General features: G+C 40.6%; 2 protein-coding genes and 1 long non-coding RNA gene across 7 annotated transcripts; 2 read left to right on the plus strand and 1 right to left on the minus strand.

Annotated features, from left to right (window-relative positions):
- Window positions 1–2,143: 2,143 nt before the first annotated feature.
- On the minus strand, window positions 2,144–5,198 carry LOC128794611 (uncharacterized). Its single transcript, XR_008433204.1, has 3 exons — window positions 5,098–5,198; window positions 2,511–2,644; window positions 2,144–2,315 (listed from the first exon to the last, which is right to left on the minus strand). It is a non-coding gene; the product is annotated as an uncharacterized LOC128794611 (long non-coding RNA).
- Window positions 5,199–6,017: 819 nt separating this feature from the next.
- RFX7 (regulatory factor X7) lies at window positions 6,018–55,616 on the plus strand. The gene is made up of 9 exons (XM_053954675.1): window positions 6,018–6,253; window positions 27,757–27,790; window positions 34,915–34,997; window positions 35,781–35,903; window positions 41,973–42,089; window positions 43,842–43,926; window positions 44,598–44,805; window positions 47,101–47,396; window positions 48,295–55,616. The coding sequence occupies exons 1-9, from the start codon at window positions 6,105–6,107 to the stop codon at window positions 51,604–51,606; spliced, it is 4,407 nt and encodes a 1,468-aa protein (XP_053810650.1). The 5' UTR covers window positions 6,018–6,104; the 3' UTR covers window positions 51,607–55,616.
- A 9,426-nt stretch (window positions 55,617–65,042) lies between these two features.
- NEDD4 (NEDD4 E3 ubiquitin protein ligase) lies at window positions 65,043–116,081 on the plus strand. Of its 5 annotated transcripts, XM_053954901.1 has the most exons (29): window positions 65,043–65,087; window positions 74,833–74,906; window positions 76,383–76,461; window positions 77,565–77,603; window positions 78,055–78,108; window positions 96,235–96,285; window positions 97,087–97,148; window positions 97,454–97,556; window positions 98,228–98,397; window positions 98,948–99,065; window positions 99,207–99,374; window positions 101,120–101,185; window positions 101,774–101,893; window positions 102,299–102,505; window positions 103,632–103,709; window positions 103,969–104,023; window positions 104,113–104,171; window positions 105,018–105,083; window positions 106,326–106,555; window positions 107,109–107,230; window positions 107,329–107,399; window positions 109,008–109,103; window positions 110,130–110,203; window positions 110,359–110,419; window positions 110,997–111,056; window positions 111,154–111,261; window positions 111,857–111,953; window positions 114,140–114,212; window positions 114,290–116,081. In XM_053954901.1, the coding sequence occupies exons 1-29, from the start codon at window positions 65,043–65,045 to the stop codon at window positions 114,390–114,392; spliced, it is 2,709 nt and encodes a 902-aa protein (XP_053810876.1). In that variant the 3' UTR covers window positions 114,393–116,081. The 5 variants fall into 5 exon arrangements, with proteins under 5 accessions (XP_053810876.1, XP_053810872.1, XP_053810874.1 ...); XM_053954897.1 differs by lacking the exons at window positions 65,043–65,087; window positions 74,833–74,906; window positions 76,383–76,461; window positions 77,565–77,603; window positions 78,055–78,108 and adding an exon at window positions 82,884–84,389; XM_053954899.1 differs by lacking the exons at window positions 65,043–65,087; window positions 74,833–74,906; window positions 76,383–76,461; window positions 77,565–77,603; window positions 78,055–78,108 and adding an exon at window positions 82,884–84,389 and having other exon boundaries at window positions 98,279–98,397.
- The last annotated feature ends 13,174 nt before the right edge of the window (window positions 116,082–129,255 follow it).

A 129,255-nucleotide genomic window follows, 5' to 3' on the forward strand; every position in this document is an offset into this window, starting at 1 on the left:
GTCCAGAAGAGACTTGAAAGAAGAAGGTCCAAATGGAAGGCTTTACTGTGGTGTGGGTTTACCTGTCTGCTCTACCCGCTGCAGGGAGCATTTCCCTTTCCCCCATTTCTGGTGGGTGGGGGGGGAGGGAGAGGGCAACTTCTCTCAGAACAAATATCCTTAATATGTCCTCAGGCTGGGTTTGATCTTTCAAGATGCTGCCTGCTCTCAAGATGGGGAATCAAAGGGCAATGCCATAATCGCAAGCACTTGAGTATCGCTGGATTGCTGCCTTGACAATTTGCATACAGGAGAAAATGGAAACAAATTTCTCAGGAGGCTGTATGACTTGGAAATCTTCCAGAAATCCTTCAGGCAACAGTAAGATTAAGGACATCCATAGTTTATCTGGGGATTCAGATTTTGAACCAATGTAGCTAAAATTCACGGTTCCCATGCCATATGACTCTGTGCTTGGGGATTTGGTGCTCTCCCATTCCCTGCTATCACATACCTGGAAGCACTGCATTAGTGTGTCATTCTAATTTGGGTGATGATTTTGTGTGGGTGGCAAGGCTCCTGTGAACTGCAGCTGACCCCTTCCTTGCACTCCAGCCAATCTGCAGGTAGGCAGTGTTGGATTTTGAGTGCTTGTGCCTTTCCAGATTACTACTGGATCTCAAATAGAAAGAAATCCCAGGAAGACTGAAGTGTTGATTGCCTTGTTACATCACTTGCATATATTTCTCTCTCCTTGACCATTAGCATAAGAGACAACTGACAAGATCAGGCATCTGCATAGGGGTCAGACTAAAAGCATTTTCCCCCAAGCTTCTACTTGCAGAGCATCAACATTCAACAGCCCCAAAAATGGGGAAAAATGGTTTAAAACCTCATTCAGCCAAGTACCAAACTTTGGTATTTCTTTCAGTGAGAGCCCTTCCTTCCTACTTATCAGTGCTGTACAGGACAGCCTGAATCACCACTTTCATCATCCACTGTCCTCTTCTGTGTAGTTTTCTTAGGCTGTAGTAGTTGCTACCTTTTTCTACCTTATTGACTTCTTCCAACTTGAAGTCAAGAATGCAGTATCTGGAACACCACACCGGTGGCATTTTTTTACAGCTCAGCAGCTGAGCCCATTTGACATTACTGAGACAAAGATTTATTGTACTGTACAGAGGAGATAGTCTACAGAAATGAAGTTTCAAAGTATCTGTATCATCAAAGAACATGGATAGACCTTGGGAATTTAATCTGGTCATCATCACTTATGGAATGCAAGTGATCTATGTCTTACCCAAGATGCAGAAAGCCACATCCTCCTCTGACCAGCCCTGGTGAGCCATAGCCAGGCTGGGAGCCCAGGCCTTGCTGTCTTACACCTCAGGATCATCCACATTCACACAGAGGAAGGGCTCATATCCCATTCATTAGCACCCTAAAACTGCCATACAGAGTCTGAAGCCACTTCGATCACTAGGCAGAGGGGTGGTTAATGCTCTTCCTTTGCTAGAGAAGGAGTCATGATCATGGGGCCTACCTCAGACTTCCCCAGCACGTTTTTAACATTTCCTGTTATTTGCCAAGTGGCCATACTGTGCACCACACAATGCTCACTCCCACTCCAAACAGATGCTGCAAGACCCAGCAAAGCTTAGAAAATTTCTGGTGAAGCAGGCTTTCATTGTAATTAAAGTAGCCCCATTTTCACTGCCCAGTTTGAACACAGACCATTTTCTTCTGTCAGCTTGGATGATGTGAATCTGAAGCTGGGCTAACCAGCTTTTTTTTTTTTTTTTTTTTTTCCTTTAATAATTGAAACTATAAAAACTGAAGCTTTCATTAAAAATTGTTAGGTGAATTACTAGTTATTGCACTTTGATTGTACAGATACTACACATGAATGGAGCTAAGAAAATAAACAGAATCAGAGCGAAATGTCTTGGGCATAGCTTAGGACACACAGAGACAGGCATCCCTGGGGAAGGAGAGTTGCAAAAAGGCATCAAAATGGAGTTCACTGAACTGGCGTTTAAAGCTTTTGGGAAGTGTCTTTTTTTAGCAAACCTTTAAAGTCAATTATCCTCAGAGAATGTGCTTCATGTTTGTCTTGCGGATAAAGATAGTGAGATTTCATAATTTATCTGGCTCATACCTCTGTGTGTGCAGGCCCCTGGCCCTGTGCTAGACAAGAGGCAGCAGATCCCTCTCTGTGGACAGGAGAGCGGGAAAAGTGCCTTCCCCTCAGTGCTGGCTGCGAGCTGCAGAAAGGGCAGTGAGGCATTCCTTCTTGAAAGTGAGAGACACTGTATTCCCCAGCTGTCAGACACAATCTATTATGGAAAAATCAAAACAAAACAAAGCCACGCTGAACTACAGCAGAGAAAATCCTGGAAAATGGGTTGGACAGTACTTAAGCACAACTTTTCCCCACAGAGAGGGAATGTGTTACATCCGAAGCTCCAGAAATAGAGGGAAAATAAACAGAGCTTTTGGAATTAACCTGGCAAAATGGAGCTGGCTCCCACCTGTGTCAGGACAGCACAGTGGAGCTTGTCCTCATGCAGACAGCCAGCTCTTTCTCCAGAACAGCTCTTTCATTCTCTGTTGAAGATCATCCTTGGATGAATATATGTGTCCGGCACAGGAGACTTGCAGTGCTCTTGAGTTAGAAAAGACATGAATTTTAGCACTAGTACAGCAACATCAGTTTTCTAGACAAGTAAAATCTACCTGCAGAAGGAGAGAGGAAGCCCCCACCTACTCACAGTTCAGCTGCTGTGCTCTTCCACAAGGGCAGATGTTTGGAAAATAGGAAAGAACAGGAAAGATCCTGGTCCTGCCAACACTAGTCTGGTTTCTGACATGCTGTAACTTTCACACATGTCTTTATTTACAGTAAGGGAATTTAAAATTAACTCATATGTATTACTTCTGGTATGTTTCTTAAATAGTGCTGACCGGGAGCTAAATGTTTGCATCAAATTAAGGTTTTTAGAACCATTAGGTACAAGAACTCCAGCAGATGGTTGTAGTGGTCCTTGATGGAGAGATGTCCAGTCAGTCCATCTCATGGCTGTTCATCTCATAGCAGTTAAATAATTCCTTCAGTATCTTCAAGTTAATTCTGTCAGCACGAGCTTTGTTGACACAGTAATTCTGGATCTATTTGTTCTCTGCTGTAGTTACACATGGCCACATAAACTGTGAATGGGCTGCCACCATCTTTGCCCATTTTGCACAGGTGCACGAGGGTGTACGAAACACGAGGCAAATTCAGCTGGTTGTGTGGGAGGCAGCCGAAATGGCCCCCATTTATGAACCTGTGCGTGTGTAAAGGGCAGGACTCCCCCGCTGGGTGTGGAAACAGGCACGTGCCAGACCCGTGCCAAGGCCAGGAGAGCACCGAGGGGACTTACTCCTAACAGGAAAGGGCTTGTGGAGAGCAGAGAGAGAGCTTCCCTTCTGTACTGATACACAACACAGCCCCGTTTCTTCTAAGTATCACACTGTGAAAAATGTTAATTTTTTATTTACTGCTAGGCCTGAGAAGGAAATCTTTTCTTTACACAAAACAGGACCCTCATCTCATTTTGGGCTCTTGTGGAATCTTGTTTTGGGCCTGATGCTCAAACCCAGCAATAACAGGCTTATACTTGGAAGGCTTCACACCAAAGGCACAGAAAAAAAAAGTATTTTTTATAGAACAATTGATTGATAGTGAGATATGGGAGAATAAGCATAGCTTTGGAAGCCCATGGACCATTTTGACCACCAAAATGCAACCTGGGAGTCTGGCTCACTTGTTTAATCTCTGTGCCAGTTTAATCCCATTCTGCCCTAAAACACCTGGTGTGATTTCAGGGTGGTACTGGTGGCCTTTGGGTGCCAGCCTGACATGGTATTGCAGATTTTGCAGAAGAGAAGTGACTCCTTTTTTTTTTCTGGGTCACATGATGCCCATACAGCTCTAAATAAACATGTTTAAAAGGTCATGTCTGGGACCTAAATTAATGAGGAACTAAATAATGAACTTGTCTTCCAGCTGGTTTAGACTGAAAGCAACACTGAAATAATGTATATTTTTTACAATTTATTGTAATGGTCTATGCTCCTGCAAACATGATGCACATCTGTTGAACCCTATTCTGACGTGTAGTGCCATCAATTTCAATCTGGGACAATATATAGGTGTTGGCCAGAATGATTTTATGGCTTGGATCCCTGTGGGTTAAATTCTGATCGGGCAGATGTGACAGAGTCCAACAAAAGATCTCAACAGAAGCAACCCTGGCTGTGTTGATACAGTTGCTCTTAAGGGGAAATTGCCACAAAACTAAAAAATGTCACCAAGGACCAAGACCCTTGTCTTCCTCTGCCAGTTTACCTGCACACTGATGTAGTTTTCTTGCAAAAAGCATAACAGCTAGGATTTAAAATTGATTACTTCTCTGCTCACTTCTGATAAAAAATTTTACTTTTATTTTTTTCCTAATTTTTTTTAAATGACCGTCAGAAATTTTCAATTATCATTAAAAAACCATTTTAAATCAGAGGCAGGGACAAGAAGGCTTAGTTTTTTTTTGATTCTGATGAGAGGTTTCGTAAGGCGAAGATCACCATCATTGTCATAGCCATTAATGTTCTGATTTTGGAGCAGTGGAGACGTAAGCAAATATTTATTTTTGAAAGGCCTTTGCTTCGGCTGATGACAAAATGCTCATCTCCTAAATTTAGCAAAGCTGTGTCTCCATATGTATATTTATATTGTTAGTCACCTTTAAGCCCACATTTTTCTGTGATCAGCACAAGGCAGGGAGTCACTGCATCCTTGTGTCAGAGAGGGCACCTGCATGTCCATGCCCCTGCCAAGTGGGCTGAGTGTCCAGTTGTGAATTCCAGTGGGAACAGCCCAGAACTGGAGTGGCTGGGAAAGGAGGGGCAACAGGGGGGCAGCTTGAGCAGGCTGTGTTACCATAACCCTACAGGGAAGAGAAACAATAACCGTGGAATATCCAGAGCTGGAAGGGCCCCACATGGTCATCCAGTCCAACTCCTAATAATGACTTTAATAATGGTCACCTTCTATCACCGTCCCTGAATTTAGGTATTTACCTGTCCACTATCCCAGGCTGTGCAATTCCTCTGGCTTTTTTCTTTAAAAGCCACGATCCCAAGGAGTAGAAATATGGCTTGTGCCTGTAGTTCAGAGAAAGCAGTTGTGGTAGCCGCACAATTTAAATTTTGGGAAATTGTTTTCACAGAAAGGTTGTGGGTAAAGGCCGGTGGAACTAATGGCAGCCCGGCCCCACTCATGTCTAGGGAGCACGCAGGAAGCCTGAGGGCGAGCAATGGCCCGGCCTGCCGCCGCCCGTGCCGGTGTGTGGCTTCCTCAGCGCCGTGTGAGCACGGCGGCACTTGTTATTTTGTTACGAGCCGCGGCGGAGGGCGGGCCGGGCGCGGGGGCTGCGGGGCGCGCCCGGCCGCGGTGCCGCAGCTGATGTAATGCTGCTGCCGCCGCAGCGCCTTCACGTGTCTGCGGCGCGCCCGGACAGCGGGGCAGCAGCGTGTGCCGCACGGTGTGTGCGCCGTGACACACGGGGAGACACACACACACACACACGCACACACGTGTTATTTGGGCCGCCGGGCCGCTCCGGGCGCAGTCCAACCCCCTCCCCACCGCGGCGGGGGTCCCGGGGCTGACGGAGGGGCCGCCCCCCCGCTCCGGCTGCGCTCGCCGCCCCCGGCCCCAGTCGCGGCCCCGGCCCCCTCCCCGGCAGCGGCGGCGGCGGCGGCGGCGGCGCGGGGCGGCCCGTGTGTCGGGCACGCCGAGCCTGCGCACTCGGCGGCCGGGCGGGCACGGCGGCCGCGGGGCGAGGAGAGGCGCGGGGCGGGCCGGGCCGGGCCAGGTGCTGCTGCGGGGCGGGGGAGCGCGGAGCGACCCTGCGCGGGGGGCGGCGGGGGCCGGGCGCCATGCGCCGAGCCGCGGGCCGGGCTCGCCATCCTGCGGCGTAGCGGCGGGACGGGTTCCGCCCGTGATGTCCCCCGGGCAGCCGGGGAAGGCGACTCACTCGAGCGCTGCGGCAGAGGCCTAGTGCGGCCAGCGCCGCTCGCGTCCCATGGCCGAGGAGCAGCAGCCGGAGGGGGGGCAGCCGCCGCGGCGGCTCGCCGGCACCCCCGCGCCCGGCGGGGCCCTGCCGGCCCTGGTGCCGGGGCTGCAGGGCGGCGAGGCCAGCGCGCTGCAGCACAAGATCCGCAGCTCCATCTGGTAAGGGCCGGGCCGGGCGAGCGGGGGAAGGGCCGAGGGGCTGCGCGGGCGCGGCCCCTTTGTGCGGGCAGCGCGGAGCACACGCGTGTTCGCGGGCGGGGGTCGCGGCCGGGCCGTGCCCGCGGCCGGCGCCGCTCGGGCAGGACCGGCCCCGTGTGCGGGCGGGCGGCGGCGCTGCCCGGCTGCGGTGGGCGGCGGGCTCGGGTCACCTGCCGCAGGCGCCGCGGCCGGGCGCATCTTGCGCGGCCCGCGGCGCTCCCGGCCGTGTTTGTAGCGCGCACATGAGCGCCCAGCAGGGCGCTGGTGCAGCGGGGGATGCGGAGCTGGGCAGGAAGGGTGCGATTGTCCGGCCCCCTGTAAACCTCTGCTCTTCTGAGGTCTCAGGCAGTTCAAATGCAGTTTTGGCTGGAGCTCACGATGATTTTCAAGTTTCTGCATAGGAATCCAGGTTATTTTTTGTTGATTCTTTTCCCTAAAAATTCAATTTCTTAGTCAACTAGCATTTTATTTAAGAATTTTATGTGTATTAGGGAAACGAGGTGAATCGAGTTTAGGTTGGTGCAAATAGAGCACTTTGTTGTTCTTTGTTTTTTAGGGTTTTTTTTTTTTAGTATCTGCAAGAGGCTGTCACCTGCAGCATTTGTATTTTATGTACGTTTTTAAAAGCTGCTTTTGGCTGAGGGCACTGGTAAAGAGTACTGAAAGTTGGGAGTTGTAAATACAGGTTACTCATGTAATGTTTTCCTTTATATACACACACACACACCATGTGTATTTTATACATATACTCATCCCAATAAAAGCTTACTGATCTAGCTTGCATATTACGTCATATTACAGTTAGATTGTCTGGTTTGAATGGATGTCGCTAGAAAATAAACAGAATCTAAACATAATTTTACCTTCAGATTTATTTATTGTATGGCATACTGAAATTGCTTTTATTATTGGGATGGTGGTTGTTTTGTTTTTATTTATTTAAACAGTAAATAATAGTTCATTCTCCTTCATCCACACTTGCTACCTTTTGTTTTGGTCTTCTCTGCAATGTGACCTAGAGAAGGAATATGATCTGCAGAATTTTCTGTCTTTTTGGATCATAAAATCTTCACACCCTCCTAATTTATTATGGTATTTAGTGATGGTCTTTTCACGTTTCCTTCTCTTTGCATGAATGTGCTGTTTGGAAATGATCCTCGGAGAGCATGTTTACATTGCATTCAGATTAGGAGGTATCATGTCCAAGTTGAAGACAAAATGGCTACTAAGTAAAACCTCTGCTTTTATTGTGCCTTTTCTTTTCAAGGAAACAGAGCACATATGTTAGCTTCTGAAATGAACACTGCTTGTTTGATTCAGGTGAACTTGGTGAATAGCCCAAGCCCATGTTTGGTACAAAGGAATGAAGCGTTTTGCTCGGGGTGAGTGGCTTGCCTGGTGCCAAGTGCCTGTGACCAGCAGAGGTTTTCCAGCACCTTGCAGCCCTGTCTCCTGGTACTTCCACAGGCGTTCCTCACCTTCACAGAGTGTTCCTCCTGGCTACCTGCTTCCTGCACCGGGCTTCAACTTCCCTGCTGCTCTCAGGCAGCATCTGTTCCCTGCAGGTTGTGCTGTTGAAATGCAGTATTTGAAGATAAGGTTATTTTTTTATAAGAAAACCTTTTCTTTTGATGTTTTCAAATCTTATGTTTCTCTATTGTGATCAAGCAGTCTTCCTTTGAGGTTGGAGTTTAATGTGAATTTGCATCTTCCTGGAGATGAAGTGGTTGTTTTGGCACAGCAGGGATGAGGAGCACTGCTGAGGACATTGTGCACACTGCACCCCAATAAACAGTGCAAAGTCTCCTTCTGAACTGGCAGCAAACTGGGGTTTGCTCTCTGTACAGTGGGTGCTGGTGATGGATAAACACCAGGAGAGGTTGTGGAAGGCCAGTTGTGAAAATGGCAGCGCATTGCTGTTAACAGAGTGAGGTGTAATGAGCAGAGCAGAGCTTCTTCCTCTTTTCTCCTTCCCTCCTCTTCCTCCCCTCTTCCCCTGCCGTGCCAGTTGCATGTGCTGGCAGGTTGGTGCATTCAGTTCCCCCTTTGCTTCCCAGCAGGTTTAGCACATCCAGCTCAGTACTCTTCTCTGTTGTTTTCCCCGCATGTGTTTGTAAATAGTAGATGGAGGCTTTTAGTTGGTTGTGTTTGTTACAGGTTTTTTAAAGGTTTCAGTCTTCAGATTGTACTGTCAGTGAAAATAGTATAGCAAAATATAGCAGCTACATAAATACTGGACTTGAGGATCACAAACAAGTCTATGCTTGTCCCTCCACTTCACAGACAAATATAGAGACTGATGCAGACCTCGAGTGGGACAATGAGCTATTAATTGTCTCAATTCGTACTTATTTTATTCTGTTTATTAAATTAAAATGTAGATTGACAAAAACATATTAAGTAATTGTGTACATGTGGAGTCCCTTAAATTGAAACAATCGTTTAAGCCCTGCTGGTTGCATTTGCAGGCATGGTCATTATAGGTACTGAAGACTTAAAAATATGCTTTTTAAGTGTCCAGTCTGTGGGGGTTTGGTTTTTTTTTTTTTTGTTGGGGTGTTTTTTGGCATATAAGGTGACCACTAGTTTGAGCTAAGGAGGGGAAGATAAAAGAGTGACTTAGCTGTGCTTAGAAACAAATCAGGAAGTATTTATTTGCATTACAACATCATATACAGGTATTTAACTGCTATTTGGTTGCAGTAATTGAAGCTCATCACTGTCTATCTGTGTTTGTGTCCTGGCTGCCCCACTTGAACACATGCAGCAAAGCAGTGTCTGGTTTTGTTTCGTGCTGCGTGAGAGTTGCTGAGGCGGTTGGATGTGTTCTTACGGTGTGGGTGAAGCGGGCAGAAATAATACTGGATGTCTTTTCCCATTGACGGATTAGAAGTCTAGACAGAGAGAACACGTCTTTGGGAGCCCAGCCTGGCTGATTAGTGTCAGCATGGGCGGGTTTGTAAATTACCCTGGTCTTCGCTGGACACTGGGCCTTAATCTGCCTGTTTTTATTTCTCTGTAGATTCGTTAAAGCTTTCATATTTATTAATAGCTTTTTGTCCAGACGTTGGAGCCCGAGGCGGGAAAACCTCCCTAGTCAGCTGTCTGAGCATATAGACTAATGGGGTTTCACTTACTTCTTTGGGTGAGGGTACTGTATTATCAAGTGTGTGTTATTTGTATATGATGTTTCTGTACCCAAACATATGGTGGTGAAGACAGAGTCTACTCAGTATCACGTTAACTTGCCAAGGAATATCTTGCAGCTGAAGACACCCAGCGAAGTACGGATGTAAAAGCAGCGTGGCACAAGGATTGGGATGCAGAGATAGCCAAGGGAGGATGGTGTCAGCTGAGGGTCTCTCATTGCTGGCATAAAAGAAAAAGACCAACAGTTTTAGGCAATTTAATCCCTCCACTCACTGTATTAATCCAAAATCCAGTAACTGTGAACATTGAAGGAACGGACAGGTTTGTTTTCTTGTTCACTGTTGCAAATAACTGGTGATGGTTCTGCTATGAGCGCTTGTTTACCATTGTAAATGGTAATCTGGTGCTTGCATCTGTGCATGGGTTGGCCCCAGCTCCTTTCACCTTGCCTGCATCTCAGCTCTTTTTGTCCTAAAGGCATCTGTTAGGATTTGAATATTGCAATTCTGCTTGAGAGATTAATTTCTCTCCTTCCCCGCCCCAGTGTCTCATGTGTAAACCAAGCTGAGGACCAGGCAGTGTGGAATGGCAAACACAAAGCACTGCATTTGCAGCCATTTCAGGCTGGATGTGTGTGTGGGTTTCAGACCCATAATTTTTGTCCTCCAATCACTCTTCTAGCTAGAAGTTGTATTGGAAAACCACATGAGCAAGTCTGGGCAGTGCTGAAATTGTGTCCTAATGCCCGGTTTGTCTCATGTTGAAAAAGGAGCAGGAGATAAATTGTGCCCTTGTTACTTTTGGGCTCTTGTTATTGTGCTAGAAAACCAGATTAGCTGATTGTAACACCAATGTTTTCTAATCTTTAGAAGGCTCCATTCTTTTTTATGACTTAAAACATTCCTGCTCCCTCCTGCAGTTGCATCCATCACTCCTCATTAGGCATTGTCAGCAAGCGTGGATCGTCACTTAGCTGTTGGCAGAGCAAGTGTTCTTCAACTTGGGAAATGCCATTGAGGTTTTTCATAATAGGAATTGCTACTTATTTGTATAGTTAGGTCAGCAGAAAAAATGATTGACTTGATATTTTTAATAAAATTAATATTGATTGACTTGATATTTTTAATGCCTGGCAGTGAAGAGGGAAGCTCGAGGGGTATGTGTTTCAGGCTTTTAGCAAATGCAGATGGATATACCTTTTTGGTGTTTTCTTTTGCAGTTGAAATTTCTGTATGTATTTTTTTAAAACAAGAATTTATTGAGTCAGGTTGGATTAATGTGTAAACCAATCCATCTGCATTTTCTCTCTTTCTTGTAGCTTGGGAGAGGGAGACAGGAAGTAAGAGAAAAAAACCCCTGACATAACCTTCAGTATTTTGTTAAGTAGCCTGTCAAAACTGAGAGAACTCAAAATTTCCTCTGATTACAGAGTACTTGTGGTTATTCTGTGCCCCCAGCCTAAAATGCAGTGGCTGTCATTCCCTGCTTCATCCTGGTTAATTCATTGTTGGAGGTGGGAAACACAGGTTATATAATTCTTTAATTATGGATTACTGATTTCTGTAAGGAAAATCAAATAATTATCATTGACAGGTGTACAGGCTGCACTTACTTCACTTAATCTATGCAACATCAGAAGTGTGTTTACCTGCTTTGAAAAAGTACCTTGAGCCCCCTAGCTGAGAGATGATGAGAATGTAAAACTGCAAAGATTTCTTGTCACTGACTCAGTTTTCCCTGGCTTCGTGGTTCCAGTGATTCCAGGTGTTGGTAAGGTTTGCCTGTCCTGAATGTGTTTCCTGATATGGTGTATAAGCAGTCAAATACATAGGAAAAAATTGAGCCATGGACCATATTTTAGAGTAGTTCATGGTGATTTCAGGGAAGGTCACCCCTCCTTGGGCAAAGCATTTAGCAGTTTGTCATTCTCCTTCACACTCTGCTTCCCCAAATGGATAGGAACAGAAAGTGGAATTTGTTTCATTTCACTCCACCTGGTTCTGTACAATTCCCATGTAGTTATTGTGGAGGAAAAAAAGGCATTTCTGAGGAGAGGGCTAGCTCTTAGGAAAGATGTTTCCATAAAACAATCCATCCAATCACTTCATGTGCCTAATTCTCAGATTGCAAACAAATTTTAAAACAGGACATAACCATCTGTGGTGCAGAACTCATGAACTGGGCAAAACAAATCCTACACCATTTGTCCCTTTCTCAGCTTGACTTCTCCTGGACATGGCCTCCATGGGTTGTTCCACTTTCCACTCCTCTGAAATAGGGCCAGGTGTGCCCTTTATCTGTTACTACACATTCCTGTGTGCAGGACGCTCCTTTTGTGGGGAAGCCCCCAGAAGGATTCCTTGTCACCAGAGCAGGGTAGAAAAGCTTTCGCTGTTCCCTGCTGCAGTGCATCCCTGTGGCAGCGGGCAGGGCGTGGGAGGAGGAGCAACTTTCCAAAACAGGGCACGGCCACCACAGTGCTGGAGGTTCTAGGTCAGCTGGTGTGGAAGCCAACTTGGTCTGCAGGCGTTTTTACAAGGTTAGAAAATAAACCTGAGTAAAATGAATGGTGACCTTTATGTAACCTTTGGAGAACGGAGCTGAGGTTTTATTGACTATCCTGGCTCTGAGTTGATGGGAATAGCTTTGCAGAAAAAAGGTCTTTATAAAACCTGCTTTTAGGAAGAGTGGATTTTTCACTCTTGTTTGTGGGTTTTGTTTGTCTTTGTTTTTTGAAACAATAGAATCTGAAAAACTATATGGGGGGAAAACCACTATTCAAGTAATAAAAGATTTGGATAAGTTTTACTGTTGTTCATTTGGAATGCATTGGAATGCATGCTGTTGTTGACTTCACAGCATCAAACATATGCAATTCCTTGTTTCATAAACATTTTACTTCCCACTGCAGGAGTTTCCTCATTGAAGCAAGTCAGATGGTGTGACATTGTGGTTCAGTGCAGCAGTTCTAATGAGTCCTTAATAAGCACAGAATTGCAGGGTTGTCATCCCAGGCCTCTGTAGCTGGGTTTTTTGCCATTTAGGAGAGTTCTGCATTATTTGCATGTGTCTGTATGCCACTGGCAAGTAGGAATCCAAATCTCTACCTGAAAAGAACACTTGGAAACTCCCCCTAAAAGTTTCTGGACACTGTATAAATTAATCAGAAAAAATAATATAATTGGGTGAGATGACAGTACTGCTCAGGTTGCGGTGATCAGACTTACACTAAGCACTGATTAATCTTTTAATTAATTGGAGCTTGGGGTGGTTTTGTTAGTCTTTTTCTCTGTGTGTTTATAGTTTTGAAAGCAGGGGTTGAGCTTAATGTTTTTATACAGATCCCATAAGTTATGTATGTTGCCTTCTCTTGTTACTCTACTCAGCTGCTTGCCAAACAGAAGTATTTGGAGAAGGGCCAAAGCTGCAAAATTCAGATCAGGATCCAAATTTGGTTTTTTGGTTCAAGCCTTTCTAATTTCTAATATTACAAACCCTTATATATAAATAAAGTGCTCTTTATTTTTAAACTGTGGCCATGAGGACAGGGAGGTGGCTTCTTCACCTCCCTCTGGAGCAGTCCAGGTACAATGCTGGACTGTGTGTTACAAAGCCATCAGCAGGTGATTCAAGGTCAATTGAATGGGTGAAAAAGCAGCGTGTGCACTGTCACCCTGAAAGAGCCTGAGCAAAAGGCCAGCACAAATTGGTGCTTTCAAGCCAGTGAGAAGAATCCCCTAAATCAAAAAATTCTGGAAGTGGTGGGATATTTCTATGACATTAGATCTTTGGGAATTTCGAGGGTTTGTTTTGTTTTGTTCTAAATGGAGTTACCCAGTATCTCAATTTTAATGCTTTCTTGATTTAATGGAAAAAGGATTATCTCTCACCAAGTAGGATGCTTGTTATCAGCTGCTGTGCCATCAACAGGCTTTCAGTAAGCTGCCCAGTGTTTTGTGTTGTTGAATGTTTAATCATTAAGACAGTGGGAAAAAAACATTCAAAACTTCCCAAATATTTTCCTAGTGGCTTCTTTTGAATTGCTTGTGGTTGCTGTGGTGGCATTGTACCTGTCAAAGGGTGGGCAGGCAGGTGTTGCTGCAGGAGTGGGGATGGGGGCGGCTCTGGCTGGTGGGACCTGCTCCCGGTGAGTGGCGTTGTCCTCGTGGCTCGTGTGACCTGAGCTGTTGTCCCTCCCTGGTGTCAGCTGTAACCCACAGACACCCTGCAGGGGCAGGTCCTGCCTGTTCCAGGGCAGGACGTGTGTCCATGGCTGGGGGTGTACCTGTGTTCCTCCACAGTGATGAATCCCACTCAGCTTTTCCCTGGAGCTGGTTGGGAGCGCTGTCCCTTGCCCATTGTCAGGTACTTCAAGTTTGGGAAGAAAATCTTGTTCCTGGGGAGAACTTGTTTATTAAATGAGGCATATTTGTATCTCCCCCTGAGAGGAAGTTTGTGGTTAAATGTCAAGGTCTGTGATGGATGGCTGTCCTTTCTGATGGATGGCCTCACAGGTGTGCAGGCAATCTGTATTTCTCAGTTAGAAATTCCTAAGGTACCATTATAAGGTTTTGGGACACCTGTGGGTGACAAAGTTAGATTGCACTGGACAGTAGAAATTACAGTTCATGAGTTTGCATATAAAGCAAAGTGGATTATACTGTTTTTAAAGTGGTCAGCAATACAAACTGTTGGAACTTCTTCTCAGTATGAATGAGGTTGCCTTGTAAGTATCAACACAAGCATCCTTTAGACAAACAAAAATTAGTGTGTAAGAAAAGTGTGCTGAATAATAGGATGGGCAGTTTGTTCTGTGTTTGCCTTATCTCCTTCTTGCCCTTGTTTAGAAATCACTCGGAAATACCTGGAGTAGTCTTTGTGACTTCAATGGGAATATTCCTGTGTGCCTTCTCCCTTCCTCTTCAGAACCACTGCTACATTAAAACACAGACTGGAAAGGCAGTTACTTAGTACCACAAGTGGTAACTCTTTGAAGGCCTCTTTATTGAAAAGCTTTAACATTTATTTAATATTTTTTGTGGATGGAATTTTAATCTTGTTTTTTAATCTGCTCTGGAAAAATGTGACAGCTCCTTCTTTCAGAACTGTGTTAGTTTCATTGCTAGTTCAGTGGAGTAAAGTGCTTGAGAGGCTTGGGTGCTTGTTAAATTGGGAGGAGAATTCTGCAAGGGGATTCTGGATCCTGTGTGAATGCAGTGTCTGGAGGCAATCTGAAATTGAGACTCGAGGCATCTACTTCAGGGCTGGACATCCTCTGGCAGGACCAGTTTGTTGTGTGTGCTGAGGGTGTGTGGGCAGTAGTTTCTTGGAAAGAGCACACAGGGTGCCCTGCCCAGGAGAGCTGTGCTATTGGTGCTTGGCATCACCCGCTCCAAGCCGGCTTCGATGCTCTGTGCAAGGTCCCGATTGCTCTGTGGTCCTTGTGCTGCTTCTCTGGAAGTTGGAAGTTGTGGGTGAGGCATCTGTGAGGCTGGCCAGCCCTTGGTGAAAGCTGCAGCTCCTTCTGCTGTGATGGGACTGTCTGAAGAAAAGGCTAAAAATAATTTTGAACTATTTTTGCAGGAGTCAGATTATGCCACAGAAGCTTTTTATCCAAGCTCTGACAAAATGTGACAAAATTCCTTTCATTAAGGGTGTATAAAAGGTTGGTGAGTTTTCTTTATGGTTTGATTTTCTTTCTGTATTAAGCCTTTTGGCATGATAAATGATGAAGGCCTACAGTTGCTATTAGTGACCATATAAACTAAATGAATTAGTTGATATTTAAAAGACAATCAAGTTACTCACAGGCTCCAGGAGCCTGTTCTGCAGCATTAACTTCATTAAGCTTGATTCCAGTGGTATAGTTCAATCAGTGACTCCTAAAAAGTTGTGACATTAAATGGCAGCTGAGGGAAAAGTATTAGCTTCTTCCATTCAACGAGTGAAATGGGAATGGTATATATCATTTTAAAGTGCAAGAACTATCCCTGGAAAAGGATATTTTGAGCATAATCTGTTAGTTGTTGGGAGATAGCTTGCTGAATCAAATAAAATATTTGGAAATATTGGTGGTTTGTGTGTGTTTCATTACACTGGACAAAGGTTTGTCTAAATGAAGTTCACAGTGAATCTTTAGTTAAAAATTAATCTTGAGCATCATTTTATCATGCAAAAAAAAAAGATAAAATGCTGACCCTTAAGATTTGGTAACCTGTATAATTAAGTCTGTGATCCATGAAGATATCCAGACACATCTCTTTTATTGGTTACTTCTGAATAGAAGCCAGGTGTCTGATTACCCTGTAGATCCGTGCCTGAATATGCTCTGAGTAGTCAGTTTTCGGTTAATAGCAGCTAAAAAATGTTAATAGTCTTGAGCTCTAAGGCTAAGAATAAACACAAACCAAAATACTTTGTTTGGTACCAGTGAGTTTAGGCAGTCCCCACTTAGCTTTCATGGAACGTGTCTGCATGGACTGCATCTTTCCTGCGAGCAGCTTACTTCTCTTGGAGGGGGTAGGAATGTGGGTTCATATATCACTGTGGTTTGTACAATCAAGTTGGTGAAACTTGTAAGGTAATTGAAAAACACAGTTCAGCTCATGTGTACCATGGTTCCCTGTGTGGAAGCCCCTCTGTGAACACGTAGTGCACTGGGATGCTGTCAGTGAGTAGCTCCAGCTGTTCAGGGTGAAAATATTTGCAATAGATAAGTGTTTGCAGTGCATAGCTAATAATTGTTATTTGTCACTTTACAGTGATTCTTGTCACTTTAGTAAAGTTCTTAGTTACTGCTGAGTACTTTAAGTAGCAGTAGCTTTGTGGGAAGTGAGGCCCAGTGTAGGACCTGGAGATAGCTTGAGTGTATTCTTCTGGAATTTGTCAAACTCAGAAAGGTGAGTTGCAGTTTTGGCTTGATTAGTTCAGCTCCTGAGCAAAGGAGTGGCAAAGCAGCATATAGTTCACTGTGAAAACTGAAATCAAACTGTGTTAATAATCAGGAAGGGACGTTTTCATTCTCGTAATGCGGACATCTGCTCTCCCGCTGCAATGTTTACGCATGATGTGATTCATGGGAATGAAAATCCAGACTGATCAATTCTGTAGTGCTCTTAAACAATGTGTCCTTCTGGAAGGACCCCTCAGACAAGTAATTGTGGGTACCATTAGCATGAGACTCTTACAGAAACATAATCCAGTGGATTGTTAGATGCTGAAAACGTGTGGTAGCCTACAGGTGAATGTCGACAGTGCTGTTACCCTGGTGAGTATTTCTTTAGAACTGTCTACATACATCTGAAATATAATTCTGTACTGTTATGATTTTTGGAAAGTCAGAAGTTTAGTGCAACTTTTCTGAAATCTGATCTAGATTTAATGAAGCACAGCCTTTTCTGGTTTTGACTCTTTTACTAAGTAAGTTGTGGTGTAACTGTGCAGCTCCCTGGGATGTAATAGGGTGCTAAACTCAGTGGCCTGTGTGGCTGTGGCTTCAGTACTTTGTACTAGGACAGGTCACAAACCCTCTACTGCATTTTCAAAAGAAAACCATGACACTATGAAAACTTCTGAAATAGGTGTCAAAATGCTTATGGATGATGCTGTGCCTGCAAAGCAGGTGTGTTACTTGAGAAGAAAATGGCTAAGTTGTTAGGTTTTCAGGTCCCATTCTCCTCGTTACCTGTAGAAGTAGGATAGCAAGGCAACAAACTGGCTGCATACATTGTTCCCTGTTCTGAGGACAGAGAACTGAACCCTAAAGTTGTGGGGTATTCAATGTTGCTCAGATGCTTGCTGTTCATAATTTCCATTCATGAGCAGGTTTTAGATGAAGTATCCAGATCGACTCACTTGTTCAGCCATCACAGCTGCAGAGGCAGCCTGGCAGGGAAGGAGGCAGTGTGTGGGGTGGAGTGCATGGTGTTTGCCTGCCCCACACTGCAGCTTCTGCAGTGCTGCCCTGGAGCTCTGTGCTGCTGCTGCTGCTGTGGAGCTGGCCTGGCCTGATGGTGGCAGCCCCAGAGCTGCACACATGATCCAGGTGGGAGCAGGCAGTCCTGCCGTGCAGGGCCATGTAAGATACCTGTTGGACAGTGTTAATTTGCCACCTAGGAGTGAGTGCAGTTGTGTTTAAACTCCTTTTTTAAAAATCCTTAAGAATTGGAGTAGCATGCATTTGTAACTCTTCTGAAGATCCTAGTTTAGGGTTTAAAACCTTTTAAAAGGTACCACATAGATTATTTTTCTACCCCCAGAAGCAGAGGATGATGGAGAGCTGATGAGTTACACTGCTTTAGCATTCAGTGAACTGACCTTTGAGATAGGCAAGAGTCTTCTGGCTCCTTGCAGCTCTTTATTTGCAGAGGCCAGAGAGCTTCTGTGTCTAGAGTAGGTGAAGCTGATCAGCAGAGGCGAGTGAGTTCTCGGTGCAGGTGCAAGGCTGAAGGATGGATGCCTGAAAAAAACCTGTGGAAGCTGAACAAGGGGGAGTCCTCTGAAGTGGGAGGTTGTATGGTCACCATCAGGCAGCAGTGCCATGTTCATCCTGCATGTGTTCAGCTTTAAATTGTCACCTGATAGTAAAGTCAAGGACAGGAGAGGGTTCTGGGATGTGCCAGTGAGCAACATGGCACAAGTAGGAGAGAAATTGCCTTTCCTATGGCAATGAAGCCATGCCTATCTAGCAGGAAAGAAGTGAGTGACCCTTTTAGTAGGCAGATGCTTGGAGAGCGCATGTAGATACTCAGGGCATTACTCAGCACAGGGTAACCTAAGAGGTTGCAAGAATTGCATTCCATGGGAGTCAGCAATCGGGTACAGGTTCCTCAAGTGGAAAAAAGGGTGCAGAGGAATTGTGTGGTGGGCAGCCATGAGAGAAAAAGGAGCAAGGAGAAGGAGGAATGCATGTGTGCAGAAATCAGGGCAGAAGCAGGGGTAGTAGGATGTTGCAAGCAGCCTTGGGAGGAGAAGGCTTGATAAAAGCTGGATTTGTTTGCAAAAAGACAGGCTGATACCTATGGGGGAGCTGTTCAATGTGGAGGGGAGAGAAGGATATCTGTGGCATGGAGGAGGGACAAAGAGTGTGCCAGGGAAACCCTGCAGGTTAAGCTGGGCCTCCTCAGTGCAGTGTCTGTGAGAGGCCTGGGGCAGCCCCTGGATTGCTTCTCTGCTTCCCAGTGTGTGCCAGGCGCAGGGAGCATCGGGATGGCAGCGTGTTGGGAAGGCTGGGGCTCGTTTCCAGGCTGGCAGTGGGACACCTGCAGGTTTTGGGGAGGGGATGGCTTCTTATGACGTGAGCGGCGTGTGGGGCTCCGCAGGGCAGGGGGGTCTCATCTGCTCCCTCAGGATAAAGCCACAGAAGAGCTTGGGCAGGACTGGGTTGTGACACTGCAAACCAGATAACAGCCCCTGGGTATCAAATTAATAGGGAAATAAAGAGGTACAAGAGGTAACAGTAGCAGCAAATCTCTCTGTTAAGAGAACATAACTAGGATAGCTGTGGGTCTTGAAAATGTTGAAATAAAGAAGAAGAAACCCAGTTTTTATCAGCAGGCTTAAATCTACCATCCGGGCACCTGTGCCACCATTGGGAAACACGTGTGGTGGGAAAGCCTGGCTGCAGAGCTGCTGACACTGGGAGCTCTTCTGCTGGGTTCAGCTGAGCTCTGAGCTACGTACAGTAAACACAGCGTTGTGCAGATTTCAACATTGCTGGGTGTGTGTTACATGTAAGCAGAGTGTAGAACTCTTCCTGTTCTCTCACATCAATATTGTTTTGCTTTGCCATCAAGTGTCTGTAGCCACCATTTCCCAAGGGAAAGGCAGCAGAGGACCAGGGCTGTGACCTGTGGCAGGCTGTGATGTACAGCAAGGTGCTGCCTTCCTCCTCCTCCTCAGCTTGTTGACTCTGCAGGCATGGAAGAGAAACAATTTTGTACATGTGTTTTATAGATGCACTGAATTTCCTGTTTGGTTTTTAAGCTCTGAGAAGTGTCACCCCCTTAGTTTCACTAGGCATTCTTTCTTGGAGCCATGTGGGACAAAGGCTGGAGAAAAATCCCAGTGTCTCATTGGCTTTACAGTGCCTCCAGTTCAGACCCTTAAGTAATGTTGTGATGGGGCTTCTGATGACCTCAGCTGAAAATAGCACAGCAGGTCTCTTAGCTATCTATAGACTGGATTGTGAAGCAACCAAAAGTTGATTTGTTTTTTCATAATTAGTTTTAAACCCAGCAGTTTTCGTTGTGGAATATGAGAGTTGTTGCAATGGATGATTTGCTGCATGGCTACAAACCTGCATGTCTGGTGACTGTTTCCATCATTCTGCTTTCAGTGGGACATTCCTGAGATGAAATTTCTACTGAAATAATCTTTTTTCATGATGCTTTTTTGAGGTTGTAGATTGTTAGTAATAAATACAGGATGCAGCTCCTCTGAAGTCATATTATCTTCCCACATCCTGTACAGAGGGCACTGCATCCTTGGAACAGAATCTCCTGCCTGAATGTAACAATATGCACTGATTTTAATTCAGAGCAGTGCTGAAAGAGCCAGGGTGAGAGCTGTGTAAAAGCATTTTCTTTGTCTCTTCTGAGAGTTCATTACAGTAACTTATGGCAATATACTGAATTTAAATAAATGTTAAAAGAGCCCCAACCCTAGGAACTTAAATGACTGTCTTGTTGGAATAGAGCACCTGGCAGTGTGTGGTTGTTGCAAGTTCTTCCCAGTTATTTTAAGAATAGTGGAACAAGCCTTTAGCATTGAATACAACTAGATTTCTTCAGAGAGCTGAAAGAGATGTTTATAGAGCTACGTTTCAGATGTAGGTATTCTGATGTCTGCTGGCTAATTATTTCTTGGCAGTTCATTACAATGGGCTATATGTGAGATTTGGGCATTTCATTAGCAGCCTCATCTTCCTTCTTTGTTCAGCTGTTTGTATAGTTGGCATTATTTATACTCATAAAATTACCATAGTGTCAGAAATGGTGAAGGGATTCAATTTTTAATTCTCTATGAACTATCTTAATTGCATTTAAGTAACAAGTGTTGAAGTCAGGCGTTTGACACATTTTAACCTGCATTAACTTCAAGGCATGCTGAACCACTGTTTTTCATCACTGTGATGTAACATTGCTCCTCCTTATGTCTGATGGAGAACTGGTTTAGCTTATTCTCTCTAGTGAGTGGAAGGAGGTGGATTAGGTTACAGGGAGGATGATGAAGTAGTGGCAGCTCACCCTTCTTGTTGCACTCTTTTATTGGCTTGCTGAGCGTTTGCCTCCTGATTTTGCTGAGAAGGGTGATTTGCCTGGGATTGAGGAGGAATCTGCTTTCAGAAAGAGACGATATATGCCGGTTGGTGAATTCTCACTTTGTTTACTTTTTGAGGCCTGAGAGTTGGACACTTTTTTGTATTTCCAGTGGACATTGCTCTATTTTTATACTTCAGAGAAACAGCAATACCTCATGTGCTTTTAGGATGCAATTGTGGTCCCTGTGGCTTTTATATGGAATAAAAATATATCTGCATTTGAATTCTGAAAGACCTAATTTGTCTTGCATTAAATGTTTTGCCGCTGTTTGCCTGTGTTTGTGCTAGGCTCAAGTGCCTGGTGTCTGGGGCATGACACTGGACTCCCCCGGGGGAGGGAGCAGTGCAGGCAGGGACGGAGCCCCTAGGTGGCATCAGAAGCCACCCGATTTTTGGCTGCTGCACGCCCGAGGGTGAGAGGTGAGGATGGGAGGGGGTTCCTGGCCCTGGAGTGCGGGGCCATGCCTGGGGTGTGCTTTCCTTTCTTGGTGCCCTGTGCTAGAGCTCTTATGGCATTAGCCGAGCAGTATGGATAGTCGTCATTTTGCTAATTCAAACAAGTTTCAACCTTGTGCAGCTCTGCTTTCTAAATATTTAATTGAAATGCTTTTACAGCCATTTTACTTCTTTATCACTGTGAGCCAAGCCAGACAATGTAACATGGCATATGTTAAGATGTTAATTGAGTAGCAGCACACATATAGGCGGCTGTTTCATAATTTTCTCCTTAGATGATCCTTGGCTCCAGTTTAACATTTCTTTGTGCTTCTGAGTGGAAGGTTATATAAAGATATATTTAGAGCTGTTAGTCTAAGAAAGAGAAGCATTAATTCAGTAAGATTAAGAATTAAGGGCTGATTGCTGCAGGCACTGCTGGGACACAGTGCTTGTCGTGGTAAGGATGTGATAATAGTACCTTTCTGATAGTACCACTTACTGTAATGGGGTTGGTAATCCTTTTATTGAGTGGTTCCTCACAGCACACAGAGTAAATAGAGATTTTTTTTTTTTTTTTACCTGATGTCGTCAGAGTAGTGGAATTCAGACTGAATCTTTCCAAAAGGGTATGTGGTCAGTTTAATAATGACCTTCCCTATTTTAACAAGGTTTTCAGAAAGATGGCTTTGCCAAAACTGTTACTGTTGGTACTTTGTAGTGGATTCTGACTTGTTTTCCTTGGGAGCTGAAGTGGATTTTTGCAAGAGGGAAAGGGGCAGCAGGACATTGCACAGGAGGAGGAGTTCCTGGGTGCTGTCAACACCCAAATGCCTCCTGTGCCTGGGAGACATGAGCCTGGCAGTGCTGCTCATGTGCTACTGCTCCCAACAGGAGCAGCCCTTCCAGAGTACCCCTAGGCCCTGTTGCTAAGCAGTTTGACAAACAACCTGCAGGGATGGTATGGGGGAACAGTGGGAAATGGAGGCTTTTCAGATTGCAGTAATTTTTGAAATTTTTGACACTCCTTCTTTGGCAGACAGCTCTAAGTGTTGTCTTGGTTATTCTTCTCTTGTGGAAGGCTTGTTTTCAGGTGTGAGTAAAATACCAGGGCAGCAGTGTCACCATGCACTGTAAGGGTTGTGTGTGCTGCATGTGAGCCGCTCAGAACTTTCCTGTGGCCTGAACAGTCCCTGTTGGGGTTTTGGTTTTTACATTATTTTATAATTATTATAATAATTTATAATCATTATACATTATTTTATAACTTGGTAAACATTTTCTCTCTCAGATGGCTGAGAGGGTGGTTTGCAGTCTGAGGTGAATAACTAGGTAACTGTGCCCATGGTAAGTAACTGCATGCTGGGGTTTTCTATTTTAGTTGCAACTTTTTGCTGTAAGTCCTGCATGTTGGGTAATAATGTAACTTAATACTCTAGTACTGGAATCTGAGACCCTGCAGAGGGGAGCCCTTGCTGTCTGGTCAGGAGTTAAGCCCTGCCTTCCAGATGCAAGGCTCAGTTATGAGCAGTGATGGAAAGCAGTTTCTTTTCATCAGTTGCATTATGGTTTGGCAGAAATAATGTTTTCTCTAGGTTGTCCAATAAGTGGCAAGCACATGAAACACAGCTATACAGAGGCTATTTTCGGGAGGATGTTTCAGTTCATGCAAATATTTGCAATCTTGGGCTGAATGGGATACAGAGTATCTGTGGTAATTTCGCAGTATGCGCCAAACCTTTGATGAAAAAATCACTCTGGGCTTCCCACATGTGACCACCTACTCAAACCATTATTAAATTCTGCACAACAAATTGTAGCTCCACTTGTCTGCTGAGTTCGGTTGAACTGGCTCTGTTGTTGTTGACGTCCTCCTCCATTTGAGGGATGAGTCCACTGCCAGTGCCTGAATGGTGAGAGCCGTGTCCTGTGTGACTTTTGGGGCTGGGAGGTCTCCCCTGAGTGAGCAGAACAGTGATGTCCTGGAGGTGCTGCTGTCCCCCTGCTGCCAGGGACTCAGCCCGGGAGTGCCCGTGGCAGCACGGTGCTCTGGACCTGTGTCCCAGGAGAGGAGCTGTGCCGCAGGGCGGGTGTCGCTGCGCTCCCGCAGTGTTGGTCACCTGCTGCCTTTCACAGGGGCCGAATGCTCTCAGCTGCAAAGCTGCTGACGGTTCGTTTCAGTGCCGTGCAGGTTTTGGGGAGGCTCAGGGTTAACCAGGCAGAAGCTGATAAATTCAAGGGCTTTCTTTTATTTCTCCCAACCACCTCCCTTTTTCTGGTCTCACAGACATAAGGCTTCTCTTATCCCTTGTGGTTATATGGCTTCTCTTATTTGCAGCATTAAGGAGGTACTCGTGCTCAGAGCAACTGAATTGTGCCACTTCTGGTAATACAATAGTCCCATATTGCTCAGTACAATTCAGCTGCCTCTTCCTGAAAGTAAGTATTGCTTAATTAGAGGAAGATTGGCAGCATCTGGTTCTATGCCACTTAGAAAAAAGAATTGCATCTCCTTGCCTTATTCTTCTGCTTTTTTCCCCTCTCTGTCCCTCAGTGCAAAGTAAACTCAGCTGCTCACCTGGGAAGAGAGCACACTCCTCATTCTGCCCATGCCAAGTCAGGGCTATTCTGAGCAGAAATACATAAATAGGTCAGGGAAAACAGAAATGCATACTTTGGCAGAAGATAGAAGAGCAGTTTGAGGAAATACTTTCATCTGATTTCTCCTGATCATTCTCCCAAAGGTAATTTCAGGAGTTTGTCTTCAGCCTTTAGAAGCATCAATTGCTACAACCTTTGAAACTTATCTTCCAGAATCCTTCAGAGGTCTTGGCCCTTCCTGAAAGGCTTTTTGCTGCAGACTCAAAACAACCAACACATGGTTCTCTGGGAAGTTGTAGGGTCTGGGGTTCTCCATGAGACACAACAGCTTTTGTAGGGAGCTGCCCTATGCTGCTTCTCCAAGCACAGCCCAAGAAACCTCATTTTCTCTGCTGTTTTATTAATTAGTAGAAGCTGTGTGCATGTTTTTGAGTGGCTGGTAGGTAAGTGACCAGAAATGTCCAGATTGATGTGCTTTAATGGTGTTCAGAGCAGAGTTGACATTTTTGAGGAGCATTGCTGTAGACAGTACAACAGGGTCCCTCTTGAGTCACTCCGTGTGCCTTAACTTTGAAACAGTCAATAGGATGGCACCCACTGAATAAGTGCCTCCTTTTTGGTTGTGACAGTGTCTGTATTTTTTGATTGGAGAGGAGCACATACAAGGCTTTGATAGAAAATTTTATGCTCCACAGTTCTTGTGTTGGGTCATTGGGCACAAGGTGGCAAATCCAAGGTAGCTGTAAAAGCAGCCATATTCGTTGTCGCTCACAAGAGACAGCTACCCCCAGAGTCACAGATCTTGTCCTGGATCAAACTGCATGAAGTAGCCTGGATTAATTTTTGGATCAAGTAAGTGGACTAATTTAACTTGAGGGAGACTGTCACCATGTAGAGCTATGAAAGAGAGTAACACCAGCTGTGCTTCTAGGTGGGGGTGAATCACAATGAGCCTCCAGGAGGAACAGTGCTGGCTGTGGGCTTTAGGTGCAGTTTCTTAGTTTCCAATGGGCTTAGGTTCCAAATAGATTCAAATGGTTATTTTCATTAGAAAGAACATAATTCCTGCTGTTCTCTTGCAGCTACTCCTAGGCTTGCAGCAAAATGTGTGGGTAATGGCCTCCAGATGTTAGAAATGGCTCTGTGAAGGGCCTGATTCAGCCTGGTTGTTGGGATTGCTGGTTGCACGCATGGTAATTGCAGTAGTAATTAAGTATGGGATGCCTTTGGCAGGGACAGAAGCAGACTGACTTACTTGTAAATGAAACTTCAGCTTTCAAAGCATGTATGTCCTGCTAGAGAAGAAGTGGGGCAAAATAAACAAAGGTGGCAGGTGTAACTGGGATGTCTGTCCCTTTGCCACTTCTGTCACTTGCCTTTTTATCTCCTGATGTGCTGGGGATGTATCCTGCAGTGTCACCAAATTGATTGTTTCTGTGCAGTGCTCAGGTCCATGAGAAGGTCACTCCCAGTACTGTCCCAGTCAAAGGGCTCATTCCTCAGGGTTGCCAGTGCTTGACTTTGATTGCTTCTACTGGAAGGGAAATAAGCATTTTTGTCATTAGGCACAAGCTTTATAAAATGAAGCAACATTTACCTGTGCTCTGGTTAGAAAGAAAGACACCTCAGTTTACCACTAACAAATTTTAATTATGTCATCCCAGTATACTCAAGAGCATGGAGCAGAAGGTGGAAAAATTGTTTTTTAAATAGAGATCACACTTAGCCCTGCTGAAGCAGTGGGACCTTTGCCTTTTAAAATGTCACAACATCTGCTTGCAGATTGGAGGACATGAACTTGACTGTCCTTTTTATGCCACCAGTTTACAAAAAGGAAACATAGTGAGCTGTATTTACTGGCCCTATTATTGCTCCTCTGCTGCAGCTTCTCAACACTGTTGATCGGTGCTGTAGGAGCAGAGGTCACAACTGGAAGAGCCTGCACTAAATTTGAGAGTTTACATTTCCTGACTCAGACTGATATTTGGAGATAAAGGGACAGCTCTAGGGATCTCCTGTCCAGCTGCCTCCTGGCAACTTGCCTCTTTCTCTTTGCAAGAAGAAGACATTAATGCAGATGGGCATGCTGATGCTCAGGTTGGCAGAAGGGAAGCTGTGCTGGCTGGAGTGTGCTCTCCTGAAAAGCCCAGTGCATGGACTTGTCTGCAAGTCTGTAGAGGCTGTGTTTGGGCTAAGTTTCCTATGTCTGTACCCTGCATCCCCTTGCCCTTCATGCACCCTTTCTGTGTAAGCTGCCATGTGAAGCCATACAAGAGCTTTGGGTACAAGAGTAGGTACTTATGCCTGATTCCTGTTGCCTGCTGCTTTGTAGGAGAGGCTGTTGATCTGTGGCAGCACAGGGACTGTGAGACCTTGCTCGGGGTTGGAGGCAGTGGTGGAGTCCAGGGTGGAGAAGTGCTGCTGGAGCATCTGTGTCCCCATCAATTTGCTCAGCTTTGGGTCAGATGCACTGGCAACATGCAGCAGCAGCAGGTTTCCATGCTTGGTGTCCTTTGACTTTTCTGCTAAGATGGTGGTTTTTGATAAGTGAGATGACATTTAGGTTCCCTTCTTCAGTTGCTGCAGTATATGTAAGCGTCTCTCCCAAGGCAAGGCAAAGCAAAGCTTCCATATTTGCCATCCTTTGTACTCCCTGTTCTTCAAAATCCCCAGCAGCTCTGCTTTACTGTCTCCTTGGTGTTCCTGTCTACCCACCTGATGGCTTCTCCTACACAAAGTCAGCTGAAGTGGATGGCTGCTGATGGATCTGTTCCAGTGAACTTGTCAAATGTTCTTACCTGTTGAAATCTTTTCTTGTATTCTGTCACTATAACCTGAGCGGTTCTTGTATGGGAAGGGGCATCAGTGTTAGCAGCCTCTACAAAACAGATTTTTAGACAGTCTTGTTCGAAAGTGGAAGTGGTGTAAAAAGCAGGGCAACCATACTCCTGCCTCTGGGCATCTGATGGAACAGTAGATGCTGGTTCCTATCACCACCAGACACTAGAACCATTTGTTTTGCTTGTTTCTTACTCAGAGTTTTAGGAGATCCATCAGCTGCCTGACTTAGTCTAGCTTTTTTAGCACCTGTACAAAAGTAAAATAGCTTCCATGAGATGTTTTGTTGTTTAAGGAGATTGAATTATGTTTTATTTTACTAGAAAAATAATTGCTCTCTGAACTCAAAATAATTGTTTGATGCTTGTTCAGTATGTGTTCAGGCTAGGGTTTTCTGTATGGGAAACCTCCTGCTCCTCTTCAGAGCAGTGATAAAATGCCTTCAACTAATGCTGTCAGATGAAGCATGTGAAGTACAGCACCCTTAAGAAACACAAGAGCTGCTCATGGGTGTGTTTATAGGAAGTATAATAAGTTCCATACTGTTTGCCCGCCTTGGCACATGCACTGAGGTCATTCCTGGCATATTTCTATTGAATCCCCACCCAGTGTAGTCTTAATAAGCCAGCTGGGAGGTAGATAACTTGGAAAACTCCAGAGTTGCCAGTGGAATAACAGCTGTGTGCCTTGTAGCAGCTCTTTCGAAAGCTAGAAATACATGCCTTGAAGTGATGGGATTTACTGAAGCATGGGGAGAAGGGGATGTTAATTGTTTTTACAGATAAACAAGTCAAATGCATTTAAATTATAAGAGCTACAATAAAAGTTGTAATATCCATCCTGGCTGCATTGCAGCTTGGGATAATAATTGCAATGGTATTTCATTTAAAAAATGCCGTTCTTATGTAAAAGAACAAGCAGCAAAATTCTAGCAAGCAATTAAGTTTGGGTGACTTTCTACAGAAAAATAGCTGACTATTATTCCATAGACTAGCAGGATAATTCAGAGTAAGATATAAAGCCTACAGTGCAGTGATAGAAATTCTAAAATGTAATGTTTTTGTCAATGATTTTAGACTAATTCACTATTTCTCTTCTCTCTTTCTTCCCTCACATCTAGCAAAACTGTACAATCTAAAGTGGACTGCATTTTGGTAAGTACAACTCCAGAATGCTTTTCAATATTTAATGAGCTGCAAGACCAAAATAGATGGCTCTGGAGACTGACAGCTATTATGAAGCCTTTCCTTAGCAGTACTTGAAGGTACTACCACTAAATGTGATCAAAATTACTTACCATCTCAGGTACCTTCCCAGAAATGTGCAACACTGCAGGTCTTGTTAGCTCTGCTGTGCTGCTTAGGGCAGAGAGATCATTTTTTGAAGTGGGAAAGGCCCTTGAATTGCAAAAACATCATCTTCATTTGTGCATTAAAAATAACAGGATCTAGGCAGTGAGATTATTTTTAGGAAGCACTAGATCTGAAAGAGGTTTTATTTGTTTTTAGTAGTGAGCGGGTTGCAAGTTTTTTTAAATCAGAGTCTTGAGTTCATAAATCTTAGGACTGGAGGGAATTGCTTATCCTGACTTTCTACCTTCAGCACTTCATCCAGAAGTACCAGTGGATAAGACAAAAAAGTGTCATAGGCAACCATCTGGATACTTTCAAATAGTATGGCTGGGCTAACAAAGAATACTCTACGAAGCCATATTATCAAAGGCTAATTCAGGTGGTACTGAGTCTTGCCTTAAAATGTTTTAATTTATTATTGTATAAGATTTAAAGCTTTATTGTGTTTCAGACAAACTTTGGACCCCATTTAACCTCTGTTTAAAAGTTCTTGGATGCACCCAGTGGGAATAGGGGTGCAGAATGTAATTTTTGTCCCCTTTATTCCTTATTGACATTTGTGAACACCAAGCAGGTGCCTTAAGATCTTAATTTTGTATGTGAGTCTTCAGTGGTAAAAGGACAGATTGCAAAACTGCATTTGTAAAACTCTTTTAACACCAGCTATTTCTGTAGGAAAAAAAAGGGAGTTGGGGTGTTTCTAAGTAGCATTGGAGAGGGAGTAAATAAGTGGGAGGCTAATCAGTCATCTACTTTTGGCAGTCTGTTTTAAGAAAATGGAATTACGCTAGGACTATTTTGCATTAAATTCTGCAGATTTATGGACTTTGTGTACTGAGGCAGGGATTATCAGTTTGCATGGAGGGTATTGGGTAGGTCTCATCCTTTGGATTGACAGAGAAATCTTGGACACAAAGCAGTCTCCATGGCTTGACTTGGAACGGAGCAGCAGTGTCCTGATGGTCTAATTTTCTGTTCCAGATGCCTCCTTGTCTGTCCTGCTGATGAGTTCAGAGGAGTTGTGTCAACAGTGGAAAAGCCACTCTAGGTTAGCAAAGGTAGATCTAATGCTGTTCAGGTTTAAAAAAGAAAAATCCAAGATCAGAATAGTTTGAGGAAATCAGAATTTAGCTGAATTCTGGCAAAATGGTTTCTGTGGTTTTAAGTGCTTTGGAAAACTGTGATCTGCAAGACAGAATCTAAAAGCATGTTGAACTGAAAGGCTGTGGCTGTGTAGCTCTGAATCCCTCCTTTGGTAGCATCAGTCACAGCCCCCGTGTGCAGAGCTGCACACAAATGTTCACAGGGTGCCAAGTTCAACACAGTTCAGCAGGGAGAGAGCTAGGAGGAAGCAGAGGTGATGGCAGTAGTCTGGTGTGGAGGTCTCTCACAGCAGAGGGCTCTGGAAAGCAGCCAGTGTAAGGGCACTGAGGCTGCAACTGCTCATACAAGAGTCCAGAGTTACCTGCCTTCAACTTGTTTCACTGCACCACTCACATTCCAACATACTGTCAGTTTCTGGGAGATCATAAGAAAATCATTGTACACTGTGCAATCCAAAAAAGATAATTAGCAAGAATTGTGGTGTAAACAGTCATTAAAAATTCATTATAACATCTTTTTAACTGTAGTAAACATGTCTAGCAGTAGACTCTCTTATGATTTCGCTTGTTATATTTGTAGCCACATACCAAGTGAACTTTTGAACCCGATTTTTAAAACGCTTTGCTCCATATAATCACTCAGCAAGAAGGCCAAGGCTTCTTTCCTTAGTCCTCGGAAAAGAGGTCAGTGCTGGTGGGAGAGTGCTGGATCCATGGCCGTGGAAACCAGAGCTGCTGGTGCTGTGGGGTGTGCTGAGGCAGTGTCTGTCAGTCCTGTGGCAGCAAAGGTGCCACTTGTCTCTTGGGCCCTGCAGGAGACAGGCAGAAGCTCCACGAAGCCTTGGCAGCTGTGCTTGGGCACTGTCAGAGCAAAGCTGCCATGTCTTTTTAGGGCTTGTTTGGAATGTTTAACACGTGAAATATGTTCCTGCTGCTGCTCAGATAAAGTATATCAATTGTATTTATTAGCTGCTTTCTAGAATAAAAGGGTATTTTTAGTATTAGTTATTTTCTGTCTTAGTGATATTTCCAACAAACCATCTGATCTAGAGTAATTCACCTTTGCTTTTTGTTTCTCTATTCATAAAGTGGGGAGATGATTGCTATTTTTAGTTCTGGTTGTTAAATAATAGATATTTGTTCTGCTGAAGTATGACAAATTTTAGGGCCTTTCTGCCAGTAGGTGCAGGTTACATTGCCATTGGCACAGCCTTTTTCACTTTGATTAGTGTATAGTTGTCTATAAATACTCAACGTGTGGAAAGAAATATTAAGAGCAGTCCATGCTCTCTAAAACAGTAGTCTTGCATAAAGCTTGCAGAGTGCCCCTGGCCTTCAGCTCCCCTTATCCAAACTCGAGGACAAAAATAACCTGTAATTCTGCTTTCATTATGGAAATTTGAAATAGTTCAAATTTGAATGACATTTGCACTGTGCACATTACAGAAGTAGCAGCTCTTCTGATTGTTCCTTACTATATTCTTCTTCTGTCTTATTTAAAGTTTGGCCTGACTAGGTAAACAATCCAGAAAAAGCACATGGTTTTTTTGCTTGGAGTTTTCCTTTGGTAATCCCTTCAGTCAAGCTTCATTTCAAAGCTGTCAGATGTTTGTGACCTGACAGTAGATCAGCAGTCAGAGGAAACCAGAAGGAGGGAGCCAATCCACCAAGGTCAGAAACCCTGAAATATATTCTTTGATTTTGGAGATTCATGTTCAAATCTCTAGGTTCTCTGCTTCAAGCAGAAACATGAATCAACTCTGTTTCCTGTAGCACAGATTAAGTCCTTAACCTCATTCTATGCTGAATAAATCTTTGTCTCTTTATGCTGCTGAAACTTGCAGTGGCAAGTTAGTGTCTCCCAAAATGGAAACAGAGATCAAAACCTGCTATTTTCATTTTAAAAAACCCTACCCCTCATAATTTTGGTCATCCTGGTTTATTTCACAGGTGTTTATTTTGCTCAATCAAAATGCCTGTTAAAATTATAAAGAAAGTTGCATCTGTTTCATTGAAAATCTTGTTCTATGTCTATTTGAGGCAGCAAAAGGACAGATTCATTTGGAGCAGATCTGTGTGGTTTAATTTGTTTGCTACTTATTTTGTGCATTTCTGTAGTTATCTATCTGTATTTGGTAATTGTCAAAACAGAAATAGCAGAGATGTCTGTTCCTTTATGTGTTACTGAAAGTCTTTGCTTAGCTGTGGCTTAAGGTTTTTAATTCTTTGTCCTTAGTTTTTCTGTCTCAGTATATAAGATCATGGAGGTGTTATGAGTACTTGATAGATTTTTGGCTAAATTGAAGACAAGTTGTAAAAATTAGTATGAACACTGCCTGCTCCCCATCTTCTTTGAATCTTCCTTTGTTTTTATGGTTTCAGTTGGAGGGGATAAAGGTAATGTGTGAAGAGCAAGGGTACCAGAGGCAATGCTTTGTGCTGGCTTTATACCTCAGTCTCCTACAAGCAGTTTAGCATGCTTGTGCATTTTTCTAATGCAACTTCAAGAAATATGATTTATAAATAGCCTTTGGAGAATTAGACCATCTTCATCTGATGTGATAGAACCAGTCAATCAAGGTCAGGATACTTCAAGCAGGATTTTTACTTAGATCCTTTTAAATAGCAGAAAAGGATTCCCCAGACGTTGCACAGGCTCTGTGGTTTTTAGAACAACAGTAGCATAAGCTTTAACAGGCTGCACAAAGGGGAGTTTGTCCAAGATGGTGCCAACATCACATTCTTCCTTTTGATGCCACCCAAATGGCATCATTCCTTTTCTCTTCCACTCTAATGACCTATTTTTTCCACACTGTTGACGTATTTGGGGATTGGGATGGGAATTTGTAGAATATTTTGTGTTCTTGTTTCTTTTTATTTATTTCCACATGCATCCAGCCTAGCACAAAGAATAACACAGAATGAATGAACCTTTTTCTTTTTGGTCAGTTAGTAGAGCAGCTGAAGTGCTCCTCCAATTTCCTAAATTCTGTGATTCTGATCGCATTAAAAAATTGTAAAGTTTTGATGCTTTGAACAATTGTAGTAACAGCAACTGCAGTTATTACTGGATTCACCAGACTTTTAGCATTGAGAACTGGTGGATGTCAGCTGAGTTTGAAGAGACTGTACTTACTAAGACTGTAACCAAATTTTGAGGGTTTCAGAAATGTGTAGCGAAAACACTGTTTAACAAATTTTAACTGAATAAAATGCAGTCTTTCTCAAATCTACTTGCACTGACTGTCACACTCCATCTCCTTGCTGCCACTTCTTCAGTTTCAAGATGATTTTCTCTAAATAGATTCAGTCTCATCTAATAAGCTTAGGTTTATCTAATTATCAGCAAGGTAGGATTACTGCTGTGAACTGCCTGTGACTTCTTTTAATTCTCCCATTCTGAGGTCCTGCCTTCCAGGGCTTCCCTGCTACTGTTGCTGGAAGCTGAAGGAGTTGTGCAGAAAGTGCTGCCCAGGGCCAGACATGGAGAGGAGTGGGGTTTGAGTGCAGACAGTAAGATCACATCATTCTCCAGCTGCTTCTGCCATGGATGGATGAGAGGAAGCTGTAATCAGCCACCTCAGATGTAGGGATGCAGTTTTGCTCATGGGAGAGTGGCCGGCTCACTCACATCCTTTGGAAAAGGTTCTGCTAACATAATCCCAGTCACATTTTTTCCTTTGCTGTTGGGGCTTTTTGTTGTTTTGTTTTTCTTTAATTTGGGGGGTTGGCAGGTGAGACCTATCTAGCAGAGTGGCTCAGACAGGGCCCTTCCACACAGCCCCTTCCTCCTGCCATGACACAGAAATAGCTTCAGCTGCAGTGGGCACTGAGACTACTGCAGTGTATTTTGATGAAAGGTTTAATATTTCTTCTAAAACCTTGCCTCCTGTGTTGCACTTGGGCATAGATTTGGAAGGGAGAACTTGTCTTTCACTTCAGTGTCAGACTCATGGGGAGGGGAGCAGGGGATTTATTTTGCCTGGGATGCTTTTGTCTCATGGATTAGTGCTTCCCATGCAAGGTAATCCCACCCAGACAGTGCCCTTTGGTGTGCTGCTTGGGCTTTTTTTTGCCATTTCAAACAAAAAGAGCTAAGTTCCTTGGACAAGAGGATGTCTAATAATGAAGTACAAATTTTCTTGTTAAATTTCTGTCTTCTCAAAAATGATTAATTTTCTGTAAATTCTTTCTTTGGAGAAGGTTGACTTTGCAATAATGAGCTTGCTAAAGGAAAACCCACCAATTTAAATGCAGTGATTCATACAGGAAAGGCAGAACAGAGAATTTGACAAAATATACCCATTATTAAGAAATACCTCTCTGGATACTTGGTGGTTTGAGCACCACTGCTGTGTAAGCTGCTGTAGAGCCACACAGAAATTGGTGTCAGCAAATTTCAAGAGTTTGTCAGAGGAAAAAGCCCCAACCAAATGTTGTGATTTGCTGCAGCCTATAAAAGCAGCACATCCAGTGTCTGTTACCTGTGTGCTGCTGGGTGTTTCTCTTGGCAGCTCTGTCGCATTGCTGGTGGCCCCGTTCAGTGCAGCACTTCTGGGCTGGGGTTTGCTGGCTGGGATTGTTGCGACCCCGCGCTCTCCCAGCTCCATTCCCTGCATGCCGTGTCCCACCAGTCCTTGTGCAGGGTCTGGGGTCAGGGAGGAGGAAGTGGAACCTCCTCTTTCCTGTGCTGCTGTCAGTTTTGTGCCAGCGAGGTTGGTCTGGATGTGACTGGGTCTGGTAGGGAGCCCCAGTTTGAAGTGAAGTTTAGGTTTTTGGTTTCCCCACTCCCCATTCTGCTCACTGCTGAAGTGAGCCAGGTCTCACTGCATGTTGGTCCCTCCTCTTTTCTGTTCCTTCTGGAAAATGTTACATTGGCAGTAAGACACCAGTAAAGACAAAGAGAATTAGCAGTAATCCAGAAGCTGTATTCGGACTTCAAAAAGGATCATGTGAGTCTCCAGCTCTGTACTGATGGAGCACCAGCTCAGGCAGTGTTTCTGCAGCATCTTCCTGAAGGAAACCCCCTGTGCTTCCTGCTGCATGGCTTTCCTTGCATTGCTGCTGAGCAGGCCCTAAGCATGTTATCACAGTTCATTTTCCTTCTATTTTTAAGTCCATGTACTGGTTTCAAATGACCAAAAGCTGGTCTCTGTGTAGCACACACTGGCTGCATACACCAGGTAAAACTCCCCCTCGTGTCTGATACTCAGCTGGTATCCTCTGGAGAAAGAGTCTGGCATAACTGATACGGATGTTTACTGAAGGGCTTGTGTGCAGTAACAGTTTCAATAACTGATTTTCAAAGGAAACAAAAAAATACATATGTACATATATAGGTTTTTAAATGGCTTAATGAAAGTCTATGACATTTAACTATTAGTAAATACAGTGGATTGCAGGATCACATCTGGCATTCTATGCTGTTACAGCATAGCTGGTTGTGATTCTGGATTCTCAGAGGTGCTTCATGTGTGCTCTGACAAGACCAAGTTTTCATGTTACATGTCTGGTTACAGAAGCAATCTGTCGTTAACATTTTTCCAGATTCTGCTTTTATTGCATGTGAATTTTGTAATTGTAGTAAGTGCTTTCTGGTGGGTGATGATGTGCAAATAAAATAGGAAATCACATTTCTAGTCACATAGTGCTCACGGTCATGTTCTTTCACATAAATAAATACATTCTTGTTTGAAATTATATTATTTAGGAATACACTGTCAGATGACAGTTTTTAACTGCCAAGCTCAACTATTCTTACTTGCTTTTTCCTCTCCTACCTCTCCCACTTTTTTTTTTTCCAAACCAAAACACCTTATCTAGCAAGAAGTTGAGAAGTTTACAGACCTAGAGAAACTCTACCTCTACCTTCAGCTGCCTTCGGGTCCCAACAATGGAGACAAAAGGTATGTGAGTGTAAAGGTAAACAGCTAATACTGCAAACTTGCTTTACTTCCTGTGGCACTTAACTGCTCAGGAATCATTCAAATGATGTTGGTAGCAGAAGCAACCTTTATTAAACATTAAGTACTCTTATTTTCCTGAAGATTGGATGTTGAGGGTTTTTTTTAAACTTTAGAATCTTTTATTGCATGAAAAGCTTGTGATTATAAATATCCTGAAATTAAAGAGTCATCAGAGAAAGCGTTTCACAGTCTGTGTAATTGTTCCTACACTGTTTATGCATGAAGTCATAAAATAGCAACACCAATGTGATGGTGGAGGAAAGAAAAAACTGATGGTATTTCTGGTAACACTTGTTTGACTAAAGGAAGTTCTAGAAAACCAGCCTGCAGATCAGAGTGTCACAAAATAAACCTCTTCTCAGTAGGATGGTTATAGGCAGGCAGATGCCTATAGGAAACACACTGAGTATCTCCTGGGAAAACTGGGTGTTCCCAAAGGACAGCTGGCAAACTCAGTGAGCAGAAGCTTAGAGGTGGCCAGTAAGGAATAATAAATTTGAGAGTCAGCTGTGTATCAGTCAAGAACTGGAGTGTGGAGTCTCTTTGTTAAATTGTGGATTAAAGAGGGAGAGGGAGAAATTACTGCCCAAGGCTCAAGGAATAGATAAATCCATGAGGTGCAGGCCCTCTTTGTTTCTGGTGTCTCTCCACCTGTATAGGCAGACAATTATTAAGTCCTCTATGGAGCCACGTCCTCATCAGCACCGCTCGTTCTCTCCCCAGCGATCAGATCTCCATGTCATCCAGCCGTGCCCAGCAGATGCACGCCTTCTCGTGGATACGCAACACCCTGGAAGAGCACCCCGAGACATCCCTTCCCAAGCAGGAGGTCTATGATGAGTACAAGTGAGTGCCATGCGTACGGCTTTAGCCAGTGCAGTGTTCTGTGACACTGACTCTGCACGTACCCCTCTGGTGTGTGTGGACACCTGATGGACCATGCTGCTGTACCTGAGGATGCAGTAGCTGCTCTGTGGCAAACTATATTCATTACTACTGCCTCTGGAGATAAGACTGTGATGTTTAAATTGTGCATTACATGTACAGTTGCTGAAGGAAAGGTACAAGTATTTCTTAACAAGTGAATATCAGTATCAGGTGAATGAATGAATATTGGGTTTGTTTTGTGCAGTGGCACAGGTAAAAAGCATCAGTTACTATCTTACAATGTGTGTTAGTCTGCTTGTTTACATACCTGTATGACTGCCTTAACAAGGGTGAGGGGTTGAATTGTTCCCCATAGATGCAGCTGTTTTGCACATATGATCTTGCCCATCGCACCTTTCTTTCCAGAATAATGCATAAATATTGGACCTTCCTGCAGCAAACCTGATTTCAGCAGAGGCACAATATATCTGAATATGTATGAAACCAGTAACCAAGGCCACTGTGAGTCTGTGTTGTCAAGTCTCAAAGCTACCGTGTAATGAGGAAGCGATTAGAAGCAAGGGAGAGGGAGCTGTCTGATGAAAGTTGGATTTGAATTCATTTACAGAACATACCCCATGGGGGAGGGGGAAAGAAATAATCATCCTCAGTCCAGTTGCCTGAAGATGAGTAACAGATTTATGATCTAGTATGAATATTTCCATAATCTGAACGATTACTGTAATTTGCAAGGAGCTGAATCCCTTCACCTCCTAAGTGCCCACAGGATTCACCCCATAGTAATTGTTATTGCAGGGCTGCCTTCTGCAAATACCTCTTTTTAATTAACTCTCTCTGCTGAAGTGTTTTACTCAGATTGAGCTGAAGCATGATGGCATTGGCTTGCCTGGGGTAGATAAACATGTACACACCTATTTCTGAGCTCCTGCACGGCCAGGAGCGGTGACGCAGCCTGGCAGTGCAGCCAATGGCACAGACACGCTGCGGTGGCCAATCCCCGAGCAGCAGCCGCTCGCGCAGACACAGCAACAGCGGCAGCTGCTGTGCGGGAGAGAGATGGGAGCGTTATTCTTAAATATATTTCTTATTAAATAATTTATGGCCTGCTTCAGCAACAAATCTGCTTGGCTTCCATGCTGTGCCAATCTGCAGATGCCCGGAAATATCATCATCTACAGATTGTGGAGTGTGAAATTTGGATGGCTTTGTATGTAGCTGCATCAAGTATTTGTGTATTGTATTTTTTTTTTCCCTAACAAAATAAGGGTGGTAAGCAAATATTCAGGAAAAATATCAAATGTTTGGAATCTGTTCTCCTTTGAAAGCTTCTGTTCTGTTTTTAAAACATTCCGTTTCTTTGAATATTTTCATGAGCTATTCTTACACACAAAAGGAGAAGCAGTCTTGGAGTGGGATGTGGGGAACAGGCATATAAATATGTGAGTTAGTTTTGATATGTCCTTTTTCTTTACCTAAGGGTGCTAAGACCTCGCAAAACTCAGTTCCGTTATATTAACCAGTTACCATTTCTCTCTTCTGTGTGCAGAGATGGATCTTGCATGAGCTCACATAAGCAAGCTTATGCACTCTGCATGTGTAAACCAAAAATGCAAGACTTCAGAAGACTGCTGCATCATACCAGCATCTTCATTCCTGCCATAAATTTTGGTCAAATAAATCTTGCAAAACTACCAGCCTTCTGCATCACCTTCCGTATTTTTTTTTTCTATGAAGAGGGAAAGACAGAAGCTTGCACTCCACACAAGTTCACCATTGGCAAGTGCTGATAGTGTTTTTAGCTCCTCCACATTTCAGTAGCCCCTTCTCTCTGGGCTTATTCAATACAGTGACTCTTCTTTGTGTTTTGTTACTCTTCAATTTAAGAGTGAATTCATGTTTCTAACTGGATAAAAGTGAGTGGATTCATCTTTCTTTTGAAAGGGATAAATTAAAAATGCATCACAATATAAGGCAATAGCACTTGGGAAGGCTTGAGAGCTTGCAGCTGAGTTTTAGAAAGGAGGTAGATGGGAGCTGGTTCACCTCTTGTTGGTGCTGTGATGCTGCTTGTACTGACAGAATACTTTGAGCTTTAAGAGGCTGGGTTTCTGTTGGGTCCTCAAAGTTCTTCTGCCATCTTCCTCTGGGAGTTATGTGGGAATACAGGCTGGAAAGTATGGGAGCTCAAGGGGAGGTGCCCATCATGTTATCCAACATGCAGTGAATAGATGCTGTTTCCCATTAGATCCTTTCAATGTTTTCATGAAAGTCAATTTTACTTGGGTATCTTGTCCCTATTAGAAAACATCCTTCTGCGCACAGCCATGTGTAGATTTAGCTGAGTTCAGACAATTAGGATTTCAAATCTATATGCAGTCCTGCAGTACTTATGCAGGCAAAATCCTTACTTGCACACAAAATTATTTGTTGAGCCTTCAGTAAACACTTGAGTCCTCTTATTTTATTTTACTGCTGTGACGTGAGGGATAAAAGTCATGCATATTTAAGTTTGGTGTCCTGAAGATTCACTTGATATGCTTAATATGGATTAGGAGGTCTTTGAGTCATCCTGTATCTCTTTCCTTTAGTCTGTAAATCATTAATCCTTGCTTTAGTGACTGCTAGGCCACTTGATGCCACCTGATGCATAGATTATATGCACTAAGTGTTAAGAATATTAACAAGTTAGAAGAATATTCAGATGTTAACACAGAAGAGGTCAGTAGGTTTAGTATACAATGTCTGGTGAACACATAAAGGACACAAGGTACATACTAATCTTGTTGGGTAGTGCTTATCCAGGGTTTTTATATAATATTCTCTGATAGGAATAGGATGGGACCTGTTGTGTTGCAAAGTCTAGTCCCATGTCATAAGCAACTACCCATATAATTCCTTTGAAAGACAGTCAAACTCCACTTAAAGCACTTTTTTCTCACCTCTGCTGCTGCTCCTGGGAGTCTGACCTGCAATTTCATTTCTTTACTGGTTTTGAGACATCTGGTTTCCATCCTACCTGATTATAGGGATGCATTTATGTGCCAGCATTATTCATCAGCCTAATGAGAGCCTACGTCTTTCTGAGGCTCTTGACTCTAACCCATTTTTGGAGACAAGTTGTTTTGGGGATTGGATAAACCAAGAATTCTATTTTGTTTCATTTGATAGGTTCTTTATCATTTGCTATTCATGCTGATTTTTTCTGCTCAGGAAGCTGTGTAAGCTGGGCTGTATAGCCTCTCTTCATCAGCTTTTTGGTTAATTTTTTTGGTGTGTTTAAATTCAGGTGAGCTGCCAGTGTATTTTATGTTTGGAGTACATTCAATTCGAAGATCTTACCCAAAAAAAAAAAAAAGGCACCTTTTCTGCTTATCATGTAGGGGAGCTCTGTACAAAGGAACAAAGAACCGCGTGTCCGTTGTCATTCCTGTCTCTGCCTAGGCCTTCCCTCCCCCAGTCTGTTTCCCACCCACCCTTCAAAGAGCAAAACAGCTCCTGGGCTCAGCGATGTGCCAAGAGTGCAAGTAGCAGAGAGAAGAGCTTCAGGGAAGACACTCCTGGTATGTCCTGTCAAGTCAATGAGAGACTGCAGATGGACATGGAGGGTTCTGGGCCAAGCCAGGAGGGGGAGGGGCCGTGTAGGATGATCTGTCTGAAGACTGAAATTCCATGATAATACTGATAGCTCAGAATCTACAGGCTTGCAGGAGCTTCCACTGGGGATATGAGGAGACCATTTAGACTGTATGTTTTTGCTGCTAGCAAGTGATTGTCTTACAGCAAATGTGCTAGACTTGAGGAATGGTAACTTTATTCCCTTTTAATTTATTTATTTTCTCTTAAGGGGGAAATAATTTTAACTTTGAAGTTAATTGTAGGTCCCTAATCCTGGTGTTTTGCTAGCTTGTTTTTTTTTTAACTTTATTTTGCTGACATTGTTGAGTTTCAATCAAAGATACTACTGCCTATGGCAGAGAAATTCAGAGAGTTCTCCTTTGAATGGTATTTGAGATTTAAAGTTTTGTAATCAGCATTGGTAAGCAGCAAAGGCCCTCCATTCAGGAATTTTTCAGACTAGAGTTTGAATCCATGGAAGCCTGGCGAGATGCAAGGGACAAAAAACACACAGAGATCTATTTATTAAACACAGAGCAATGTCTGATTCCTATGAGGGTACAGTGAGGCAGCAGAGAATTCCTTTGTAATAACTTCAAAGGGACATAGCTAGAAACCAGCTTCCGTGATTGACATACGTTGAAATGAAATGTGTTGGTATATAAATTGGATATAAAGCTTCTTGATGTTCTACATAGAAAGTAGACTGATGCCTGACTGTGTACCAGTTGTAGGCAATGTGTCGTGGTTTGGACAGAGTGGCCCTGGAAGTGGTGGGGAGGCTTTGCAGGGGAGTGTCAGCACCTAAGAGCATAAATGTTGCTGTTTGTCATAATCAAAATCATTAAATCTGTGGTTGTACTTTCCAAGTGGAGGATACCAACATACAACCAGGGTAAAAGCAGCAGATACTTGCTCTGTAGTAACTAATATTTTTACTGAGAAGGTAAAGGCAGTGGTGAAAGAAAATAAATCTCATAAACACATAAATCTCAAGAAATACATACAGCTTTCTACAGACTACAACTTGAAGAGAAGACATTTTGACTGGATGCAGATTGTTACTAAGTGATGCTGGGGGTGAAGCATCTGTTTCAGACTGCTGCTTTTTCTTTGCATCTGCCTGAGTTTCTGGGGTTGGTTTGTGTGTATGTACCTGATTAGGGCAGAGGCAACTGAGGGGTGTGAAGTCATTGTTTCTCTGCACTCTTGCTGATAACCACACTGATCATGTACAGTCACCTTTTCAGAGGCAGGTTGTTTTTGTGTATTGCTGATAGGACTTCTCACAGGAAAGGAGGTCGTTGCTATCTCCCCTTTCTACTCTCCCCTTTCTACTTCTCACGGGAAAGGAGGTCGTTGATGCTGTGGCTGTTGGAAATCTCACTGAGAAGGTTTTATACTGGTACATTTTAGGCCACAGCACATCAATGGCTGTGCAACAGTGCAAGGAGTTGCTGTCTTTGTGCAGCCTTAAGCACTTCCAAAGCAGGTCCTGGTTTTCTCCGTTGCTTTGTGTTTCTGATTTTCCAGAACATTCACCTTTTGCAGCAAAATCAACAATTCTTGTTCTCTGCCTCAAGAATATAATTTTTAAAATGTCTCATATGCTGAATCAGAATTCTTTTTGCTGCTTTTGAGAACTGAAGGCAGATAACATTTTACTAGAACAAGTAAAGATGGCAAAATAATGATGTTTTGTTTCTTTATTCCCCTGTATCATCAGGCTGTATATTGAGTTGCATGATGATCTTCAATTGCAGCAGCAGTTGGAATCTCTGTTAATTTAGGACTGTTAAATAGGGTTGTCTATAATCAAGCATCTCTCATAGTTCAGTAGAGCCACAGTGGTAGGAGGACTGTGTCCTCAGTATGTGCTTTTGTTACACCTACAAAGCTGATTCCCTGGGAAGGCATCTTTTAAGTTTAGTTCTGTTGAGGTCTACTAAATAAAAATTGTATATGCAAAATCTTTCTCTGGACACTGGCACATCTCTTACCTACTGCTTTTCAAATAGTCCTGCAAGCCCTACCACACTCAAACTGTGCTTCTGGCTAGAGCAGGGTCTCTGATTTATTATGTCCTGGAATATGTGAATCGAAACATATGCTTCAAACTGAGATGTGGAGTAAATCTCAACTGTGCTCTAGATAGTGCCACTGCTTGTTATGTCTTCACATGATTGTCTTTGAACTCGGTAGAGAACAAGGCAAAAACTATGATATTAATAGCTCTGTTTATACATTTTTAATGCATTCAATTCGTGGTGGATAGCTTCATTAATGTTAAATGTGGTTCTAAATATGGATGGGGATAAGTGTTTTCTTTTGAAAACCTTTGGAGTCTAGCATGTAGGCTGGCCTCTTGTATTAACGATGATGCCATTCACGCTTTCTTTCTCTTTGTTGCAGGAGCTATTGTGACAATCTTGGCTACCACCCATTAAGTGCTGCTGACTTTGGAAAGATCATGAAAAATGTCTTTCCAAATATGAAGGCCCGTCGTCTAGGCACAAGAGGCAAATCAAAATATCCTTTGTTAGAACGCTTCTCAGTAACTTGTTCTGCTCTTGCCTGGAGATCATCTGTCATTGTGGCTTAACTACTGGCTAAATGTAGAAGTAATGTTGACTAAAAAATGCCTACACTTTTCCAACGTTCTTTAAAAATTATTAGTTGCAGTAGTGTTAGGTTGCAAGATATAACTTTGGAAACAAGTACTTAAATTTAGGTTCTGACAGTTGTCACAGCAGCAAGGCATCAAAAAAGTATTATAATTTAGTGCAAAAGAGATATTGGAATAAAGGAACCAAAACTATTAGTGATTTTCAAACCAGTTTTTTCATCAGTCAGAATTTTTCTTTTCTGAGCTGAGAATTACACCTTCCCATGAGAGCCCTTAGAGGCCATGGTGACGTAATGTCCTACCTGCTGCATCCTGACGTGCTGGATAGGCAAAGCCCCTGCAGTAAGTGGGGGAGGGAGAGCATGGAAAGGCTAAAAGGCATCCAGGTGCTTGTATGCCCTAATAAAAAACCACCCAAAAGAAGTAACAGTAACGATATGAATGTGCTGTGGTACTGGCCTTTGCCAGGTCTCACTTGAAGCATGCACTTAGAAAATTAAATGCTAGCAGGCAGCCCAGAATTGCCTGTCTTCCACTGAGGGAAAAAGCCTTCCATGCTGTAGTAAATGGAGAAGTTATGTGTCAGTTAAACTGTTTCATAAAATACAGTGTTGGATTGTCTAGCAGTGAAATCTGAAACTTAGTACTCATGTTTGGATGGAGCTAGAGAAGTGTTAAGGAAGAACTTGTACAATGTAATTGTAGCTTGACCCAGGGGATCTCTTTAAGTTCTATTTCCAATGTTTCTAATTCAGAATGATCAAAATGTGACCTTGTGTCATACCTGCTGTAATTCCCAGGCTCCTTAGATTTCTTTTAGTGTAATTATGCTCCATCCAGGTTAATGCAAGCAGTTGCAAACTCCATGGCCTAGGAAAGAATACAGACATATTTACAGAATGTGAAAAATTAGTGATCCTGGAAAGGATTTGTGTGTCATGGAGAAAAGACAGCGTGTATCAAGTCCCAGATGATGCTGTAGAAAGGAAAAAAAAAAGGCTGATTTGATTTTTAGACCTATAAACAAGTGAGTACAAATAATAAAGGGAGCATATTTTGTGTACCAAAATGATGAGAAAAAGTCTGTCTTTATATTTTTACAGAAAAATTATCATGGATGAGGAAAGAGTGCCTCAAAATAGTGTGAAATTTTAGGAAGAAATGCACTCATCAGGCTTTTTATCTTGTCCTGGGAAACTTCAGTTTGAGGAAGTCCTTCAGGAGAAGGAAACAAAGTAGAACCTAAGTTTGAGAATGCATTTTTTAATAGTGATTGACTTTTTTCTTTTTTTTTTATTGATTGTCCCAACTTGTTTTAGAAAGCGAGTTTAGTCAAAATTTATGTTACTGATTTGAATATTGAGTAGCTAATTGAAGCTGCCTGGAATGGTTTGGTGCTTGTTCTAAGTCTTCAAATGAAATTAATCATACCCAGCATCTCTGCATGGATTGAGAAACCCAATGACCTGGCCAAGAATGCAGCCATTGATAGACTTTTGATTCTGACTGACTGTGAGATCATGCTAATGACAGGAATTCTTAGTTCTGCGTTGAGTTTACTTTTGAAGCTTATGAGGGTTATCAGAGGAATTACTGCCCTTCTCTCCTATCCCCCAGCTAACAAGTAGACAATGTAGACCTTAATTGTTGTTCACATATTGCTACAGTGGACTGAGGAAGAAGGCTTTTGTGCACATGCCAACACTGCCCAACCTTGACTTTCATAAAACTGGAGATGGGGTATGATATATATTTGCTTATTTATATATTTTTCTGCAAGCTAGCATTTATTATGCTGTTTTTATGTTAGAATTTTTCAAAACGAAGTGAAGATCTTTGCAGCTCTTAAGATATTTCTTTATGACTCATATTCTGAATCAGCATTTAATGGTTTTTTTATGTAAAGTTCATGATGTATTGCAATACTCTTAAACTAATTTAGGAGCTGAGGTAGACGTCCAGAGTGTTCCTATCCACTGTATACATGTTTTAAACTCTGATTCTGTTTTACTTTTACTGTATTTTTTTTAAGTCAGTGCTAAGGAAGAGATACTCCAGTGAAAGAAGCAGTTCCTGGGTAGTAGTGACTACTGAGTTGACAAGACTCTGGATACAGGGGAAATCAATTGTTGGTGCTCCAAATATTAGGATTCTGTCTGTGATTTTCTTCCAGGAATGTCAATTCCATATAATGCCTTTGGGACTCAATCCGTAGATTATTGTTAAGACATTTAATTTTGAAAGATACTGGGTGTTGTGATCTCATTATCATAATTTCATGTAAAACTGTGATCATACTACTCCAACTTCTGATGTGATTCTGATAATAATTTGCTTTCTATTTTTGTTTTCATGCCTTAATGACCCTTATTAATTAAAGGAACCTTTCCTCCTTTGTTTGTTTGGTTTAGTTGGATGGAGCAGAGCCATCGGGGCAGCTGCAAAGTGCGGATGAGGAAGTCGTCTCTGCAGCCTGCCGCCTTGTTTGTGAATGGGCCCAGAAAGTGCTGAGCCAGCCTTTCGATACAGTCTTGGAATTGGCTCGTTTCCTTGTCAAAAGTCACTATATTGGTACCAAGTCAATGGCAGCTTTAACAGTAATGGCAGGGGCACCAGCAGGTAATGAGATAATGCTGAATGTTGAAATGGGGGATCTTCCCACGGAGAGTAGTAACAGCTTAGTTTGAGAAAGCACTTTTCTCTTCAGGGCAAACTTTAACACTGACTCTGAGCATTCAGCATTCATTTATGTGATTTTAGTCACATTGCTGAAAATTACTGTTCTTGATGGTCATCTGGGTAAAGATTTGAAAATCAGCACTGATCTCAGGTTTAGATGGTGATCCTCCCATTCCTCTGGTGAGGATCCTGGTCTTTTAAAGCACTTCAGGGCGTGTGACCTTCAGGGTGTGTGAGTAATCGTACTGAACCTACATACTTGGCTAGAGCAGGAGTTTGGTGCTACTACAGTGCTGGTTTGTAGATAGACTGCTGGTGTAGCTGTGTTTCTATCTCCTAACTTGCCCTAATTTGGAAACAATTTTCTGTCAAGAGCAAATTTTTTGTGTGGTTTGTTTCCTTCTGCAAGCTCGAAATCAGTCACTTAATTATTTAGTGTGTTTTGGTGACCACGGATAAAGTAAATTACAAAAATGAAGGATGAGAAGGGAAATGCAGGTGCACAACATGCCCCCAGACTTCCCTCTGAGAAGTTCTGACTAGGCCTATCAAGCAAAGCGGACTTGTCTTAAGATCAAGGCCAACCTCTTGAGACAGTTTTAAATGGACAGTGATGTTCAGGTGATCCCCTTCTGGATCATGTTCTTTTTCCTTCCAGCTCTCTGTCCTTTATTCCAACTTGGACCTGACAGGTGGCAGTGTTGGGTTTTGCTGCTTGTATGCTCCATCGTGACTTAATGCTTGGCTACACTGGTTCTGCTTTCCGTGCTGCTAGAAGGGACACTCAATGTATGGACAGCTCTTCAACTCCTGTAGCTTCTCCTCCTCACTTCATTCAAGAAAAGATGGTTTCCTTCAAGGAAAAGGGCAGTTACTTCCAGTGCATGCCTCTATGGCTTGGATGGCCATTTTAGAAGAGGTTCTTCCTAGGATGACAAAAATAATTCCATTCCTCTTGCAGGGAACTACAGTGTCTCTGTGCATTAACTGAGGAGGAAACAACTTTTACTCTCAAAGAAAAGTTTGAGGGTTTTTTCCTTAGCAATATTACTTGCCCATATAGAAGAACTGTGCACTAGTAATTGCAATATATTTGGGCATTTTGCTGCTCTGCAAAGAAGAAATTGTGGAAGTGGAGACATGATGTGACATTCAACCTCTCATGGTACATGCAGACTGCTGCTGAGAGAGTGGGCTCCCAGATCACAGTTCCTAAGCATGTGCTGGCCATCAAAACCAATTACTTGGGTTTAGTATTGTAAAATTAGTTTCAGTAAAACTAATAATGTAGTAAAATGGTGTTGATTAATTTGTAATTAGGAGTAGTTTTAAAACTCTGTAACCTCAAAGTGTAAATGAAACAGTGTTAAAGCATTTCTAAAGACGTAGTTCAGCAAGGTTATTTGGTCTCTAAAGAGCATGCTAATCCTCTTGACTGTTAATAAACAGAAGGTCATAAATGTGAGGTGATTTTGTAAGGGAAATTTAGTACTAGCTGCACAGAGGACACTAAGTCTGTTTTCTCCCTGAAAGCAGCACTTGCCTTCTTTGTAATCAGCAAAGTAATTTCTCCAGAAAAAATGTTCTCCCATTCTAATTTCCATTGTTTTTTGAACTTTTTCTTTTTTTTTTCTTTTTTTTTTTTCTGAACACTTTTCTCTTTTTGCTGTTTTCCCCCATTATCCCTGATCACACAGAGGTTTTGATCCATTCTGATATTAGATGCACTATATTTAATGCCTTGGCCATTAGATAATGTCATCTGCTCAAAGCTGCTCCTCTGTGACACAGACCCACAGCTTTCTGAAAACATTTTTCATTTAAAGCTGCCTTAGAACAGGTAACAAAACAAAACCACGGCAAGTGCAGGATTTTAAAGGCTCATCTGAAACGTGCCCGCCGCCCTCTGCTGCCAGTTCAGTGAAATGCACCGGGCTGAGATTGTGCTGACACACAAGTTGCCATTTCACATTATTAGAAACAAGAGGCCCATACAGAGTTTTTTAGCAGCTAATGCCCAGCTTGTCTAATAGACAGAGATTTTTCCACAAATGTGGGAATCAACTGAAGCTGAATAGATTTAAACATGAAGTGGATGGTAGCAACTCATGGAGGAAGTGTTCCCAGAATGGTTTTGGAGATGCCTGCCATATATTAATCTGTTAGATGTAGAAGTGTCACCACAGCAGACAGGGTATGTTTGGTTGTAATTTGTTCTCCTTCTTTTGTTTTCAGGAATAAAAGGGATCCCCCAGCCCTCAGCTTTTATACCTACTGCTGAAAGTAATTCTTTTCAACCACAAGTGAAAACTCTGCCATCTCCTGTTGATGCTAAGCAGCAGCTGCAGCGTAAGATCCAGAAGAAGCAGCAAGAACAGAAACTGCAGTCTCCTTTGCCAGGAGAGTCTCCAGTAAAGAAAACAGAAGGCGCTGCAACCAACGGTGTGACCAGTATATCTAATGGAAGTCCTGCCATTCTGTCCCCTCCACCTATTGGCATTGTTGTGGCTGCTGTCCCCAGCCCCATACCGGTAATGCTCTCCAGCAATTCTCTAGAGAATCCACCCTATGCAAAGGTTGTACATTGCCAGTAGCTAAGCAGTGGTGTCAGTGGATTAGAACAGTTTCCAGTCAAAGGCTTGGGTGTCTTGATGCTTTTCTGTCTGCATTGTGTTATAGCTCATTAGTTACAGGATTGATACAGAAGCACCAGAATTCTGATCATGTAACGTAGGCCAAGTTCATCTTTGAAGTCATTAAAGTGAGCCTGGACATGAAGTTTAACCAGATGAGAGAGCTGACACCAGTTGTGTGGGTCACTGAGGCCTTAATATGGAATCTAAATTGCCTTTCATTGGCCCAGTGCATTTAGTGACAGGTACAATTTTATTTTGAATGAATGTCTGTAGTACAGAACATTTTTGTCTTTCAGCCTTATAAAATTGGGCTAGGGAGCACAGGAAGGTTATTTGGTTTTAAGATGTTCACTGTGCTGTTCATTTTGATAGGTAAGCCAGTTTTTCTGCCTGATAGTGAGTTTGTATTTAACTCACTTTTGAAACCTTAACAATGAGCAGTATTTTGAACACATCCTCTCCTCTTTAGTCTTTGTATGTCTGTCTTTTTGTCCCAGGTGGTGAAGGATTGTATGAGAGTGACCCTTTTCTTTAGCAGAAGAGCAGACTAGTCCATTCAGTGCCTCATGCCTTAAAAATAGAAGGCATATGTCTGTCTACCAATCCTTAGGCAGAGAATAGAAGTTGTCTTGGACAAGTAGAAGAACTTATTTTGTTTCAAACTGACATTCACTACCTTTGGTGTATTGAGCTATGTTGTCTTTCACCTTTGAAATGCTTGGGGCTGAGATCACGTGTGGGCTTTGAGACCTCTCGCTTCATTACCACACCTTTTCTTTTTCTCTCTTTACAGGTGCCAAGAACCAGGCAGTTGGTGACATCTCCAAGTCCTATGGGATCGTCTGATAGCAAGGTCCTGCCGCTTAATGTTCAGGTGGTCACTCAGCACATGCAATCAGTCAAGCAGCCACCAAAGACTCCCCAGAACGTTCCCGCTAGCCCCGTGGGGGACCGCTCTGCCCGGCATCGCTACCAGCAGATTTTACCCAAGCCAGCAAGCACCAGTGCTCTCACCATCCGCTCTCCCACAACGGTGCTATTTACCAGTAGCCCAATCAAGACTGTTGTGCCAGCTCCACATGTGAATTCCTTAAATGTGGTAAAAATGACAGCAATATCTCTTGCCCCGAGCAGCAGTAGTGTGCCCGTCAAACAGACACCTTCAGTTAGCACTAGTGCAGGAGCAGTGGAAGAAGGGAGGACCGGTCCACAGATCAAAAATGGATCTGTTGTTTCACTTCAGTCTCCAGGATCCAAACCTAGCACTGCTGTAGCTACGCCTGCAGTTAAGATCAAAACGGAACCAGAAGCACTGCTGGATGAGAACTCTGCACAGGGTCAAGAGAGCTCTGACGTGTCTAAATCCATAAAGGCAACCCCTGACCTGCCTCCTGCACAGCTAATTAATTTTGAGGTTGCAGCCTTGAAGGTTTCAATGGATGATGTCATGGAGCTAAAGCCAGGTAAGGGCTGTGATCAGGAAGCTGAAGAAGCAGGGACCAAATATAAGACACAGTCTGATGAAATCACACCAGTTTCTTCAGCAGGCAATAATCAAAGCACTCTTAAGCTTACAGTTGCCAGTCAAAACTTGTCCAGCACCAGCATCAATTCACCTCCTACTGGTGAGTCTATGATTAAAGACAAAACATGCACTAAAAGTCCAAGAAAGCGACAACCTTCCACACTTCAGGATTCCCAGTTACCACCTGTAAAGAAACCACTAGTGGAGCAGTTTGCAACTGGTAATGCTGTGGAGAGTCAAAAAGCTAACAATGTTAAGAAGGCTCTGAAGGTTGGATCATTAGCTAACAGTGACAATACAGCAACACTTGCTCAAGTTCCCATCAAGGTACCCGTGACAGTACCTGTACCTCCTACAGCTGCTGCAAACTTAGCAACAGACCTTTCTTTGAGCACCAATTTAAATACCTGTGATCCTGCTTTAGAACAGCAGCTTGCATCAGCTTCATCTCCAGATATAAAAGTAAAATTGGAAGGAAACTTGTTTATCATAGAAAATGATTCAAAATCTGATGGCAGCTTCAACCCAAATACATGGCATCATATCACCAAAACCTCTGACTTTGCATCTGTGAATTGTGATCAGCAGCAAGATATCAGTGTTATGACTATTGCTGGGCACTCTGGCTCTAGTGACTTACAGGAATCCGCGTGGGAGCCGGTGCACTGCGAAGGTATACAGCAGGATGTGTACAGCCAGCAGTTACAGAGCCAGATCCAGGACTCCTTGGATCAAATACAAGCACAGTCTTCAAATCAGTTACCTCTGCAGTCTGAGCTGAAAGAGTTTGAGCATACAGTCCCTCAGTCAAATGAAAACTTCTTTTCATTTGATGACGACCTTACCCAGGACAGCATTGTGGAGGAGCTGGTGCTCATGGAGGAGCAAATGTCCATGAATAATTCCCATCCTTATAGTGGTTGTCTAGGAATGACACTTCAGAGTCAGGCTGCAGCTCAAGGAGCTCCCGTATCATCTCATCCAAGCAGCACGCACTTTTACCATTCGATCCATAACAACAGCACTCCAATTCACACCCCAACTCCCACTCCCACCCCAACTCCCACTCCCACCCCAACTCCAACACCCACCTCCGAAATGATTGCTGGGTCTCAGAACATGTCTCGAGAGAGCCCTTGTTCAAGGCTGGCTCAGACGACTCCCGTAGACAGTGCCCTAGGAAGCAGCCGGCACACGCCCATTGGCACACCCCATTCCAACTGCAGCAGCAGTGTCCCTCCAAGTCCTGTGGAATGCCGAAACCCATTTGCATTTACTCCCATCAGCTCTAGTATGGCTTACCACGATGCCAGCATCATATCAAGTAGCCCTGTGAAGCCAATGCAGCGGCCTATGGCTACCCATCCCGACAAAACCAAGCTCGAGTGGATGAATAACGGCTACAGTGGGGTTGGTAATTCCTCAGTTGCAAACCATGGCATCCTTACAAGCTACCAGGAGCTGGTGGAAGATCGCTTCAGGAAACCTCACGCTTTTGCAGTTCCCGGCCAGTCATACCAGTCTCAGCCACGCCACCACGACACTCACTTCGGTCGCGTGACTCCTGTTTCACCTGTGCAGCACCAGGCAGCCCCTGTCAGTAGCACTACCAAGCAGGAGGGCTTTGCTGTTCCTGCTCCTTTGGACAACAAAGGAACTGGTTCATCTCTCAACAACAGTCTGAGATGCCGGAGTGTGAGCCCTGCTGTCCATCGCCAGCGTAATCTCAGTGGGAGCACCGTTTACCCTGTGTCAAATATACCACGTTCTAATCTGACACCTTTTGGAAGTCCAGTGACTCCTGAAGTTCACAATGTATTTGCTAATATCCATGCAGACACCAGTGCCAATAACATAGCACAGAGAAGCCAGTCAGTCCCGTTGACTGTGATGATGCAGACGGCCTTCCCGTCTCTTCAGAAACAAACAAACACTAAAAAAATAACCAATGTGTTGTTAAACAAACTTGATTCTGATAGTGATGATGCAGTGAGAGGTTTGGGAATGAACAACATGCCCTCAAATTACACAGCCAGGATGAATCTCACTCAGATTTTGGAGACATCCACCACTTTTCCTAGTGCCAACCCACAAAGTATGATCAATTCCAGCACTTCAGTTTATGAATTCCAAACACCAAATTACCTCACAAAAAACAGCAGCACCGATCAGATCAGTTTTTCTTCTGGAGATAACCAAGCACAATCAGACATCGGAGAGCAGCAGTTAGATTTTAGCAGCACTGTAAAAGACCTTTTAGGGGAGGACAGTCTGCCGACAAACCAGCAGCTGGTGAATCAGGTGGCATCAGATCTCAATAACGTTGCATCTGTCTTTCCCAGCGACATCAGGTTGTCTTCCGAGCTCTCAGGCAGCATTAACGATCTGAACACTTTAGACACAAATCTACTGTTTGATCCAGGTCGTCAGCAGGGACAAGATGATGATGCTACACTGGAGGAATTAAAAAATGACCCCTTGTTTCAACAAATCTGCAATGAATCCATTAACTCAATGACTGGATCAGGTTTTGAGTGGATGGAGAGTAAGGATCATCCTGCTGTTGAAATGTTGGGTTAATCTTGTTTTATAATATGTATGTAGCACACTGTATCTAAAAGACAGACGTATTGTATTTGTCTTAATGGAAGTGCCTCCCGCAGCAGAAACACTTGCTATGTATTGTGGCATTTTTTAAAAAAAGTTTGCTGTACCTGTTGCTCATTCTTCAGTAAGGAAAAGGCAGTCTTACCAATTTTAAACAAATCTCTGAAGGTGATGGGCTATCAAAGAGCCAGTATTAAATTTTGAATTTTGGAGTGTTTCCCATTCAACATTTCTTGTTTTAGCAAATAAAGAAGTGGTTAATGGCAGCCAGTGATGACAGCTATGGTTGATGCTTTGGGAGGGTTTTAATTCAAGCTTGTTAGTAGGCTTTCCATAATTTGTATTGGTTGTTACTTCTTAGTAGGTGATCTTTACTGACCTTTGTCATCCAGGTTTGAAATGCAGGGTGCCTGCAGGTAGGTAAGGTGGTGGGGAGTGAGTACAAGTGGACCAGGTGACATGCAGATGCCTGATCATTGTGTAGCTGTCTGGAGCTCTGCTCGATGGTGAACTTCAGGAAATCTCTGTAGCACTGGTGCCATTGGCATCTCCAGTAAAACACAGAGATGGGAAAAGCTAACAGGAATGATCAAGGAAAAAGATGCACTAAATTTTTCTATTTAAGAGAAATAAATCTATGTAGTTATTTTATCCATAAATATTCATGACATACTTGATATTTTAGTTCTAATGTCAATGTTTTTATATTAGGTAAAATTAATGCAAAAATATTTTGAGCACTGAGATTTAATCTAGTCATAACCCCCTATTTTAAAGTGATAGGTACTGTGTATCAATGCTAGAGAAGGAACATGATATTTTCCTTTTTTTTTTTTTTTTAATAGGGAGCTGCTGGAGCTCATTAAAATACTGTTTCTAAAAGGTACTTTTTTTTTTTTAAAGTTTACTCTTTCCTAACCTAGTGGAGGGCATAGGAAGATGTCATATCTTCTCTACTTCAGTAGGTTGAGCCTTTCTGTCTTTCTTGCTCACCTTCTTTCAAACAAAAGATTATTAAAATATTAGAAAATGTGGTTAATCTAAAAATATTTCATATAGAGCCATAATACTGCCAGGCACTTTACAGATACACAGTAAGACACATGATCATTCTTTTGGTAAAACTTCTTTTAAAAGTACTTACTGTTTTAGAAGCCTGAATTCAGTTTTCAAAAGTGATTTGACAGGGTTGATCAATCTATTTTTTTTTAAAGGAAAAAAATGCTGCCCCTCTGGAAAATGAGAATTAGACTTCTGTCTCACTGGTTCACTCAAACCAAAAAGACCTTTTATTTTATCAGCATGGCATGCATAGATCTCTAATGGTCAAAAGAGAGAGGTATTTACCCAGCTATGGCCTTGATGCTAGAAAGAGGACTTGCAGATTTTTACAAAAGAAGTGGTGCACTGAGTATGCTACAATACTATCCCTTAAGCCTAGTATAAAATGGATTACTTTTCCTGTGACCTGACACAAAGCAGAAAATAGAGCAGGAAAAAATTTCTTCTTTTGCATTTCTTTGATGAGTGGTCATACATTTACAAAGGGGGAGGTTCAGTAAACCCCCCGTAGATTTCTCTAAGGGGAAGATGCTCAGATTTTTCATGTGATTTGTGTTTTTCTTTAAGTGACTTGGTGGTTTTCTGTTTCTTCAGTTTTTGTAAATGACTCGAGATCCCAGTACTGGTCAATTTTTTTGGCAGTGCTGATTCAACTTGAGCTGCTGCATTGGCACTGGAGGTGCTGGTATATCATGGCTTCTCTTGCCCTTCCCCCAGTTCATCACCAGTTTATGGCTTCTTCTGCAAGGACAAACAGGTGTGCCAAGTAACAGCACCTTATGGGGGCCTGGTTTCACTGTGCTTGCATCAGACATTTTGCCACTTCATCAGGAGTGAGCCTGGAGAGTTCTGATCCCTCCTTGAAGCACAACGATGTTGCGATAATGTGGTTTGCTTTAAGACCAAGTGACTTTTCCAAGGCGATGGGGAGGAGACTAAAAGCTGCATAGTAACCTTCTGCATGTTGTCCTGCCAGGTGTCCATCAGTGAGACTTGAACCATTTTTCTTGTAGACTAAAGTTGCTGAAGGCAAGGCTTGAATCCTGTACTTGCCCACGGCCTTTTGAGAGGGTGTGTTGAACATCTTCTCACCCTGGTAGGAGGATGGGTCTGAGAGACACTCAGCACCTTTTTGTTTCTGTTTCCTGACCATGTGTGAAGTGCCAGCACTACTGTGAATAGGTGAAACCTGCTTCGATGAAGGGGAGAGGATCCCTTCCATCTCAGCCTTGTGTGATTCTGTGACTCAGTGCAGCTGCGGGAGGAGCTGCCCGGGTGCTGCAGCAGCCCGTGTTCCATGGTGGGCTGGCCTCACCTCGGGTCGCAGACACTGACACTGAGGGGCACCTGGGGGAAGGAAGGTTTAGCCTAACTGCTAATTTTTTTAAGAAGATTTCTCACAAAAGCAAAAGTAGATTTAAAGTTGATGCATTCTAAATTATGCAGCCATCACCAAAGGTTTTTAAAAATGCATTTAAAATTCTCTTTAAATGCAAGCATTACATTGGGCCTAACATGTGACTTAATTAGCAGAAATATTCTCTAATCAGTGGGTTTAAAGTAAATATATGTTTAATTTTAAAACTATTAAATTTGATAAGAATTGTTTCAAGTAAAATCCAAGGCACAGGCACAGCTTTGTACATTGGTATGTATCATTTTAGAGATGTTTGTGTGTTGGTGTTACAATTAATGTTAGGTCCCTGTACTTAGTGCTAGTTAGTTCTTTATGATACATTGAGACAGAGCACTACTGCACACCAAAGTATGCAATACCCAAAGGAAAATTCTGTGATCCTAACAAATGGAAGCCTGTCTTTGTCAGATACTCCAAAACTTTGAATTTGAGACAGTTCTGACCCCTTGTTTACATTATTGGCTTCCTACTAACATAAGAAATAAATTATTTTGATAGCAGTTTTTGCTAAAGTATAAAAACTAGTGAATTTGTACCCTGTGTACAGTATTGCAGCAAACACTTTAAATTTGATTGCTTGGTTAGTCCAGCAAACTTTCTGGGTTCATATATTGCACTAAAATTCTGTTGAACCTGTGGCAGGCACATTCCTTAGGATAAATGCAACAAATACGGCCCACAGATTTAAAAAAAAAGGCAAAATGAAAAAAAAAAAACTTTTTAATGTGTTTCATTATTAAAAGGCAAAATGTCATTAAAAGTGACAGGTGAAATTGTCTTATGTAGCAATGTGCATTGATCTCAATGAGATATTTCTATTTTTGATTCTCTTACATGAGAATATTGCAGCAGGAAAAATTAAGTTTAGTTTGCTTCACCATGTTAATACATGATCACAAAACGTGCATGAGTGTTAATGACTTAATCTTGTACAGTACTAGATATATTCCTGTAACCACTTTTATTTTTTTTATTCTTTTGCTGTATTGAAGCTGGTTCAGTGTTAACCAGGTGAGCATAGTTATTCACAAGTTATTTACTTTTTTATGTTAACTAATTCAGCTTAGTTATTGTTGAATATGTTCCTTTCTTGGATTATTTTTTATTGTTCTGGTGTTGAAAAACATTTTTGCATCATTTTATCATGATAAGAATTCATGAAGTAAATAATTTGCAAATAATTGCAATAAGCACTGACTTCCGAACTGAAAAGAAGGAAAGCGTTTCTTGTGCAGTGCATCTGAGGATCATATAATAGTCTTGTACTATACTGTGCTTTATTTACTGCACCATAAGGAAAGAAAAATTCCTGTTCCACATTTTCATTTAGTGCAGGAAATCCAGTTTCTCCCCTCTTCCCCAGTGTTTTGTTGTCTGTTGTACTGCTGAAACTACAGTAGTTGAATATTGCAGTAGCATTTCAGTTATTTTTTTTATTGAAAGTGCTCAAAAATTGTTTTTTAAATGTTTTCAAAAACAATAAAAACATTTTGTATTAAAATTATTTCTTGAGTTTTTTTCTTTATATGGAATATGTGCTTTAGGGGTGGCCTAAAATACAGAACTTTGTGTGATGATAGATGACAGCTGCCCAGTTGAACCTTGCTGCAGTTGCTGAGCCCAGTAAAGCTGAGTGTGAAGGTGAATCTGCCTCGCTGGTGTGCCTTGGTCAGATTAGTCCAAGTGTTGGTTTCATGCCTGGGTGCTAGCTCTTGCTGTTGTGACATCCCATTGCTGGTGGTGCCTTCCACTGTATTATTGGTGCTTGTCTGGTTTTGCCTTCCCATATTTGTAAGGCACTCTTACAAGAGGGTGTTAGTGTGGCTTGAGTTGCTGACATAAAGGGAAAATGTGTGCTTTGATCTACGGAGTCCTGTGTTTGGATTGTAAAATTGCATGTAAACCCATCAGTGTACCTAGAACAGTCTGTGTGAACAGGATGGAAAGGCATTGCCACAGAGCAGGAATTGGCTACAAAAAAATGAGAGAGGATAAATATTCAGGTTTTCATGCCAAAGAGATAGCACTTGTTCAGACTTAGACTACATCCCAGACTATAGAGGTGCTGAGATGAGCTGGCAGGTGACAAGATTTGATGGTTGCACAAAATCACTTAGGCACATCAACAAAGAAAAAGAATTATCACAGAGACATAAGATAAGAGAAAGAGAATCAGAAAGATAAGAATTTTAACATATCATGGGAAGAAATACTATTAAAATACCTCACTGTATTCTAAACATGCTTTACAAAGAGTTCTCAATGAACAATTGACAGACACCCTTTATGTTCCGCTGTCATAAAAAATGCAAATTAAAAACTCCCAAGCTATGAGATGGAATATAATGTAGGAGATAATAAAAGGATACTTTAGAAATTGCTGATTCACCTGAAGTAATAATGGGTTTTAACTGGAATCTCTCAGCTGTAAATTTTAAAGAATTTGTCTTAATGGTTTATAAAAAGGATCAAAAGAACAAACAAATCTGTGAATGGAAATGTCATAACAGGAGAGATTTAAGAAGGTAGAAATCTTTGAACTGAAGTCTTGAGCTTTGTAGCTTTCAAATTATTAGATACTTATGTGCTTAATAAAGACATCCAGAGTAAGTCCTAAACAATTGCTTTGAAATATTTTTACATCTCCAGAAATCAAATCTGTATGTGTGAATGCAGCTGGTGTTCCAGTAAACAGAATTCCACCTCTGGGGTTAGGCATTGCTGTGTCAAATTAGGCAGTGGTTCATGTAGTCCATACAGTGTCTCTGGCAACTGATAGGTCTTTTCTAGAGCAGACCTGCTTTATTACGTGGTCACAGAATAAATGGCCTCTTTGGAAACTGTTCTAGGCTCAAGAGACAGAAGCTCCATCTGAAGCCAATCAGAGTTAACCAATGCTTGGATCTTGCTGCTCTCCTCCCTCTCTTAAAAATGGTACAAGTTAAGCTTGGATAAGGAGACAAAATTGAAGAAAAATACATAGTGAGGCTTACAAATTGGAGCAAAGCTGGGAAGTTATTCCAAACTTAAGGAAGGAGCAGGGCTCTGACTATGCTTAAGATGTTTCTGAGTTGGGATCCACAAAATAGTTAACAATTAACCTGAATGTGCCCAGGCCTGGGCTATGCTGTCCTTGTGCTCTGCTGTGTTTGTCCTCTGGCTGCAGGGAAACCTTGGCCAGGTAGCCATAACAGAGGAGCCTGCAGGCAGCTCCCACTCAGTGCTGCAATGATGCCACTTGTGTGTCCTTGCCTTTTATCTGAAAGTGCAGCTGGAAGTTCTCATGTGAACATCCTTTCTGCTTCACCTGTGAAGTAGTGAGCAGAGTTGTTTTCTGGTAGGAAAATCCTATAAAAACTCAAATGAGGTGGCCTTCTGTGGACAAGATGTGTGGGTGGATTGGAGGCCCATCCTGTGCTGCACAGCTGGGGGATCTGAAGGGATGTGAGACTGTATGTACTGTCCTCTCTTTGTAGTGCTCACTCCAGCAAATGGCATTTTAAGCATTACTTCGCAGGACCTGAGTGCCTTTGTTACTGTTTTTGTAACAAACCAACACCTAGTGCATAATTAACATTACCTGATGAAATTACAAATCTTTCCATTTCTTTTGCCTTTCCTAACCACATTGTTAAAAAAAGAGAAAGGGGTGAAATACAAACTCAGGAAAGCCAGATTAATTAAGTTGGAAGTGAACTGAAGGCATGGAAAAAAATTGTGTAGAAAGTATTTTGTGCTAAAAAGACAGCAGATTACAGTGTTTAAGTGCCCCAAATAAAAGACTATCTTGATATAATGCAGAATACATAACTAAATTATTATAGTTCATGATAGGTCATAACATTTCTGCCATGTGCTTTGGATATGTAGGAAATATCCTACTAGTGATGTAAATATTTGAAATATGTTGGGACATTTACATATCTATTCTCCAATGGCTTTGTCGTGCCTCCTCCTGAGTCTGTTCTTCCTGGGCCTGCCTACCCATTTTCTATATCTGGTAATACCTCAGTTCTGAAATCATTAAAAGACTCCATTTTTGTCCCTGTGGCTCATCTTTTCTCTGCTGTCAGCTTCCTTTTAAATAAACTCTTTTATATGGATTATGATAAGTTATGTATCATTGGAACTTTGCCTATCCACACTACCTAATTAGATGATGCCTATTAGAATAAAATTTTCAGTGGATCTCAAGCTGCTGGTTCAGGCAATGTTAGCAGTATGCTACTGATCCAAAGCATATGCTGCTGTTTGTGTAGGGGGGGTTTGAGTCAAATGTTAAAATTGTACTTGAAAAATTGGCCCAAAGACTGAAATGAGCCTCGGCAGTTTGTGAGCTTCATTTTAACCTACCTATGCATATAAGGGGCCACTTTTTGATGGAACTATTTTTAAAGTTGTGTATATATTATACCAAATAAGCTAAATGTGCTTTTAAAGCCTTCATATGTGGTGAAGGTAGGAAGAAGAAGATACGTAGGAAACTGAAAATACTTTTTTATTTCTTCAGGGGTTGATAGCCTTATGTTCACTTATTGACTTGTTAGTAGTGGATTTTTGTGATGACTAAACTGAACAGGGCATTACCTGACTGCTGCTGGAGCTGAGTCCATCTGCAGCCTCAGGTTTTTGAAGCACTGTGTGGAGGAGGTAGCTAGTGGGAATCAAGAGAAGCTGTGCCTGTAGCCTTCCTCAGGTAGCCAACCTATCTATAGCTTCAAATCAGTACTTCTCAACATACTTACTTTAGAGAGCTATTGGGCTCTCTTTTTGCAAATATTTTGTTTCTAGTATGGATGGGAAAACACAGCACTGTAACTTATCCTACATTATAAATTAACTGATAAGGACTTGGTCATCTCCTTTCCCTATCAAGAATACCCTTGAGTGTTCTATTTGCCTGCTCTGTATCAGTACTTCAAAAGGATACTTGTTCCATGGGCTATGATAATCATTTCCCAGAGGGATCATGCCCAAATCCTCCTTGCTCTGAGACAAAAAGAGGCATTTTGAAATGTGTTGTTTAAAAAGCTGTGTATAAGCAATGATTAATTCTGACTGGAAAAAAAAATCTCCTTGATTCTATTTCAATTTGCTTTGAAAAATTAAAACCATCTTTCCTGCTACATATGTAGAGATGAGAAGGATGATGAAGTGCCTGTGTCTAAGAGCGCCTGCTCAAAGGTTCTTGGTTCTTGCACCAATGGCATAACTAAAATCTGCTCTGACAAGGATTCATTGTGGACAGCAAAACTAACACAGGGGCCTAAAATGGCTGTCTCTGAAAAAGCAAAATAGCAGATCTCAGTGCTTACTAATAAGTAATTGCTGGAGGCCTGCTGCACGTAACTTTAAATTACTTCAGTGCTTTAGGAATTATCTGAGGTTAGCTTTTTATCAAAAACAGTATCTATATAATAATAGGATATTTGCATTTCCCTTTGCTTTTGGCAGAGGTAATACTCTAATCATTAATAAATATCTTTTTACAGCATGCACAAAGCCCTACATTCTTGTCAGTCAGCCTGGTTTTTAGGAGTACCTTCTTGTGGGATTACTTTCTATGCCAGACAGACCTGAAGATATGTGGACATTTCTTGGATGGTGTGCTATTAAGTGTAGTTTGGTATTATCGGTAATTAATTCCCAATGACAAAACTTTCAAGATCATTGGAAATCAATCAGTGGACCAATGATAACACATTGAAAATCTGTGTACTCAAAAGTATTTGAACATTAAAAATACCTCAGAAGTAATTCAAACCAACTAATAACAGCAATAATTTACTATTCCCATTTTCCTAATGAAATAAGAGAGAAACACTGTAAGAGGGAGCATCTTGTGTGAAACTGCGATATGGGAGGATGGGAGTGCATTAGTGATGCTGTCACACACCATATCAGAACACAGCTTCTCCTGGTCTTAGCAATGTTTTAGGCACTGGCAAAGAGCGTACAGCACATACTACTTCATACACATATAGAAGGTATTTAAAGAAGAAAAGCCCAAATATGAATCCCTGGAAAGTTCTTACTTCTCTAACATTGCGATGGGTTGAGCTGTTAGCAAAAATATCCACAAGCAGTGTGTTAAACATGGGATCACTGGTGGATAATTAATCTGGGAGCAGTTGACTGGAGCTCATCACTTCAGGGTTTCTGTTCTGGCAGCTCTCTTCCCCCTCAAGCTGAAAATAGAGAGAAAAAGATGACATCTGAGTGGTGGTGATTCAGACAAGTGTTTACCATTTCATTCAAATGCATATGCACAAAATGAGTATGACATTCCACCTCCACTATAGTTGCTCTTCCTACTATGCAGGTTTGCTCATCAATACAGAGATATTTCCAAAAGAAATTGCTTGTAAACTGTTATACAAATCACAAAAATTAGGAAAAACATTTTTTATATCTTTCTCTTCTACCCTGTGAGAGTTGGAGAGCTCAGCATCTTTCCTGGGAGGCAGGGAAGAAGGGAGCTGGCCCAGAGCTGGTGTTCGTGCCCGGGGAACACAGGCTCAAGCTTGGAGAGCAGTGTTAAATTTTGTCTGCAGGTTGCCCTGGAAAGGAGCTACTTGAGCAGAGAATTTCTGGTTCACATCTGGTCTGTCCCTGGGTGATGGTCACACCTCGCGCTGTCGTCCTGCAGGAGCAAGTAGAGCTGCAGGTCTTGAGGCTGCTGGAGGCAGTGGCTTGGTTTCAGGCAATGCAGAAAGCACATGTATCCAAACAAGGATATGTTGCTTTTAAGGGAAAGAAGAAAAGCTAAAGAAAACAGAACTTGTGACTTTGGAAAACTGAGAGTGAAAAGGAGAAGGAAGGGGCTGATGAAAACCTGCAAATGAGCTAAAAGCAGCCCAGTTGAAATGCAGTGCAGAGACCGCTGCCAGCCTGGAGTCACTACCAGACTGAAGTCCTTGCTTACAAAATATAAGCGTTCATGTTTGGATCAGTTTTGCATCTCGTTGTCATGGTGTTTGAAATCAGTATTAATTGCCAGGATCTAGCCTGCATTTAAGAGTAAAGCTATGAAGAGTGTTAAGTCTTGGGCTCTTAACTACATCTCTGCATTAGTCTCTTTACTGAGACATTGCCTTAATAGTAAAGAAATTGAGATTTTTAGGATATCAATAGGTGTTTACTTCTCTTAGTCATAGCAATGACTCATGACCAATATAAATTTTTTCTATTAATTCCCTGTTGTACACAATTTTCCCTTTACCTATCACTGTGACATTGTGAGTGGTTCATAACATTTTCTATTGTATGACTCAGTAGAACAAAAGACAATAGGACAAAAATCTGTTTCTGCCATTTGTTTTTTTTTGTCGTTGGGGTTTTGTTTGTTTTTTGGGGGTTGGTTTGGGGTTTTTTTGCCTTTTTTGTTTGTTTGTTTGTTGAGGTTTTTTTTTTTTTTGTTTTGTTTTGTTGCAGTTAAAATTACTTCTATTCCTTTGGTTTAAAGGAAGACCAGCAAAGATAATGTATCCAGTTTGATTTAAAATCCTCTGTAGCAAAAATGTATCCTACATTTAATAAGCTAAAACACACTTTGGTGTTACTTGAAGTCCTAGCTTTTATCACTTAACCATCACTATAGTTAACATATATTCTTAAATGAAAGGCTATTTTGATGATCCTTTGGAATTCTGAAACAAATCTCCTTTATCCACATAATTTCCTCCTTTAAAAGCAAACACTGCTTTGTTAGGATTTTTTTCAAAGTAATTCAGTATTATGGTGCATAGATTCTCTTTGGCCTAGGAAAAGCATTTATGATAAAGAAAGACACAAACCATACTATCATAAATGTATATAAAATTCAAATCACAAATTGGATCTATCAGGATGGATGCCTTCAGCATAGAGATGGATTTTTTTTTTAAACTTTGTACATTTTTGATCTTTCATGGGACTGAAGGTTAATTTAGATGGAAAGAGAAGTCAAATTTGTAATTTGTTACCAGATAAGAACTCACTATTGGGATGGACTCATGAGATAAAATATTAACAGATTTTTAATGGTATGGATATACAAAGTGTTCCATTGCACTTAGATGATCCAAATTCAGGTTATTCTCTGCAACTGAAAATCAATTATTTGCTTTCAGAAGAGCTCTCTTCCACTAATAGTTTGAATAGCATAACACCATAAAATATTAAATGCTGGAGATATATATCTAACGTAAGAACTGAATGTTTGTTAACAAACATATTGTGGTTTATGTTCCCCCATTTTTAAGTAAAAGAATAATTTGGGTGAAGTGATAGATATCTTGCTGGAATATTGGAGATAACTATTGATCCCACTGAAAATGCACATAGACCTTACCTTAATATGTGGATGCCTCCGGGTATCAAACCCAAAAACACAAGTTCTGTGTTTCAGACCTGTTCATAGCAGGTCATCTGCTTATGGATTTGGGCATTGACTAGCTAACGCCTATTCTGGACAATCAGTGGTCTTTCCACACAAAAAATGAGTCACTGCTGTGTTACTCTGCTACTTAAAAAAGGTAATATAACATAATAGAAAATGAGTATGTTAATGTCCTGTTGTAAACTTCAAAAGGGCATTATTTTAAATGTCAAAGTTATTGAAATGACATATTACTTAAAATTTAATGTTTGAGTTTTGACGTCCTACAGAAAAGCCCAATAAGTAATGCTCTAATAAAATATTCACAATAAGACCTTTATTAAACAGGACTTTGGGATGCTTCTTGTTATAGCCTTTACTGTACAGAAAAGCTGAGACTGAGACTGCAGAAAGGCAGGCAGAGTTCTGGCTAGTGACAGTAATATGTAGTAAGATATTTATAGGGAGAAATAAAAGAGTATATTTTATTAGACTACAATTCTGGAAAAAAAATAACAAAAAACCTCAGCTGTGAGCTTTTGGGGCTCTGATGCTTTTTCTTTGACTTGGTTGTACACTCTAGCAGAGTATGAGACAGCACTGCAAAACCCAGTGTTCGTGTTTGACAGCCACAAACCCACATGCTTTTTTCTAGCAAGCTGTAACAACAATTTACTAATCATCATTATACTCAATCCCAGAAAAATCTGGACCTGGAAGTCATGCCTGTTGTAACTTAGGCAGATTTTCCTTCCTTGTCTGTTACCCAGAAACTTCAGTTTGGACACACCTTTAAACTTGTGCTGGAAGACTGATGTAGGCAAAGCTGAGCCAAAGGAATTGGAAGCTTTGGGTGTCCAGAGGGTCTATTCAAAAACAGAAGAGGGCTGTTTATTTTGAAATATCCAAAAACTTTTCTGGGTCTTATTTTCCAAACTGTCTTGGTTGGACTTATAACAGACATTGTTTCCCCAAGTAAATCTACCAATTCATTTGAAGCCATTTGCTCAAATACAACTTTGTTTATATTCACTTGAATTTCCATAGCTAATACCCTACACTGATTTTGGGACATGTACAAACTGATGTTGATACTGAGACTGTGTTTCCTTGGAGCATCTGGTTAGCCTCTGGAAGGAGAACATGAGTGTGTGTGCGCTAATGGGCACAGGTTTGCCTGAGTCTTCCTGAGGAGGTGTTACCTGCATGTTCTGTGGTCTGCTTGGGGCACAGTCCAAAGAGCTGAGCATGGGTCTGTGTTTGTTTTGGAAAGGGGAGAGTTTCTCACCAGATGATAATGGCAGAAATAGGTCACCCAGGGCGTGAGGGGCCAGGTTGGATCAGTTGAAAGGTGATGAAAGACCCTGGTTCCTTGCCAGTACAGGTGCTGCTACATTTGTTTGTTGTTAGTGACCCGTGATTTTCAGCATGTTCATCCTAAGAGGGCGGTATGTTCTCTGTACTCCCAGACTGTGCAGTGCCTGGAGGAGTTTGGCCTAGGCTTGTAGAAAGGCTTATGGCTACAAAGCTCAGAATAAACCACTCTATTTACAGCTTTTTTAGCACAGCTCTTGCTGTTGTCCTCTGCCTGCTGGAAAGATGTGTGGTCAGGGGGGATTCCTGAGGGATTGATTCACAGGCTTGCATGGGGCATGGGGGGCAAACTGATTTTTTTTCTCAAGAAAAGTCTTGACAACATAATTGTTTTGATTTCAGACATAGCTTTTACAGTTTATTTTTTTCTGTTCTCTGGCATGCTCCTCTCTTGGATGTTATGTCAGATCATCTCCTCACACAGCTGGGACTTCCTTCCTCCTCAGAGCACCCTGGAAGGCAGCACTGCCTCATCCTGGTGAGCAAAGTCCTTTTTTTCCTCTCAGCTTCCCCCTGATTTTTGCAATTTCAGGTTCCCCGAGTACAAGGGTTTAGGCAAGAGCTCCATAGCTTGGACCTGGCTCTCAGAGGTGCAAAAATAATCTCAAGCTGCAGCAGGAGAAGTTTAGGTTAGACATTAAGAAGAATTTCTTCATAAAAAGGGTGATTAGATACTGCCCAGGGAGGTTGGTAGAGTCACCGTCCCTGGAGGTGTTTAAGAAAAGACTGGTCACTTGATGCCATGGTCTAGTTGATACGATGGTGTTCAGTCGTAGGTTGTACCGGATGATCTTAGGGGTCTTTCTCAACATAATCGATTCTGTGATTCTGCAAAGAAAGACTTCGACAGCGTAAACTAGCAGGAAAAATTTTGGAAAGGCAGCGCCATCCCGCCTCGGCCCTGGGTAGGGCTGCCGAGGAGGGCAGGGCGGAGCACGGCGCGGTTCCCGCGGCGCCCTGAGGGGCGGTGGGGCTGAGGGCGGCGGCCGCGCGCCCCCTCAGGCTGCCCGCGCGGCGCGTGTCTCCAGGCGGGGCGCGGAGCGGGAACCAATCGGAAGGCGCCGCCGGCACCCGGGTGGGCGGGACCGAGGCTCCGCGCGCCAATCAGACGATGGGGCGATGAGCGGGCGGGGCCAGGGGCGGGCCCGGGGCGGGGCGTAGGTAAACACGGCGGCGGGGGGCGCGCGCCGTGCGGCCATGGCGGCGTCTCCTGCGGAGGTGCTCGGGCTGCCGGGCGAGGAGGTGAGCGAGGCCCCGGGCCGCCCCCCGCTGCCCTCTCCGCGGAGCCGAGCGCGGGCTTCTCCGCGGGGCTGAGCCCCCTGCGGGGCGGGTATTCCCTGCGGACCTGCTGCGGTGGGGCGGGGGAGCGGGGTGAGGTGGTGAGGGGCGTTCCGGCAGGATCGGCTCCCCGGTGCCGGCTGCCCTGCGCCCCGGCCCGCTGTAAGGTGGCAGCTGCCGTGCCGTGCCGTCTAGCACCGGCATTCCTGTCTTCTCCCATTGGAGCCTCCTCTATGGACGGAGGGATCCGCGTGCGCTCGCAACTTCCTCGTGACGGAGTGAAGCGGGATTTCTTCTCCCCCCGCTTTCTTCCCGGTACCGGAGAATCGCGTCTTTGTTCCAGGCTTTGTCACGGGCAGTGTGACAGGAGCGGTGCGTGGATTAGAGCGGTACAAAAGGTAGAGCGGTACCTGAGCAATGGGGCTCATCCCAGCATTGCCATTAGCGGGAGTGTGAAAATCTGTCTGCGTGTCAGTGTTTTTGCAATAAACCCGTGGGTAACTGAAAGTGACTCCTGCAGTGGCCTCTGTCCTCAGGTCGTAGTTCCTGAGCACGTGGATCTTTTGGAAGGTGGCTGAGGCTGATGTACCTGTTACTGGGTGTAAGTAGCAGACAGGTGGGGGTGGCTGTTGCTTGTAACCGGGGCAGAATATAATGGAATCGTTAACTTTATCGAGAAGAAGGAGAGTCAGGGTTTTTTTAAACATTGCAGATGCAGGAAGACTAAAAGCAGTATCTCTGAAAGCTGTTTGGTGACCTGTGTGAAATGTCAGTAATGCTGTCTTTGAGCCAACAGGATATTTTATCAAGATTGTCTTTGATCAGCTCTTTTTTGTGTTCAGGCAGTGATGATCTCTGTGTCAATGCATACTTGTTGCATCCATAATAGGAATTCGGTTTGTTAAAATATAAAACACTGTTAATTTTCTTGTTAGCATAGCTCTCTTTCTCAAGTTGTGCTTTATTTCTGGAGAAGTAACTAAAAAGCTCTCGAATGACTTTTATTCTTCATCTTAGTATTTGAATTACATAGAATTTCTAATACAAAATTAGCGCTGCATACTGCAAGGGTTGCATAACACTTCCTATTGCAAGATCCTGTTTTCAGCTGCTAGTAACTTTCTGAGGCTATGTAGTTGTACTAAAAGATTCCATGCCTTAGGCTCTCTATTTTAACATTGTTGAGCTTTGTTCAGTTTAGCTGCTTTGTAGCCTCCATTGCTATGGTGAAAATATTTTGAAATCTGCTTAAAATTTAACAATTCTCATCTTCCCTCAATCTTTCTGAGCATAAATATGTTCCTTTGGAACTACTGGGTGAAGAGGGGGGGAAAAGCATGTAAAAAATCCATTAGATCTAACGTCTTCTGTAATTCAAAAGCATAGCCAAACTTTTTCAAGTGACATATGTGAAAAGTGCAATTTGTTTATGCTCAGAGACTTTAATATTCAGTGAGTACATACTGTTTTGCATATAAAGAACTTGCTCAGTTATCTCCATAATTTTCATGTGAGATTCTGTATGCACAAATGACAAAACATGATCTTATGATTACAAGAAAGCTAGCTGCTCTTGCCTAGGGTACAAGAATGAAAAATAGCGTTCTCCCTCCTTGGATGGTCTTTTTCTGTCTTCACAGAGTTTAAGTCTGGAAGATGTACACAGAAGGAAAAGAAAAACATGGTCAGAAATCCAAGTCATATTGAAAGTATCATCAAGGACTCTTCTGTTGTCCCCCACATTGTTTTGCACTCTTGTCATAGTTTGTCTGCACACTGCTGCTTTCCCAGGGCTGCTCTGGGGCCTGTTCTGCAAGATGGATTTTCTTTGGGTGTAAATCAGAATTGTCTAATAAAAGGAAAAACACTCTTGTTGCAGCTTTTGGAAATGATCCTATGGTAAATATAATAATTATAAATATATTGTCATTCAGGAAGGCAGGTGAGGAGAAGTTGGTGTAATTGTTGAGGCAGTTGAGTGCAGTATTAGAGTGTGGATTCCATCACAACTCAAGTTAGGCATTTATGACAGATTTCTTTGTTAATGGTGTATTAATCACTTGGACTCAATAAAGGATTGCTAATATGATGTTGCTGACACAAAAAGAAACTGGGATAAAAAAGAACGTGTAATTGAGGTTATTGTGTATACAGTGGGTTCTTGTATATGCTGTATGTAGGTATCTGAGTTGCAGTGCCTGAATCTAGCAGGTGCAGTTTTTCTTCTGTAAAAGTATCCTGTCACCCACAGGACTTATGGCTTAGTTGAGTATTGAAATAATGAGCACTAGTAAGGTCAACATGGAAAAAACAATAGTTCTGTATTCAGAGCAAGGTCTTAGGAGTAGAAAAGTAGATCTCAAATGTTATGGAAATAAGAACAACATGTTGCTTTTTGTCGTCCTAGTAACTTTTTTTAAAGGGGAAAGGAATGCGATGAAATGTACTTCCCTCTTCCCGGCAGGTCGGGCTCCTCTCCCGGCGCTCTTTGCTGCAGGTTCCTTGGAGCCATCGGGGAGCATTCCCTGCTGCAGCCTTAGGCGTGGCCCGCGCTGTGGGAGCCCTGCCTGCTCTTGCCGTGCTCGGGGGACATCTTCCTGTGAATGCAGGGGCAGGCTGACAGCTGCTGCTGCTTTTCTTTGGCACAGCAGCGTTTTGGGAGAGGGGCTTTCTCATGAAAAACTTTCAAATTGTTAAGACTTGGATTTCTGTAGATTAATCACTTCGATCAAGCATTTTCTAATGAGGTATTCACTTCCATTTACTGTATTTTTGTGACAATTGACTACAGCACTAAATACAGTATTTTCTAACAGTAATTATGGAATGCTCTTTCAAAGACTGAAAGATGAATTAGCTAATGCACTGTTATTTCTTTGGTTACAGAAGGAATTAATTTTTTTCCAGTGATTTACTGTTAAAAATAATTAAAATTATTAATAATTAAAATTAAAAATATAATTTCCAGAGAGTTTTCTGGTATCTATTTCTGTTTTCTATTATACCTGCTTACACTGTAGGGCTTTGGAATGGCATTCAATAAAACAACACTGATTGTCTATATACATGTCTTTCATAGTTTAATGTACATATGTCTGTATGTCAGGGTTGCTACACTCCCAGCCTGAATCAAAGACTTCTTATTTTGTTTAGCTCTTTTTATATTGTCCAGATAATATTCTAAGTTAGATAGGTTTTTTAGATCTTTTGTATCTATTATGTGTGTTTGCTTTCAGGGATTAAACTAGAAATGGGAACTTCTCACAGGCAAAAATACACTTCCTACTTGCATGCATTTGCCATTTCAGCTTTCTCAGTCATTTGAGAGCTGTCCTGTGTAGAGCAAGCATTCTTGTTTACTGCAGGTTGCCTAAGATTTCTCATAGGCATATGGTATTTCATTCTGGAAAGCTTTAGATATATTATGTTCTTTAGGATCTACTAAAGGTAGGTTGTTGGACCTACTAAAGTAGGTTGTTTATGGTTATGTAGCTTTTAGTTGGTGAACTGAATGTCTAGGATACATGGTTTGTCTTCTCTACTTCTGCACACCTTACCCCACAGCTCTTCTCATATTGCTGTCTTTTGAAGGTGATGCTGACGAATAGAAACATTTCAAACATGACTTCAGAGACTGGCATGGATGAATCTTTTGGATTGCCTCTGACAAAACCAGTAATGTTGTTTGGCTCCTTTGTGCCTGAGCTGGAGCAGCCCAGTGCTTCAGTTCCTGTTCAAAGCCTGTGGTCTCCCCAGTGCCTCTGTACGAGATGTCTGCTATATCTGACTGTTCTTATACAGGCACTTAGACAGAAAAAAATAGATGTTCATGTCTCTGTGCTTTAGAAAGGCTCTCAATTTTTTCTAGGCTGTGAAGGACTTTACCATTCTAGGCCATGAATGACCTAGAATTGGTTTAGGTCTAGAATGGCCTAGAATCGCACCTGCCTGGATTAGTTGAGACTCTTGTAGAAATAGTGAAGTTTGCTGGCCTGTAGTCTTGAGACGTTTCCTGATTTTGTTTGGAGTTTGCTTGCATTTTTTTTGAACAGCAGTGCAAATTTGTGTAGATCTGGTGGTTTCCAGAAGCTATTTGTTTGTTTTGTGTTATATTTTTACAGCCTTTCATTTACACTGAACTAATAAACACTGAATGGGACTGTTATGGATACTGGGTTGCACGTAGTGAAAAATTGTTTGGTGATTGCTTGGGGGGTTTTGGATTTTTTAAAGTTCTGTTGACAAATTGGTAACTCCATTAGTGGACTTCTGTTGTCTTTAATATCTTCCTTAATCTGTAGTCAAATGCAGCTGTTAAATACAATCTGTAGTAACAAGCCAGCATTTCTTGATGGATGAGACTTTTGTATTTATGAGCACAAAATGCTCACATGGTACATAGTGAATTACTAAGACTGATCTGTAACTGGCAGAAGGAATTTGATGACTTTCATTATTTTTAAAAGATCAATCAATGTAGTTTTGTAATAGGAGTCTTTGTGAATCTAAAACTTTGCTTGTTTTGAAATAATTTCTTCAAAGAAAAATGGTTCAGCTCTGTTGGTCACTGTAGAGGGGACAGTGTTCTCTGGGTTGTGAAGTAATGGTCAGATGGGGAAGTCTCCTTCCCATTTTCCATCTGCTGGTGAAATTAAGTGATGATGCTAAAAAGGACTTGCTATTATTTGGATGCCACCTAACATGTATGGCTGCCTCACTTGAGAGGTCTGATTATTGCAGGAAGTACTTCTCTCCACCTAAGGCTCCCCATTCTGTGGGAAATGCTTTCTTTCAAATGAGTATTATATGCAGACATTATATGAATCTTAAGAAAGCCTTAATATAAAGTTCCTGATATTGCCAGAATCTTTAAAGCTGATGCTGCTGTACTGTGTTATTGTTGTAATAAGCTTTGGTGGTAGTTGATTCTTGACCTATCTAACAGGAACAAAAGAATAACAGGATGTTATTGCCTAGAGGAATTGTTTACTACCAAGTGTTCTCTGTTAGACTACTCAGTCATTTTTATATTGGCTTCCTCAAAAAAAAGCTATCTAGTAGTCCAGCAGATACTACCATTTTATGTTTTACATTAAATGAACTGTCCTGGCTTTAGCTGTAGTCATCAACATGTCACCATTTCTTGATCTGTGTCTTTTTTTCTCACCCTTTCTTCCTGCTTATATTTTTCTTCTGTCTTCTGCTCTCTCTTGGACTTCTATCACTAAGTCAGGACTCATTCTCTCAGTTGTCTTTGGTGCTATTTTCCTACCATGTGAATTTGGAAAGGATGGGGGTGAGACTGAACAGTTTGTTAATACCTGTCCTGTGTAATTATTGACTGCAAACAACTGTAAGCCAGGCAAGACTGTTCCAGTCTCAAGGTTGTGAACAAGTTTTAAACTGCTTATAAGGTTGAAATTTCTTTCCGAGTGCTGTTTTCATGTCCAAAATGAACAGTTCAAGAATGTCTCATCTTAATGTATATTCATTGAACATAGGTAGTTTCATAGTGATTTTTGTGGAAATGAAGCTCTTTCCTTCTGCAAGTGCCACTTTATTAGTTTGACACTTTTTTTGCTACTCTGAGTACATTTTGCAACTATTTTAAGGCATACATAAAAAGGATTTCTGTTTTATTATCTGTTCGAAGAATCACAAGCTGGAAAGCATTGCCTTTAAAGCTTTAAGTTACTGATTGTCAACATACTGGCTCAGAAACCTTCTATTTCATCCCTTGTTACACAGTATCTGTTAGTAAATAGATTAATTATTAGAGATGGTGTGGTTCGGTAGTCCCAGCTATTTTGACTAGCGTCTTGAACATGTACTTTAGAATATACTAATATAATTAACAATAAAGTAATTATAAAACCTGGAAGTAGATAATAAGATAACTGTCTTGCTGACTCAGCTCGGAAAAGGATGTTTTGTCTCACTTAATCAAACCAAGATGTTTTGGATAGTTTAGTCTCTGTAGTATGTCTTAGCCTTATTCCCCTACCCCATAGCTTTAAAATACTATATAACCCCTAAAAACAACTTAAGCTTGAATTTGTTGGGAGCAGCCTAACTGATACAGACTGTGTGCAGCCACTCCCTGGCAGATTCAGTAATTTTAACAATATTTCTTCTGTTTCCATTTGCTGTTTTTACCTGATTCATATTGGGTTACTTACATTCTCAGAGGGAACAGCTTAACAGTTCAGTTTTAACATTATTGTATTCTTTTTTTTTTGTTTGTTTTTTTGCCTCCAGCCTCTGGAATGGCTGGCAGTCAGAAGCTGTCAAAAGAAGCTGAACGTCCTTGTTCCATCTGTACAAACAATCCCTGTACAAGTCTGTGCCCAGAGCTGCTGCCTTTGACGGGCTGTTGTGTGCATGTCTGTGTTACAGAGCAGCTGGGCACTAAACCTGTACCACTCCCTGTGTGTGCAAAGCAGCAGAGAATGCTCAGTTTCTTCAGCTGTACAGACAATAAATTCAGATTGACCCATTCAGGTTAATGTCAGGACTGCAGAAGCTTGTCAGAACATTTCCAGGAAGAGACCCTTGAGAAGATAAAGTGGGCTGAGAGAACAGTCTCTTAGATAAACTGCAGTGCTGCTACACATTGCTGGTGTGTTCCTGTTTACTGGCTAGGTGCCTGTCCCCTCCTCTGCCACCAGAACCACTTGAAGCAAGGCAGTGGTGTAAGAGAGTAGCTTGAGAGTGTCTGTAGTCAACATGGGAGAGTAAAAGGTTCAGGCTGCAGCCTGTGTATTTTTTGAACTACAGAAACACTCATGTTGTAGCTGCCTGTGGATCTACAGGAGTTACTGATCCACAATTTCTTGTATGTGGCCATGAAGGAGGCAAATAAGGATCTCCTGAGCAAAGGTGAATGAAGAGGATGAGAGTCGAAATTGCCTTTCAAACCATGAAATTTTGATTTTGAATCTGTTCCCGGTGGGTGCCAGAATCAAGTATCCGATGCTTTGTCTCTGTGCAGAGCTTGCATGGCCTAATTTTTGTCTGCATGAAATGAGCTTCAAAAGGTCCTGGAGCTCTTTGGCTGTTCACTGCTTTCTGGGATCAGTGTGTTTGTGGCAGCTTTTTTGAGCTGTGGCAGCAGTTGCTCAGTAATTCTGCCATCAGTGAGTGAGGAGGAAAGGTCGTACGGTCACAGCGCTGCCCGGTATCCTGTCGGCAGGCTTTGCCTCTTCAGGATGTGCGGGGTCACGGCATAATGGCTCCTTCCAGTGTCAGGCCCTTCTGCCTGTGTTTGGATCGAGCTGTCTGAGTTTCCCCTGATGTTCGTTGCACACTGGCCTGACTAGAGTATGGGGAACCTTGTATGCTGTGATTATGTATTGCCCTTGCATGTTAGCATGGGTGATTTCCTGGAGTTTCTAGTTGCCATAGCTTGGGAAAGGAAGAAGTGGACTCTTTAGTGGCACCTATCAGTTTAAAAAAAACGAAAAAGGATGTGGTGGCTTTTGGCAGTGAGAGTGGTTAGTTGAAAAAGTGAAAGTGAAAAAGGAGATCTGTTGGGAAGATTGTTGTGAACAATCCAGGGATTTTTTTAAACTGTTTCTGCTAATCTAGAAAGATATTGCTACGGGACATACCTTTTCATACCTTCATGGTGGTTTGGTTAGTTGTTCTGCTCCGCTAACTAAAATGCTGTAGCTGTCCTAGTTTGGCACTGACCCCAAATAAATAATAACCTTTCTTTCAGCAAGGCATGTTTAAATCAACCTTCAGCATGCCAGCATTGGGTTTGTGTCTTCTAGTTTCCTGAGGCTATGTGCAAAGCAATTTGTCTTTCTGTAAAATAGCTTTCATATTTCTATTATGATACAAGTAAACCAACCATGTGATTAAGCCAACTTTAAAATTTCAGGAGCATGGATCCTATTCTGGGATCTCCCCTGTGTGGACTACATTGATGCACTATTAAGCCTGACTCTGGGATGCCTGTGCCCAAAAGCATCTAATTGTCTTTGCTTTTCTCATGCTTGAATAATGGAGGAAATCTTGTGGTCTAAGCAACTGAATGCAGAGACAAGAAAACCCATTTGTCTTTTGGGGCTGTGTGTCCTACATCAGCATCAGCTCTTGATCTTTTTCTGAGAAGGAAAAGGTGGGGTTGTTTGTCCAGCTGACTGTCAGTTAGGTCCCTTGGGCTGTGACTGAGGACCATCCTCCTGTTGGAAGGGGGGTCAGGGTGCTCTGGGGGCAGTGCAGACATGCTCAGGGAGAGGTGAAATGCACACATGGGACTCTTGAACCATCACAGACACTCACTGATGTTGAATGTCACTGAAGCTAGGTAATTGGTAGGAGATAAATTGGACATTGTTTTAGAATGTAAGATGGGTGGATATGTTAGGATATTTGTTGTATATAAAAACGTTAACATTTGATGCCAACATAATTTTTTATTTATATTTTCTTAAATCCAGTCAGTTCTGTTGTCATAAAACACATGATAATGTTATGTACCTTAAAAGCCTGATTATGACTAAGGATTTTGAAAGCTTAGGCCACTTTCAAGTGGTCAGTGCTGGGAGGGGTTGTCTGCTGGTCTTCTTTTTCTGAACTCTTAGAGTTTCTGGTAAGAGACAATTTCCTTTGAGGTGAAGGCTGAAGATAGACTTTTGGCTTGGCTGGAATTGACTTGAACAATTGATTGTTTTGTCAGTGGCTGGACATTGTAGATGTTCATCTCAGTTCCCAGGCAATCACCTCTAACTGTAGAGGATGGGAGAAACTTGCTTACTTTTTTATTTAGTGGTCTGTTCTCAGTTTTATGTTTTTAGCCAGTAGTTCCTGCCTCAGTATTAAGATGCAGTTCTCTCCATTAGCTTTAAGAACCATTCCAGTTGGGGTTGGTTAGGGAATCTAGTCCTGTAGTTATATAGGAGACCAATGATAAAACATTCTTAGTGCTTGCTAGGAGTCTCCTTTAGAAAGCACTTTCAATGTGGAATTCAGGAAGGCCCCAGGGAGAACATCTACTGCCTCATGCATTGCTCTTGTATCTGTTTAACTCCTGAACCTAGATTGGATCAGCTTTCCTCTGGCCCACCATCTCCTACAAACAGCCCTTCATCTGAAAAGCTTTTTGCTTTCTTGCAGAGAGACAATGATCATTTGTCTTCCTCCTCTGATATGGTCACAGCTGTAGGGATTTTTTTTTTCCCCTTGAATTCAGTACCTTATCATATGAGCTGCGTAGGATTGTGCTGCTGTGTTAATTAACAGAAATGCAATTACTTGTCATTCCTGTGAAGCTAATTTGTATAATGTGTAAATAAAATATTTTTTTGTTTCTTAAAAAATTCATACCCTGCTGGCAGGTCATATAAGTAATCCTGATACTTTAAGTATGACCTCTCTGTGCTGTTTATGAAAAATAGATGCAAGAATTTTTTATTCTTGCATTTCTTTCCAGAGTTTATTAATCTATTTTGCTTTATTAATCTATTTTGATAAATTTGACACCCTTTTCATTCTGCCCAGGAAATAGATATTGTCAGAGTTTATTTCCCTCTGAGTGTTACTGATAGGGCTATTTCTGTTAGACAAAATAACTGCATCATTTAGTCTGTAATTTTAGTGTGAATTCAAAATTATGCCCATAATTTCTTTTCGCTTTATTAATTGAAAGTAGACCTGGAAAAGAAATCTGAATGCATCTTGAATATGTTACTTTGTTTTTAAGGAGAACACACGAATTGTCAGAGTGAAGGTTATAGCTGGAATTGGCCTGGCCAAGAAGGATATCTTAGGAGCCAGGTAAGAATATGTTGTTAATGTATTAAGGGACAGCTGCTTCTTTATTTTCTTTCTACAGCTCTTTAGTTCTCAGTAAATTCTTCTGTGCCTCTTGAAAAAAAAAAATCTGAACTCTTTCAACTGGCAACTTCATAAAATTATTGGAGACTATATAGACATGAAGATAGCTGCTTTCTTGTCCAAGAATGACTTGGACAGATCTTAAGTGTTGGCAAAACAAAGTAGAGGAATGTTTTATTCTCTGAATGATAAAATAGTTCTGCCATGGAGGATAAATCCATGTCTGTATTTCACTTCAGGTAGGCTGCAGCTAAAATAACTACAGTTAAAATAACTGGAGTTTAGTTGTAGTCAAAGTTCTCATCTGTGCTTGAAAGACTTGGAATGAGCACAGTACTAAACACTGGTGGCTATAAGACTGTTTCAGCTCCAATTATGTGCAGTGGAACAGTGGCCTCACATTTAGCAAAGGAATGATCAGACTTGTGAGTTGGTAATTGAAATGCTTTTAGGATCTTGTAGAGTTAGCAAGTGGCAGAATGCATTTTGTGCTAAAGCCACTTTTGCTTCTGGCCTTTGTACAAAGGGTCTAGAAAAGTATTGATGGGTTTAGTGCAAGTTCTGCTTTCAGCTGCTTTGGCATATGTGCAGGAATGTTGTTATTTTAGCACAAAATTGCTGTGCGTGACATCAGTTTAGCAATAGAAAAAATTCTGTGAAATTTATATTTCCCCTAAAGCTAGACAGTCTCCCTTAAATTTTTTGTTCACGTACAATTTTTTTTTTTTTTTTTTACTTAAAGCAAAAATAGATCAGCTTTTCTCATCATAATTTAAATATGTGAAAACCATATGCTCTTTTACTGTATGGCAGACAGTCTTGGTCACCTACTCTGATAAATTGAGTGCTTTGATTGTTCACTCTAGATATTCATGTAATGTGTTGGGTTTTAGTACCACAGGAAGGGAAAAGGCAGTAGGACATTTTAAGCAGCAATATTAGGACATCTTCATTAACAGAAAAATTCAGGTTAAACTCAGACTCTGTCAAAATGTTAGAACATTTAGTAAAACTGTTGTATGTTTGAGGAAGTACCTCAAATTCCAGGTGTTCTAAAGTGTTAAGATACTTAATACTTGGAAGATTTTTTCATGCATGTCTTGTTGAAATGTGAGAGGATTATTGAATCTCTTCTCCTGAAATAACTGTGAAAGAGGGCAGAGTCAAATTGTACTGATAAATAGAATAGCATAGCTAATATGATCATTATCACTAGTAGTGTTTATATTACTTTTATCTCTAAAACTGTGTAGGAAATGCTTGTAATTACAAACGTCTGTGGTATTTGTAAAGTAATTGTAGCCCCTGGTTACATAACTGCTATTAATTTAAGCCTTCTAAAACTTGACTGCTGATAATGGTGACCAAAAAGGGCATAGAGCAGCATACTACTTGTTTTGTTTTTTTCCCTACCAGTGACCCATATGTGAAAGTGACATTGTATGATCCAGTGAATGGAGCCCTTACCAGTATTCAGACAAAAACTATTAGAAAGGTTAGTCATCTTATCTGTGTGGGTGTGGTGGGGTTTGTTTGGGGTTTCTGGTATTGTGTTGTGGTTTTTTTTTAAAACAGACTGCAGAGGAAAAGTTAAAGCTACAGGAAATACGAGAATTCATGTATTTTGAGTGAATGGATGTTCTATGGTCTGCTCAGTTTCTCTGTTTATGGCATTATTGTGGTATTTTCTCTTCAAAAATTTTATTGAAAAGCAGTGGAAAAATTGAAGAATATAAGGTAAGTACTGATTCAAAACTACATCATTAATGGAAGTACTGCATTGTTCTGATTTTTCTGAGATCTTTAATGATATAAGAATCTTTCTTGTTGTACAACTTTTTATCTTCTTATGTTAAAAACACAAACAGTTTATTCTGTTTAAGCATCAAATTGCACCACTCACCTGAATCATGATACTACTTGATTTTCTAGAATACATACAGGAAAAAGTTAGTACTGCTAATTTAGTTTAACTGAAAATGAAGAACTGTATATATGAGAGGGAAAGCACTCTTCCAAATTGTTCTGGATAGTGGCTGTGATTATGTTATGAGATCACTCATGCATTTTTCCTTCCATGTTGATAATTGTTATATTAAACTTTCTTTGTAGCTAAACTATCTGTAGTATTTTTTAAAATATCACAGTTCAAAGATGAGCTTAGCTGAGTGAGTTATTGCTGTGTTTAGCCCATCTGTGCCTGGTCTGTGTAGTTTATGTTGCTTAGAGATTTGGCATTTGGTAAGAGTTTGCATGTCAGTAATGTGGGTGTTGAACTGAGAGGAAGGCAGTGATTATTACTGAAGGGACATACTCTAAATTAACTATTTCTAAGTGTCTAATGCACCTTCTCTGCATCCGTGACATAGGCAATATCTGACAATACCTGCATAAATTGTGTCCATTCTGCACAACATTAAACTCCTTTGACTTTTACCAGCAGTATCAAGGTTAAAGGTACTTTTTTCTTAAGTGGATTGTTACATGGAATAAAATGTGTAATACATCAAAAATTATATACACTTGTACAGAATTATCAGTATAACTAATGCTCTCTTCTTTTTTTTTTTTTTTTTTTTTTCCTTCCTCCACACATAGTCCTTAAACCCAAAATGGAATGAAGAACTCTTATTTAGAGTAAGTGATTTTGTTTATAGCTTTATTACATGTTGGATATATTATACATTACATTGGGAAAAACTATTCACTACTCTTCCCACTTCAGAACTCTTCCCTAATTCAGAAATAACTCTACAATTAATGTTCTGAAACGCTCTCAAACTGCTTTCCTTAGAAATACGTTTGCTAACTCTGAGACAAATGTGGAATTTTCAGTCTTGGTGTTGCCTTCTTTCTGCTGTGAATGTTTAAACATGTGCATAGACTTAGAAACAGTTTGGGATCGTACTAGTTATGGCTTATTGGTTCTAATAGAAAAACATTGCACAGCAAAATGGCAGCAAGGTATAAATTTGCTTTTAAAAAGACCTTTGGTATTTCTTTCCTCCTGCATAAACACAGATTTTGCTGAAGAAAAGTGCTGGAATTCAGTACATATGTTAATTACCACTATACTTCTTTTTCATAGGTTAATCCTCAGAAGCACAGACTCCTTTTTGAAGTATTTGATGAAAACCGTTTGGTAGGTCTTTTTGTGTTCATTTTGCAGTGTACTAAAGACTTGAATGAAAGCAAGTCCATCAGGATTCAATGTTGATAAAAAAACCCACTCCAAACAACCTTAATTTCTATAATGAAACCTAAACCTAAAGGCAGACCTGATTATTTATCTGACATTACCACACTCCTGAAGCTCTGAAGCAGTTACATTATTACTGTAAACTTCTAATGTGCTTTAATTCATGAAAGCATCATTCTTTCATAGTGCTGTTCACATGATGGGACCAAATTCTTTGGTGATATTGAAAGCTCTGCATTGATGTTTATTTTTCCCTACCAACAAAGCAGTATTGATATGTGGTGTGAGAAGCTTCTTCACTGTGTGAGGACTAGCATGAAAGAAAAGCATACATGGATTTTCTTTGGAAAGCTCAAGAAGAGAGCCATGGATTGCAATCTCATAGATAGGTGTCACTCTGAATGGCAGGTCACTGGTGAGATAAGGCTAGCTTGTGCTATCACTGGTGAGATAGGCATAGCTTGTCCTTTTATCTCACTGAAATCAAAATTCCTCCTCTGACCCAAGCTCTCATTTTGTGTCCAGATGTCTGATTACCTGTAGTTGTTTTTGTGTTGCATTGTGAGTAAGCTCGTAGCAGTACTGCCATGACACTTGCATCTGTTTCACTGATGTTCCTTGTCACTGAAATAAATACCTTTTCCTTCTGCAGGAGTTTGGAACTAAAGGGAGGGATTGAGTGCTCTTGCATGCCAAACACAGTTTCATTCCAAAGAAAGGATCTCTTAGTGCTTTGTGTTTGAGTAGTGTGTTGGCCATGAAAAACATTTCTTCCTGAAGCTTTCTGCATGTGTTCAGTAAACCATTGTATCTTTTATCAAGGTGCTGCTCTTCTGACGTTGGGAAGAGTAAAAATGTGTGTAAATATAAGTACAAACTGCCTAGAATAATGAGATTTAAGGAGGAGGAGGCTTGTTTCTTGGTTATAGGCATTACACAGGCCCCAGACCATTTACTACTTAACTGGTGATATTACTTGTCTCAAGAATTTCAAATACAGTGTCTCTGATTTATTTAAAAGCCATGTTAAAGGGAATCACAAGCACTTGTCCTTACATGGGAGGTTAAATGTGGTTTTTCAGGATGCTTAGATTTTCATCTGGACATAGTATTATGGGCTACAGCATATCCCTCACAACGTCGAAGTACTCTGTCCATTTCATGTCTCGTTAGAGCATTGCTGCCACCACCTGGAAGCCACGAAGCATGATTAGAAAGTAGGATTCTTGATTTTTGGGGGGCAGAAGGCCAGTGTTTTCCAATAGAACTCCCTCACATTCTTTCTCTAATCTAAATATATAAGTTGTTTGATCTGTTTTCTTATGGAGAGGAACTGGTTAAACATTTTGTTGGTATCAGCTGGGAAATGGTGCTTTGTTTCCCATGTGTGATTATATTTAGAGATCCAAGTGTCATGACCTCATCAGTCACTCTGTACTTCTGTAATAAAATCCCTGTATTTTTCATTGTTTCTATCTCACTTGGTAAATGGAACAGGCCATCTCCCTATTTCTCCTCAGCTTGCTCTCAGAAACTGTTTTTATTCCAGATGTCTTGGGTTGTTTTAAGTAAGACAAATTGTTGCCTTAGCTATGATTGTTATTTAGCATTGACAAGCTCCTCCACCTCTATTAATTCATCCTCATATATCAAAAATCATAGGTGCCTTGCTAGGTAGCTATGATCAAAAGGTGTTTCATCTTCTGTTATTTTAGTATTTTATTCTGTTATTTTCAGTGTTCTTTCATCTACCTTTTGGATGACTGTTTAAATGTGAGCAGTCTGATAAAATTGAAATACATTTGTGTCTTCCTAATGGCTAATTTCCTCTTTACAAAATTATGTCCAAAGTACTTTTATTCTCTTTATGGATAAATGGAAGACAGAAATACCTGCTTGTTTTTAAAAAAATGTTGTGTTCTTGAATACCAACCTCAAAACCTTTCTTCAGTTTAGCTTAATTTTTGCTTTGGTCTTGCTGCATTGGTTATATTGCCTGTAGTCAGAGTTTTGAAATCTTCCTGTAATAGCTTTAAGACTTTTCAAAAATCACTTGTCTTGGATTTGGTAAAGGAGTGCTAAATCTGGTTTGTTCTTCTGATTTGCAAACCCTAGGGTTTGCAATAAAGAATAAAGGGCTTGAGCAGTTTGTGGAGTCTTTAATTATGGTTGTCTTTAAAAACACACTAGTAAAATGTCAAGAAGAACATTGAGATCACTTAGGAGATGAGTCAGTGAAGAGACCATGCCTCTTGCTATCTGTCTTAGAATACCTTGACGAAATTTAAGTATATTGCAAACTAAGTGCCTAAATCTGTTACTGATACTGAAGAAATCAATTATATTACATTTTGAATGGAACTATTGGTATATTTAAAAAAATACTAACTTTTAGTTTATTTTTATGCCAACTCTAATTCAGCAACATTGAATTTAACACTTTGGAAGCCATTTTAAATTGCCTGAGAAAGCTGTAGTTGTCTGGCAATACCTATACAGGTATAGCTAAGGTAGAGAGACATGTTGGGAAATTTTGCTGGAATCTTAAGCCTTGAGTTACCAAATTATGTCAGTTTGTTTTCTTAGGATTTCTTTAGTAAAATTGAACAAAACATTTCAGATCATCCATGGGGGGAGAAAGTAATGCTTTTACTAAAAGAATCCAGCACCTCCAATGATTGTACTTTGCATCACACCAATATGTTTACAAACTGTGCCACTGATATATTTGTTCTTGGGGAGAGAAGAAGCCTTAAGAAATGCATTTTTTACTTTTTGCTCACATATCTTAAAATAATTTGCTGATCTTTTTTGTTTGTGTTCGGTTTTATGGGTATTTTTACTGTATTGCTTGAAGTACAAATGTAACTTTTTGAAACTGACCAGAAGAACCTTTCATGGTATTTTCCTTTCCTCTTCTCTCCCCATCCCAGTCCCCACCAACATATAACTTTAGAAGAAGTCCTGTTGGTTATAATGAAATAAATGAAGTGTTGTATTTGTTGGCTTTTTATGAATAAGCTAGTATTCATTTATTGCTGCATTCTAATGATGGAATTCAGGTAATGGAGGTTAAGTAAGCCCTGGAGTATAATTAAAAAACAAGTTTGTTGCTTGCAAACAAGGTACTGTGAATTTGATTCTTGGCTATTTTTTGGGAAGGAGGTATAAATGTTAATTTTACTGCCTTCTAGCTTAAAATACAGTGAAGGTTAAGTAAATATGAAGCAGAAAAAACTCCTAGTAGTATGACCTATAAAAGTATAAATGGCCTAGTGTTCTCTTCTGTTTGTACTCTTTCAGCAGCACTAAGTAATTTCATGTTAGAGCAGTAGCATTCAGTACTGCATCATATATGGATTATGTATTCAAAAGTACATTCATAGCCAAATGTTGGTGTTTTTCAAAACAAACCCCACAGAAAATCCCACTTAACGGCAAGATTCAAGATTGTCTTTTATCAAAAGTCCCACTAGGTGCCAGCAAAGCACCTTTACAGATTAGATGAGCCAGTGAAACATTTTGTAGGAATTCTCAATCCCTTTACTCTTGGAAGAATTGACCGTATATTAACTTCTTGAAATGCTGATCATTATATTTGGAAAAAATAAAAATTAAAAAAAAATAGTTATGAATCTGTGAGGCAGTTTGTCTATAATTACACAGAATAGCTTTCTTCTGTAATTCTGTTTGGTAACGCTTTTTTCTGTGTGTACTTATTGTTCTAAAATTTGTGTAGCTGGTCACAAATCTGCAAATTACATTGAACTGTAATAAATGTGTCCTTACTCTAGGCTTCCAACAAATAAGATGAGGTAGTTTGATATGTAAGAATAATTTTGTTTCTTTCTACCTTTAACAGCTGTAGTTATAAAAGGTCAAACTAGAAATAAAAACAAATGCCAAATTATTAACCATAAAAACTTTTTTTTGGCTCCTTTTCAGTTGCACCTAATTTAAAATTATGAATTAATAAGCACAGAGGGTTCTACTATGTGCAAAGCTTTAGAAAGTGTGATTGCTTAGCAGCATGTGGATTGCAAGATAATGCCAGATTGCTTTCAAGTTTTATTTAAATAGTGCAGAAAAACATTTTCTTAAGGGAGAGGAGGCTTATTTCACTAGTTTATGCATAATTCAGACCTCAGCAGTTTGCTAGCATGGTTACTATTTGGAAATTCAATCCTGGACTTGATACTCAATTATATGGGACTTCATTCCTACCAACTTCCTGTAATTCTAAACCTATGGGTAAAAATATTAGTAGTCATACGCTGCTGAGGAAAGTACGGACACATTGACTCAGCTCGTGCAGCCGCAGCAGGCGTTGCTGTTTGGAACTTGGAAGTTCTGGAAGCCTATTATAGTACTCATTTATGCAAATTCCAGAAGGTGTAATTGGAACAAGGTCAGCAGTGTTTGTCAGTGTGTCGCAGCTGAGCTCCTTGGAACATAAGTGCTTTTTAAATGAAGGCTTTCTGACTGCAAGCAATCAACGACGGTCCAGAAACTACAGTTCAAGGAATGGCTGACTTATTTCAAGAGGTACTTTCTTTTAAAATGCTAGTATCTTGTAGAAATTAGGACAAAGACTGCAACTTTTATGGGCTTTTACTGTTGCAGTGTACCAGCTCTGCATTCTGTGCGGCTGCCTGTAGCCTTTCTGCTGAAGGATCTTTGTGGGTTTCATTTGCTAACATGCATGGAAATGAGAACAAATGGCACGACGGTTAAGATTGCATTTTGCTACCCAAAGAAGCAACACAGACCCATTATCAGAAACCTCTGAAGATTTTTTGGATAGTAATAATTGTGTGTACTTCAAAAAATCACAGAGTTCTGCACCTAGCTTTACACAAGTGAAACTGATTCCTAGACAAGCTGCTTATGCACCTGTAGTGCAGCAAGTAATTAATCAAGAGAAAAACACAACTGTTTCTTCACTGCAAATAAAAAAGAGCAGTTCATTGCACATTTCCTTGCAGTCTAGGAAGCAGAGTGGATGTTCTAGGTTTGGTGATGCCGTGGCTGCTGGTGAAGACACTTCATTCATTGGTATTGATAGCGAAGGGAGCTGTGGTGCTGGAGCTGTGTCTGACCATCGATCTAATGACAGCCTTCTGAGCAGTGCTGCTCTGGGCAGAGGCAGCCTCAGCAGCATTGCAGCAAGTGACAGTGGCTCGTTCAGCAGTGCTGGCAGTGACTATGGATCATGTGCAAGTACCACAAGTGATGGAGGTTCATATACTAACAGTATCATCAGTGACAGTGGTGCTCTTTGGACAAGTGACAGTACTTTCTGTAGTAGTGTTGCACATGGCGACTCTTCATGTAGAAGCACTGCAAACAAATGTAATCCCTCCAGGAGCAACTCATCTCAGGAAACGCTGTACAGAAGTAATACTACTATTGACCAAGATGCTTTGTCAGTGAGAAAGAAAACTAAAATTCCATTGCGACGTTGTTCATCACTGGTTATTTTTCCTAGGAGTCCTTCCAGTACTCCTCCAGCTTCTCCAGTAAGCTCAGGTCAACTACCACACAGAGGCACCTATCAAACATCTCATAAATTAATTATTTCTCCTAGTGAGCTACCACAAAAAGATGATCAGACCATTTCCAAGGGATTCCTTTCAACAGCAGTCAATGGACTTAGACTGTCTAAAACAGTTTGCTCTTCTGGTGAGGTCAGAGACATCCGACCACTTTATTTGAATGCATCAATACAGGACAAAAGTCAAATTTTGAATGGTCCTCAGCAGGCAACTTGTGAAGAAGTACCTGATGGCTTCTCATGTGTTTCAGTTCATCTTACACAAAGAGCATTTGCATCAAGCAGTGAAATGGTTAATGGCTCTTGCAGTCCAGAGTTAAATATGAATGCTGGTACAAAATACCCTCATTTAAAACTGGAACGTAGCACATCTGCATGTCTGCCCTCAAAAACAGATTCAGAATATCAGATTAATATAAATGAACTAGGAAGACCGAATGCACAGATGAGCAAAACTCCCCATATTTTGCAAAGAAGTGTTTCCTTGGAAGGATCACGTCAAAAAGTTTCTTGCTGCTTACCCAGCCTTAAATACAAGTGTCATAGTGCAAGGACGTCTCAGTTGCACATACAGTTCAAAGCTGGGAATGAAGGAAAAACAACTGGTGTTAGGAAAAGACATGGAACCTCTAAAAGGGAAATCTCTAGCACTTTGTGGAGGCCCCATAAGGTGAGTGTTGTGGTTTATAGAAACATGTGATGGTATTTTACAGTTGAAATTTAGCTGGAAAGTAGTAAAAGTTTGCAACCAAGATTTAAGCACAGTGATTTCAGAGTTTCCTAATGATGTCAAATTGTCACCAGTAGGAAGTTAATTTTTTAATTATCTGGAACATTTGGGTTTTAGATTAGTTTCTTAGAATATGGGACATACAATAGCATAAGTGAATAGGTGTTACTGGGAAATAAGTGTATTTAATAGATTTTAAACAGTAGTTTGCTCTTTACTTGAACTCAGGGATTTTCTTGTCTAGTTATCGAAACATGGGAGTAATTTAAACTTCAGATTAAATTTTGTAGTTATAAACACCTAACTTTTCAGTAAATTAATAGTAGTTATTGAAGTTTTTTGCATATAAAATAGGTAAAAATTATGATCTTTTAGTTTTATTTCAGATGGGCTTTATTTTACAAAGCAGTTTGTTGCATGTAGAATTAAAGATAAGTCGTTTTTGAGCAGAGAAACTGTAAATACCATTTGTTTCTGTATACACCCTGAACCACAGGAATTTTCAGTTTCCTCTCGCACTTTTTTTTCCTCCTTCCAAGTACTATTTCAGCCTGAGCAGTACTGAGTAATTTAATACCTCTTCCAACAACATTGTTGTTCAAATTATAGTACTTGGGTCTAGAAGGCTTATATTAAATATATGTATTTTTTGTAATGAAATTCATGCCCAGCTAAACTGCAGAGGTGTCTACTCTTATTAACTCTTAAGGCAGTTGTAAAATATAGGCCACATGAAAGGTGGATTTTAAGCCTTGTTTAAATAACATTGTGAGGACTTAAATTATCTGAATATTTTTAGTTATGAATGCTGATAAAAGTGCAACAATTGATGATTACTAAAATTGTTTTAAGAACTCATTCTCATTGATTTGACACTAATACCATATAACTAACATGCTTGTTTAAGCAAAGGGCTTTTTGCCAAAGACCATATAATTATGACAATCCCTTTCTAAACTAGTGAGATACCTTGGAGGTGTTTGCCTGGAATTTTCAGTCTTTTGTTGCCCTTAGAGCAGTGCTTGATGATTCTACACTTTCTGACTTCTTTAGTGTGTTTTGGTTAGAGCTTAAAGAAAAATGCTCTTTCCATCTTGGGAAATTATGATTTATACTTAAGCTTCTTTATAAAACTCACAGTGGAACACAGATAATCATTTTTTATATATATATATATATATATATATATGTATTGTTTGGTGATTCTTCTTCCCAAAATCTCACTGTAAAGTGGGGGGTAAAATCCACAATAAGCACAAACAGATGAGATCCAGACTAATTAAAATGTGTCAGTTATTTTGAAAGTATATTGTGAAAAAAATGTTGAGTCATGCAGTTCAATTACATTTCTCATCAACTTGCACTGCTGGTCTATGTGTTTAATGGCAGCTGATATGAAAGATAGTCTGTATTTTAATCCAAGCTTGGGATTAGACTGTTAGCTAACATTTCCAGCAAACCTCCTAGGACACTGGACTGGCAGTAGTTTGTTTCAGTTCCCAGGAACAGTGTTGACAATGGATTGACACAAACATAAGGTACAGAAATTTCTCAGTCCTCAAAGGGCTATTTTCAGTTTTTATGTAAAACCAGTAAATAGGTAGATATTCTATAAAACATGTTATCAAAAAATGTAGAAGCTTCCTCCACCAAACCAAGCAAAAACCATAGTTGACTTCACAGCAATGCAGTAATTTACTGGAATAAATTAGATAAATACCATTGTATTTGTTATTAGTCTTTGTGACCAATACAACTGATTCTATGGCAATCATTTAATTACATAGTCCAGTTAATTATCATGGTGTATTGTGACTCATTTAAAAATAAACAACTCCCAAAATATTTCTCTAGACTCCAGTTAGTCTGGCCTAGTATATTGATATGCTGAGTCTGGGTTCAAATTTAACAAGTTGATACTGGAGTAGCATTTAGTAATGTCAGCTATCTGTACAGGGCAGCCATGAAATCAAATCAGTGCTGTGGTCAGAGACTCCAGAGGCTGAAGCAGCAAAAGGTCTATGCATTCTTTTCTTCTGTGCCTTGCTACCAGCCTTCAGCCACCTCGGATCACATTTCCTGCTTTCCATAATCAACAGCTTGTTAAAGGCTGGCTTAAAAAAAAAATCAACATCATTTCTATGACAACTGGCTTTGGATTATTTTTAATTAAGTTACAAAATGGGCAGTGGTGGTGGCCAGTGTGTGACTGCTGGTCTTTACTGGAAACTTACTGAATAGGTTCTCTAGTAGATACTGGAATTTCATTTATGTGAAGCAGGAGAAAGAAAGAGGCCCATGGTTACAGCATTGAAGGGTGTCCTTGACTATGTATTTCTGCTTTAATGTTTTGGGCTTTTTCATAATTGTTTTGGGTTGGTTTGTTTTTTTTTTTTTTTAGTGCATCTGTCTGCTTAGGGTAGAAATAAATCTGCAGCTAAAGCATTTTGACATCACAGGTGTGGATTGGGAGGGTATGAGTGCGTAAGGGAACAGGTTACTTGTCATCATACATACATAAAGTCCAAGAGGTACGGAGAAAGGCAGAAACAGTGAATACAGTTCCAGTTCTTGTAGAAATAAACAAACTTCTAAAAAATTAAAAGTTCTCTTAATCTCTTCCACAAGCATAATATCATGTTGACATCCCTGTTGACATTAGCTATTCCTTCTCCATCAGTATCACTCTCTATTGGATAATGTGAATATTGTAAATGCATTTGCAAATCTATTTCAGCAGCTGTATACCTTTAAAATAATTTCTTATACAATTGAGGGACTAAATTGTGTTAAAGGCCTTACAAGTAATTTTGCTTGAGTTTTGTCTCTAGTTATTGAAATGACATGTTTTGAAGCAAAAAAAAAACCCAAACTTCAGAAATGGTGTAAAAGAACCAAATTGTTTTTTTTTACTCTCAGATTCATGTAAGGGAATCCTTTTAGTTGGAACTCTAGAGCTTTTTTTCACCGAACTCTGGAACTTTGCCCTCATAAAAGATGCTGTTTGAATCTTGCTGTACTAAATTTAAATTTAGTAAAACAGTAATTTGAGGGGGCTGTGTGTGAGGATTTCTCTCTTCAATAACTTCCCAGCTGATCTGAACATGCTGAGGGGACCAGAACCTGTGTCTGGAAGATTGTGATTCCCTTGATAAATGCTGCAGCACAAGTCAGTGCTGGATAGTCTGAGGTCGTCTTCTCTCTTGCATTCTCCTTAGGAGTAGAGCTTCTGTCATAGCAAAACTCCCTTCCAGAAAACAGTGATCCAGTCAGGGAGAAGCGCCAAGAGAAGGGAAGGACAGCTGTGGCTCAGCTCCAGCTTTGCACATGGAGCAAAGGGCTGCATGTGTATCAGTGTCCCAAATCTGTGCAAGGAAGTGAGGTGGAGAAGGAGCAGCAAAAGCAGAAGATTATGGAGGCAATACAAGGCAAAGCACAAATTGGTATCACTTCATGCTACTGTGCTATGGTAACCTCATAATCTAACTTTAATATTGTTCAGTATTGCATATCTGGGAGGATCACATTACAGGACCATGTGGTGCATTGCTGTGTCATGGTCTGTCAGTTCAGTCAGGAAGAGCTGGGCTTGAAAGGAAGGTGCTGTCTTCCTGAGCAATTGTGGGGGTGCTTATGTTAGGCTTCAGTCACATAAGAGCACGTGTGTTGTGTCTCAGACAAATTTTAGAAGCTGACATATACATCATGCATTGAAGGGAAGACAGTGGAAAGTGTGTTAATCACAATAATGAACAATTTATAATTAGTTGTAAGTAATTTCCTGCTTCTATGCTTTAAGTGGCAGTGACCTGTAGTGCTTTAGTAGTTGGTACTAATTTCTTCATCTTGCTTAAACACAGAGTTTAGTTACAACTTCTTCTCTATGTCTTCATGCTTCAGCTTTTGATTAGCAGTCCTTCTTCAGGGGAAGAAAAAGATGGCACACAAAGGATGGAATAGATCTTACAGCCTGCTACGTGGATGCATTTGGAAAGTGATGCAAAGGAAGTGATCAAATAACATTATTTGGTAGTAACTCGATCCCTGAAGTTTTTCAGGTTGTATTTGGCAACTATAAGCCACATGTAACTTTCAGAATATCATCATACTGTAAGGAAGCAGATACTTGAATATACCAGGATATTAAAGCTCTAGCACTTTGCAGTCCTCAGCAAACATTACATGTACGTATTAAGGAGAAGCTTTATTTGCTTGTGCTCTGTGGAGATTATGATTAGCCTAATTCTGTTTATAGTCTGCAGCTGAACTGAATTTGGGCAGGTTTCTCATGCCAGAAAAAAACAGGGAAACTAAAACTGCAAAACCATGCAGAGCAGGCCTCCTGAAACAGCTTATGTAAATATGTAATTATCCAGCCTTCAGGGTGATTCATGTCCTTTTTATCTTCCATGAGAGAGCGGGTAGCGTTGATGCTGTGGCTTCTTTAATGTTGCCACAAGCTATAGTTACTCTGTTTTTTAAAACGTGGTATACCAACAAGAATGTGTTAAAGTAAAACTTGTTCACAGGGCAAGCTAGAGACATTCTTCCTTTACTCCTCACTAGCCAAAGAACTTGCAGGCTTTCAGATATGAGATCATGATCACTTTAACAATTGCTTTAATTTCTTTTTTTTTTTTATTCCAAATGGGCAATTTGGAAATCAGTGTTGAAAAATGTCAAGTATTAGACACATGAAGAGCAGCTAATGATGCACACTTGGTGATGGCTTCCTATACTGGTCAGGAAATGGTTTGTGTCATGGGGAAAGACTTGCTGAAAATGTCAGCTCAGATCTTGTTGACAGGCAAATAAAAGCTTAGGATTTATTAGGGAAGAAAGAAGCTAACAAACTTAAAACCACCATTATGGAATTGTACAAATCCACATAGGTGCATGGCATGTATATTTCTGGTGGTCCTTTTTCAGGAAGCATGGATAACAGAACTAAAAAAAGAAGGGTTGCAAGATTGGGGTGAGTTTTATGTGAGGAGAAACACTAAGCAGGCCAGAGGTTTTTCAGCTTTGAAAAAAAATAAAAGATGGTATAGAGGGCATTTATAAAACTATACTTCAAGAGAGGTGAATTTTTCCATTCCACTTTTTAAAAAATATGTTCTTTCATGTGTTGCTGAGCAAATTGTCTCAAGATATGCATATCAAAAGTAAAAAAGGATTTTAACAAATTAGGTAAGTTGAAGAAAGGTCCATCAAAGGGTATTTTCAATATGTATTTTAATGTCAGGATCAAGAGGTCCATGACCACTTACTCATTGGAAACTGGGGGTTGCATCAAAGGAAGTACTGTTCTTAATTGCCATTATTATTATTATTCCTTAAGCATCTGCTCTCGGCCATTACATGGAAAGGATACAAGGGTAGGCAGAGTGTTAATCTGACCCCCAGGCTCTCTGGTGCCTGCTCAGCCCTTGCAGCCACAGAGGATCAAGTGGTAGAAATGCTCTCCCCTCACCCTTGGCAGAGTGCTCTTCTGTGTTCCAACACGTGTTTTCTCATCTTCCAGAAGTGGATGAATTTCATAGATTAAGCAAGTAAGCAAAACTGAGTGGCCTTTTCAGTCAAGTAATTTGCTTATGACTGACTTTCACCCTTGTCTGAAGGGGACTGCCCTGCATTTCTGTGAAGTGTCTCTGTTTCAAGTGTACTTTTTTCCTTATTCCCTGTGACAAACAGAACATGCTGGTTTGGGAATGCGGCCAGCAAAATGTTTGTAGCTCATTGCACTGTTAGTTTATGGATTTATAATCATCTCTGTTTCAAGAGAGTGCATCATTCTTTTTTTCTGTCATGATAGTTTACAATAAACTGAAAAGTCTACAGATAGCTGCAATTATTGTTTGAGACCTTGGGCTGCTTTCAGCTTTATCAACTGTAATATAAGCAAACAGAATTTAAGAAGGACATCAGCAACTTCCTGGCTGAAATCACATACAGACTTGAATTAGAGTCATTGAAGTTAGGGTGTATTAAAATGCAAATGAGACACTCCAGCTACTCAGTAAGAGGAATGTGGTAAGAAACACAGAACTGGATTCTTTCAGACCTGGATGATTTCTCTGGCAATCGGTGATTTTCCTAGCATAAAGGAGATGGCAAAGTACAAGGGCTTTTTGAAGGAAAAGGAATTCCAGAATTTATTATGAGCAATACTTATTTTTCAATAGAGTTTCTACATTAGCCAGTTATTCTGCTAATCATTGTTTCTACTAAGTTTGTTTTGGGACAAATATTTAGCTTATTAATAAGAAATCTGAAGTGGTTAACATCTGACAAATTATAGGCTAATAAAACCACGTCTGAGTTGGGAAGTGCAATATAACTTCGGTAGTGTCGTTGAGCTTGTCTGAAATAAATTGTAATACTGTTTTGTTGGAAAAGTGATTGTGGTTGGATTATTTGTGTTGTGGTCACCTTTTGTCATTCGAGGTTGTCATCCAAGATCAGTTCATACAGACTGGTTTTGGACAGGTGGGATTTATAGCTTGAGCACAGCAGACCTTAAAACAAACCCAGCCACGGAGTTCTGCTCTAACTGGGTCCTGTGTCTGCCCTTGCACCTGGCAGCAAGAGGTTTAGGCTTGGGGCTGGGCAAGGTCTATATGTGGGGCTTGAGACTCCTGTTCAGCAGTGGCTGAGGACTAAAGCTGAGTGTGGAAAGCTGTGGTGTGGCTGGCAGTGGCCCTAGCTGTGTGCTGGTGCACAGGCACAGGGCAGTCCTGAGTTAGTGCTGATGCTGCATTTGCATCAACAGTAAACTTAGGAATGCTTTTGAAAACTGCTGGACTGACTTTGGAGCAGGGTGAGGCCATGCAGCCTGCATCCAACCCTGCTTTAGGCTTGTTCTCTAAGAAGTGGCCAGGTACCTGTAGAGCCCTGGCCAACTGATTTAATTTAGGGCTGAAAAGCAGCTTCCAGGTTCAGCTTGACTTTATGCCTCTGTGTGATCCTGAACAGGATCAAGTGAACTTCATAGGAGTGAGACCATGATGCAGACATGTTCCACTTTTCTCCCTTCTGGGGAAAAGTAGTTTGTCTTATTTTTAATTCAATTTCTTCCCTCTTGCTCTGAAAAGCAAAAAGTTGATTGACTATATGAAGTCCTTCAGCTGAATGTGTTAATTAGCCACTGTAGTAAACATCTGCAATATCTGGTTTATCTGTTGTTACTTCTGGGAGCAAATTACACCTGCAGTTTTACCATTTGATAGAGTTTTACATTTCTGTGTTTTAAGATTTATAGTGTTAAATGGTTTTCCGTTTAACACTATAAAGGTGAAAGTGCACCTGGAATTGTTACTACAAGAGTTTGTTTTTCAAACTTTCTTTGAAGTCTTAAGATATGGCAAAAAAGCTTTCACAAACAGATGCAAATGTTCTATGTTTTTGTACTATTATCAACATAACTGATTTGATGTCAGGAATGATTCGTTGAAATGGTACCTAATTAAATATTTGATACTGTTTTCTAAAGTTTTTGTGGTGAATATTGGCAGATTTAACAGAGGAGGACAAGTCTGGATTGGCTTTTGAATTTTCATAAAATGTAATATACCTGCTTTTTATAGGGTAGCGCATTTGGCACATGCATACATCAAACCAAAGGAACTCAAAGTCCTGATGAATAAAATCAATGCATTAATAACTTCCTTCATGTTCTCTGTTTATGTTGTTCTGAAGTATGCTTTGGTTATATTAGACAACTTGCCTTCCTGTGAACTATGTAAAAAAAAAAAAAAGCTGTCTTAAATTGCATTGTTAATAAACTTTTAAGGACAAGTTCTCAAAGCAGCACACATTGAGTGCACCAATATATGAATGTTGTTGTAAAAGGCCTGTAAACTAAATATGAACTTCTAAGGAAGCGGTAAGATTTTGGTGCCATGTAAAATGTGTGAGCTATAAATGGAGAAACAGATGTTGCTTTTACTCTGGCCTTTAGATAAGCAGTTGTCTGAAAATATCTTTGGAAGTGAGAGAGAATTAGTGAAAATAACCTCAGTGTCATTTCTAAATGCTGTCAAGTAGATGGTAAAACTGCTGAGGCATGTTGTGCTGACACCTTGCTGTTGAAACAGCCAGCAGGGCTGAAGGTCCTGCAGAAACACGTGTTGTGTAAGAACCCTTGACCTAACAGTATGTATTCTCCCTTTTGAAAATGCTGATAGGGTCTTATATCTCTGTGTCATAGATGCCAACTCTAAAGATATGCCTACGTGTCATTAAAAAAAAATCTCCTCACAATGCACAGGTCCCCCTTAAAAATACTGGAGACTGGGACTGTAATGAATTCCATGCAACCAAGTATTTATTACATTGCAAGATAGAGAAGACATTACTTGTGGGATCTGTGAATTCAGTACAGTCTTAATGTCATAATTGAATCTTGTTTTTTTGAATCAGTAACTTTTTCATGATGAATAGCATATGCTGGCAGTATTTTATGGAAGAAAAAAATGCTCACTTTTTTCAATTTAGAATTTAAGAGAACCAAATAATACAGTCAGCGCAGCATGAAAAGAAAAATACTTGAATTTGCTAGTGTAGCTCAGGAAAGTTTTTTTCATTCTCATCAAGCTTGTAACTAATGTTGATGTTTGGGTGTTTAAGCAAGAAGAATGTTGGTTTTATAAGGCGTCTATTGAGCTCATGTTTTCTTAAGCAGTGATAGTCCAGATCACTGTTTGTTTTTTCAATTTGAATTGATACTTATGTTCCCTCCAATAAAAGCTGTATGCTTTCTAGTTTTGCCATACAGCTGTGGGTTTCTGTGCAAAGATCAACGTGTGCACAACTAGCTGCCTGTTTATTCAGAAAAAGACTGGGAATATGCTTGGATTCTAATTAGTGGACTAATACCACCAAACATTAGTCACAAAAATTGGTAGAGAAAATACTTGTTATTTCAACACCCTGGTCTTATACAAGAGCTATTTCAAAAGGCTGTGTGATTAATCCAGCACTTAATAAAGGCATTAAATTCAGTGACCCATTTTCAAACCTGATAAATTCGGGGATATGTTCTTAATACTGCTGTTAAATGTCAGACTCGGATAAGCATGTCTGTTTAAAATCTACTTCAATTTCTGATGGGAGTTGCAGAAAAAAAAAGCCCAAAATCTAAAACTTAGTAAGCATATATTCATAAAATAGATGAAAATGAGTTTTGAACAGAATTACTGTCTTTTGGTGCTTTTCTTTGAATGCTTTGGCATTGCACTGGAGTTCTTCAAATGAATTGTGTACAGCAGCTGTCTGTCCTCACCTGTTTTTAATAACTTTCTATAGACTAAACCAGTGAATCAGTAAAATACAAGGCCTCTCTGTTAGTGCAGTATATCATTAATTGAGGTTTATGCCAAGCAGAATGTTTGAGTTCTCTGGCTGTTAAGAAATTAGAAGCTGACAAGAACAACTGACCCACTTGTGTGTGTTGCCTGCTCTGATGAAGCAGAGATCCAAACAGTTTCAGCTCCGCTGGCATTTAGTTGTTCTGTGTGCGATGTCTGTTGCGAAGCTGCTTTGGCACCTCTTGGCAGGCAGTTAGTCAGCTTGTCATGGGGGGACATGCTGGAGATCATTCCTGCTATCTGATTTATGTGTTAGTTGTTTGGAGGTCAACAAAAATCTCCACTCAGGGTTTTGCTTTCTGGCTGGAGGAGAAAGTACTGTTAAAGGGTTGGTTATCGAGGCTAACTCTGCTAAAAATAGGAGGAGAGACAGCAGAATAATAAAGTGAATAACAGGAGCCCATACTCAAATTATGCTGGTAACAAACACAATGTTCTGAGGGTTTCTAAAATAGAGCAAACTTTTGTCCCACATTCCAATAATTTATTTGGAAGGCATGTTCCACTTGAGGATTGCCAAGAACTTCACAAATACTAAGCCTTTTAACATGTCTAAGGTATGTGCTGTGCCATTTAAAAAAGAACCTCATAGGCAAAAATGATACCTATTTTTTTTCCAGAATCCTGTGGTCTATAATAGCACAGAAAGTTTTCCTTCTGTAGTTCAGGGAAGCCTCTGCAGGTATGAAACGTGTTGTAGCTTTCTATCTCAAAAGAGTTTGTGGACTAAAACAGTGGATGTTTTGTATATATTTTTGTTTTTGTTCCCTTCAGATCTGAACATGGCATCCATGCTGCAAACTGAATTTGAAGTGATTTATCTCCAAATTTCTACATTTTACCACCAATGACAATATAGTTGTGCTTTTTGCAGGTGTAAAAATTAGAGGCCCATGTGAGACACTGATTCTCCAAATACGTGTATTATTTAAACATTAAATGGATGAACTTAGGACAACAGAGCTAAGGAAAAAACAATTACTAAGGCAAAAATAACTGCTTCAAGAAATACCTATCCTTTAATGTCAGAGGGGCCAAAAATTGATATGATTGGGCTGGAGTTTTAAGGCTGTAAAACATTTGAATTGAAAATTAAAATAAGTTTTCCAGAAGAAAATTGGAGCACATGGTTTTGCCCTGAGGTGAAGGAAATAGATGTCAGCAAGCTGCAGAGCCTTGTGGTGAAAAGTTTTATGGACAAACATTAAAATTCTGGGGTGATTAGTTTGAATTAGCACAACAACAGATTTAGGAAAGAATAGGCACCAAAATTTTTGTTAGCTAGAAAAATCAGGAAGCCTAGAACTTCAGAGGTAGCATGAGCCACAGAGTTGAAGATTTTTACAGCTCTTTACTCAGTCTGTGCAAAAAAGTGTAGTCTTGTTGTAGTGTAGGTTTTTTTTGAAAAGCATAAGCTTGTACATACCTTCAAAAAATTCCATGCTGACCTGAGTTTATTCCACAGGCACTGATATGTCTTCATGTTAAATGATGCTTATAATACATTTTCCTGCTTTTGTGGAGTTTCACAAAGGTTTTCAAATCATGAATTAATTTGAAGCAACTTAGCACATGCTCCAGTAATCCAGCAAGGAGTCAAGTAAAGTACTGCTGGTGGTGATTATTGGGTGAATACTGAAATTACCTATTCAGTAGATTACTGAAATTGTCATTTCTTTGGCAAGCAAAAATCCATGATGAAAATTCAAGTGTGCAGCAGTACTGTGCATTGCCAGTCCCTGTTCTGGTGTGACAGCTGCTGCGTTCATAGTCTGGTCCCAGCTGGACAGTCCAGATGTCCAGGTCAGGTAAAATCTTTTGGATGGTCATTGATAAAACTAAACTCTGCAATGTGTGTAGACAGAAAGTATTTTTTCATAGTTCTAACAGATTTTCATGCCAAGCTTGGGATCACTGGAATTGCTGGAACTTCCAAAGCACTTACCACAGATCATACCTACTTTTGCTTCTTGTTAGCTTTGACAGTAGCTGTATGATTTGGAAAAGAAAACAATGTTTATACGTGCCTGTTTTAAACAGCATGGAAATTTATGGAAATTGTTGGGTGCTCCTAGGAGCAGGGTCCTTTAGGACAATGGTTCTGCTGGAGATACTGACAGTCTGTCCTGATGCTGAACAGCTCTCCTGTTTTGTTAATGTTAGCCTGTATAATTTAGTAAACAGTCTAAATCTCCACCTCCAGCTCCCACAATTTTTGTTTTGAGGAAGGCAGAACTGTCCAAGGCTCTGAGTGTTGGGTCAATCAGAACTTGCTCTGTACAAGTTACTGCCTATAATTCAAAAGTGCCTTCGGGTTCTAAGAAAGCATTGGTGTGCTGTCAGGGTGTGGGAGACAACGTTTTTAAAATACTTTGCAGCTTTCAACTTTCTGTGGTGTTTGTTTTTGTTTTCTGTAGACTCGAGATGATTTTCTTGGACAAGTGGATATTCCTCTTTATCAGTTACCGGTTTGTATTTTTTGTTTGTTTTTAAGACTACAAAAGGGAAAAAATATTTCTATATGCACTCTGTTAGTCATCTAAGAAAGTTAACAATACTGGTAATAAAGTGATTAAATGCTCCTGCTCTGTGGGTTCTTTGTTTTATTTTGTAGATCTGTTTGGGATTTTTCAGTGCTGATATTTATAAAACAGTGCAGGTTACCGTTTTTCAATACTGAAGTGCTTTTCCATAGTTTTAGAGCCTTAAAGATAAGAGATCGTAATTACTGTCATGTCTTTAAATATTTCTCTAAAGTCTGTAAATTTATTTTTAGTGTTCCTTATTCACATAAATAGATACAAAAATGAGAGTAAGTGGGTAATAGACCTACTGTTGCTTTGGTCAGTTTTTTTCTGTTTCTTGTAATCCTTTTGCAAGGCAGATAATCAGTTGTTAAGAAATATCACTAAGAACATTGAAATAAATAAGCTTTTTCATTTTCTTCTGAAGTCTCAAAACATTAGCAGATACTAACAGATTTATCAGAAACTGTTTTAAAACCAGGGTAGCAACCATGGCAAACCCTTTCCAAGAGCAGGTGTTTCATTCTGTAATGTGCATAGACACTGAAAGGTAGTTGTTGTTTTCTTGAACCAGAGTATTGGTCTGACTGCTAAGATTAAAGGTGATATTGCTGTTACTGCACCTGAACCTGTAATTTAAGTTTTAAAATGTTATAAGGCCTTTAAAGAAATTAACTCTAAATTTCTAATAGTTTTCTTTGATTTCAAGTGCTTGATAAAGATTTTTCTTGAAAAAAATTCCAGACAGAAAATCCAAGTATGGAGAGACCATATACATTTAAGGATTTTGTTCTTCATCCAAGAAGGTAAATACCACATGGAAATTCTAATTTTTATATCTAAACAATGCTCTTACGTATCTAGTTGTAACTACATATGCATTTTCTAAATTTTTCTGTTTCCATCCAAGAGATTTGAGTAGCCATTTCTAAGATATTGATGTTCTACTAAAAAGTCAGCATTATTTTAAATACTTACTGTATTCAGAAGTCTGAAGCCTCAGTGCTATTATAGAACTTAATTAATGTAGATTATAATCCTCTAGCTGTGCTTTTTCAGCTATTTTGTTTTACAAGTGCACAATAAGACCATGTTATTTTCTCTTCTGCAGCCATAAATCAAGAGTTAAAGGCCACCTTAGATTAAAAATGACTTACTTGCCTAAAAACAATGGATCTGAAGAAGAAACCACAGAACAGGCTGAAGAATTAGAGGTGGGAGAAAATGTGTTTATTGCTGAAAAATGAATGTTAGTAATCACTAAGCTATAAATAGTGTTTTAGAAACAAACCAGTTAAAAGTGATTGCTTGTATTTCGTGCGTACAATTTAAAGTGCTTATGTTTCTGTTGTAGGTACTGTTTCATGTTGTTTGACCCGAGACAGATGCTAACATCTCTCTGGTTTATGAATTTCAACCCTCTCCAGTCCATAAGGGCATTTTGATCTTGCCTACCATATATATGTGATCTTTTTAAGCACATCCAATGTTGATTAATGGATTTCTTTTCCAGACTTAACTCTATTCAGCATTACCACCTTTGCTGTTATTAAACTTTGTTACAGAAGGGTGTGTTCATCTGCCTCATACATTCACAGCATATGTATGAAATGACAAGATTTAAGCTTTTAATGTATTCTGTGAATGCTGTTTATTTTCCTGGAATTAACAACTTCTGGTACTAATATATTTAATGGTCTTGAGTTAAAAATAAGATTTCTGCATGCATAATATGCCCTGTCATTTTTTAGAAATAAACACACTAAAACCAGAGTCAAATTTACTGGCTTAAGATGAGCTACACCTTAAAAGGGGGAGTGGCTTGAAAAATTAAGATGTTTTTCAACTTTTATAGTATTAAAGATAGTTATATTATGTCTTTCAGCCTGGGTGGATTATATTGGACCAACCAGAGGCTGCTAGCCAGCCACAACAGCAGCAGCAGGAATCTCCTCCACTGCCCTCAGGCTGGGAAGAAAGACAAGACATCCTCGGCAGGACCTACTACGTCAACCATGAATTCAGAAGAACACAGTGGAAAAGACCAACTGCACAGTAAGTCTTTTAGCCTGCAAATTCAAGTCTTATATTAGCTAGTGTAATTCACCCTATTACATTGAAAGCAAGGAGAAATAAAAAGTGAACAGCTTCAAAATTAGTTGAGAGCTTTCCCTCACTTCACTTAGAAGCCCTCATGCAGTGGTCACTAACTAGTGATCGTTTTGAATATACTGTGCTCTGGAAGTGTGTGTTCAAATAGAAACTGGTTGCAGTTGAAGAGATAAGAACTATAGGAATGGAAACGAAATAATTTTTCAGTTTTCAGCCTGGTTTATTCCTCCCATCAGGGACTTCGTTAAATTGTTTGCCTTATTTTTTTTTTTGGTTCCCCCGTCCTGGAATGCTACCTGGTTCTTCAGCTTACACTTCACATTGAAATGAATTTATTCATCTTAAACAGTTTACATTCATTTATGTAGTCCAGACTGTTTCTTTTTATTCTGCCAAAATGACTGTGATGTATGTTTTTGCTGTTAGCCTGGCTTACTGTTGAAAGATAAACTCTGGCTGCTGTTTGCTGACTTCTCTCACCCTGCCCCACCAGGGACAGCGTGGCTGTGGCAGATCTTGGCAGTGTGCAGCTGGAGGCCCAGCACGTGTTCACTCACCGGCGACAGATATCGGAGGATACAGAGAGCACAGACAACAGAGATTCCCCCGAGGTAAAACAAGAAATCTCAAAATGGTTCTGAAATGCAAGTGATTTTTTTAATCTAGCATACTCAAAAAGCTTGTCTTAAATAATTGTAACTTGGAACTAAACTACTTTTTAAAAATGTTTTCCCTTTGTTTTCCTTTCAAAGAGCTGGGAAATTATAACTGAAGATGAGGCAACACTGTACAGCAGTCAGAATGTTCAAATGCCTCTCTCGCAGAGTAGCTGTGATATACAGAGTCATCTTGCAGAAGAATTGAGTAACAGACTTACTACCTCTGGAAGTCCAGCTACTGGCCAGTCAACAGCCTACACTGTAAATTATTTTTCTACTTGTTCTGATAGAATTAGATCCATAAATACTTTATTTAGGAATTATATTTTTAATTTCATCTCAAATGCACACACTTTAAGAATAGTCTTTTTGCTGTAGAATCCCATCTAAGCAAGCATTTTCTTCTTCTCTGATTTGCTTATATGGATTTCTGCCTGAGGTTAAAACAGATTTGTGTGAACTATTTTTCAGTCTGTAAATCTACCTCTTAGTCTAGTGTCATAGAGTGCTGAGAACTACGAGTGAAAAAATCTACCTGTATCTTGAAAGCTTATTTCTAAGGGAGTTGTGCTATGTGACTTACTTTTCCAATTAGAAGAAGTTCTAAGATTGACCATTTTTCATTCTGGACGATGGGATAAGGTTTTATGATTGGGTTGTGTAAACTTGCTGCTTCCTTAGCAGCAAAACAGGGAGTTTGCTCGTACAAGTTTGTTCCCTTGTGCCAGCTGTGGAACTTGCCAGACCTCTGCATGAGGCTGTTCAGCTTGCTAACCCAGCAGAAAACTACTCTCTTTTCCCCAACTCTGCTTTTTTGCAGTTTGAACAACTGAAACAGCATGCTGTGTTGTCTGACAAATGCTACAGTAGCAGAGGGAAAGCAGCAGGAGCATGTAGCCAGGGTGAAACTCGACTTTTTGGTGGTGCAAGCAATTAAATAAGCTCAGCTGTCCTCTGAAACCCAAGCTCCACAAACAGCCTTGTAACCTGATATGTGAGTGAGAAATCCACTGTCCATTGAGGAAAGCCTTTAGAGGTGACCCAGGCCATCTAGTCTGTTAGATTTTGGTATTGAAATAATCATTAGTTTGTGTGATGTTAAGAATGCCCTTCCAAATGTAAATTTGGAGTTGACAATGTTTATCTGAGTTTGTACAAATGTATCACTAGTGTTGCTGGAAACAGTCAAGTGAGAGTAACAAGACTTCACTTGATCTCTGCATTTCAGCATTCAGTGGATAGCAAAGAAACTGTTATTTCAGCTTGCTTGGGTGGCCTGAGCAAAGAAAGAAGCAGATGTTCAAATTATTTTCAGTCAGCTAGAATGGCAGTCTTGCCTTTTTTCACCTGCATTACACCCCACCCCCCCACCAAAAAGACTTTAAAAGTTAATCATGCTTTTCCTTTGAAGTACTTCAGTAGTATGTGGATAGGGGGAAATCCTTCAAATAGTTGTGGAAATTCTGGAGCAAAATGAAATACAGGTGCCTAATTAAATAGCAAGTGAGATCTAAATGTGACTGTAGGCAGGAAGGTGGACACTTAGTTAAAGTCCAGGGATTGAATCGCTCTTCTCAAACTGGTTATCTCAGACTCTCATACCTTTTCATTATTGACCTAATTTACTCTCTGGAAAGTTGTGTTAGCTCTGCTCTATCACAGACTTTACTGACAACACAAAAAGTTCTATTCTGTAAACGCAATTGTACTGTAACTATTTGTAATTAATGTTTTACATGCCAAAACATCTATTGCTAGAGTATTCAGAACTTTCACAAGCCTCTATCATTCTAAAGTTATAATAGACTCTGTGAACTTGATGTTTCCAGCTGCTAAAACAAGAATTTAAAAAACATGATATTAAATCATGTTTCAAAAGAAATACAACACTTTGCTCAGGATGGAAACTGTAATAGCTTGAAGTGTGATAACCATTTTTGGCTGTTGGCTGCCATCCTTAAAGCTGCAGTAATAGGTAATGTGTCATTCCTCTCCACTCCTTCAAGAACCATTCCAGCAGAAGAGGTAGTCTGCAGACATACAGACTTGAAGAGCAGCCTGCACATCCAGTGGTAAGTCATTTTTCAAAAAACACAGGCTTTTAGCTGTGTTAGCTGCTGACATTTCAAATGAGATTTGGCCTTCTTGCCCAGCAGCTGTCCTGACAAAATGGCAATTATGGGTCTAGTTCAGCTTTAAAGTTTCCACCTTTCAACTTTGTTTAGCATTATCTTGATGCATAGTCTGCAGAAGGAAGTAGTCTTGCCCTGATGATAAGAGTTTCGTTTTTCAAATGGGTTGGCTTATAATTGTTTACTTCTAATTAAAAGCTATACCACATTCCATTATGCTTTTATGGTGACACTGCAAACTGTGATCTCATAGCCAGAAGTACGAGGCTGGATCAGCCTAAACCAGGTATATAAATGAATCCTTTAACATGAGGAGTTTGAATATTGTATAAACAAACAAATAAAAACCTGTTACTTCATACTATTCAGAAAGGACTTAAATACTTCTTATCTATTTTATCCAGCTCATAAAAGTCATGAACCTTCTGGAACATAGTTTTGTTGTTTTAAATTGACAGAGGAAAACCTTTTCACAGTAAGTTTCATAGTTTCCCTAATTGTTTTTTGTCTGTTATCACTAATATTTAGTTACTGCCTACTTCATCTGGATTACCCCCAGGCTGGGAAGAACGACAGGATGAAAAAGGAAGGTCATATTATATAGATCACAATTCTAGAACCACTACCTGGATAAAACCAGTTGTACAGGTACTGTCTGTCTTCAATTTACTGACATTTGTATTCATTGAACTTTTAAAACATCTTCTGTAATAGAAGTGGAGAGATGGCTTTGAAACAGAACATGCAAAAGGCATAAACTGTAAAGTACCACATAAAATATCTGAGAGACTGCACAGACAGTTAGCAACAGTGATGTTTATGGCAAGTCACTCTCCCTTCTGGAGAGTGGTAGCTGACTGAGGAGGTTGGAAGGCTTCTGTAAACCTTCAGCGCAATCAGTGATTGTTAGTCAATGTGGTTGATATCAGGAAATATGTCAGGGACTTGCTTTATGAAACTGCTTTAATGAGTCAAAAATACAGGTTAATGGGAAAAAGGTATTGCTTTACAGGGCTTTGATTTGATAGGATGTTTTTTGGTCATTTACCATAGATTGCTGCAGAAACAAGTCAGGTGTCAGCTGCACAAAGTATTTCTATAGGAAGACAGCCACAAGCAACATCAAGTGATTCATCACAACAGTCTTCTCAGCAGCAGCCTGAAATGGAACAAGGATTTCTCCCTAAAGGCTGGGAAGTCCGACACGCACCCAATGGGAGACCATTCTTTATTGACCACAATACCAAAACTACAACATGGGTAATGGAAAACTGTTCTCATGAACTGAAAATCTAGTTCCTCTTGAATCAAAACTTTGCTGCTTTCAGCAAGTTTATGTATGTTTCTTTAGTGCCAAGGTAGCTGTATCTGTTCAGGAGCATGGTCAGATCATGGTGCTAATAAAGCCAAGGTGGGGCATTCAGTCCCTGTACAGACCATGGAGATGGACTCCATGATCCTTGTGGGTCCCTTCCGACCCAAAATATTCTGTGTGAGTCTGAGTGATATGTAATAAAAATGCCAAGTTAATTATAACTTGGCAAGTTATAATTATAACCTGTCATGAGTAGAAGATAATGAATTTTCCTAATTTTATTGGTACTTGGAAGTTTAGGAAGTTTTTACCTCTTTAGGAGGAGAAAAAGAGGAATCTGCTTCGCAGATGTAAGCCCTCCTTAAATGACATTGCAGAACTTGGTAGCTTGTAGGAGCTGTTCACAGAAATGAGTTCTGTAAACATACCTTCAACAGGAAATCCATTACTTTGAATTTATCACAGGGCACAACACAAATTTCTGTGAATGCTTAGAAAAGCAGACCAGGTGCAAGTACCATATGGGTGAGGGAGCTGTACAGCTGCAGTTCCACAGAGGGGCACTGCACACCACTTGGCAGTGCTATGAGATGAGCTTAAGAATCTTCCAGTGTGTGACAGTGTTTCTGTCAGGTGAAAGGGAAAGAGAAATGCATTAAATTGATTCAAAATGAGTATTCTTTTTTCCAGGTAGATGAAAAGAACTCATTAAACACAACCACCTTCAACCAAGCTCCCACAAAAAAGCCCAACCTATCAACCAAACCCAAAAAGTATAAGGTGTATCAGAAATAGTGTGGAAGGAATAATTTGACTCAATTACACAAAAATTGGGTTGAATGAGGGATTTATATTTATATATATGTAAATAAAATAAAATTAGAGGTTATTAGAAGATGATCATAAATTACTGGAGGACTGAGAATCCACAAGGATTTCTCTGGCTGCAGAATATGCAATCATTACCTAACTGGTACTAAGCATATTCTTGACAAAATAATAAAGACAAAAAAAAAATTAAAAACAAAACAGCAAAAGGTTTTTAACATGCTGCTTGTTTTCTTTTCAAAGGAAGATCCAAGACTGAAAATTTCTGCTCATCCGAGGAGAAAGACTTCCCTAGATCCTGTTGACCTGGGCCCATTACCAGTAAGTAAACCATTTTGTAGTTGTTTTGCAGAGGAAACAATTTAACTATTTAAGTTAGCATTATTGAAATTTGCACATGAGAAAATGTAGCTTGCTTTCTTCCTACAAAAAGTACTGTTCTGAATTTCAGTGCTGATAGTAGATGGGGGAGGAATGCCCATAACTGTCGATCATGTTGAGTTCTAGGCACACTATATGATCAGAAATTTATAATAAAAATGTAATAAAAATATGTAATAAAAATCTTGCCTTTTTACAGCCAGGGTGGGAAGAGAGAACTCACACAGATGGAAGAATATTCTTCATAAACCACAGTATGTACAATGTGGTGTTCTTCCCTACTCATAATTTTATTTATGAACATTATTTGACTTAATGGAACTAATTAAAAATTTTCTTGCAGATACAAAGAGAACACAATGGGAGGATCCTCGACTGCAGAATGTGGCAATAACTGGACCAGTAAGCTTTCCTCATGTAGATTTTCATATTTTTCAGAAATACTGTTAATAGAATCCAAGCTTGTGTCATTTATCAGTTAATCAGTCTAGAAAGTGAAACTTTCAGGGTGTCTGAACAAAGCTTTTTTTTTTCTTTTTAAAAACTGTTTAGAAAGCTTTCTGGGGAAATGGTCTTTAAATGCCAGAAAGAAAAAGCAGTTCCCATGGTAGTAAGAAAGTTTCCTTATAGGCTGGGGGGAGGACTTTGAAGTATGTAAGGAAGTGTTATTTATTTCTTGTCCACACTAGCTCAATTCATGAAGTAAATCTGAGAAAAAAGAAGAAAAAGAAAAAAAAAAGACCTTAAAGAGAAATTAAATTGATTTTCAACTGAAAAATAATTATCCAGCCTCAATCCTTAATCTGAAGTGTGAAATCACCAGAACTAATTGCAAAGATGGTTTGCATTATAATTATAGATGGGTTTTAGTGTTCAGCTGATATCTGTGTTTATTAATAGCCTGCATATGTAAACAACTTTCCCTGTCCATGGAAAACAGAGGTGTTTGTAGCCAGGTCTCTCATGATCCAGCAGGGAAATAGATGCGTTATGGACGTCACCAAAGGCATTTTGGTCACTTTGATCAGGGCCACTCCGGGATCTCGGGCAGTTACATCAGCTAATGGGGAAATACAGCATGACTTTGTGGATCTGATCTGAACTGAGAAGTGCTTTTCATTCCTGGTGTTTATAAATTGGAAGTTTCCCCTGGCACTCAGTAAAACATGTATTCCTGTTATCTCAGAATTTAAGTGGGTTGTTTGTGTTTCACAAGACACATGAGACTTTTTTTTCCCCCCCTCAAAGGCTGTGCCTTACTCCAGGGACTATAAGCGGAAGTATGAATTCTTCAGAAAGAAACTGAAGAAACAGGTTAGTAATCAGCAGGAATCCAGCAGCAGGTTATGAAACTTAGGCCCCTAAACAAGGGAAAACAAATTCATGGGGAAGGTAAATTTACTGTCTGATCACAAATATATTTGTGAAGCACCAACTTCATAACAATTAGCATTTGCTCTAACAGCAGGGTTTGTGACTTTATGCACTGATGAAGACTGTAAGCAATCTAATTAAAAAAGTAGACATTATCAAAGGTTAAAATGTCATGAACCAGAAAGTAAGACTGGCAACAGAAAAGTTTGGAAATCACTGATCAAGCATAGAATAGTTTTTGAAAGTCAGAATATGGAAAGTTCTCAGAATAGATTTTAGCCTGTCTATGTAGAAATCTCTACTGTCATCATGATCAGGCTGGATGATTGCAATAAATTGTTACAGCCTTAAAATCTGAAGTTTATGGATCTTGTTTCCAAACTCTAGCTTGAAGTGGCCAGTGCCAGGTATATTTATAACATGTAGCATAAAAGACTGTAAATAGCATCTGGACAGCCAGATAACAATGAGTCTGCACAAGTTCAATCAAATTTTACATCCTTGGGAGATATTTTACATATGTAATAATAGCCTTTGAGTTTAGATCCATGCTTTGCCTTCTACCTGCCAAGTCTGCCTGTAAATTGCACACAATTATATATACATCTTGGTTTTTGTGTTCCTAGTAAAACAAGATTGACATTCATTCAAATGTCAGTATCTGAATCTGAGATAAAGAACTCAGCCACACAATACAGTTGTGGTAATTTGAGAATTTAATACAACTGTAGATTTTGCCTTAAGTAAGGGAATGGGACACCTAGGCTCATACAATATTGAACTAGAAGGTGAAATAAGTCAGGTAAAATGGTTCCAGATAATTTTGTGTCAACTGTGAGCTGTTTTTAATCAAGAGTGTAATGTGATAAATGTTCAGTGTCAGAAGAGACTCCATGCCTTGCTGCATGCAGAGCAACTGCCCATGTGTTGTTACTAGTAAGAACTGACTTTAACTGTATTTTCTTAGCATGAAATAGAAGTTAGTGTCTGAAATTCTCTTTGCTAGCTGAATTGTAGATAAATGGAGCCTCTTTTCAATCATATTGAGTTATGTTTCCAAGTTATGTAAGGAAACAATTTCTGTGCCCTCTTTGTCTATTTTCAGAATTTGCATATTCTGCAAAACTATAAGATGCTGGGTTTTGTTTTATTATTCTTTGCTTTCATGTTTCTCTTTTTTAGAGTGATATTCCAAATAGGTTTGAAATGAAAATTCATCGCACAACAATCCTTGAAGATTCTTACAGAAGAATCATAGCTGTAAAGAGAGCAGACTTCCTTAAAGCAAGACTTTGGATTGAATTTGATGGTGAAAAAGGTTTAGACTATGGAGGAGTTGCCAGGGAATGGTTCTTCCTTCTCTCTAAAGAAATGTTTAATCCTTATTATGGATTGTTTGAATATTCAGCTACGTAAGTAATACCGCTCTGGAAGATGTGAAAACTTAGGAAAAGAAATTGTATTTCTTGTACCTTCTTTAAAAATGGGGTTCCTGCTGCCCTTGCAAATGTACCAGAGGGTTTAGTTGATAATAACTGTGATAATCTGCACCCAGTTGCTTGACAGAAGAGTAGTGTGGAGACAATACTTGTAGGGTGTTTCTACAGCAGTCTAACATAAGCCATGGCATTTTTGCATGGACAAGCATGTGCTTGCAACCATCTCCTGCATAAAGAAGAGGCAATTTGTAACCAGTAATGCAGAGAATGTTACTCTACTTTAAAATGAATGGGACTTAATCCCTTCTCCTTGGTATATCTCTAATTTACTGAGGTAGTTCGTGGTGGTTGTTTCTGATACACTAGTAGTCTTCTATTACATATTGTTTATTACTAGATATCATCATGAAAAGCAATAACTGATTAAATAAGTGATGTCTTTCAGATCTTCAAATGTGAGACTGGTCCAATAGTACAACTTTTTTGTTTTTCTTTCTTTTCCCTGTTCCCTCCTTCAACTCTTCAGAGATAACTATACTCTGCAGATCAATCCAAACTCTGGACTTTGCAATGAAGATCATCTCTCTTATTTCAAGTTTATAGGTCGTGTGGCTGGAATGGCTGTTTACCATGGCAAACTTTTGGATGGTTAGTATTTATCTTATGTAATGTGATATTCAGATTAATATTGCATGTGTTTTGAGTCCTAAGTTACATCTGTTAAATTTATTTCTTCTTCTTTAAAGCCTTTTTTATTCGTCCTTTTTACAAGATGATGCTCCAAAAGCCAATAACACTACATGATATGGAGTCTGTGGTAGGTAATTTGCTTTATCATGTTTACAAATATAATGTTATTTTATAATTTTTTATTTATATATATATATATCTTTAATGACATGTTGAAGGTTTAAAATGCACGATTCAAAGATATCTTAGGCTACATCTTTTATAAGTCTATAAGTTGTATAGGAATTAAAACTTCCAGTGAAAATCAAAGACCTAGACTCAGGTTCAAGTCAGTTAAGCTGTATTGAAAACAATAACTGTATTTTCTTAGCATGAAATAGAAGTTGGTGTCTGAAATTCTCTTTGCTAGTTGAATTGTAGATAAATGGAGCCTCTTTTCAATCATATTGTGTTATGTTTCCAAGTTATGTAAGGAAACAATTTCTGTGCCCTCTTTGTCTATTTTCAGAATTTTCTCTGATGTTTTCTTAAAATGTTTTAGACACTGAGGTTGTTAAAATGGAATATAAATACTTTCAGGATTCCTATCTTAACCTGTTTTTTAAATTAGGTGGTTTTTTTTTTTTTATTATGAAATTTAATAATTTCAGGGACTGACCATATTTGAGTGATACGATATAATATTTTTTAGAGGAAAACATGTCCCTTAGGCTTTTCTTGTTTGGTGGATTCCCTGATAATGGCTCTTATCTAGAATGCTCATGGACAAAGTGATTTTTATTCTGTCTTATTAATCTGTTACTGGTTTTGCTGCCCTTTAAGATTACAGCATGTAGTTGCTATCTGTTTCTGAGGAATAGATTTATAGACGTGTCCTGATTTTTTTTTTTTTGTTGTTTTGATTTGGTTTTTGTTCGGTATGATGGAATGGTTTGGGTTGCAAGGCAGGCACACCTTCCACTAGAAGGGTGTTGCTCCAAGCCCTGTCCAGCCTGGCCTTGGACACTTTCAGGGATGGGGCAGCCACAGCTTCTCTGGGCAACCTGTTCCAGTGACTCACCGTACTCACAGGGAAGAATTTCTTAATATCCAAGCTAAATCTCTAATCCTCCTCATCCTGTCACTGCACTGCCTGATAGAAGGTCTCTCTGCTCTGTAGCTCCTGTACTGATGCTGGAAGGTCTCCTGGAGCCTTCTGTTCTCCAGGCTGAGCACCCCCAGCTCTCCCAGCCTGTCTCCAGAGCAGAGGTGCTCCAGCCCTCATAGCATCTTGGTGGCCTCCTCTGGACTCACTGCAGCAGCTCCATGTCCTTATGCTGGTGGCCCCAGAGCTGAGTAGAGGGACAGAGTCACCTCAGTCAACCTTCTGGTCACACTGCTTTGGATGGAGCCTGGATGTGGTTGGCTTTATCTTAATTTTCATTTCCTAAGGTTCTTTGTAGTAATGCCTGACAATAAAAAGAAGATAAATAGAGGATGAGAGACAAGAGTCCAAAATATATTGCTTCAGATAGTGCTATACCATCTTACCACCATTTTGCTACTGGAGACATTTACATAGATTGCTGAGCAATCAGGTTTTAAAGGTCTTCAGAGCTTTGTACAACTGCATTGTCTCTGTATCCAGTATAGGATTACCCAAGGCAGAAGTGTTCACTGGGCTGTCATGGAACCTCTTGCAGTTTATAAGTTGGCTACTTTATTTAGCGTTTACTATTTTGTAATTTTCTCTTAGGATAGTGAATATTACAATTCGCTGAGATGGATTCTTGAAAATGATCCCACAGAGCTGGACCTCAGATTCATAGTTGATGAAGAACTTTTTGGTCAGGTTAGTATGTTCGTGTAATCTGGAATAGAAAAAAACATGGAACAAAATACTTGACCTGTGAAATTAGGGGATTTTATGTGTATGGTATTAAGAAAACCCCTTTGCTCACTCAGCTCTTTCCACTCATGCAGTGAGTGTATTTAAACCTGGTGTGATAAAGGACTTGGAAATAAGCAGAGCTTTAAAAAATTGTTGGTGGCTTTCTTTTTTTTTTTGTTGTTGTTGTTGTTGTTGTTGAATACTACTTGCATTGAAATACAGCTGTTGCTGTGAAGGCAACCAAGACTAAGATATCCATAGTCCACTTTTTGATGGTTTATGTGATTGGCTGGAAAGGATGATCTTCTTTGGAAACTGCTGGAATTACTGGGAGATAACATGTTTCCTTTCTCTTAAGATGTACTAGAAACCTATAGAATAAACAAGTTTGTTATTGCATACAAAGCTGTTTAAGATAAGTCATGTAGAAATACCACAAGTTTTAAATAAAACTTCCAAATTGCAGTTGCCAGCTAGATCTAATGATAATAACCTTTATGGTCTTGTGTAACAACAGTGATCCTGAGAAGAAGCAATGAAAATGTACATCCATGATAACTGAAAATGAGATATTTGCCTTCTGAGGTTCTAGTAGTATAAGTCACTTTGTTAGAGAGATTGATTCACTTACTGGGATGCTTGCTGAAGTGGTTTCTGTAATTGTTTTTCCTTGAGATTTGGAATATGCAATGGGTCATGGAATATGCAATTAGAGAAGTGTGCCTTACTCTGCACCTGTGTGTGGTCTTGGGTGGTGTGCTGTAGCAGGTCAGAAAAAATTGAGGTTTCCCATTGCACCCCTTAATAATACAACATTTTTTAAAAAATGTACCACATTCTATTTATTAGGTGACCTGTGTAACTGGATCTGTTTCTCACAGTTCTCAAATTCTGCAGTCTTCAAGAGTTGCATGAATTACCTAATATTAACATAGGAATTCTGTTACATTCACCTTGTTGAAGACCTGTTCTGTGCATTGCATTTAGACCCATCAGCATGAACTGAAAAGTGGCGGATCAGAAATAGTTGTGACCAACAAGAACAAGAGAGACTACATTCAGTGAGTAGTGGCTGCTGTGTGCAGTGTACCTCAGTGGATTGCCCTCTAGCACAGGGGCTCTGTGTTAGCTTTATTTACAAAAGGAAGTTGTTGCTCTGTGTATAAATCACTTTTATTTTAAATGCGGTTTTGTTTGGGTTTTTTTATTTTTGCAGTCTTGTAATTCAGTGGAGATTTGTGAGCCGAGTACAGAAACAAATGACAGCCTTTAAAGAGGTATAGTTTTAATCACAAAATACATTTTTCTAATAGTTTGTTGCATCTGATATTAAGATTTTTTGGACACCCTGAAGACCCACTAATAATTTTATTTAAAGTATTAAAAAAGGCAGTGATACTGTTTGTAGTGTCAGCTTTGAATTATTTCAGAGTTAAAAATACTTTGTATGCTTTTACTGAGGTGTTTAATTCATCTTGAAAAATTTGCTTATTTCTTAATCCTGACTGACAGCTTTAGCTGTAGAGCAAACTATTTAATGACCTCTGCAGAAATTAAACTTAATTTAATTATATTAGTTTGATTTAAACTAGGCAATTTACCCTTTTTTGTACAAATTGTATTACATAGATGATATTCAGACTTCCGTACTCATAATTCAGTGTACAACAGTAATGGTGTGAGAAATCAATTAAAAGTACTGTAATGAAACTGAGGACTACTGGTGTCCAAACATCTGTATGTGATATATTGCTTTGGCTGTGTTTACCAAAGCCTCTAAATATCCTTCTTTGTGACAAAAAATGCTAAAATAATGTTGCCTTGATTTTTACAAACTTCCCTCATCTTTTTCAGGGCTTTTTTGAACTAATACCACAGGATCTAATTAAAATTTTTGATGAAAATGAGCTAGAGGTAGGTGTATCATGGGAAAGAAAGCAAATTATGTTGAAACTTTAGTTTACTGACTTAAAGTTTGGTGTTGTTTGTTTGTTTTTTTTTATCTGTGTAGTTATTAATGTGTGGATTGGGAGATGTGGACGTGGCTGATTGGAAACTACACACAAAATACAAAAATGGCTACAACATAAACCATCAAGTAATACAGTGGTTCTGGAAGGTATCATGAAGTTCTAATATTTTCTTATTGAAAACGTGTTCAAAAGCTGCTGCCTTTCTGCTACGTTATAGTTTGATTCATTAAAAGGTTGGGTAAATATTATTTGACCATTAAAATTCCAGAGAAAGTAAGAAAAGTAAAGATGAGATGCATGGTAAGAATGTAAATGCAATATTGATGATTGCTTCTTCAAAAAAATCCCTGTCTGACTGGGGTTAAAAATATTTGTGTAGGTTTTCCTGGCATGGTTACACTAAAGAGGTGTTAAACTCTTCTGTTTAATAAATTACAGGAATTTGGCTTCTAGTTCATAACATAAGAAACTTCAAAGAAAGTAGGGGGCCAAATCTTCAAGGGAAGCATTTTAACAGCCTGCTGAGCAGTAACCATACTCTTGTTACAGTGCCATTAAAAAATTGTTGATTTCATAGCTTTAAGCAATAGGCAGAGAATTAGACTGTATGTGTCACTAAAAAAAAATGCATATGTATATCCTAGATAATGATTTAAAGGTAGATACTATGTTGCATAAGTCTACTAGCTTAAAACCTTAATTTAAAAAGAAATCTTTAATTGTAATCATTATCATACATAGGCAGTCTTAATGATGGACTCTGAAAAGAGAATAAGATTGCTCCAGTTTGTTACTGGCACATCACGTGTTCCCATGAATGGGTTTGCTGAGCTGTATGGTGAGTACTTAAGATTATCTTCACAATTAAGTAACAAAGAACCTGATACCAACATTGTCCTGAGGTTTGACTTCAGACATTGTCAATTTTTTTTTCAAATTTTGTTTTAAAATTTAGTATGTACTGGCAGTTATAAGAAACAAAGTTAGAGAAGAGTCACTTTTATCACATGTTGCCCATGTTCTATATGGGAGCATATTGTTTTAATTCTGGTTTTGGAAGTTTTTAAATACATAGGAGTTCTCAAATGAATGTGGATCTTTAAAGTTCTCAAGAGCTGCAAAAATCCCTGTTTAACACATGATTGAGCTTGAAGAAAATTCTCAGTTATCCAAGATCTGATTACAAAGACATGCTGGCATCAGCAGTTAACTTCAGTTCCACAACTGCTTTTATCTGCTCACAAGCCATGGTTGTACAGATGCAGTTGTTTGTAAGGATATACTCCAAAGGGGACCACTGAAATGTCATGAGTTAAACATAAAGTCAGAAGAAAAGTACTGAACATACAACATTGAGACTGAGACAAGCAGAGGACAGCAGGGAGCAAATTTCAATAGCAAAGCCAGAAAAGCCGCTGTGGGCAGACTGCAGGCAAGCAGATAGAGCAGCCCACAAAGGGTGGGGAGGCTTGGCTTAGGGGAAGTTTGTTCTCAGCTGCCATCAGTTGTTACGTTTTCTGCTAGACTACTTTATTAAGGCTAAAAGTGCTTCAGATGCTGTGCAAATGACTGAATAGCCTAACTTGCCTCTTTGATTAAGCATTTCCTTTTTTATAAACATGACATTTATTTGTTTATAAAACAAAAGGATTGTGAACAAGACCACCCATCTTGTGTTTCCATGTCTTCATTTTCATCATAAACTCTTAGTTTATTTTTTTCTGTTCCATCAGTAAATGAGTTGTAAGTTGCAGTGGGCAGAACAGTGTGCTCAGCAGGCTTAGCCATGTGTTTGCTGCTGCACCTGAGCCTTGGCATTGCTGGTGTTACATACAGCATGTGCTCATTGCAGGGGAGCCCAGTCAGAATTCTGCTGCCTCAGGAGCTCTGCTTATTTGTCTAAGAACACTACTAGAGACAGAACTAAGAATTGATACAGGGCATGAAACTGCTGAAGTTCTTGGCTTCCTTCTGTCTAGGGATTAAATTATACTTGAGCAGTTTTCTGTAGTTGTATTCACTCACTCGTTAATGAAAAATTCAACTAGCAGTTGTCTTGTGCACTTTATTTCTCTTGCAGTTATTTCTGCTTTACTGTGGCCAGCATGCCGTCCTTACTAAACCCCAGTAACAATTATATTTCCTGTACCTTGTGTTTATAGTCTGTATGTGGTTTTTCAGTGTTTGTGCTGGTCCGTGGCGCTTTGCTGCTGCCGGGCTGTTCCCTTCCCCGCCCGCTCCGCAGCCCTGGAGCCGCTCCCTGGCGGAGATCTCCCTCTCGTGGCACGGCCGGGCGCTCCTGTTCCTCAAACGCGAGTGCTCCCAGCTCGGGAGCAAACCCAGCCGCGCTGGAGCGCCGGGACACTGAACAGCCATTCTCTGACATAGGGCAGTTCTTGTCTTTCTCTTTTCTTAACTGCAGTCATCTCCCAGCTTAAGAAAACGCTTATAAAATGCTCCTTACATCTACTTGGTGAGAATTGAGAAGTCCAAGAAACTTAGAGATGAGATGCTGTTAAGACAGTTGTTGAAGGATAGGGGGAGCTGTGGCTGCCTTTGCTAGCCAAAAAATAAGAACACCCTGGGAGTATACATATGATTGCCATGTTTCCAGAAATTCTCAGTTACTCTGTTTTTGTTGCTGTATAGGTAGGGTGGACATTGACTACTTTCTACCAGCTTGGCACATGGTGATAAACATGTATACGTTTTTATATGCAAAATTTATAAAATTGTCTTGTCCAGAAAGCTTCAATGCTGGCTACTCTGCATGTACATTTAGGTCTTAGGCTTCTGCACTTCAGATGTAAAAGTCTCTTGAAACTGAGGTACAGCAAGAAATTATTAAAATACAGGGGGTTTGGGATTATTGACTATTACATTTTATAGTCTGTATTTTATTCATATAGATAGCGCCTTCAAATGTCACTTCGATTACAAAACCCCCAAATATGCCATCATTTGAATCTCTGATTATAAAAGGATTTCATAATAGGGTGAAAATCGATGTGTTCTTTTCTTCAGGTTCAAATGGACCACAGTTGTTCACAGTTGAACAGTGGGGTACCCCTGAAAAACTGCCAAGAGCTCATACCTGGTGAGTATTTAATTCAGATAAATTATGATCTCTAGTAAAAGTGATAAAATACTGAAGAGTTTTCATTTGTTTTTCAGCTTTAATCGCTTGGATTTGCCTCCATATGACTCATTTGAAGATTTATGGGATAAACTTCTTCTAGCGATTGAAAACACTCAGGGTTTTGATGGGGTTGATTAAGACACAGACATAAATTATGTTGGTCCAGTGCTGCAATTTCATTTTAAGGGTTTACAAACAAATCTGAATTTTCCAGGGACTACCATGGTATTTAGTCACATGGCTATTGAATCTTCATAGTATCATGTGTAAAATAACTAAGTATTAAAAATCACTAACTTTTGAAAATGTATTTTGTCATTTCCATAGTTTTTTGTATTTGCTGATACATGCAATATTGGATCAGCCAGTGCCAAGTAAGTCAAAAACTAAAATGTTTTACAGTTGTGTCTTGTACAATATTTGGGACTGTCCTGCAATAAACTACTAAAGTAAAGCTGTGAAGAAATCTTTGCAGAGGATTTAAATTTGATTTGCTGCTTTAAGAGGAGCAACTGAAATTGTTAAACTGTTTTAAAGAAAACCCAGCCAAACAAAAAAACCCAACAAACTTCATGTATTACAATATCATAATTTGTGCTGCTTCAGGCTCTTTGCAACAGATCTGCCCAAAGCACCTTATCATTCAGCATATTAGATAAAACATTGGAAAACATTTGTTTGCAGAACACTGACTGCAGACACAGTTGTTAGACTTCTGTTTCTAACTTGCTTTTGCTAAAACAGTGTAACAAACCCAAGATTTTTATATAAAACAGATAAGCAGCATAATTCTGAGTTTTAATGAGAAATTATATCCATTTTTTGTTTGAATTTGTATACTGCTGTTGGTTAATTGAGTGTTCATCACTTTTTTGGATAAATTTGTAGTTGAACGATAATATTTTCAATTCAACCTTTTGCAACAAATCAATCTTAAAGTGAAATTTGTATGGATATCATTCAGTATTTAGTTACTGATAGTTAGAGGCCTTTATTATCCATTCTTGCAGTATTGCACTACATAACAATAAAGAACATGTTTACAGGGTTTTCTGGGCCAAATTCAGCAGTCTGTTATGTGCAGACTCCTCGGAACTGCATGGAGGTTATGCACGTGATCAGGTGCAGAATTTGGTTCTGTGATATGTTTACAGGTTGCTAGTTTCTACAGATGCATTTTTATATTTTTTTCTCCAGTGTTAGTCTAGAAACCAAATTTGTTAATACAGTATAACCAAAGTCATAACCAACAATGTGCAATGTATTGTAGATCAATTTGTCCTATATAAATATTAGTTTGATTTCTTTTGTAAATGTGGGTCTTTTTTGTATTAATATTAACTTTTTTTTTTGAGCAAGTGCTGGTTAAAATTATTAGCAAAGTTGGTTCTGAAAGAAAACAAATTGGTTTGTATACCTGGCTTGCTCAAATTTTAACATTTTATTACAATTATGATCTGAGGAAATGACAGTACCTGGCTTTGGCCACCAAATTTCTGTTCAGTCACAGTCTTTATAAATATGCAAGAAGGAAGTGTAGCACCTGTCTCTCTGAAGATACGTAAATTATGTAACAAGTGTTAATGGGTCTTAAGGGATATTTAAAATCCCACTTTGTTTTATCCTTTGACTAGGTCATTAGGACTGAGAGTATTACATGTAAATAAAGGTAACTTATACAAATTTCCCAAATCTATATGCAGTTTTGTAAAACGTGAATGATATATCAGTAAATCTGTATAGATTTGAATGTAGCAGGTTTTGTTGCATACTTTAAAGTATAAAATAAGAATCTTGAGAGCAGTAAATAAAAGTTTATTCTAATAAGTTGTGATTCAGTTCTTTGAAGTACAAATCAGTAATCTTGAAATAGCAAGAATTGAGTAATTTTTGTACTCCTAGGCAGGCCACAGCAGTAGTTCCACCACAACATGCTTTTGCAGAGCAGTGAAGATGCAGCAGTGCTGTTTCCTGGCTTTCTGCTCCTGAGATGTGCAGCCATGGAAAAACACACATTGTGTTTTTATAGAAGCTCTGGATCACTGTCAGCCTTCAGTGCATGGCCAGCCTAGAGATGCTGAGGGGAGGCCACTGAGCAGGTGAGGCAGGAACAGGCTCCTCCCTGCTCTGGGAACCTTCCTGGCAGGTGCACAGCTGGGTGGGGAGTGGGAGAGGGGCCCTGAAACCCTGCACCAGCAGCAGGGAGTGCCCAGCAGCAGGTCCTTCCTTTAAACTGTTTGTGGGGGAGTGGTGATAGCAGCTTGTGCTTAAGTAAAGGAGAGGTTGCTGGTGCTGAGTATCATAGAATGGCCTAGGTGGAAAGGGGACCTTGAAGATCATCCAGTTCCAGCCCCCTGCCATGGGCAGAGACACCTTCCACCAGACCAGGCTGTTCAAAGCCCCATCCAACCTGGCCCTGGACACCTCCAGGGATGGGGCAGCCACAGCTTCTCTGGGCAACCTGTGCCAGTGCTTCACCATCCTCACAGTGAGTTTTTCCTAATACCTAATCTAAACCTAATCTCTTTCAATTTGAACCCATTCCCCCTCGTTCTGTCACTACATGCCTTGCCCTATCTATCCTCTAAGTTCCCTTTTGGTATTGGAAGGCCACAACTAGGTCACCTTGAAGCCTTCTCTTTTCCAGAACAATGCCAGTTCTCTCAGCCTTTCTTTAGAGGAGACGTGCTCCAACCCCCTGGTTGCAGGGCAAATGGGGCAGGGTGATGGGAGTGAAGCAGCCTTTGTGGAGAATGGCACAGGCTGAAGAGGGCCTGCCTTGTGTGCCTGAACACAAGAGGCAGCCAGGAAAAAGCCAGGGAGGAATAAAAGACATGGCTCGTATTGCTGGATGGAGCGAGGACTGCAGAAGGGACAACAGGCTGGTGCAGACCCTTATGGGAACATTCTGGTCAGGGCTTGCCCTTGGCTGCTCTTTGTCATGAGGAAGGGAGCAGGGTGGTTTTTGTAGCTTCTCAAGGAATTCTGGAGTTGTAAACCAGGCTCTCACATCTGTGGGCAGGGCAGTGCAGGGGGAAGCAACCTGGGGGGCTTTTGTAGGCTGTCATGAACATGAGCAAGGGTGCAGTCTTGGGCAACCATGGAGATGCTCTTTGGGATCTGCTGCATGGCCCTTTGTACTTGTATTTTCTGCACATCATCTGTATTCCCTGAAGCACATACACAGAGAGAGAGGGGGGAGGAAACTCCAGAGATGCTCCTATGAACACCCATTTTTTTCACCAGAAACACAGTTCTGCATGTCAGCTGCAGATTTCTTACTGTGGCAATGCAGAGGAGAGGTTAACAGCTGCTTCCTTGTGAGCCAGCAACCAGCTCTGTCCCACTGATTTCATTGCTCTTAATTGCCCAGGTGAGGGGTAAGGAAGAAAAGTTTCTCAGGTAGGTAAGAACTAATTTGCTGGGGAAAAAATGGATATAGGGTTGATGTTTAGTAAGAGACTTTGTGCAGATCTGGTTAAGAAACATAGATCTATGAAGAGACTGAGAGATGAAAAAGATCTTGAGAAAAATGTGCATTCTAGGGCAGGGGATGGGTCACAACAGGAGGCAAAGGATGACTGAACAGAAATTGTTTTACTTTCCTCAGCTTTGAAAACACCACATTGAAAATTCAGGGGAGTTTGTGACTGCAGTTTTCTGGGCTGCTCCAAGCTGGAGAGCTGTAAGCAAAACACTTCCCTCCTGTTGGTTGTGGCTTCTGCAGCTCAGTACTGATTCCAGGCATCTTGTATAGAACCTGGAGACCCCAGTGGAGGCTCTGCCCGGGAATTGGACTCTTGGCTGGGCTGGGAGTGGCCACAGGCCTCCCTGGGCACTGGAGATGGCTGGGCCAAGCCCCTGGGGTCAGTGGGTGATGGGGCACAGCAGGGATGTGAGCTGCTGGCATGGGGGTTAGATGTGTTAGGATGGTGTGAAACCTCCGGGAAGCTTTTCAGGGGCTGAACTTCCCTAGGAAGTTAAACTATTCCTGTTGCATGTTTAATAAGGCTGGTGGTCGTGTTTATTTGTGTGTTAATTATTACAGTTATATAGTAAAGGGTGTTTCTGAATAAATAGTTATGATGCTTTTGAAGGGAATTTATTTAGCCGAAAAAAGGTAAGTATATAGATTAACCTCGACAAAGACTTGCAGTGGAAACTTTAAAATTTCTTCTTTACTCTGAAGGTTATGTCTGTGTAACTGCTCTGCAGTCTGGTGGTAGGGAAATGAGACTTTAGGCATGAAGGAGACACATTCAACACTCACTTGGAGGTTTGGGGCAGTGGGTGTTGTCGGTTTTTCCCTTCAAAATTAATTTCTCTCAACAGGCTGGGTGTTACTTGTATCAAGTCTCTCACTTCTCAAGGTGCTGCAGGTGATTCTTCAGCATTCTGGCTGCATCGTGAGGTAGAGCTATGGGTTAAGAGGAAGTGAAAACCAATTATTTCTATAGAAAGTGCCATTGAGTCTTCACTTATGCAGTTGGAAGAACACATGACTTAAATTATTTTTAATTAAAAGAATTAAAATTTAATTCTAATTGTATTAAATTTTATTATTATTTAATATTATTACATTTAATTTTAATAATAAAATATTTCAAAATCACATCTGTAGCATATCAAACAAGTTGGGGTTTTTTTATTAGAGACTAGGACTGATGCATAAAACCTGGGCAAAATACATGAATGTAAACTACTAATTTTCCTTCTTTATCCTGTTTATTTCTAACTGCACTATTTCATACATACACTTACTTTGTAAGCTATATAGTTTCTTGACATCTGATTTGTTCTGCAGATCCATAGCACAGTTTGGTGCTATTTCACTAATTGATGACATCTTTACAAAAATCTGCTCACGTGTCCTTGAAATCCATGTCTGCCTCTGGCATACTGTCAGTGTGGAACATGTCCTGGATCAACACACGTTTCCTTTTTTTTTTTTTCTTTGTGTACTTTTGTCAGTGCAATTTCAGCATTACTTCCAAATATATGATACTCATCAATTCCCTAGGGTGGGAATTGCATTGTGGCAGTGGTAACATGTTAAAACATATGAAATACTTAAAACTGAATTTGTGTACTTCTAAATATTGTCTTCGTTTTACCGATTTCTTGTGGGGTCAAAAATAATGTCAGTTGTTAGGAGACGAGATTCTTTTATCTGCTATTTTTTATGCTGTCTGTTCATGTGTGTTTTCTGTTTCTCATTAATTAGTTTGTTGTGGTGCTTGAGTTTTTCACATAGGATCTTATGATACTATTTTTCTATGAGATTTTGCTTTTTATCAGTTTGTTTATTTTAATATCTCCCCTTTTTTATGAACTATTAAGATTCACTCTGCTGTTCTTATGATGTGAACTGAGAGGAACTACTTTATCTGCAGTCTGACCACCACCAAGGAGCCATACCTCTGGTGGCCTAGAAGCATGTTTTTGAAATGTCTGTACATTTAAAAGACAACCCACACGTACCATCTTCCATGGTCATAATTGGGAATTAAGCATTTAACAGCTGCCATTTTGCTCTGCAGCATCACAGAATCAGTAGGAGATGCAAGCACAAGCTGTGGTGTTCTTATACTAAATCATTTTTCTTTGAAGTGGAGACTTAATTGCTTTTTCTCTGTGGAACATATATCACTAGCACGCTAATCAGAATACAAACAACTCACAAAGGGGATAATGAGGGAGAACTTCCATGTAATGCTTGGTTTATTGTCCACGTGATTCTGTAGAAAAATGTTTTGTTTTGCTGAGCTGTGCTTAATTTGAGGTTTCTTGCTTAATGAGACTTCAAACAAATTTTGCATTGTAGGTTTCAGGTTCTCATCCCAGAGAGAGGCTTGGGATTTTGGGGAGGGGGAGGCCAAGCGGCTTGGAAAACCTAAACAGACATTAAGTAAGTGAGCCTGCCTCTTGAGGAAAGACAGATAAGGCAGCTTTCCCAAATGTGAAACTTCCCATTGAAATAAGCCACAGTCTAAAAACATTCATTACAATTCATTTTTCTTAACCTATTCTGAGTTTAATTCAATGGCAAATGTTTTCGTAATTGTTAACTTTTCTGATATTTTCTACAAGCTGAAATATTTCTGATTGGAGTTTTGTTTTGAGGGCTGGGAAGTATGACCTTTTAGAGGCTGTGAATACACCTCCTCCTATGCACTGCTGCTTGGGAGTGTGCAAAATGCTAAAGGTTTAAATCAAATTGCCCCGAGGACTGCTTACTGACCTTTTGAATGCAAAGCTGTCAAAACCTTCAACTATACTTCAGCTAGAGAAGAACATTTAAGGCAGATCAATGCAAATAGAAAACAATGTGGTTTTGACTTTAGGTAATTCCTAGTTAGTGAAAAACAGTTCCTGTGCTGCAAGAGCTGCTGGACGCAAACCCGCACTGTGAAGTAGTTGCTGTGAGTAACATGTAATAGTTCTTTTTCAGGGAAAACCTTTTATAATCTACTGAAGAAATTAGAAGTTTTCATTAATTGCCAAATCCTGATATAGTTATTTGAGCAGGATGCTTCATTGACTTCAAAGGGATTTTTGTCTACTTAAGGAATGCAGGGTCAGGCCCTTAACTAGTGATAACTTTCTTCAGTGGGTTGTCAGATATGACAAACTATGCCACTTTAATAGAAGTTAGCCAGGCCAGGCCATGCCATGCCATCCCTTTGTCTGGAAAATCTGCTTTCTTCCTTTGCCCAAGTAAAGGAATTTCTCTATGTAAGATATTAGAAATTACTCTCTAGCTGCAGCTGTGGTTAATGAGAATATATTATTATATGATGAACAGCTACAACACATTATTTTCTAGTTATGATAACTTTGTAATAAATTCAGTTTCAGAAAGTGTTTGATGGAGTAATGAGCCCCCCCATTTTATGTATTGCTACTCAGCAATTAGTTGTCCATCCTTAATAGATTTATGCCTAATTAGTTGTTCATGCACTATTGCTTGCTGTAATGCAGAGTTTTAAATAAATGCCTGCCTTTCTATGTAGACCTACAGAAATGGGCCCAAAACCAGGGGACTGAGAAGCTGTTTATTCCTATTTTGGGTCTCAGTCCAGTAGTTCGAGACATCCTGTGCTGAGGACTCACAGAATAATTATTTTGCAGGTTAGTAAAAACTAATTCCTTGTGCTTTATCAGATTGTTAGAAGTGCTTTTCTTAGTTTAATTAAAGGTTAGCCATCAAAATGTGGGGTGCTGCTTCATCCAATATAATATAATTGAGCTCTATTAATATATAGCTAAAAATTATTGGTTTGCAAATTAATTAATTTTACAATTCTCCACACTGAGAATTTGGAGTCTGACTATAAGCCTTTCTAAGAATAGATTTTCATTTATATAGATGTCTACAATTCTGTGAAGATAAGAGGTGAAGTTGAAATTTTGCATGCTCACATAGACCTGAATTTGAAAGACGAACAACATTTTGGTCACGTAAATGCTTTTTTGTTCTGGAAAAGTTCCAGCTATTTAATTGACTCTGAAGGTGCAAACAGGCTGGATCAGTTGATCTCTCACTGGAGAAAGAAATTAATCTTGATCAGGCTGTATGTAAGTGAAGCAGCTCCATCAGTCGGTGTGGGGCTGCAGCTGCTGCGGGGCTGGGCCATGGTGGGAGCGGGCTCCAAGATGTGACTGGGGGTGTCCTGCACTGGAGGTGTTAGCAGGGCAGGCTCCAACTGAAGCCAGCAGGAGTTTGAAAACCCAGCAGGATTTGGAGGGCTGCTGTCTGTATGGTGAAGGTTGGCTCTGGTTAGGCATCGTGCTTCGGGTGCTGCAGCTTGCTGAGGCTGGGTGGGGTGGCCCCAGCTGCTCCAGATGGGACTTCCACCTAGTGACTTGCAGTGGCCTGGTCCTCAGTGAGCACATTAGGCCAATTTAACTCCCTGACTTTCATAACTGCCCCACACACATGGCACACATACTTTTTTTCCCTAGTTACTTAGCATGAACATTTTGGTGTGTATTCCATATGTGCATTATTTAAACAGTACAAGTTCTGTCATGTGCAAGCATCTGGACACTGTGGTCTTACAGAGGTATCTGAAGACAAGTAACAGCAAAATGTTATTTAGCATTTAGCAAGCATAATCCTGGACTAATGATTAGCAGCACAGATAGCTGGATAGCAGCACAGTTACACTATGAGCACCTTTAACTGCTGGTTGCTCTCCTGATGCATTATGCAGCCATACCTGTACGTACCACAGGCTAAATTGAACCAGGGAATTAATTCCAGCAAAACAAAACAAAAGTTGTAATTTGCTCCCCAAGTTATTTCTATCAGTATTAGTTCTCTTGATTCCTCACTTGGCCACCCAACATCTTTGCAACTGGCAGTGCCTATGCTGGAGTGGAAGTGCTGAATTGCATTAAACTGAGGGCACCTGGGGATGTACTTCCAGCAGAGTTTCTGATCTCCTCCTGCTCTGCTGTGCCTGGGCAGAGATGGGTGGAGACCTAAGCCAGGTTAGTAACAATGCAGAGGAAGGAGGAATTGGGGTGGGCTGCTTTGTTTCCCCACAGTCCCTTGGGCACTGTGATCCAGCTGTGTCTCCTGCCTTCCTCTCCTGTCCAGCACTGGGCAGACAGTTCTTCCAGAGCCTTTAAAGAGGAGAGATCCCCACAGGCCCCCAGGTGACTCCTGCAGCCCAGCTGAGATAAAATCCCAGCAACTGCAGCTGATGGAGGCAGCAATTTGGGCATCAAAAGAAATCACCCCTGCAATGCCCAGCTTTTGGCTCCCCTGGGTTCATCCCCCTCAGCTCTCTCCTTGCACCAGGGTGTTGCCTTTAGCGGGTCAGCCCGAATTCTTGGTGAAGTCATTTTGGTGCAAGTCACAGCTTCGTGTGGCCCTTCAAAAACATCTCAGTCTGCATCCCCAAAGCCGCCTTGTGCACAGGGGCATTTGCAGGCTGAGCCTCTGTGTACAAGTGAGGGGGAGGAGGTGGTGGGAACATGCCTTGAAGGTTTCAAATCTGTTTATCTTCACACTCCTGAGAGGCGATCGCTCTCCCGTGACAGGGCAGTGCGCTGGAGGGAGCAGCGCTGGCAGCACCGAGATAAACCGATGGGGCACAGCCTGCTCTGGCCAAGTGGCCTCTCCCTGACCAGCCATTCCTTATGTCTCTGTGAGATGAAATGGGACAAGAGCAGCAGGAAGCCTCCCCCAATCCTTCTTTTTAATAGTTCCTTGGGATAAATTGTAGATAAGAGGAGAGACCACATTGTTAACATGCTGAGAATGCAAAGATAAAGGAGAGACAATATTTCACAGCAAAAATAAATAGGTATCTGTAGCATGGTATATTCAGCAGTATGTCCAAATGCTAGCTAGCCTCTGACTTGCCTTGTTTTTCATTTATTTTATTTCTAGTATTTGTTTTATCATTGCAAACATATAAAGGAAAAGAGGAAGAAATTATTTGCCTGTTTCCTGTTTAACAGCAAAATGAAGGTAACATAGAGATGAAAGGAGACCATATTTCATGCCTGTTGCTAAACAAATAGCTGCAGAACAGTGGGTTATCATGATAAGCATGACAGACTAACAAAAAAGCTGCCTCTGAGAGATTCCTTTGTAGATTGAAACATAGAAAAGGGTAACCTAGGAGATATTTTCTTTTTGTTGAGTTATTCTTGGTCTCATACTTATTGTATCGACCCAGTGCCTAAACACTTTGATTTATAGAAGATGTCATCAGAGCACAGTGCTGCAGCATTTCCAGGATTTTGTTTGTTTCCATACTGGGGAAAGGGTTGAGAGAGGGGACTGTACTGAGCCAATTAAAAAATATACACATTGCACATGCATTTTATGGGACAGCTCCCATAAAATGGGAGTCTCCACTTGCTAGCTATTCCTATGCCTCACGAGTTCTAAGTGTGCATAAACCCTTTATGAAAATATTCTGTGTGTTTCAGTGTGCTGCTGCTGCCAGTTTGCTGTCACTTTGGTCCCATGCCAGCCAAGTGGTGAGGACTTTCCTCCCAGGAGCGCTGAGCAGCCCTGAGCTCAGAGGAAGTAAATGGTGCTTAGCTCCTGGTTTGGAAGCCCAAGGTGGCATGGCAGAAATGTGCAGGGTCCCTGGCCTGGGAAATGTTCCTGGTGGTTTGGCTGATCTGAGCTGCTGTCCCATGCTATTGCCATACCTTTTGCTCCATGTTGCAACCCTTGGCGTTTCTACACCTCAGTGCCAGGTTAGGGAGATTAACCAGGAAAAAACAAGCTCTACTGAAAAAACAGAAAGGATTTTCTGGCAGGTTATGTTTTCAGAGAAATTCACTGAAGCAGAGGAGCATCAGCTGTGGCATGAAGGCCAGAAGAGAGAGCTTGGAGCTGCAATAAATCCAAACTCCACACCTTAAAGTCTTAACAATGTACGTGAGGGCAAGAGTGCATCTTGGATCAGGTACGTCCCTTTCTCTGTAGCTCTGTGGTTTGTTAAAAGTACCAACAAGATCTGGTGGCTTGCATCTAGGAAACAGCAGGCTGACTGACCAAAAATATTTAGGTATTTTTCACACCTTCCAGTAGCAGCAAATGGGCATGGGAGAGCAAGGGAATGCACTTTGCCAGACCCTGTGAGGTTGCTCTTCCAAACTGCCTGTGGTTACCTCTGGCAGCAGGGGAGAGGATGCTGGGGTGTCATCCATCTCCTGCTGAAATTCATGGTAGGGTTCCTCTTCATTCTGGTGTGATGAGCCTTCAAGGGCAACTTGGCTTAAACATCTGGAGTCTACCTCTGGGGCACTGTGAAATAATCGGGCAAAGGGACCCCACTGATTTGGGCCAGTGAAACACTGGAAGGTGGCTGGAAGGGGGAAAATGCTAATATAGCAAATAAAATTATTGCTTTCACTTTGGAGTTGTTTTATGACGAGATGAGAACTGTGCTAAAATGCCTTTGTCAAGGTGTGCTTTTCCTGTACACAAAGGCTGCCTGGAAAGAAAGTTCATTAGCGTCCCAAGGGCTCAGCCCAAAGTGTCCTTGCCCATCTGCTCATGGAAGGAGTGAATCTCTGCTGAGAAGGCAATGGAGATGGTAACTATACACAGGTTTAGAATGAAACGAGAATCTACTAAGTGACCACATCTGCCAAAAGTAAACATTTTTTATGGTGAGTCTTAATAGAGTTAGTGTAACATACTTAAAATCTGGGGATACAGTTGTAATTGGGTCAGCAGTTTGGCATGAGAAACAAGGAAGTGTCTAAACATGCTTACAGTGACACCAGATCAAACACACTCAGAGCAAGAACTGTGAGGACAAAAGGACCTACCCTGAGAAGAAGAGTTAATGGCACCCTGCCAGGAGTGCAGCATTGTAGCAGCCCCTTAGCTGGGCTTTGGGGACTCGTCTGAAGGCAGAACTGGCTGGTGCAAATTGCAGTAATTCCCCTGCAATTAATGGGTTTCTGGCAATTACCACTGCTCCCAGCCTTGCCCTGGGCTGCAGCTCCTGTACTGCTACAGCCACACTCAGTTGCCTGTGCTGCTGCAGTGCCTGCAGCTCCAGCTTCCTCCACACCAGCAGTGACACCCAGCAGCTCCTACCAGCAGGGCTGGAGGATGAGCTGGGACCTGGCACTGGTAGCTGGGAAGGGCTGAGCCTGTGAGGGACCAGATAATGATTATGAGTCCATTTGAAAATGGATTTGGGCTCTGGGACCCTGCTACCACATCTTATGGGCTGCAGCTAATTGTGGGTAGCGATTGCACATATTCCAATGGGGACACTTTAAACTGCTGTAAATAACTCTTCACCTCTTCTTTGCCACCCAGAGGTGCTCATTCCCCTCCTTTTCTGTTCCATGACATTGCGGTGTTAGAGCACAGCCATATGAAGCCAAAAAAAGAGAAAAGGTCATGTGGGCAAAACCACTTTCCCATTTTTGAGCTTTTTAGATCAGGTGGGATGCAGCAGCATGTGGGAGCCCAGCTCAGGCCATTTGTGGCTATGCTGTACACCATCCATGCTGCTGTGACAGCTTTTTCCAGACCACAGGGATGAAAGAGCTAACATGATGCTATTCATTTTCTCAGATAGGGGTGAAATGCTCAATGCAAAACTGACCACAGACTAAACAGGACTGTTTCTGGTTTAAGCTGAAGGAGGTGTAAATGTTCTAACATCAGAAAAATAATATTCTAATGTGGAAAGAACTGCATTCTCCATCCTGGGTTTGGGGCTGCAGTGATCTCATAAATACAGAGTTCACATTGGGAAGGTCCAGTAAGTGAATTTCCAGCTTCTTTCCTTTTCCTGAGGCTGCTATATTCCATCCCAGGGAAGACTCCTGGCTATCAGTTTGCTTTCTAGAGATGTTGGGAACACTTTAGACAAAGTGTATAAGCACCACAATCATGAGATTTCATTCATGTTGGAAAATTCCACTCTTTGGTTCATAATAATACCAAAATTCTGGATTTTATTAGCCCTAGCTCACTTTATCAGTCCTGGATGTATTGCCAGCTGACCATGGAGCAAAACATTGAGTCAGAGCTGTTCAAGTCAATCTGATTTTTGAAATCTTTCTTTTCAGGAAGCATATAGATCAGCCTGGCCAGGGCTGAGGCTGAAATGCAGCATAAGGTAAATCAGGTTATTTACAGACAGCAACCTCGACAGCATGCTGTTGTTCCAGCTGTTGATAGCACTTCAAAGAGAGTTCTTACATCAAAAAGAGTTTAAAAAACTGGGGAAGTTAGGATAACCAAAAATACAGCTCAAATCAAGCAAAAAAAAAAATCTGTGTTGGTGACAGAAGAAAAATTGCTGACTTGCAGCAAAGCAGGCATGGCTTTGTTTATGTTGGCTGCAAGATCTTATGCTCCTGGACTGCCTTTCTGTCTTCCTCAAGAGAATGCTTCTGAAATGGTTGGCCAAGTAGATAATTGTGTTCATTGGCTGCATATTTACGAATACAGTGTATTTGACAAAGTTAAATTGGCAATTACTCTGACAGTGCCTTTTAACTCTGGTTCAGTGAGTTTATCAGTTATGTATGAATTTAGATATGTTATCACAAGGCTGCACTATCTCTTACCCAATTAATTACTGGGAAATGTGTTAAAATAATGAATCCTGACAAATTAAAGAGGGAGCATTTATACTCATCTAGCTATTGAACTGCTTAGTTCTAGTAGGAATTGCATTACTTATTTTGTTGAACAGAAATATGAAAATGAAAATACTAGTGTTTGTAGCTGCCCAGACACAGGCACAAGGAACATTCCAGAGGGAAGCACTTTCTTTGTTAAGCCATTTAAGACAAATATTGCATTTGGTCTCATGAGTCAAAATCTCCTGCTGGCACAGTGTAGTTCAGGGAGATGGTAAAGCACAGGTGACACGGATAAGGCAAACCAGCCCACAAGTAGGACAGGACTACAACTTGCTCTCTCTGTTGGCTTTTTTTTTTTTTTTTTTTTTGTCTCTTGGTCAACTCAGACCAACTCCTCCTTCAAAACGGGCTAGTGAATTGGGCAAGGAGGTGTTCCTGGGACAGGTGGGATAGCGTCCAGTGCTGGGCAGTACAGCTCAGCCACCTACTCGTGCCTGCAGGAGGCAGTGCCAAGGTCTGCAGGGAGATGACCTTACATCTCCCAGGGACAGCTCCAGCCACTCCACCAACTGACCGGGGCATCTGGCATAGAAATGTTACTGGATATTGCATTCTCTATTGTGTTTGTTTCTAGGTGTGCTGAGCTCCTCTAGTAAATCTCAAAGGCAGGTCACATTGATGAACCAATGTTTAGCAGGAGAGTACAGTGCCAGCATGAGCTACAGATGAAAGTTGTGTGTTTACCAGGAGAAAGAATTAATGTTTAGTCCTTAATGCCAGAAAAAAAAAAAAAAAAAAAACCAAAAAAACTCCTTGTGATTTTTTTTTCCCATAGTTCACACTTTTCTGATTAGATAAATTAAAACACTGAGGAAAATTGAAAGATATTGGGTCAAATTGATCCTGTTGCTGTATTTGGTCCTATTTGGACACCAAAGCAGTGCATGTGCAGTTCTGCTTTACAAAGTGACTGTGAAACTGTCTGGATGATTTTTGGGTAAGTGATTTGCATGTAAAGCAAATATTTCCTAATTATCTTCCCTGAAAACTCTGCTTATATATTTTTGACAAGTGAGGAAGGAAGGTGATGTAGATCAACCTATGGCTTACATCACATTTTAGTAGTTCTGATTTTCTCCCAAAGACTTTCAGAGGAGTCACTGACTCAGGCTGTAGCCAGCCCCAGTGATGATGCAGCAGAAGGGACTGGTTTGGCTGCCAGCTCTCAGCTCTGTGAGCTTTGCAGTGCTGGCAGGAACAAAAAGCAGTAAAAACTTGCCTGTCACTGAAGTCAGCAGCTCTCACAATGAATGCAAACATAAGGCAAATCTGCTGAGTAAGAAGATGCCTTCCTACGTGGTAACTTTAGAAACCAGAAATCTGAACAGACAAAAAGATACTAGAAATTGCTGGCTGCAAGCATGGAGTAAAATCAGGAGTGGAACTGAAAGCTTAAATGACAGTGGCAGCATTTGATGTTATCTCCCGTACACATTATCCAGAGGGTGCTGATAGCATAAATTCTGAAGCCATGTTTTCTCTTTAGGTTGCATTTTTGCAAGCTAGTTTGAGGCAGATGTAAACTTGAGGCTGTTTTCTGAGGATGTAAGTAAAGGGCAGCTCATCCTCGACAGCGCAGTGCTGTCCCATGTGGCCTGCTGGAAATGGTTTTATTGGTGCTGTAGGATGGGCTCAATGAGAACTACTACCAAAACTGGCTTTTTATTTCTGATCAATGTCCATCCTCAAGTCAAACATTTGTCTGCATGTGTGGGAAGGCTGGTTTTATCTGGGTGTGAGAATGCTCTGGCACACCTGGACAGTTCTGCACCTGCGCTGGGCGGTGCAGGGTCCAGTGCTCAGCACCTCCTCTGGTTCGGTGCTCTGGGCGGGGAGCTCTGGCACA

Source organism: Vidua chalybeata, chromosome 13 (genome assembly GCF_026979565.1).
Source record: "Vidua chalybeata isolate OUT-0048 chromosome 13, bVidCha1 merged haplotype, whole genome shotgun sequence".
In the NCBI taxonomy this organism is placed as follows: Eukaryota; Metazoa; Chordata; class Aves; order Passeriformes; family Viduidae; genus Vidua; species Vidua chalybeata.

Coding starts and splice junctions, on each gene's coding strand:
- RFX7 (XM_053954675.1), top strand. CDS start 6,105: ATGGCCGAGGAGCAGCAGCCGGAGGGGGGGCAGCCGCCGCGGCGGCTC. Junction 43,927..44,597: donor TTCATAAAACTGGAGATGGG/GTATGATATATA, acceptor TGTTTGGTTTAG/TTGGATGGAGCAGAGCCATC. Junction 44,806..47,100: donor AATGGCAGGGGCACCAGCAG/GTAATGAGATAA, acceptor TTTTGTTTTCAG/GAATAAAAGGGATCCCCCAG.
- NEDD4 (XM_053954897.1), top strand. CDS start 82,884: ATGGCACGACGGTTAAGATTGCATTTTGCTACCCAAAGAAGCAACACA. Junction 102,506..103,631: donor ATACCAAAACTACAACATGG/GTAATGGAAAAC, acceptor TTCTTTTCAAAG/GAAGATCCAAGACTGAAAAT. Junction 114,213..114,289: donor CTGCCAAGAGCTCATACCTG/GTGAGTATTTAA, acceptor TTTGTTTTTCAG/CTTTAATCGCTTGGATTTGC.